The sequence below is a fragment of the Salminus brasiliensis genome, chromosome 22, assembly GCF_030463535.1.
Source record: "Salminus brasiliensis chromosome 22, fSalBra1.hap2, whole genome shotgun sequence".
Taxonomy (NCBI): domain Eukaryota; kingdom Metazoa; phylum Chordata; class Actinopteri; order Characiformes; family Bryconidae; genus Salminus; species Salminus brasiliensis.
In genome coordinates this window covers 26,545,305-26,680,491 of record NC_132899.1, presented here as the reverse complement: position 1 = coordinate 26,680,491, position 135,187 = coordinate 26,545,305, and the positions used below count along the sequence as shown (strand labels likewise).

The window sequence follows — 135,187 nt, the reverse complement described above, 5'->3', positions numbered from 1 at the left end:
TACACAGCAAGCATTCAAAACACACTTCAGGGTGAGACAATGTTGGACCATAAAGCATGAGATTTTCCACCATAAATCTGTGCTCTGCACCACAAGACAAAAAGATCTGGCTTAGATCAGGCAGGGGTCTGGAAACTGGTGGTGTAGCTAGTGGCAGAGATGCTATAGTTCAGCTGAGGTCAATGGAGGCTGGAGCCCGGCATGGGCAGATATAAGGGAACACCAGGGCTCTTACAGTACAACATGCCATATTCAATGTAGAACAAACCTTATTTTCAGTTCTTCTTGTCATGGAATGTCATGACTTTGCATATTTTTTCATACTCCAACATAGCTTAAAGAGTAAACTTACCATTTAATAATTAATTAATAAAAAGTGTGGTGATTCATGGTGATTCTTAAATCACCAGACATGCGTATGCTGAAGAATAATTAGCAAACATTTTCATTTTTACAAATGATTACATTACCAGGAAGATAATAATATGCTATAATATGCTAACATCCATTGTGACCCATATTTCCAAAAAGTACAGTCTTCTCTAATGCATGACAAGGCCACTGATGTGTAAATATCAGAAAATAAAAAGCTATATTTCTGTAAAACATATTGGTAATATGTTTTACAGAAATATATTGTAATTGTTGTCTATTGATCTCGAACAGAAATGTGTTTAGTGTAGTAAAACAATCAGAATCACTTTATTTCAGTAATTATGTAACAAATACAAATTATTCTTGATTTGAGTCATTTACCAGAGGGAAGTGGTTGGATGATGTGCAGGGTGAGTTATACATGTACATACATACAATTCAGTGATGCATTACTAGAAAAGATGCAATACTAGAAAAGAACACATAAAAAAGACATAACAAAAATGCAGGCATATGATTCAAGAAGTTTTGAGTATGTGTTGATACTGGTTGATAATGCTGTAAGAAAAAGCTAATTCTCACCACTTAAGATGCTTTTGTCTAAATGGAGCCTTACTATAGAATAAAGGTGTCTGATTATAAACACAGTAGACAGTGGAGACATACAAGCCTGCAGCAGAATGCTCCCCCCCAGGGGAGTGGGACATAGCACATGCACACCAATCAACACACAATGCCACAAGGCCTAAGGTTGCCAGGTATAGACAGTGAATTTCTAAAGACCGGTTTACCAGGTCCAAGGATTATCCTTCTGGAGTTACCAAACCCCTGCAGTAACATTACCCCCACACCACCCCATCATATTGTGGTGTGAAGAGCTTGCGCATCAAGAGAGCTTGTCGTTAAACGTCTAATCTTAGTCCATCTGTACAGTCAGCTTCAGAAGACCAAAAATCTGTCTGGACAAAACGAACATGGACAACTGGCAAACAATAAATTTCAGCAACACTCTGAGACTTTTTTGTGATTTAAAACAAATATCATGGGGCATGAAATTGATTGATCATTTTTTCTCCTTTAATATCATGGTAGATAATATAGTAAAAACACTACCTGGCCCAAGGTCAAGTCCATCTCTTTACAACATTTCAATGGCAACAAACCAACAGGATCAAGTTTAACTTCTGACAAAAAGTCGTGGCTCTGTCAAGTGTTAAATTCCATCATGACATACAATGACCAACAGTGGCCTGTGTAGCACACAAGCCATCCCTGACACCTACCAAATGACACAAGGTCTGATAATAGAAGCACAGGTGATCATGTCAGATGCATGTCACAAATATTTAATCCATGATAGACTATTATAAAGTTGCAAACCATGGAAATAAAGGCAATTATCCATAGATCTTAAATAGCGATGCTGGAAATGTGTTGTGTGAATGTTCTCACACCTTGAGAGCTAACATGAATGTGAAAGATTGTTTTTTTGGACAAACAGTAAAACAGAGCAATGGAAATAAATTACAACGTTAGAGGTGCCCCATGACCTCAGTCTTTGTGGTAGAGTGCCTACAGGCACTGAGTCTGTCATATGTAAACACTTTTCACAGGTACCTTAGTAGAAGAAGAGAGAGATGAGGTGAGTTTTTTCCTACCTTGCATGAGCTTTAAGCGTCAGATTGTCTGCTGTCTGCTGTGTGCCATTAACTTCAAAGGCACTGCATTTTTGTCCCTGCCATATTTGAACTTCCGGAGATTGTTAAGACGTCACTGAAGATAGAAAGAGGGAATCTGTGAAAAAAGTATTTTTCATAAAAAATATATACATAATTACAAAAAATGAGAATACAAAAATAGTTGGCTTTATTCACCAGCTGTTCCTAGGAAACAAAAACACTTACACAGTTCACAAAGATTCTGACATTGACCAATGTTTTCATGTTTGAGATTTGCTCATTACTTCATTGTCTCCTGGCAGTATTCCAGCACTGCTGATATCTGAACACAAGTAAATCTTGGTCAAATTAAGTGCCCCCTAATGGTGACAGATCATTGTTGCTTAGAGCCATGTGAAGACTGATGGAAATAGACAAGTGACCTATTGAAAAGATCAAAGACACACAAGTTATTCATGTCTGGCTGTTTAACTCTTTCATCTTAACACATCTTGAGAGTCATGACCCCAACCTGTTGATCCAGGTGACCCTTTGGTACAGGCCTGACGAAACACCTGCCAAGTTCCACATGTATGCATGCCAACAAAATAAATATTCATATGATATGTGGCAATGTATGTGTTAGCAAATATCAATGAGCAGTCTCAACAAATGTTTTAAAGTAATTCATTCACACAATCATTGCATCTTATTGCAAAACAGAACAAATACTGTGTGTTTAGCAAATTACAGAAATATCAGACATTTAGAATTTAGAATTGAGAGTCATTTGCATTCATGCTGTAAGAGTGAGATCAATTAAGCCATTTCCCCAACAATCCTTCTCTATGCAGCACCTAGATCAATTGGGCTGCAGCTGCAGAGGCCATGTGAGTGAGCCAGATGGAGAAGATTGGGGTTAAATCTTGCTTGGCCCCAAGGACAGAGATGGGAGAGATTGTCTCCATACCTGTAGCTGATCACAGAACAAAAAAGTGCAAGGCTGGCTGGTTGTCCTCAAGAGCAAAGATAATGGCATTGTACAATACATGGTAGTGCTTTTGTTTATTTAAAAGCAATTTTAGTAAACTTTTGTCCTGGCTTTGTGTTAGAGAACATTTTTTTTGTTTTCTGTATTTTTTTAATAAGCAGGTTTTCAGTTACAGCTCATCTTGTCAAATGACCCTTTGCTCTTCATACTTCTTATTTCTTCATATTTCTTCATACTTTCTCACTTTCTCACTTTACTCCCCCCCCCCCTCCCACACACACACATATACCAATGCCTTGTTGAGCTTTAGCCCAAAGGTACTCTGGCCTTCCACTTCAAACCCAATTAGCCAAATCACATTTCAAAAGTTCTCGAGTTTACCTGCCAATGGTTAAATTCTTCAGGTGTCAAAGAGCTTGGATTAAACCTGGGGCAGGCAGAGTTGGTGTACAGAATAGGATGGGATTAGACCTAACAAAGGACTAAAGATATCCTTTAACACCTGTGCAGGTACTGTGGCTACTGGAGTGCCCACTAATGGGAAAAGACTTTGGTCCAATTTGCAGGTGCTCAGAACCTAATCTCTCAGCCTGCAGTACAGCATGGGTATCTTTTTTCATTTCAACCTATTCTGTAGACTCAGTCTTTGCCTGACAGGCTGAGAGCTTCTAACCAGCCTTGCAGCACAACACAGATAATCAATCATTTACATCAGTAATTAGGGCACAGTGTCAAAACAGAAATTGAACACAAGCTTGGAGACTAGGAGTGCACAGTAGGGTTGACGTCAGACTCAGCAAGTGTTAGGTAATGGGGACTGTGCAGTCAACAGTGAGAGTGAGGGCATGGGATAGGATCTGAGGTCTATACGCTTATACCGTGGTCCAGTACCCTGAGGTTCAGACATTCCACACCACAATTATGCAAGGCATACCATTTATTACATCTGGTACTTAAGGCCTAAGAATTATGGTCGGTACCGTGAAAGTTCAATACATATATCCCTTTTACATCTTTGTCCGACTTCTAGACACATATCAGTGCTTGGTATTTACATAGGATGATGGTATTTGCCTGGTAATAGAGGTATTTTTATTTGTTTTGCATTGTTGGAAAACTATATATAACATTTTAAAAATACCAAAAAGGCTATTTTTTGGACCATTTAGAACACTTGTTGTTTAAAGTGTAAATATTACTATAACTAACTATAACCTATTCACTTATGCCTATTAATTATACTTGAATTTTAGCAAGCATATAATGAAGTGTATATAAAGTGTAGCAAAAACCTCCATCCCTTGTGGAAGCACAAGAAGGTTCTACACTCTGCCTAAACTAAGGCAATGACTGGAAGTAGTTGCTTCACTTTGCTCTTAGTAGCAACCTTACAGCCCAAGGCAGTGTAGGAGTTTTAAAGACAAAATTCCTCTGCTTTGACAGGGGCTGGACAATGAATTAGTGCATTATCCGAGGGAAGAGTCAGTCTAAGGGTGGAGCAGCAGATCAAAGGAGGCTGCTCTTATTGGCGCATTTCAGGTGGAGTTGAGGCATGCAGCCCAGTACAGAGGGCATGTATTGAACTGGTAAGACACCCAATCTCATCACAAGCAAGTATGGTGCAATATAGGAAAATTCCCTCTTGAGTCAAGTTTCAGTTTGACTGTCTACATCATGCTCTTATACATGTAACCAGTATTGAGGGCTAAAACATAGCTCTTGCCTCATCATATTAGACAAAAAAGTATGAAATGAACTAAGAGGTCTCTTATAAAGGGAATGATCATTATTGCATTTTTAGTATCTAATCTTACCAGCATGGAATTAGTAAAAAAAAAGTAACAAAGATGACTGTACTGTATTTACTGTAACTGCACCAGTTATTCATCAGGCTAATCAATGGCCTACAACCGTGCTCTATTCACTATCCCGCACATTCAGCACTGCATTTGCCACAACAAAAATGTCTGGCAAAAATGTCAGGTACTGCACTATAGAGTGAACAGATTCGAACACACTTTGTACTTTGTACTGTGATCAGCTGTGGCTTCAGTTTAGGCCTTGTACAAAGTACATTGCTCTTGTTCTTAATAACACATGGACATTACCAGGTATGACATAGTCATTAAGGAATGATAGAGTTACTAAATTATGTTAGTCACTAAATTATGTTTTTCTTTTACCTGCAAACTGAGTGTTAACTTGTAGTCCACATCTCAGCAGAACTGATTCTACAGCTGAGGATCCATGTGTAACAAGGATTTTGCTTACAACATGGAATGTAATCCCTCACAACAAAGCACCTATTTGAGAATATCCATTAAATAGCAAGGCGTTTGTGAAAGACATAAAATGAGAGAAACAAAACAATGGCAACACAGATATAAGATATTTGGCATGCTGAACTAGATACCTTTCCTGTGGGAACAGCTAGTCATGAATCCATTCTTGATTCTCTCAACAGTTGTGCTGTATTTACTGTGCAACTGCTGAGTCTTAATTCCATAATTGTCAAGTTCCACTGCTGCATAGGCACAGTGGGCCATCCCTTAAACAGGCAGTTAATCGTTGGAGTACAAACTGGAATATGTTTGGATCATTCCAACACCTGTTTTTCCCACAAGCTCATATGAATGAGCTCAGTGATGTCAACCTGAGACATTTACATGATAAATGATCTGGGCTTGTGGGACTTCTTGTTGTCCCTTTCTCTTGAGTCAACACAATTATTTGCAGTAGATCAAGAAATCATTATAGAACACAAAGTTCATGACAAGTCTCCTGGGTGAGGCAGAGCGCACTGAAGGAGAAGTGACTTTTTCATTGATTCTGATTGATTACGTGGCTGTAAATTTTAGGTATGTCAACAAAATACTGTGTGCACTTTATGTTTTAATAAAAAAAAACAAAAAAAAAAACAAGCAAACAATAAAAAAATAAAAATCAATTTTGTAGAATCAATTAAACGGCCAACTGTCATATCTTACACAAGGCAGGAAAAATGGTTGGCCTCTGTGGGTTCTGATTAGCTTTAATGACCGACCAATTGGGAAGTTGTGTTTAGATCACAGAAGGATGTGGTGGAGACAATATGAAAGCAAGAGAGATGCTGAACCACAAACACAGTTAATGAGACATGTATGCTTACCAGATAAGGTCTTTTGTAAATAATCAGAAAGAAACACCAGGAAGGTGCCCTCAGGCATTTCATCAGGAGACAAATAACAACCACAAAAATGACCACAGGTCCTATTTTGGAAAATCTTTTAGAACACAAGGGATTGGGACACTGTGACTAAACGTCTACAAACTAATTGGCAAATTTTGTTAACCTGAGAGGCCCCATTCAATACCAGATACCAGTAAATGGATCAAATTAGTAAATGAACACAAGCAATTAAATAAGAAAATATATTGCTAGTAACTCAGTTTCAAAGTTTTTAAACAGACATTTTTTTTTTGGTTCCTTGTTAGAATTTCACATTTCCCATATATCAATTTGTTCACGCTACACAATAGAGATAAGCTGTCGAGCAATAAGGGGAGGGAAGCTTCATGGAAGGACGACAGCTGGGCACAACCTGTGATAATTGATCCAATCTAACCTCACACCTGTTTGATGCTCTCCCCTCCCACATGCACAATGTTAGCCCCTTGACATATGCCAACACCAAATCTCTTGTGGACCAATTCAGTGGTTAACACAAAGAAATAAACACACATGCTCCCAAGAACAAAGATGACTTGCAGCAGCCTTACTAAGAGTCCCTTATTACTTTTTACTTGTTCATGACCAAGTATATTTAGGAAGATATCCAACATTTTTCTGTCTATCCCAACAATTGCTGAGATATCCAAGCATTCTACATAGTTACATGGTGCAAAAGTTCAAATATCTGTGGCAACTTAGGTAAGAAACAATCACAGTACATCAAATGTCTAAAAAATAGTTACAGTAGAACAGTTAATGCTTACATATTCCTGTTCTTACCTGCACAATTCACAATGGTGGCTATAAATGTTGAATTTTAAAGGATTTATTTAAAATCCTCATTGGTCATATACTTATGTAGATAATGTTAATGCTATTCACTTTATAAAACTACTTATAACTAGTTTAAACTTAAACTAGAATTGTGAATTGATTCTTTTTTTACTTTTGTCATGGATTGTGGAACTGGTATTGGTATAACTAGTATTATTAACTTGTAGTATTAGTCCAATGTATAAGATTATGCTTTGTTAAAGTTAAGAGTGGTATGTACATTTTATTTTTGCAAATATAAAAAAACTGGACACAAATCTGTTTCTGACATGTCCATTTAAAAAATCTAATAAAAATAAAGTAAACTAAATTGAATCTCACAGTGTCAGGAAATAATTGGAATAAATTAATCCAGAACATCATTAATGTGATTCTTTTGTAGATGCAATTTATATAAAAGTTATCTATTCTTTTACATATTTGAACAATATAATTTCATTATTAAGTCATGCACAAGTAGTCCAGCAAAAACCATCTCCTAAAATGTTTTTTAAAAAGTCGCTTTTTAAAAAGTTTTTATAGTATATAGGTCAATACTGATTGGACTTTTAGTGAGATCACACAGGCCACTGCCCCTCCTAACATTGCCTTATATGTTACCAACAGTCGGAGATGTGTCCCTGATGTGACCAGAGTCAGTGTTCATACACTTCCTGAGTCTGAGTGGAGTAAGATCAATTAGTTTTTTTTTTTCTCAACAGTGGTGATCCTGTGTGCCTTATTACTAATAATCTAGGGTTAAATTTGAAAAAAAAGTTGGCGAACTGCAAATAAGTTATAAATAAATAAATCCTTTGTGCATGAAGGAAAAAAAGAATCAGAAAACTTATCTGATTGAATTCGCTTTGGCAGACCCTTTAACAAGATGAAGATAGAGAGAAAGACAAATGAGGATGTAATGTTAAAACCAATTGAATGCAAATATGATAGGATAGGTATGAAATTATAAATTAAAAAATAATTTTGTATACTGTGCTATAAATTACAATGTTTTCCTGAGTTATGGATGCTAGATAATCTTTAAAGGGTTGATTGTGAATCACTCTCGCCACAAAATATGCCTGTACACTCAGATGGCTGTCTATTTACACCTACTTTGTGCCTACACTCATTGTCCATTTCATCTGGTACCTCTGCCATATAGATGCACTTTGTCAGGTTTGTTAACAATGGGGCAGCAAGGTGATTTGTCAGGGAATCTTCTGTGCTCCCATTTGGCTCTCCCTTTTTAGCTAGGCTGTTATAGTGAAGCCTGCTATAGTCACTGTCTGTACTCTGCACTCTGTTTTACCTTTGTTATTGTGTCAAGTCACTACATACACAATCTAATGTCTGTGTTTTTCTTTTTGCTGTGCTAAACCTCCCTCCTGTCTGGGTGGATGCCAGTGTAAGATCAACATTGTTCGGGTGCTTCTGCTGTCCTCTTCACTGTTATGGAGCAGTGCACATGGGCCATTTACCCTCTGACCAAGCCACAAAATTCCACCAGCATGTTCCACAAATCCCCCTGATAATACCCACACCTGTATAGAGTTTTGCTAAAACCATTACTAATTATACTGAGTTCTTTATCTTTACATATGCATATTAATATGGCGATTGTAGACCCATTTATTTCATTCCACGAGATTAAATACTTTTGTAGTTACATTTGAGTATGTTTACAGTGTAAACAAATGCTGTATTTTTTCACAAAAAATTACATTATTTTACTGTCTGTAGATGTATTTCACAATGCATCACGGGTCAAAATAACAACTACAGTAGTTAACAGCATTTATATAAACAGTGAAAATGTAGAGGGGCCTGAAGGAGTGTTTCACAGTGATGTACTATGAAATGGTAAAAAGTTGCCTAATGGGATTGTGGAGGACAATGGGAGAAGACTGGAAACACACTTATGATAAAAGGTACCTTTGGTAGGTACAATTAGATTTTCTTTGGAAAGCAAATATAATAACGTCAGACTTAACCCATTAATAATCATCACTGATTGCTACTGAGTGATTTTATACTTCACGTCATGACGTTTTTGTGTCAGTCAGGTATCACTCTTGGAAGCTAGCTATTAGCTAGGTGAAGCTAATAGTACTTTGTCACTAGGTGGTAGAAGTGCTACCTGTGTGCTGTAGACCCATATGCTGGATTCAAGAGTATCACAGTCACTCCGCCAGCTTGCATTCTTGAGCTGTCACTTTCTACAGTAGCCACTGCAGACCCTTGTAGCACTGTGTGCTATGATATCTCATATTTATGATGGTAATGTTTGGATTTTGAATTGAATTCAGTGATGGGGAAACTACTAATAGTAATATTGAGATATCACAATTTTTAGTGCTGATTAAAGTGACCTATTGTTATTTTTAACCAAGCAGGTTGGTCAGAGCCAACATGTTATTCTGATATGTTCTTTTATTTTTATTTATTTATTTTTGTAGCTAATATCAAATTGTTTTACTACTTTTTAATACTTTGTCTTCTCTCATATCTAAACTCATAAGCCTCACTTGGACTTTTTTTTTTTTTTACAAAAATGCTTTTTATTTTGACACATTTAAGGACAAAACCAACCTGGACCAAACTGTACTTAACAGGACTACTTATATTCTTGACTTCCATAGAAGTTGCATTTAGTTTATTAGTGAGTGTTTATTTGTGAACGTTGATTTACAGGTTATGGCTTGGATGTGTAGATTTGTCATTTTTTCAGGGTAAAAATGGTTTACTATAAAATTTGTATTGTTTGTATTTTTTTCTAATAAATTTATTTTTCTGATTATGCCTACAATTATGTGGGAAAGTTGTGGCACCCACAACCTAAGCAAGTGAAGTATGACCTTCTAAAAGATGTAAAGCCATCCTCTTGTCATGTTCAGTGTGTGAAGTTTTGTGCCAAAATTAGCTGGTATTTAATGGAATCCATCCACTGGCTGCAGCACATCAATCCTCCCCATGCATAACAATTGGAAAAATTCCTTTTAATGAAATTCTACACTCCCAACATACCTTTGCTTATTGCTGTTATTGTTATAACTTCTTCAGTCTAAAGAACATTTAGATGTTCCTTTAAAACATCTGAGGCTTCTTTTTTTTTTTTAAATAAAAACTAATATTTTAATATAATTCATATTAAATATATAATTATATTAAAATTAACATAATTTTTTCCTTTATTGAATTTTATTTTATTTTAGATATTTTAAACTCTTGAACTGACAATTTCCAAGAAATATAATATAATATGTAATACTTTTAAAAGCATGCCTATATGATAAAACTATACCTAATATGGTGCAACTCAATTTATACAGCCCAAACCCCAATCTTAAAACATCCTTATCTGAGGATTAAATCAGATGCTGATTGGAATTGTCTGCTGGCATCAAGGTATAAAAATGTACCTGAAGACAAACAACCAGCATGTAAAAACTATAGCAAGGTGAACCCATGGGAATAGAAATTAAGGTTTAGTATGTCTGCTCTAGTTTGTCAGAGGTGATGGACTGGGCTGCACTGCAAGTATCTGTGCTGATGACCACTTCATACACATCCACCATGCAGAGACAAATGATCAAGGGCATTGAGCTAGGGAGAAAATGTTGGCTGGCAGCGTCAAAGTCTATGAGTGTCAAACAATCAAATTAAGAGTAATATAACTGCATTTAAGTCCCCAAATAAAGGTAGTCAGATTTTTGGTTAAAAACAAGATATGATCACAATCAACCAAGTGAGAGTTATATTCTAGACCTAATGGGAAACACTTAACTGATGCTACTGATGCACTGAGGCACTGAAGTCAATGAGGTAATATTCAAATGCTAGAGCATTTCACAGCTAGCACCAGGCAAGACTAACACAAAGCAGTAAGAGAAAAAACAATGGCATACCATAGGCTAAGCCAGGTGGGACAACGTCCAAGTAGAATGGGTAATAGTAGATCTCACTAGGTTTTCTGATTCTGTGACATAGTGCTTCAAGATGATCTCAACAATAAATCCCAGTCTGCAACTACGCCAGTGGCATAGCCTTAGGCCAGTGACTGTTCATAGGTCTCACCATTGTCATGCATTACTAAGCCTAAATCCTTGGGGGGTAATGTGGCTTGTTGGGACAACCTCTATTGTATTTCCAAGGCCTGTGAGATTTGAAAACCTGATTTCTACACCCCTTACCCCTGTAACCCCCTTAGCCACCTTGTTACCTTAGTGTTCAAGGACGGTATGTCTATTGTGTGTGATCAACAATGACAACAAAAAACAACAACAATACTGGGACTTGCCCACCTGACTATCCACCCCTTGGAGACAATAGTGCCACCAAGCCATCACACTCAGCCTGCCAGTCATACTGACCCAACCCATGGCTCCCTGTAGAGTCAGGAATGCCTGATTTTTCTTTTTTGGCACTGCTCTCAGGAGGATTAGCCATGAAACAAGAGTATCACAAAAGGACTCCCATACAACTTAATAAATTATTCTAATGATCGAGTAACTTTGACTTTCAAGTTGCTTTGAATATGCCAATAGCCATGCATAATGCAATGACTAATATAATAAGTGGGCAGAGGTGGACAATTAAAAGATAGGACTGAGTGTTTGGCTTCCAGGTGCACATGATAAGCATGCCTAAAGGGGGGCCTGCTTAATTCTGCGTTGTCTTGAATTTATACTAACTTCAGTACTACAGCTACACAGGACAGTGTGCATGACACATTTCCACATTCATTGTTCCAATGTAATTGATTGTGTTAATTAGGAAGGTGATGGTGTAGTTTTCTGTCGATGAGGACCACATGGAAATGTCACTGGGGGTGTCTGGGTTTTATCATATTGACTGACATCTGGGTGTGGGCAAACCCTCAGGCAACTAAATAACAAAATGTCTAGCCCACCTACCCAACCCTCCCCAAAACTCCCCATCTTGAAGCACCTATATGACGCAGTCAGGAAAAGGGCTAATTAATGAAATAGGTTCCGGGATCATAAGCTATTTTTGGATTTTCAAGTGTGAGAGTGAGTGCATGAGTGAGTGGACAAGACAGATTTGCTGCCATATTTGGTTGTTTCTTTGATTTAGACTCAATAATCTTGCCCAGCATTCCTACTTAGGCATGAAACACAACATGCTTGAAATCCATTACGTTTTAAACATTGTTGTTATACTCAATCCATGAAAAAAAACAGTTTGCAATTCTTGTTTATATTAAAACAACACTAGTTTCCACTAAGAAAATGCCACACACAACTGTGGCCAAGACAGCCACAACCAGATGTTTACTTTTTTCCATAAGCTGTGGCAGCAGTTTTACATTTAGAAGTAGGAAGCAGCATGCCTTCAAAGACTTCTGAATCCTGTGCTGCTAAGTTTACACTCATGCTTCTGTTCTGTTAAAATGGTTGAATATTTGGAAACTTGTCCACTGTAAAGCATTTTTTTGTGTTGTAAAAATAATACTCAATTACTGCAAGTATTGCTTTTTTTGCCCGAATTGCATGTCTTTTTAAATGTTTTGGAATTGTTTTTGTCTTTGTCTTTGTCTTTATAACAATCCAGTAAATCCAGTCTTTCCAAAGCAAGTGAACCAATGATGATTCTACTGTATTGTCAGAGAAGGCTTTCTACTAGGTTTTGCAGCATTGCTGTGAGGATTTGATTGAATTCAACTCATCCTAAAAGTACAGGGTGGAGCACCATCATTCCAAAGTCCGTAGTTATACTGCTCCACAGCTCAGTGCAAGAAACACCTGGCATTAGGCATGGTACCAATCAACAAACAGATCCAATATGGCCCCCCATACTGCTTCATCTTACCCTGTCTCTGTCCACAAACAGACTTAAATCAAAACAATTATTAAGTGTGTCTAAAGCATTTGCTGTTCATTTTCTGATAATCTCCTGTTTGATAACTGCTTTGTTTCTGACACTTACACTGTCTTTTATACTTAACTAGCGTCAAGATATACCATGAAAATGTTGAAATGGTGAACTGAACAAAGGCAATTGTACCAAGAAACCATTAAGTCAATATCATAAGCTAGACAAAACAGAACACTGAGGTGCAAAGAAGAAAATAATGTTCCAAAAGATGTATTCACAGGGCTTTATATTTTATATAGCTCATTCTTTAGTGTAATCAGAGAGTAATTGAAAATAACGCTGTGGAGGTGACAGAGCAGACTGTGTTTCACAGCACACATATGGCAGCAATTGAGAGGAGAAAGGTCTGCCTGACCAGCTGCAATTTGGATACAGCCCCATGTTCTCCTTTCTTTTAATAGCTCGATTGCCTTGTTAGGACTAAAAATAAACAGTTCAATTTAGAGTTGTGGGGGGCTGCTATTTCATGATCATGAACTCTGGCCCTGGGCAAAGCCTTTGGAGGTGTCCATGTGTGGAAGGTTGTTGGGAAGACCATTATTGAAGATGAACACTATTGAACACCATTATTTCCAAACATTAAAGTACTTTTGACCACTTCTAAAAGACAGAAGTTGAGGGAAGTTTATATCTACGCTTTACTGTAAAAAACAATGTTTTAATACATTTATATGCTTTTGAAATCTCCTTATTTACAAGATGACACTCTAGATTAAATGGATTCTAAATTCTAGATTGGACCTGAATCTGTTTGAGAGCACCGGTCAGTAGTCCAGCACAGATGTTCAAATAGGCCTAAAAACAACAAGGAGAGCCTTTCACACCTGGCAACCCTCAACACAAAGCTAAAACGGCAGAACATGCAAGTTTGTCCTAGCTCAACCTTTTACCCCCAGTGATGTCAATGCATCCCTTGGCCAATAGGAGCGCTCACCATGCCCTTGACTCTGCTGAGCCCAGACACAAAGACAAATGATTCTATCAGATTAATTGTTTTTTAATGGCATGTAAAAAAGCCAAAGTGGAACTTGCTGGAAGTGGAGTTTCTCTCATAATCATCCCAAATTAGATGTAATTTGCAACCAATCTGTGAATGGAAGTGCTTTGCTGTGCAGGGGCCCATGCTGAACCTGCATTGTTTGTTTCTCTGGATGCACCACATGCATTGATGACAGGACAGTGGTGAATGTAGGAGAATTGTTGCATATATGCAGAGACTAAACTCAACTTAGTTTAGCCAAAGGTTCTCATAACGGCCATTTTTTTATTCCGCATCTCAATTTGGTCAACAATATGGTTTGAGTAGAACCAACTAAAAAATATTGGTAAATGTGCCACAGCTGAAATTTCTCAAATATTTTGTATGATTTTCAGCCTGGGTTTCAGTGCCCTCAATCTCCTGAGCATCACCTATGGTATTGAAAGGGTTAAAATGTATGTTTCCTACCTTTTGAGGAGATGTGATACAGGGAGTGTGATACAGGGAGTCATAACCTACAGATAGGAATAGTAAACACACTGAGAGGGAGGAATACAGACTGAACATCTTAAACAATATTTAGGCAACTTCAGATGTTGCTAAATTACGAATGTTTTTGAGTTGCCTCTATTTAATATTACAATGTATTGTTGACCAAATTAAGAATCCAAAAATGAACATTTGACTAAACTATTTGTGTTAACTCAAAACCTTTTTACTGTGTGTAGGAGAAAATGTTTTTCTTTGTAAAGGTTTGGTATTGGTATGAAACAAAGCATCAGGTATGACATCACAAACTCAAAGCAAAATATGATCAAAATAAATATATAACTATATAAATTACCTCTTGTAAATTTGTGATTTCTCTGTGATTTTTATGTCAATCACAGCCACCATTTCAACAAATGACAAAGTAATGTGTTAAGAAGTGAATATTCAAAACAAAACAGCACTGACATCTACAGACAAGGACCTCTCAATTGATTAACACTGTCAGACAAAAGGAGCTTTAGAAAAACGGGAGAGGTCAAGTGATGCTATGGGCCACAGAGACAGACGCTGTCCTCCAGTTGTTGTTCTTTATCAAAGACACTCAGGTGCTAGCCTGACTGGGTTGGGCCCCAACAAAATCAACCCTCAGCTGTGACCGCTCAGGCGTGGCTCCATTTTAGGAGGGGTGAAGTGGAGGGTTTCAAGCCCCTGGCAATGAAGTGACCTCATCACTCAGCTTGGTCATTGTCTATAGAAAGGACTCTCTCTCTGAATCAACGGCAACCCTCATGGCACTTATTAAGGGAAGACTTGTTCCTCCTGACAGAGATCAATTAAGATAATTGCCTCTTTTAGATCATTAAGGTCCTGTGTGATCCTCCATGCATTGAAATTTAAGAAATGATTGATTCTTTGATTCCATGAGACTTATCTTTTACTTTTTATGTTGCGGAGAAATGTGAAAAACATTACAATACTTTTCAACAAGGTTTGAAGATTGGAAAGTATCCTGATAGAATGGGATGCTCACAAGAGCAGCTACTTATAATGGTTGTAAAACCCCCATCAGTTTTTTTGGAACAGCAGCATCAATCAAATTTATTTGAATAGCGCTTTTTGTAACTGCTGTTGTCACAATGCAGCATTACAAAATCAGTAATTAGTAAAAAGACAATAAATCAACAACATAAGAAGACATGTAAACCTAAGACCCCCAGTGAGTAAGCCATAGGTGACAGTGGCAAGGTAAAACTCCCTCAGAGCTGGAGAAAGAAACCTTGAGACTCACAAGAGAGACTCATCCTCCTCTGATCAGAACTATTTATACATTATTGATAAACTGTGATGGTAAGAGTAATGAGAGTAATGACAGTTAATAGTGTTAATATTAATAGTGTCAGATAGTTAAGAGTCCAGTTAGGTGTTAACATGGTCATTAGGCAGGTAGCAGTGGCAGGAGGTCTGCAGCTGGTCTGGCACGGGTGGTGGGGGAGCCTGGTGGTCGGACTGGTGGGTGGCAGCTGGCCTGACGCAAGTAGTGGGCACCCCAACGGTCAGTCTTCCAGCAGGTCGGGCTGGAAAAGTGGGAGACCATTTACTCAGAGAAGGTAAAAAGACAGTTAGTTCTGAATGGATTTATGGAGAGCAGAGAATGTTGAGCAGTATCAGAGTGTGTCTGATGACTCCTGCAGGTCTGACTATAACAGCTTTATTAAAAAGAGAAAGCCAAAAGGTTACGCTGGCGTCCATCATGTGTTTCCAGCCTAGACTTGAAGATTGAGACTGTGTCTGAGTCCCAAACATTATCTGGAAGGTTTTTCTAGAGTTGGAGGGCTTTATAAGAAAAGGCTCCTCCCCCTGCTGAGGCTTTCTGACTTTTGGGAACTACTAAGAAACCAGCACCCTGAGATTGAAGTATTCTCATACTATGTAATAAGATCTTGCAGGTACTCAGAAGCAAGACCATGCAGGGCTTTGTATGATAATAAAGAATGTTATAGTCAAATATACACGCTAATATTCCAGTAACATCTAGTTTAAAGCCTTCCTAGACTTGATATTTGAAGTAGGATGAGCGGTGTATACAAACATTTGGACATATAGGCTTAGTGTCAGAGATTAAGTATTAAGTATTAAGGGTTAAGTATAGTACTATACTACACAGCATTCGGAGTGGAGCTTCTCCATTCAAAGAAAAATGTAGTCCTGGTCCTAACCGTAATCCTTTTCTGGAAATTCAATCCATAGTGGACAGCATGTTATTACTGAATTGTAAAATGAATATAGTCATGAAGACCAAAAGGTTCCTATTAAAACAGACACAAAATGTTTCTGCTGTTTAAGCCAATGTGATAGGAACTTGTGCTAACATTTACCACCAATCTTCTTGACGTCACCCAGATGGAGAGTTTTTCCTCCTTGCATTTCCTTCACCGATACACACACGCACCTGCAGCTGGTCTGATAATAAACTCCCAATGGCAGTCCGTTAACAGGCCAGCTGTATACCAACAACAGAACCATGTGTGAAATTAGCTTGTCACAAGCTCTCTTGTTGGGCTAGCACAGGTACAATACAATTGACCCATTATGCATGTTTCCTCACAGCCGAAATACATTTTCAGTCTGCATAAAGTATTACAGCTATTCATTAAGAAGAACTGGGCTCCAAGGCTAAGGTGTATAAAGGAAAATACGCATACGCAAATGGACTATTCACCAATTTGGGTTACCTGAAAATTTTGGACTTCACAAAAATCTCTTTTGCCACAAACGTATGCTAGTATGCTTGGGTGCCGTCCCTTTTGTCATGTGGTGACAATGTGTGCGCTCTGGTGGAAGTCTGTAAAAAGAGGAAGCGGGCTGTAGCCCCAAGCGGCTTGTCCCGGAGAGGAATGTTTATCGTGTCCAGTGCCTTTGATCTCGCCCAGTTAATCACTTCCTGCACACTGTACGTGAACTGCTGCAGCGCCACAGAGGGGAAACAGGGGGATGCCATTTGATGCGGTTTCTTCTGCACTACCTTCTACAAGTCATTAGATGAAAGCTGTGATAAGACGGATGGATTCCGTAGGCTTGAAGAGTTGTGGTCAGTTCTCTAAGGACCAAGTTCTAAAGTCACTAATTGCTGTCTGTAATGCCTTGACTTCTGAAAATCTTGATTTGAGGAAGTAGACAGACACTGTGCAATTCTGGGACACAGTCTGCCAGTAAACTAGCACTCACTTTCTAAGTTCACATGGTGAGTGAGGAAATGCCTGCTTTTACTTGAATGCATCCCAGGCTCTACACATTTCAGAAAGATAGGCTAAAGACAAGACTCCAGGATCTATGTTAGCATGCTGGGGCGAGTCTGAGCTTCTTTGCCAACAGACTCTCCTGCTGGGGGGGTTGGTTCGTAATGTTAACTTGCTTTCTCAAACTCTTTAATTATGCATTCATGTTGGTCATAAAGCACATTCATACTGAAATTCTAAACTTACATGGTCAGGAGAAGCCACTGTTATTATATTTCCCTTTTGTTTTGACCTGCTTAAGTATTAGAAGGGAATCCCACATTGCTCCCATACTCTCTTGGTCTGCATAATCCCTTAGGCGTCGAAAGAATAAACTCCTCCCTTGTCAAACCAGTGTATATTAGAGAACCTCCTAAGGCTGGAATTAAAGGGCAGGCCTTTTTTTACACCTGCCATTGGACAAGACAGACATAGGAAGGGGAACTGGTATGCTTCTTAGCAAATGTATGTGGTTTAAGGATAAAAGGTTTTGGAGATTGTCCACTCATGACCAATGGCCTCAAGATGGCTTCAAAACGCCACACAATTACCAAAATCAGAAGTCATAAAAAGCCACACTATTTGATACGTAGTTGGTTTTTGACTCCATGCCATAAAAAACAGTCAACGCCCATATGTGACGCGATTATGGTGCCATGCTCCTCCAGGGCAGTTGGCATGGTGTGTCGGTGCTCTTGTATTTTACTAATGCCAATGGGTGTAGCTGATGAAAGCTACAGAAAAGCTTTTGTTTCTCAGTGAGTGACACAAATCTACATGAGGAGGATTTACAATGTGTTCTTCCATGTGCTTCATATCAAGGGTCATGAACCATTAAGAATGCTTTATCCCAGTTTGGTGACGTGTTCTGTGGTCTGTGTTTTTCTTTGAATGATATAACAAATTACATGTGTAACAGGGATGTGGTGCTAAAAAAAAGGTGGGCAAACCCTAAACTTCAGTGGCTCAATTTCATAATTGTGAAACAACTACATACATAAACAAATATTGTTTCATCTTTTTAATCATTATAGTGTTATTACTTAATACAAGCTGCACTACATGTTGGTTTTCTGTCTTGTACGTGTTAGTAACTTCTTAAAAACAAAAGTTTTATCATTTAGATGACATCAGGTCATCTTTTTTAGAGATCAGGACCATCTTTTCTGATAAGTTCTAATAAAAATAGCCACATATTGTCTTTAGTGCTAGGAATTGCTTTAGTGAAAGTAAAAAGAGTTGAGTAAAAGCCAAAAAAAAATATTGTACGTAAGCAATTAACCATACTCCTGATGACTCAGGACTCCCCTGTTTTATCTACCTAATAACTGCATATTGTGTGTACAAAGTTCCGGGCAACATATTAAAGTAAAATGCATATTTATAATCCATTTTAAAAGCAGTCAAGAAAAAATGATATCCTTTTGTAAATGGATGTTTAAACCTTATAAATGACTTAATGAAAGCTTTAATAAAAGCAAGAATCAAAAGTTAATATCGAGAATCTTATAGTAATGGAAGGCTCTCAGGTGAGAGCAGGCTCAGGTTAACTGCAGGTGAGCATGGGCACTGTTGTTATGGTACAGAATGTCAAGGCACTCGTGATGAACAGGTTAACGTCTCTCACATCACTCACTCAGCAATGCCCTCCAGCCTGTTCCTTTTTTTGTCAGACTAGACCTGTCGCACACTCCCAGCGTGGTCTACTTTCCTGGCAAAAACACTCCCTAAGCACAGGTATGTTCAAGGTAAATTCCAACCTACAGGTAGCTTATTTTGAAGGTACATCAAGAACAATTTTAATGCTGTTGTATGTGATCATTACTCCCCTTTTTCATGTGACTGGCTTAAAATATATATTAAAAAGAAATGCCTTTTCCCAGCTCCAAGACTGTCACAAACCAACAATCCTTATCACTGTATATTATACTATTCAGGTTAACAGATTTTTTCTTTGATGTCTTTAATGCTACAATACAGTTTATCTACAACTGATTACTGATGAAGTTGTGAATGTTGATTAAAAAAACAATTAGAGGCATATATAGTTAAATTCGCTAAAGACAATTTTGGTGATGCCTCTTCAGAGTTCATTCCATTATGACTGTATGACTATAGTAAAAAAAAACAACAACAATCAAAAGGTTCCTATCACAACATCCTGCTAATGTTACTACAGTAAAGAGAAAGCACACGAGAGGATTCTATTGCACTGTGTGTATACATGTCTGTTGTGCTAGGTTGCGTGACTGTGGAGCGTGCGTGTAAAGGTTCCTGTAATGCCTCGGGCTAGAGGCACACCATAAGCAGCTAATCAATTTTAACCCTAGAAAAAGTTTTTAAAAGACTCATTTCAAAACAACAAACACTCCATCTTTGACATGACATGCCAATCTTAATCTACACAACCACAAACAAAGTGTGTTACCATATGCACCATACCATGCAAAAGCAATTACTAATAAAAATGCATGGGGAATTAAATATTGTGTAAGGCTTGGTAATGCATCTAAAATAGGAAAATAATACCTCTGACTATGATTTCTATAGGTCTAATCGGATCTGGTGGTAAAACAGCATTGTTAAACAGCTGTTTACGCATGAGGAACAGACCCAGGTTTCTGGCAGTACTGGTTACAGATTACACAATGCTGACTCATAAAATTAAATTCTCCAGATACACAAAGCTTTATTAAAGCATGGAAATATCAGAGCCAAGTGACCAAAAACAGATCTCTATTAGACATCTATTATCACAGACATATTCCCAAACCCAGTTCTGCAAGTTATGTGTGCAGACCTACAGGTTGAGTGGACGGTCTCTTTCTCATACACTACCTCCTCCCATGTTCGCACCCCTCTTTCTCTCTTTCAATATTCTCCTAGGATTTGGAGCAGGTATACAGCTGCTTTTAAGACAAAAAGAAGTTGTGTGTGGGTGTGTGTATGTGCATCACGCATGAAGGATGGGAAGCGAGGAGAGCCTGCTGTTTCCCATTCCAGGTGGAGCATGTTTGGGGTGGGGAATCATAGAGGGGGTCAGGGGGCTGGGCTTGACCCCTGCTGGGCCACTGAGACCTCCCTCACCTGTTCTGCTCATGTCTGAACAGGCAAGGGCCTAGACCCATTGTATTCCATGCTTCTGCCTCTCACCAGGGGCCAATCTCCTAGAGCGCAAAGCCTCTGCTCCCACTCTCCACAGGCCAAACACCTCACGCCCAAAACAAAATGCACGGTTAAAAAAACCCTCCCATCTGCCGGCCTTGACTGGGTGCCAGATGAACTGAAAGCTCACTGTGGAGCTGAAAAACTCAGATCTGGCTGAGAAAGAAAACAGAGACTTTCTTAATCTAATTCACTTAATGCAAAACATCCTGTTGACTGAAAAAAGTGTGTGTCATGTGTGTCATTATATATATATATATATATATATATATATATATATATATATATATATATATATATATATATATATATAAAGGCACACAATATAAGTATGTATGTATCTCGAATAAGCTTTTTAGAAGCTGCAAGCCAAATAACATTCATTTATTTAAGCTTCAAGGCATGGTGATAAAATCAGGAAATAGGTCACTTTTCCATTTTTTTTTTATAAACAATACAGTGTGCATACAGTGTGCACAGTTCCTGACAGCCACTTGTATTAATCTGGTGGTGAGAGACCACTCTACCACTAAGTACCCTTAAACATTCCCCATTGACCTGTGATCTGCTCAGGTTGAGGGCACAGGTTAGCCATTGTTTTACTCTCCTGTGCGCATGTGACCGTCCTTTGGTGACACAAAAAATGAGAAAAGCTTTTGTTTGTGGGAACTGGCCTCAGGTGAAGGAGACCTCTGACCTTTACAGCTTGCAGGTGGAACAAAAGGCCCTTGAGGTGGAGACATATTCTCTGGGGCAAGCTGGCTCAAAGAGCTGCGGGAATTGGCCAAAGACTTGGAGATGTGACCCAACTAACCAGTCAATTCATTTTTAAAACAAGCATTAAAAATGACATTGGCATTAGTTGAGCACTGCTATGGTGATATTTTCTTTACAAATGTCACATATATGTGAACTAATTTAAAACAGTATTTGCCTGCTATATTTAAATGTAGATAAATGCCTGTCATTGGCCAACATCAATCTGAATGTAATATTTTACATTTGAAAGAAGAAGACAACTGAATAACACAAACTGCCACGATGCAATACTTTTTCAACAACCCCTAAAGAAGTGTTGATAACCTCTGTTTGGTGGACCGATGATTGATCATGTATCTCCTTCACTTGATTTTTCCTAAGAAGGTTCATCCTTCATCCCAGTCAGTGAGCCTAAAGACTGGATGTGGGCCAGTGAAAGGCAGAGAGGGACAATGCTTCTTCTTACTGTGGCAAACAATAGAACCAGTGAGACATATGTTGGGACACCAGCAGTGTTGTTGGGCACCATTTAGTTGTCTTTCTAGTGTGGCAGTGCAGTAAAAGACAAGAGAAAATAAGGCATGCTACTGGAAGAAGTATGTGATGTACCTAAAAAAAGAAAGTCCTACAAAAGATGTTCAGGAACTTGAGTACGCAGGTCACAGAGTTACACTGGCTGCTTCTTAACTCCCCATGCACAGTGGAGCTGCCAGACAGATACTGACTCAACATTACCACCAAGTGGTTGCATTCATTATTCTAAACTATACTTGCCTCAGCCAGGGGTGAATACAGTGGTGAAACTTACAAGATGACCTCACCGGAAGAGAAACACATACTATTGAGAGGGGATATTCACTTGTGTTGTGCTCTGGACACCTCTCTTTATAGCACAAACTAAAGAAATAAGAATTGTCTGAAGGAGAAACTTATATATTTTATGTTAAGGAATTCGTCTAATTTAGAATGCTATACCACTCTTTGTTTGCTGACCACTTAACCAGCCCCTGAAAGACAAATATTTTAGAAAATATCGCCCTCAAGTGGATAACTTGAAATGCAGGAGTCAGACCTTCTGTTCAGAATCAAATTGTTGGTTCAAGTAGAGTCCTAGCTGGCTTAGATGTCATTTGGGTCAGGGATCCCAGAAAGATGCAATAGTACAGATGTTAGCTGTTGCCTTTCCTTTGTTGTCAGAAATCATAGTACAGACAGACTGACAGACAGACAAATACTTGCACTGCTATTGGACAAGTACAGCAAGATGTGTGAAATATGTGAGAAACTGGACTGGGAATTGGCAGTAATGTTGCAACAAAAAAACAACAACAAATAAATTACTGGGCCAAATCTATGTACAGAGAAGGCCTTTGTATACTGCTCGCTTTTTCAACAGGTCAGCAAGTTGTGAGAAATAAAGTGGCTCACAATGCAGACCAGTTTAGGGCACACACGCAGGCATATCAGCTGAGCATGTGTGTTATAAAAGGTACTTTGGGGGATCATTCAGCTTGATTATTCTAACAGTGGCTATCACATTAGGACACTTGTGTATACGTCGCACAAGACTCTGAAGGTGTAATTATATGTTGGAGAAACAGGAGCCGTAAGGGGAGCAGTACCTCACTAGTGAGGCAGGAGTTTCTGACACCTAGAGATGACTGAATTATTCAAGCAGATTCATGGCAAACACTTTGAAGATCCTGCTGTTGTTGGCCTTGCTCACAAGACATGTTTACACATATATAACCCCCATATGCTAATATACTGCACATAACTAAATATATATTTGGGCAAACAATATAGCACAAGACTACAAAATGTAAATGAGAGGTATCCACAGAAATACAAACACGTTCAAATAAACTGTCACGTGCAAACAGACTCACAAAGTGCAAGGATTATTGGTGTTGGCTTTCTTTCCATCATGTTACCACAGGAAATCTGATCCCGTTCAATAATTCACAGCAACACTGGACCCCTACATTGCTCTCGATTAGCTCTACTCGGACCTCTGACCTGATGCCTCTACATTTCAATGTCTCTTCTGCTACATTGGGTTACTCTTAGGTGATGTACTGTAGAAGCTACTAGATAAAACAGAAGGGCAAAGTAAACATGATGACGACTGGGATGGTAAAGATGGCAAAACACTTAATTAATTAATATCTGAAACTTAATTCATGATATTCATGAACACTTGGATCTCCTTCAGAAGAAGACTGTGATTTCTAGCATTTTTTGTGAAAATATTAAACAGGTGTTAATAAGGCAAGACAAGAGTGGAGGATAAAACATGAGTGCCATGAAGTGGTCTTGAGGGTTCAATCATAGTCATGTTCACTTTGTCTCAATTTCCTTAATTAAGGCAGGAGGACGTAGAAAACTACAGAAGAGCATAAATCCTTTGCGTTCCTGGCAGAGCGGCAAGCTGCCCATCAATAATGGATAGCAGCACCTTGTGCGTGACTAATCCACACACATCACATGTATTCTCACATCACAAAGGAGACCTCGTCCTGCCCACAGCGTCTCATGATTACAGGACAGCAGTGGACCAATACAGGCAGTTCAGCTTGCTGAGGCCAGTGGACCAGGTAAAAAGCAGTTCTGTTCACACCTGACTAGAAGGTCTGGAGTTCTTATATTAGCAAACATATTCCCAGTAGATCCACAGATGAACATTGGCATGTGAACTGTGCTCATCCAATAGTACATCAGTGATCCCCTTTTGTGTTTTTACCAAAGACAGGGTTCCAGTGTCAAATTGTATGCTGTACCAGTATTTACAACCTGGAACAAAGTAGTGGAACTCTAAACTGCTGTAAGTATGAATGGAGCTGAAATGCAGTCTGGTAGGACACCCCGTTGATTCCGTACAGTAATGACACAGTTAATTCCACACCACCCTCCTCCTGTTTTTCAGCTGGTGAGCCATGTGGAACAGCAGATTGTTTGCGTGAGAAGAGCTTGGTGTCGGGATGCCCATCTATGCTTTGGTCTGGCACACAGGAAACATTAAACCTCAATTTGACAGTGATGCTACTGAAAGCCTTTGCTGACTCCCTACAAAGTGGCACTTTCCTTTCAGCTGTCTAAGATCTAAAGAAACTGCATTGTTTTTAAAAACTCAAGTCAATAAAACCACAGATCTCATATCTAAGGGCTCTCTATAACTTGCATGTGCCAGGTCCATAAATTCTACATTTCTGTCATGATCACTTAATTTCAAGCCTTTGTCCCAGACTGGACAAAAAATAAATCACCACTGCATTAGACTGCCACTGCAATTCTGACCAATACTAGACTTAATCCGTTTCCTTGCATCCTGGCACTTCACTATATGAGATGACAGAAACTCCAGTGCCAGCATCAGCAATTAGCATGATTGCAGATTCCTTTGCTGGCTCACGTCTGGAAGAACCTGCTCTGTCACAACACTATCACAGAAACACTGACCTGGGGCCTCCTACTCAGCTTATCTTAATTGTCATATCAGCTCTCCTCAATTAGGACTTACCTTAATGGATTCATTCATTACATTCATGAACATGAGGAAAAACAGAGATTAATGTACATTATTGACACCTTACAGCAAGGCAATTACAACATAATTACAGCTTTTGTAAATGACACAATTGGTAAATGCGGCCTATAACCTAAAGCTATGTATTGCTCCACCCCTGCCCCAAAAATTTGCACGCCCACTGTGTCATTTCCTGTGTGTGTGTGTTTTCTTTTTTTTTAAATAACTATCACCATGATAAGAAATGGAAGAACCAGTGCAAAAAGGGACAAACTGAACAGCTGTGGAACGAAAGTAGATTAAGCAGATCTGCTCTTCACTTCTTAATTTTTTATGTTCTTGTCATGAGAGCCACAAACAATAATTTTTATTGTGTGTCAATCAATGTCAACCTCGAAAAAAATAAAAGAATCCACCTCACAGCTTTAAAAAACAGATTCCCAATGTCTAAGGAAAATAATTTTTAAAGGGAGTCAAAAATCTAAAGTTGTGTCGTCCTTGTACATTTATAGACCATGCTTTTTATGTTTTAGTATGAAACACATCTTTCAATGGCTGGAATGCTAGAATCAGCAGACTGAGGGATAGTTCGGTCCACCAGGCCCTGCCTCCTCTTTCCCTTTCACCCCATTAACAAACAAACTGAATCCTGCACACCAATAACACACAAACTCAGTACTGATCTCTGCATTATCAAGGTTATGCACACATCACTTTTTTATGTCATTTCAGGGAGCTCTAAATATATATTTCTATTCATACAATTTATAAGTACATTGTTTTATATGCCACTTTACTTCTGATGTCAGTGTCAGGGACCTTTATCTTTCTATTTATACAAACAACTTAAACTCTTACATTCCTACAAATGAGTAAATTACCATTTCTTGCTTAGTGTTATTTATTGTTTATTGTATGCTTTTTATTATTTGTTTATTGTCTTGTAAGCTGACTTTCACTTGACTTAATAAAAAACGCAATACATAATGCATAATTTCACTGACATTTGAATTTGAAGCATATTTTTATTACTGGAACACCATCCATTTATGGAAAGAATTTCCATCACTTAAAATACCACTTAATTTTAGTTGTCAAAAAATACTTAAACTTTTTTTATTTTCTATTTTAAGTAATACCATACAGTTTTACCTTGGAATACATGTCTGAGACTTAATCCAGCTCAGTTCAGGTAATTATCAGGGAGACAGCCACACTACACATTTGTGCCAACTTTATTATGTATCCCTTCTGACGTATACAGAGTACAGTTCACATAGGCTCTTTTACCACCACCCACGAACTCGGGAAAAAAACAAGACAGCCAGCAGAAAGCTACCTTCAGAGGTTGCCCACACACACACAGGGGGGAAAAAAATAAGAAAAGAACAATATAAAGGTGTTGCTGGCTGACGCCACTGTAAGCCCATGTGGCTCAGGTGAGGCAGACCTGTCGCAGGCCTGTTGTCTGCTCTCCACCCATCACACTCATGAGAAACTCCCAGCATGCCTTGAGGCCTTTCTCTCGACGGTAACAGGTATGCCTGTTGACACATGCCAAATCCTTCTTCTTTTCTTTCTTGCATTTTTTTCCTGCTCTCCTCAAAGTTCTTGTGAACGTTGTGTAACGCCCTGTCTAAACCGCAGACATCAGAAAAACCGCCCGAGTAAAGCTGAGACATGTCTGATTGCACTGCCTCTCAACTCATGCTCATACCCCACCCCCCATCACAAGAACGCGCACACGTCAACCGACGTCAACAATACCACATGTCCTTCAGCCTATGCTCCCTGAGGCCTGATCCGGCCTGGGCTGCCACAATGTCCAAAGACAGGGACATGCTGATGGATGGAAAAGCTTGTAGATTCCTTGGACAGGTGACGGATGCAGAGACCATTTGATCTTTTACAAGTGCAGAGCGAGCAGGAAGACAGAGAAAGTCTAGGTGACAACGCTCACATCAAAGGTTAGACATCCTCCATCGTCAAGTCAAGTGTCCAAAAAATTAAGATGCTGCACCAAAATGCCAGATTTGAACAATATGCTATTAGCACTGCACAAGATACACCTGACATAACTGCAGAATAATATTCTATATAGAATTTCTTTCTATATTTCTATATACAAATATACATATATCTTTCATGTTTTTTTTATATTCACCCATCGCATATTCATCTTTCTTTAACTGTGAATCTAATGCCTTTCTGGTCCACATTCACAATTCGCAACATACTATACAAAACTAAACTTGAATGTTTTGCTATGGCACTATATTTTTTTCATACCAAAGACCATATATATGTCTAAAACGAAGGAAAAGTAATGCGCCTTCGCTTTGAAACAGTTATTTATTATGCCTCTATGGTAACGTGTGATGGGAAGGGCTAAACATGCAAGAGTTGCAAAAGACAGCCCAAAAGAAAACAACATGAGTCAATGTGCCAACACAGACTTCTTTACTGATCACAGCCCTTTTACTGGAAAACGTGTGGTAAAACATTCATCAACATAAACGCATGTTTCTCGTAGGGTTCCCTACAAAGAGATATTAATATTACCGATTTCAATAGTATTTATAGTCCACACAGTAATGTTTAACTCCTTACTCTATGTAATATCAGTTTCTCAGGGAACACATCAAGACATTTGCCTTTTGAAGGATTGATAACTGAGTTCATTTGTAACAGATGTGTCTACTATAATTCTGATGGCAGGCACTGGTACCGGCAGAGTTAAAGGACCTCTGCCTTGGAGGCACCAGTCGGTCCAGTCCAGGCAGCATTGCATCACACACTGTACTTGTAAACAAGGCTGTCTTGTATTTCCTGTTGCTTTGCACGCCACCCTCTTGGCAGCCACAGACTGGCCTGGCTGCAGTGACAGAGCTGGAGGTGGAGAAGTGCTGGAGAAGGGGGAGGGCAGGCAGCTGGCCAGCAGAGGGGAGGTGGCTCAGACACCACCCTGACTTCTAGGCACCCCCACAAAACCACAAACTCCGGCCCCTCACAAAAAAAGACAAGGTTGGGTCCTAAACTTTGGCTTTGAAATAGGCTTTAACATGGGTTGAACTGCTAGAGGGCCTTCCAAGGCACGAGATTTTAAAATTAATGTTGTAAAACAATTATCAATAAATGGAATTTAATGCAATTTAACAGATTTCTTTTTCCATTTTAATAAGATGTAAATTACTTGACAACAGAGAAGAGAAATATGAAACCTGCTACAAATTGCACATGACCTTGGATATGATTTTTGGATTTATCCAGAATTTTATTCATTCCAAATTACCTAATCAATGAACTGAACAATAGTAAATATAATGTATTCCTTTACATTTTCTGCATATTACTTTAGTTCCAACTCAAACTACGAGTGGACATCCCTAAATGGTTGCTCTGCTGATGTCCCCATAAAGTCCCAACATATTCCTCAATCCTTCCAGCTACACCTCCCTTTTCCCCTCCATCCCTCCTTCCTCTGGGTCTGGGGATGCACAGTCTGTAATTGTGGAGAGGCCACAGCACACAGTCAGGGATATAAATACCCACTTCTTCTGCTCCTGTCAAAATAAAGGTCCTTATGAAAAAAGAAACAAGAGTTCTTTTTTGTGGTCTTGGCTCTTCTGTGCCGGGGTCTATTTCAGGTTGTTCTCAGGACCCTGTACCTACAGCATCCTGAAAGCCACTTCTAAATATGGGGTGCTTAGTAGCTATAGATATGAGTTCAAACACACCAGTGCACATAACATTTATATAAAAAAATCTTAAGCTTAATAGTTGATCTTATTATAAGGCTAACATGCATCAGGGTGTCTACTATGTGGGTGGTCGTTTTCTGAAAATAAATAGTTTAAGTAGTAATAAAAAAAATTGTAATAAGTAGTAACAATGTTTTAAAAGGTTCTGCAACACACTGGTTACACTAGTTACAGGTGTATGTACTGGTTATGGGCAAGTAGGTCAACCTTAATGAGTCACCCATTGCAATTACATCTTGAAATATCTCTTCTTCAAGATGTAATTGCAATGGGTGACTCATGGAAATTCAAAATAGTTGAAAATTTGGTGAAGAATGAATTGTTGTGCACATGACTAGTGTATCCTTGTGAGTGAACTAGGTAGTTGTCCAGAGCAACACCTGAGCAAGGGCTGCAAAATATGCCAAATGATTTTGACACCCACAAGGAACTTACCAGGTATGTCATTTTAACAAGCCCCCTGTGAGTATGCTCTGCCCTTAAACACAGATTTTCCAACTAGGCCTGGGCAGCTCTGACAAGTTTTAAACACTTACACTACAAAATTGGGTCTGGGGAAGAATATGCATTGTCACAAAGACAAGAGTCCACGTCTTTGAAAGTAAAATTACACAAGTAAAATTCCCACAAGAAGTGGGAACAATATCAACAGATTACAATTCTGAACCTGTAACGGAAGGTTCAACAAAAACTCATATAGGTACATTTGTCTAAAGGACTTGAGGACTGTGTTTGAGTCTCAAACTGTAATAGAAAGGCTATTATGAGTTATTTGAGTGATTATTAAGAGGCTTGTTTGGAGTGTTATGTATAAGGTTCGCATAGGCCCAGGCCGAACACAATGTGTGCTTAATTCCACATAAATAATGAGTGTTGAACAAGTGGATGGATGGACAATTGTGTTTTTACCTGTAGTGGCACATTGTCATGTGGCATCACTGTTTGTGCATAGTCGTTTTGTGGAAAGAAATCCCATTCCATTCCCTTTGCCCTGTTTTGATTATTGTAAATCAATGTAAATGTAAATAAAATATAAATGTAATTAATTGCATAACCATGTAATTAATGAATGAATTAATTATATACACTTAATTAGAAAAACTAAATTACAATAACTATTTATTCTGGGTGTAAATGCTGTTGTGAATGCTAACTAGGTCTGCTGTATGTCTACCCACATTAAATTGTGAGAGACTGCTTCATTTTTAATATCAGTAACTTCAGTAATGGCTGAGTCACAGAATAGAATAGAAATGTTCTGGAGCTGTTTGGTGTTGATAAGAACTGCACGCAACACATACCTGTTGATTGGCTTCATTCTTTGAACCATGTTTTTGCAGTGTAAAATGTCACAACGTCTGTGGTTTCTCTGTAGCCTACACACCTGCCATATATTTCTAATGTGTTTGCCTCATGTTTGAACACACACACACCTACAAAGATTAAGTCCACCTGAAGTATTGCTTGCCAACAAAGAAACATGTGGCTGACCAATGTCTAGTCTTGCCATGTTTTTTATTGGCATGTAATTACTGGTCATGTACTGTACTGTTTATAAATTGAACTGTCCTATCCCACAAATACGCACCTTACTAGGAACACCACACATAGAATAGCCAAACTTGTTGCAGCAATCATCGACTCTTTTATTAAGTTTGTAATATCATACACAGCAACTATCTGCAACTAGCCGGAATCTGAGAGAGCACTGCTCTCTCAGGGGTGGGTTGATCGCACTTTCTCCCCACATTCTCCCTTGTGTGATGCTGATCAGCACAGGCATCTGTTATCAGTTTTATCGAAGCTGGGGAGCTACGCTTTCCTGCATCAGCGGCAGTGGCTGGCTTCATATGTGCAGGAATTATTTTAAGGGTTAGGTTTACTTACATTAGACCCATATTTTAAAGTGAAATAAAAACACATTTAATAAGAATTACAACTATATCACTATTATGCATTAAGTGTATTAGAAAGTTTTTTGTAAAAATAGACATTTAATATATTTATATTAAGACGGTCAATCGGTCAAGACGGTCAATGTTTGTCTTTGTTGTCCTGCACTGCACTGAAAAAGAACATGACATATGAACAATTACCATCTTCACAAATGCCGGTGGCATAATCCTGCATTAGTGATCCCTGTAACATTCAGCCAACATGAAGCCGCACTCAACAGCAAAGAAAGTGGTAACTGGTCCTTACAGCCTTCAACACTAAGGCCAAACAAGCACAATACAATACAGAAAGCAAGTGGACACATAGGGGGAAAGGGGGAATGACTACACATTGATGGTAAAATATGAGAAATACACATCCAGTAAGAAAATAGCTGGTTCCAGGAGTCTGGGAAAGGCGTGCATCACAACTAACTTGTTGAAAAACACCAATATGGGAGAAATTAAATCCAAGATGCACACACTTTATTTTTGTGTGTGCCATTTTAAGCTTGTTTGGGCCAATCACTGTCCACTTGCCAATGGCAACCAAATAAACTTGATTTAACTCAAAGATGTGTAAAATGATCACAAATGTTCACCTAACTCAGAACAGTTGAATAAAATATGGGATATATTCAGTTTGACATACAACAGACGTTTTATTTTGGTATAAATAATCTTTGGGATTACAGTATCCTTATGTAATGGTATTTGACTTTTCAGGTTTTCAAGTAAAAAGTGACTTATTGCTTATTAAGTGGAGTATTTAAGAAGTATATTAAATTAAGTGAACTAAAAGTATACTTCATAGTATTGTATTCATTAAAAATATACATTCATTTTTTTATGTTAATGTGTTCTTGCAAGCATTTGATGAAGGCATAATGTTAATGCATTTCAAAAATATTTTAATTAATTACATAAATTTGCTAGTACATTTACTGCATACATTGACAAAACTCAGTACAAATATAATTACAGGCATTTGTTTCACAAGGGTATGACCGATATAAAGCCCTGATTGGCTTTTCAAAAGAAAGCTCATTTCTCTCAGGTACAAGATAAAAAACTATCCTTTGGTTTTGCTCAAATTATTAACTGTTTAACTGTTTCATTAATTAGGTTGATTTTCTCCAGATTTTGACTTTGTGATTTTGACCAGATTATGTGTTATTACTCAAAACATTATCTCAATAAAATAATATATATATATATATATATATATATATATATATATATATATATATATAAACATAAGTCATTCATTTAAAAATCAAGAATTTCTATTTTGAAACACATATACATTTGTGGCTGGTGTGATGAGCTGAGCTTGAGCTCAGACATGTCAGACAAGATCTTCCCCCCAAAATAAGAGTGTTCAAAACTCTCTTTTGTCCATCTCTGATTGCACAAATAAGACAAGCTCTTTACATGTAATAGTTTACAGTCAGTATTTACCATTAGTTAAATTGAAATAGATGGTTAATTACATCCTCATGGTTTTTTACACATTGAGAGGGAAACTCCCATAATTGCAAACAATAGAAAATAGAAATAGAAACAGTTTTGAAAACACTTTGTCAATAATTATAATTACCATATGAATATACCTTAATAATCTTTTTATTTTTTATCTTTTTATCTATAATGCATGCAGTGTACTAGAATCATTATAGATCAGTATTAAAATATATATAGAACTAGAAGCATCTAAGTTTAGAGTTTTTACAATTATCTGAAATCAAACTGCTGGAAACATAAATAAGACAGCTTTAATTGTCAATATATAAAGGTGTGTATATTTATATATGTAGGCCCAAGTATCATGCTTTATTATGTAAACGTGTTTTAACTGGATTAGCTTATTAGATAACACCACCTGTTACACAAAAGACTGAACATTTAATGTCCAGGCAGGGGTGCAATTGATACACAAATATGTTCCTGGGTAAGACTCTAAATGCTATAATAATTTACAATTGTGGGCTGCTCAGGAGGAGAGTGTCCGTTTCTTTAAAAATTGGAACACAATTGTGTCTTGAGATAACACTTCATCATGGGGCCTCCCATATTTTATACCACTATTGATTACTGTATCTATACATGTAAGCACATACACACAGCTATACTAACATACAGTACTTCAGCAGATCTCTGCCAAGATCCCTGTCTAGTCTGTTGAAGAGTGGGAAAACGATTGGGATGGGAGACTAAAAGTAGGAGGTGGAGAAGGAGGAGGGTTATGTATGGAATGCTTCAAACCCGGGGCTGGTGTTGCGACTCGTCCCAGACTCTGTGCCGTCACCACTGGGGTCTGTGGCCAGACCTCCCTGTGCCAGACCCACTGGCTCCAGAGCCCGCCCAGGCCAGTTTAGCTGCAGCACAAGACCCATAATTACACCATTCTACACCCCCCTCCTCCCCTCCCCCACCATGCTCACTGTTAAGCCTGAAGTAGGGGCCTGAAAAGGAGAAATGTAACTATTCAGTAGTAAAACAATTCAAAGTTTTATATACAAGCAAACCAGCTTGATGGGAATAGGAAGCCGAAAGCTTGCGTGGTTTAACAATGTACTGTGTGAGTTATGTTTTGTTAAAATTAAAAGTAGCTAACCTAAAAAATGAGGTGTATTGCTAAACAAGGTGCATTTATGCTGCCCTGAGGCAACCATTAAATGTTCAAAAATTTATTCAAATGTCAGGTCTTTCCATAGTTTCCAGACATGTACATTTTTACAGATAATTGTGAACACAAACATACACACTAGTGTTCAAATGCACACAGTGACAGTGAGCACACATGCCCGGAGCGGTGGGCAGCCATTGCTGTGGCGCTGATGTCAACAAAAAATATGAGTAAAATAGTGAAAAGACAACAATTAGTTTTCTAGGTTTACTTTAATATATACAGAAACCTACTAATGAAAGGATGAATGAGACAACACAAACACAAGCCTTGACATATGCCAGAAAAATAGATACTAATGAACACCAGTAAAAGTATTTCATTAGAGAGAACTTTGGTCTCTCTCCCCCAATGATGACTCAGAGTCATCATTGTGCAAAAGAGGCTAAGACAACATTATGGACCTATTACTACTTTTCATGCTCACTAGTCTCTGTGTCATCCAAGGTGCTACAAATGAGTTAAGATGAAATTAAATACTCAATTCTGAAGATAGATTGGTGAGTGGAAAAAACCTGGGGTCAATGGGCAGAGTCAGAAGTTTAGTAAATCTAACAAAGTCTTTTGGAGGAATACCTCATCTTCTGAAAAAGAAGCAGGAAAATTACACACTGTATGGACTGCCTTTCCTCTTTTTCCTCCACTACTGCTACACTACTGCTGTAATTTCCTCTTAAGCGAAGCTTCCTAAAATAACCTTAACCTAATAATCCCAACCAAAATACACACAAAAGTTCCTGGAGGTCCTCCTGGGTGGTTTTTCCCTGTTTCATTTGTACAGGAGACAATGTTTGCTGACTTACTTACCATGGATCCCTCTGTGGGAACACTGATGAGTAAAACGACATTACACTGTACGGATTGCTTAGAAACTAAAAGAGTTTTTTTTTCCCCAGCACTGCATGTTAGATGTTAGAGAATATATCCAGACCATCCTGTAGAGCTTAGAGCGAGCTTGTATGGTCCATTATAGATGGCTCATAGATGCTAACCTGACATTCTACATTTAACCGAATATGTGTAAAATGCAATGTATGTAATGTCAGATGAGCATCTAGGAGGCATCCAATATGGACAATGTAATGTCCATAATGGACAATGTGTAACAAGGTAATGGACAATCCAGTTAATGTGTTACAGAATGCTGTTGCTAATGTCAGAACTGGTACATTACAACTGAAAGGAATAATGAAGAGCACTACTTTAGAATTAATCAGCATAATCCCAAACTACCAGCTACACAGTTAGGATGTTTAAATGTTGCTAAGAGTTACATATTCTTTCAAGAATACATATATTCATGTATCCAACCAGAATACTGCCAGAAACTTGTTGATGGCAACCAAAAGCATCTGGTCAAGGTGCATCTTGATAAGGGACAAATATTAGGTGTGCTCTATGTTTATTTAATTAAGCCCCCCAAAATGTAAAGTTCTGCAGTATTTTTTTCTAATAAATATGTATGTATACTTGTTCTGCCCCAGACAAGGAACAGGAGATCAAAGAAATCACTGAAGTCCAATATTGCTGTGACATTCAGATCCATGATGATGAGTGTATGAGTGTATGTAAACTTCTTCCACAGCTGTATTATTAATTGCTGTGATGTCAGAATGGATGCCAGTGCTTTCCAGTAGCAGCCTTAAGCTGTGCTTCGAGAGTGAGAAACATAACCATTCAAGTGAATTACAAAATATTTTCATAGCATTCAACAGCTTTTGCTGCAAGTATTCATTTTTTTAGCTTTAGCTTAGCTAAACTTTCTTCAGGCTTATTTTATCTTAGGTCTTGTTGCTCATTTTGTTTGTGTTTACCTTTTATGTTGTGTAGCAAACTGAGTGAGCATTAGTCATTGGTCTGATCATTGTAAAAGGTTTTTGTGTAGTAATGTTTTAAGAAGGTTGGGATCTATTGTGGCTAAAACAAACAAAAAAAAAATATATATATAAATAAAAACACTGTTCCACCAATAACTCTACCAAGAAAAACGGTTGAGCTGCTAGAGGTACCTACAATCAGCCTCCTTCAAAGACTATAAATGGGTAGCTTTAAGCTGTAGCTGCAAAACCACAAAAAACGATTGATGTCTGTTGAAACAGTGATGCCCATGATCTCATTTGAACCAAAGTTTCCGACACTACAGTCTCCCTTCCTGAGTTTTGAATACACTCTCTCGACGCAGTCCACATATTTCTCTCCATGATCTCCTCTTATGCATGTCTATCAGCAGTAGAGACTAACGACTGTTTATACAGGCAAGAAGAAGAAGAAAACAGTCTCCAAATCTCAGTGAAGGTATGCAGACTGAAATGTGGCATCAAAAAGAAGTTGATGATTTATGTTTTATGGTTATTTGTCGAGACAGACTTGGTTTTGTTGTTGTTAGGGCATGTTTGCTTTCATAGTACTATAGAAAACTGCAGAGGACAGAACTTCAATCTACAATGCTTGGAAGGTATGACAACCTCGAAACCTATCAGTGACTAAAGACTGTAGGTGATGACAGGTAGACTGTATAGGATGTGACTAGGAATTATGTTTTGAGGAAACACTAAACATGTTTAGGCCACTAGGGTTAACACAAACAAATCTTCACATCTTCAGAGAAGTCAGAAAAGCACAATACATCATAGCTGGAATTAGGTGCGGTTAAATGGGAACAGATTTAAAAACAAATTAAAGGTTTCACAGAACACTAAGTTTTAAAACCTAAAAGCAGGGTTGTGGGCATTTCATTTGTTAAAAACATATTTGTTTCATGTTAAAAACCATTTCTAGCCATGTGAGAAGAATGTTACAAATGGGGATACACCTTCATGCACACACTGCCAATACCAGACCTGAAACCAAAATCCATCTGGATCAGCATTATAGAGAAATATACCATTAATAAATCTTTCTCCTGTACTGAGAACCATCACTGAAAGTGAACAAAATCACATGGACTGATGCAGTAGAGTAATATCACAGAATTATGCAAATATGACTCTGGTTACACAGAGTTGCATAGTTCTTGCAAGCATTGTCTAGCCCACTTCACGTTACATAGTTACATAGTTAGAAGCATGTCAAGCCTAGAGTAACAATGACAGAGGCAGTATTCTCCCTATTACAAATCAATAAAACACAACAATTAGCGGTACAGATCAGTGGAAAAGCATCTGCTGTTCTGGAGTTCAATTAATACATCATCAAAATGATTTATCCATTTCTTTCTGGTCAGGGTCATTGTGGGTCCAGAGCCTAAACAGAATCACCAGGCACAATGCAGGAATACACCTGGACAGTTCAGCAGTCCATTGCACACACCCATTCATTCAAACTCACACCTAGGGGGCTATTTAGCATGGCCAATTCACCTGCCATCTGTTTTCAAGTGGTGGGAAAAACCCAGAGTACCTAGAGGAAACGCATGTGGAGACAGGGAGGAAACACCAAGCTCCTTAAAGACAGAAACCCACAACCCCAGGCCCCTGGAGTTGGGTGGCACACATACTACCTAAAGCACTACTGTACTGCCCACATAATCAAATTTCGGTTCAATGTTAAAATCTGTCCAATGGCATTTTCTTCATCTCAATATCAATGTGCATTTGTATTTATTATTTTTACAGTTAATTTTGTTAACAATTCTGTTACAAATATTGTGTGTTATCAGTTTAGTTTCATATAGCATTTCGAACGCTGAATCACCTTTTTTAAAGCTACTTCTGACATGTTAAAGAAACTCAACTGTACACATGCACACAAACACACTAACTGAACAAATTGTATATTGGCACATATGATATCATAACTGCACACATGCACACACGCACTCACACGTGGGTGGCACTGGAGAGGCACAAGGCTCTGTAAATAGATCAGGAGCAACCCTTCTATTTCTTCAACCCAGATTTCCTTTTCTGAGGTCAGAGTAGGGAATGGAAGTGCTGTGCTGCAAGCCTCCAGTCGCCACGGCAGACCGCAGTGGCTTCTCTCACAACACTTCAAGGAGCCGGCAGCAGTGACCAGATGGCCCACCTCGCTAGAACATCCTCCATCAAAGATTGCTCTAGTCCAACAACCTCGAAACTGTGTCATATATCATATTTAAAAACATATATTAAAAAAAGCTAAGTTGTAAACAACACTACACTTTAATTAGTAGAACCAAACTAGTGCCCAACTAATCTTACACATGTACAGTTCCACCATGTCTAAAGTAAAAAAGATAAATGTTTAGGGCAAGAACTCTAACAGCTTCTTCAGGATGCACAAAAGAGTATTTTTTCTCTATAAAAAGTTTAAATAATATTAATAAAAAGCACAGTGGCAAAGTGTTAGATGTAAACTCTTGTTAGATGTAAACCCGTGTCTCTTTTGTTAGTTTTATATCTCCACAATTACATTTTCTTATTGACATTTCTCAAGCCTTTTAGAGAGTTTTGCATTTCCTTTTCCTGTGGTTTTTGCTAGCAAGAACAGCCAAACCCAAATGTAGATGCTGTTCTGCAAGCCAAGGATCCTTGTGCGCTGGACAGACAAAGACACTGGAGACAAATCCAGCCCATTTATTCACATTTATTTATATTTCTCTGTGGTTGGGAGCTTGGTATCCCAGACTTGCAGACCTTAGGGAGTATATCCCCATCAGGGACCAGGAAGAGGGATAAGAAGAGTTGTAACTTTGATGGTGTTTTTATTAGCACATTGCATGATGTTAATTCCATGTGGATGCCTTGTACATTGTACAAGTAAAATTATGGTATTGTAAACAAGAAAAGGACTTGATTTTTTACTTGATTTTAAACCATGGCCATTTCTACAATAGTACAATAAAATCTAATTATCCATACAAAATTTTACATTAGACCTTCATTGCTCAATTTTATATCTCAGATATCTCACTAAAAGCATTTAATGCCCCTCCACTCACCCCACCCCTGCACAGATCACTGTCACCCATGTAAACTATTCCCACTGTAATGACCTCACTGTCAGCTAAGCGTATGGAATCAATTTAACAATGCTTCCCTCTCTTCCTGTGTGCATTGGTCCAATTTGTGAACATCTGGGCCCGCCTCCAGCTCAATAACAAGCCTACTCCTCCATATCACAGTGGTAGGGTTGGGGGTGGGGCAGGAATGGCTGAGATTAAATACCATAAACAGAGAAGCTGCAAATAACTGAAAAAAGAACATAAAATATGTTATCTATACAGTAACTAGGATGGGCTAAAATTCTTGGAATTGTGTTTTATCTACAAAAGACAGTCTCAAGGTATATAATGTGAGCATACTGCTCTTATAGTCTTAAGAGTAGTAAGAGAGTAAACAAAAGAATAACAACATTCACTTGAGAAGTTATAAAGTAACGCTGATTAGTTGGATTACAGATACACCAACTACTCCATGACCAGACTTGGGAAAGAACTTAACAAAACCTTTTAAACTTTTAATGATTTTATTGTGAGATATTTCTAGCAAAGGGATTTATCAACATTCCATTTCTTTCACACTTCACTCACCTTTTATGTTATGCAGAATAAAGAAATTGATAAGCTCATATTAATGTTAAAATAAGTACACAATAAACGTACACACTCTTTAGCTTTAGCTAAAGTTCTTGCCTTTGGGTAGACACTCTCTTTCTTGCTCGCACACACATACCCACATGGCTCATTCTTTGGCCTGCTCCCACATGCAGCAGGGAGTGCTGGCTAGCCACCCCTCTGGTTGGGTCTGCTGCCAAGCCCAAGCCCAGTGCTCAGAAGCCAGCGCTTTGCTGTGCAGAGCCACGGCTCTCTCCCTCGACCTTGTTGCTAAATACACTGCGGCTTCAAGGAACAGCACTCTCAGCAGCTGGCAAGAGTGCCGTGGAAAATTTAGACACAACAAGAGAGAAGCGAGCCAGGGAGGTATGGTGGTGGGGATGGAGTGCAATTCATATGATCATTCACATTTGTGGCAGCTTGCGTAGTTCTTAATGTATTTAACACATTGAGAGGAAATAACCACAGAATAAGATGGATTTCATGTTTTAATGCTGACTTTTAGGGGGTTATTAGTACATTTGTGTAGCTGGCAAAATTAATTCTTCTTCATGGCTCCTTGCCCAATTACGTTTAATGCATTCCAAATACATTACATTTGAAATATCAATGAAAAAAACACAACAGAAAAAAAACTGAACTCAGCACTATTTGGGTATGCACTGCACTGACAATACATTGGATAACACTGACACGGCTATTAGAGTACTTCTGAGTCCTGCAATTATCCCATAGAATAACACAGCGCTGACCTGGTTAGGAAAGTGCATGAGTGACAAAAGCAGATACTGAACACACTGACATTTCACCTGATTCTCTGCCGAATAATAACAGGGTGTCCCACTAATGATGTGCTTAATGTTTTTATTTACCCTGTAATCACTCGCCTTTCACTCAATGGTAATGACAGAGCACTTAGACAATACTATGGCATAATTCTGAATTAGGCAGCCATCAAATCTGGAGTGTGGAATGCAGACTGCATAGTACAAGAAAGGCAAGAAATTAAGTGCTTATTCTGAGCTATTAATGGACCTGCTGTTGTAAGTACTGTAACAAAAGTGAAACAATATTGTACCTGTGTAATTTTCCTAAATTTCCAGATTGAAAGGTCATAGACTGGACCACTAGCATTATAAGACAGGCACCACACTATAAAATAACAACAGCGCTATGCCTGTTATGTTAATGATTATTACAGTATTCTAATAATGCTTAGTACGTATTATTACTTTATTATGAAATGAAGACTACTATTTTTATGGAAGCTCAGTTGTTTCTGAGCTGTAACACTATGGTTCACAACAGATTAAAATCACATATCTTTTGCCAATCACTTTCCATTCCAGTGTCTCCCCACATGAAACCAACCCATCTTGACAAGGTTTCAATCTGTATTAGTAATTCTGGATTGCTGTCTTGGTTCCAATGAGTTTAAAGGGTTAAGAAGTGCTAATTTTATAAAAAACATAAAATTCCATAAAAGGGGTATCCAATCTTATCCACAAAGTGCTGGTCTGGCTGCAGGTTTTCACTTCAACAAAGCAGGAGCACACATGATCAACTAAAGATTGATAATCTTTTTAAACAAACAGGGAATCAAGTGTGCTCTGGCTTGTTTGTGATTTAATCATAGAGCCATGCTGGACATCTGTGGGTAAGACTGGACAACCCAGTCTTAGAGACTTAAACCAAGGCTCTCATTGTAGTAGACTAAAAAGCAACAAAATCAACTTAAATATAAAGAGCTCATACATATGCCACAGATCTGACCCATGAGGTCACTTCACATTGCCCCAACATAATGGCGTGTATCTCCAGGCTCCCTCTAATTACAGGTGCAGACAACAGAGTCTGGCATTCTATGGTCAGTCACACAGTGATTCAGTCAGATAAGGGAGCTTCATTGCTCTTTCACATGCCCAATCCAAATGTAACCAGTCCACGACACACTTACATCAAAAGTCCACAGTCTCCCCCTTGGCAGCTCCTCCAAATGCCTTAGTGATGGCAATCAAAATCTCATTAACACTGCTTTGGAGGGCATCCAACAGAATGTCCTTGATCATTCGCTGTCAAATCAGTCTAAGCTTATGACTAAACCACAACTAATCAAACAGGTACTCTTGCAACTTGTAAAGTATGACACACATTGCAGAGCTGTAGGCCTATAGACAACATGAGGGATTAAAAGATTGGATGAGAAAAAAAACTTTTCACACCTATAACAATAAATGCCCCCTAAAACACATTGTGCCACCTAAAGCCTGGCTGCATAAAATGCACACCCTTTTAAAAGTTGGGATGTCGCTGAGTTTAGAATTTATTAACTCATGTTAAACTTAATAATAACCAGTACACACCTGCCATCGATTAAAGTTACTCTAATCAACCCCAAATAAAGTTTAGATGTTCCGTTATGATTTTTCTTCTAGGTTGCATCCAACTGCAAAAGCCATTGTCCACAAAGAGCTTACAAAGCACAAACAGTGACTATTATTAACAAGTGGAGAAAATGTGGCACAACAGTGACATTACAGAGAACAGGATGTCCCTACAAAACTGATGAGAAGACAAAGAGAAAACTTGTCAGGGAGGTTGCCAAGAGGCCTTTGGCAACATTAAAGGAATTTCTGGCAAGTAGGGTTGCTCCCAACATGTGACAACAATCTTAAATATTCTTTATGTCTGGGCTATGGAGTAGGGTGGCAAGATGGAACCCTTTTCTTACGCAAAAAGAAAACTTAGCTGGTCATGTAAGTGCGTGTGTGTATATGTGTGTTGAGGGCGGGGGACTGTTCAAATCCCCTCACCTAAGAGCAGTGTTGCATAGGAGACATGGCTGTGGTGCTGTTTGATCTCTAAAGGAGAGTTTGAGGTACGGCTCCTCTCTAATCTTCTCTGTCTAAATGAAGGGCAGTTCTTCAGACAGAAGCTCAGTGAGGACATAAACACTAGAGAAGACTTGCCGGTGGCACCACTATATACTCACTGAGGGAGCACAAGGAAATGTGCCCCACCTTGGACACACTCTTTCACAGCCTCTTTAGTACACACCATTTCAAACACAGCCACTATGCAGTGAAATAGGGACAGAACTGTGTTCAGAAACTCATGGATATCTGTCCAATACTTGTATGAGCACATACACACACAGTGCGAACCATAGCTTGTAGAGCCAATGAAGGCAAGACAAAAATACCGCCTATGTATACACACCTACACACACGCAAAGACACATACACACCAGGTTATACTGTACTTATTAAAGTGTTTTTGTTTGTCGTAGTGTCTTTATTTACTTCAGTGTAGGTGATTGTGGGTGGGTGGACTGTCTGGGTCTGACATGCAGTGTCTGTCTTTTTGTTGCCATATTTGAATTGCCTCAACATTCCAAAGAGGTTTCTGGAAGAACTTTGAAGTGTCATACACTAACTTTGTGTGTGAAGGTGTGGGTGAAGCGCATAGCTTTAGGCTGACTGAAACGCCATAATGCTGAGCTGATGTGTTATGAGTTGCTCATGTTGAGGGGGAAACAGAATATATGAAGCCTTAGGATGTGGAGAGGACTTAGAATGAAACGACCGGGACAAAAAGGGTTAGAAAATTTTAAGTATTTGTAAAAGAAGTGTTTGTGTGTGTATGTGTGTTATGCTTCCTGTCTCCATTTCTATCGGCCCACATAGACAGCAAGAGAATCTGGGTGGACTGTAGCCCACATGACATTTCAGTGCTCTCGCAGAGTGATGTGTTCGCTCCCGCCCTTCCCTCTCCTCTCCCTCCCTCCCTCTACTGCCCTTCAAAGCTTCGACATGTCATCTCCCACCACAAAAACAGAGGTGGGAAGACTCACTGGCGCTACTGCTGCCTCAGGGTGTCTGGCACTAAAGCTGCCTGCAAATACAGCAGGCAGAGGAGGAGCATGAAAAAATAAGAAAAAAAATTCAGTGTGTATTAAACAAGGCTCGTAAATGCCTACGGCACCAAACTGTGCTGAGGTGTGTGCGTGTGCACAGGTGATAATCAAGGTACAAAGAAGACAAACCTTTTTCCAACTGGCACCACAACTTCAGTAAAAGTACTGCTTAAACTCATGTTTATGTCAAAGAAAAAAAAAAAAATTCATTTGTTATCACAATGAATACATCAGGGTGAAGTGACCTTTAAAATTACGTCTGGGTCTGCAGTCATTAACATGACTGACATAAGTCTCACAAAAAGGGTGGCTTTCTGACACTCGTTTGTAGTTCCAATTGTCCCACACTCAGATGTCCAACTGTGAATGTAAGACTGACTTCTGTGAACGTCTCTACCAAATAAACTAAATACTGTCTAGAAAGCAAAGCAGGCAAATTTCAGGATGAACACTGCAATCAAACACTTTATCATCATTTGATACCACATTGATATTTTAAAAACATGATACATCATTTCTTACATCAACTACTAAAAGTTAAGAAAAACAAAGAAAAGTTGAGACGTGTAGATAAAAGGTGTATCTACACATGTGCCAAGTATGGATAAAAAAAAAAAGCATTATCTGTTTGATATAGAGCCTTCCTTTTTAAAAGACTACATTTCAACTTTGAAAAGCAGTTTTGGCTAAACACAATAAAAAAGTATATGGCCAATGACTGTGTTGTGACTGTGATGCATTGTAGTGGGTTGCAACTGAAGTCTGTCTGAACGTGCATGTGCATGATTATTAGGCCTCCAAAACACTAGCCTGTGTGAGTTCACCTTTTTAGGCAATGTCTACGAATGGGATTTGATTGAAGTGACAGGTCATTGTGAAAGTTGGCTGCCGAATCTAAATCCAAGCAGTGCTACATAAAATAGTAGCAGCATGCAATAGTAATATTAAAAAATATATACTTTTTTATTAATAAAAAATAATTTTAAAAAATCAGGACCCCACGGGACCACCATAGACCAGGTATTATTTGGGGGTGGGTCATTCTCAGCCCTGCAGTGACACTGACGTGGTGGTGGCATGTTAATGTGTGTTGCGCTGGTGTATGAGTGGATGAGACACAGCAGTGCTGCTGGAGTTCTAAACACTGTGTCCACTTACTGTCCACTTTATTAGATACCCTTACCTAGTTGTCTCAGCTTGTAGATGTAAAGTCAGAGACAGAAGCACATCTTTTGCTGCACAGTCTAGACATGTCTAGTTGGTGGACTGTTCTCAGTCCGGTAGGGATGCTGAGGTGTTTAAAAACCCATCCATACCAGAACAACACACACTAACATGCCACCATGTCAGTGTCATGTCAACAATACCTGTTCTGTGGTGGTCCAGACCATTGAAGAATATATATATATATATATATATATATATATAATTTTATGCAATAAAAAATAAAAGTAGAAGGGAAAGCACTAACAGGCACAAAAAAGAAAAAGACAACAACAAAAAAATACTTGACAGCAAACGTCTGGACCTTTATGGATCTCTAGGGAAGCCCCCACAAAGTGCCACGGTCCCAGAACTTGAAAAACAACTTTGGGAACATGAGAGCTGAACCTACAGGGTCAAGTGTGCCACGAGGCACTCAGTGTGACAATTTATAGTCCTATGTGAGTCTGAATGATACACCCTCTATTGTGACGAGTTAAGACTTCTCTTCAGTGCTGTCCTATGCTAGATCACCAAAATCTTGTTTAACAAAAGATGCATAAAATGGTCAAAATATCTAACACAAACTTTCTTTTAGGCTAAACATAACACTCACTCTAAACCTGAGCCCAACTCTTAACTTGCTCCAAATGCTAACCTAATGCTATTGAGAGTCAACTGAGTTTCACCAAGTGGATAATTAATAATTTGTGCATCTGTAAATAAACTGAGTGAGACACATTGTTCTCCTAAGCAGTACTTTGGCAGAGAAACAAGCTGAATGCTTGCTTCTGTATATCAAAATCTTAGTGAGATCATATTAATAATATTTAGTGTTGAAAAAGTATCCCAGTATATAAAATATCCTACCACATTAAACTGACAGTTACATAGGTGTGAGGTGAACAGCTTAAAGTATGGTAGGTAAGTGAGCAGGAAAAAAGAAAAATGAGTATGAATGAAATGCTGACAGCAGAGGTGACTACCACAAGACAAGACGTAGCCTTGCTTAGAGTATGCATCCAACTTTCCTAAGTTCTTTTTCGTCAGGCATTTTCTGCACTCTCAAACACACTTACAAAACAATTAAAACAGGTAGTAAGCACCCAGAACCGGTCTGTATAAAAATAGGAAATTAGCTGATAAATTGATGAGATGCTAGTGATGAGCTTATTTTGTACAAAGAGGGCAAAATTGCCAACATATTGGTGTTATCCAATTTAGCAAAAATAAATAGTAAACGGAACATTGTACTAAAATAAGGTACCCCTATCTAAATGCACCATGCCAAGTTCACTGTTGCTGTGAATTAATGAACAATATTTGTGCCACTCTTTGTGAAAGCAAGAACAAGCTAAGGTTTCAAAAATTACAAGTAAGACAAGACTGCCCTCCAGTGGTAGAATAGGATGTCCTTTTCTGTAAGGTCACAGAGCTAACTAAAGGCCTAAGCAACATCAAGGCCCTTGCGCTTCTGTAAAAATGTTTATTTTCCATATTTCCGTGTTTTAATCCATATTTAAAGTGTCCCTGCTAATCTAAAAAAATGTGACAACATATCCTGGACATAGATGATACAGCTTACTATAAGCAGTTCCAGGAGTTTATTCACTAGCAAATGAATGAAAGATTAAAATGAACGTTTGCCACTATTGTTGAAAGACTTAAAGCTCTTAGAGGCAAGGGTAGAATTCCACAGGCACAATGCATAACTAATTAATGAAGGACATGAACAAAGGAGAAAAGACAGAGCGTGAGGAAGGGAGAGAGCAACCTCGCCCTGACAGAATGCACCTAAGATAAGAGGCTTTAGTTAAAACTGCACTGAGGCTATTCAGGTGGCCTGTGGAATGGTTGCCACAGGGCAACAGGCGGGAGGGCCCGGGGCACAATGGGCGGGGAGCAATAAGGGTTTTTCTGGGAGGGTTGGGAACCGTGTGAACCAGCGAGTCAGACTGGATTTGTCCCCAAGCATTGGCTTAGCATCCAGTCTTCACACGCAATGGCTAAATTTGATAGTAGTCATTGTCCTGAAAAAAACAAAACATTTGTTGATTTTTTAAGTTTTATCTTTGAAAACAGGGGGACTGGCCACAGCATGAGCGTTCCACTTTTAAACTAATTCATTACAATGCATTTTTCACCCCTAATACAAACTGTTAGATCTACTGGTTACAATTTCTCATTTGTATTACTCAAAACACTGTAGTAACCCTAGCAAGGTGTTTACACTTGTTGGACACTAAACCCATTAAGATAAACCTGTCATGAAGCAATAGCATTAGCAAGAACGTTTAGCCATCTATTTGCTTTCGTTAAGATAAGAGATTACTGAAAGATAAGCACGTGAATGACTTTAAACTCTGTTCATAGGAAAACCTCAGAGAACCCCCATATTTTTAGTTTTAGATTTCGTAGACACACTCTCTCACACATATACACACATGCTGGCATTTAGCCCATCTGACAGAGAAGAACCTGTCATCAATGGATCAGAACAGGAAAGATTCAACTGAGTCATATAACATAGACACTGCTGTGGATGACCTTAGGACTTGCTTCCAGGGCTCACTGCCTTTCTACAGCTTTGATGGATACTGTAAACATATCCATCCTGTCTTTGCTCCACTAACTCCCCCCTCACATATAAACACTACCTCTTATGAGCAAGCATGTTGCCCATACAGTCACAAACTGCCTCTCACTCCACATTTGCTCCACAGTGCCACTTCCACTGTCTTTAAGGTCCTTAATGAAACAACAATGGTTACTTTTTCATTTTCTTTTTTCTTCTTTTTTCCAGAAGCAATTTCAGAATTTTCTGAAAACTTAAAAAAAAAAAAAAAAAAAAAACACATTTAATTGATGCAACTGAAATAAAGACGAAAAGTCAACAGCTTTGCAATTAAACATTATGGTAGCCTATTAAGGAAGTGAGGCAACATATTTCCTTGTATGTAAAAACCTTTATCTAGATGATATACTTACAATATTGTTTTACTTTTTAAATATAATACGTTTACTTGTAATTTTATAATGTTTGGCATATGTACTACAGTGTGTCATTTGTGGACAGTGAACATATCAAACATCTCACGGCTGTGTTATCTGAGTCACTGAACAGTTTGGGTTTTGTTATAACCAGCACAAACGCACACACATCTGGTTGGTTACAAAAAAAAAACATTCATTAATTAATTTTGTAAATGTAAATAATCTGATGAACATTTTGAAATACGTATTGCTCCAAATACATGTGATCATTGTCTAGTCACTCAAAAGACAAAATAGAGAGCTACTTTATGTAAATCCTCTTACCCCACCCTCGTTGCCTCTTGCTCATTTGCTGTTTATTCTACAATATCACTTTCCATGCATTTTTAGATCTTTACAGCAACCCAGTAAGATGTGTTTAAATGTGGCAAACTCAAAAATATTGCAAGCAAAATACTACTAGTTGTATTGCACAATGTAGTACAGATGTTTATAAAGGATGATTTGTAAAAATGCATGATGCAGACTGTGAATATGTAATATTCAATCTACCATAGTCAACATGGCAGTTCATCAAAGCTAAAACCTCACAAAAGCAAATGGAAGTAAGGCAGTGGTTCTGCACAATTTTGACATTTTCACATTTTGACAATTTGACATACCACTGTAGATTCCACCATAAACTACAGTCACATAACTAGTGGCAACATGACCAGAAAGTAAATCTTAGTAAGAAAGTAAATCATTGTTAGAAAATGTTTCTAACAATGACTAGGCCTTCTCAGTGAAATTGGACATAGATCACCACATAGATATCTACAAAACCCTCTCAGGCACAGAATGTTCTGTTCCTCTCAAAGGCCATGGTGGGTGGGGGGTCTCAGCATCTAACCCTTAGAAACATTTTCATGCTTTTAATAGGTTTCACAGGAAAAATCTGTCTGCTTATCAAAGAGCAAAGCCTTACCAAATGTCTCAAAACCTAAGCATGAGGACAAGTTGCACTATAATCACAAAAAACAGGTTCCAGTGTCAGATGTCTAGAACACGCACCAGTATGATTAGCATAGACATTCATGACACAGGCAGTTTCAATGGATCAGCATGGGTGCAATCAACTCATATAGAGAACACACCGTTCTCAATCACGACTCCTCAGATGATTTTTCAGAACACCAGGGTACCAATCGTCTTTTAGCCTTAACAGTGAAGCGTCTTTGGCTTTTATCACATAGTTCTTTTAGTATAACTTCCTAACCCCTAGTTAAATCCTTAGCAGCAATTCGCCTGTAACTTAGCATAATTTGAATTTTTGTAACAAAAAAGCAACTGTAAACTTTAAAGTTTAAACAGGTCCCTACCAAGACACAAACCTACCATAATGCTGTATGCAATATTGCTCTACTTCAGTTTAAGTAAGTCCTTACACGAGTGACTATGCTGCTGGATTTAAGATATTTCTATCCCAGTGTAAACAAACAAGCCCCTAAACCACACTACTGGATATGGCATGGTAATACGGTGTCAGCATTGTGGGTGCCCTTTTAAATGAGGCTGTTTTTACATGCAAATGTAGGGCCTCTGATTCCTTTTGATTTAGCTCTCAACGTTAGACCTCAGTGGGCCTGTGAACGCACAAGTGCCGTTCAGGTAAAATTAACGAAAATTGGTTTCTTGCTTTGTTAAGCACCTGTGGTGAGATCAAAGAACACACTGAGTATATGTCATCTCGCTTTCAATGGGCTGTGATTTTGCAATACCCGATGGGTTAGTCATACAGTTCCAAGAAAACTTTGCAGCATCTGAGTGCCCAACCAAAACAATATGCCACAATATTTAATGTAAAGTGACAAAACTGAGAAAATCCCTTTAAAGGCTTCTGTAAACCTCAATTACATAAAAGATATTAGTGTGGCTGCAATCCCTCCTTCTGATTACATTGAATATCAAATAAAACATTCATTTACATGCCCACTGTCACTAAGACAGAATACATTATGGAATGCAAACCATCATGCATCTGTAATAACTCCTAATCAAATATGTCTGCCATAGAAAAATCAACAAATGTGTGATGTTTGAGTTTTTATGTGTTTTCCTTAACTTGCATTTCTTTGTATATCCTTAAATAAAGAACACAAAATTCTATTTTCTATCTATTCTATCACTTTCTGAACTATAACCCTCAACAGCCAGTTATTAGTATGTCTTTTAAACACGTAACATCTGGCATGTTATTTTAAGAAATTGCAACATAATGAATCTTGTATTGCACTCAGAAACTGTGATTACCTGAGAAGTATGATACATTCTGACACTTAAATAATTTGGAGGTAGTGACCAACTTGATTGCATAAAAACCACAGATTTATTACAACCCTTCGTTCTCAATAAAGAAGATCATCCAGTGACTTCATAGGTTGAACACGCATTAACAAGTAAAAGTACCTTGCCTTATCCATTTAAATCAGAATCAAACAGACATATCAAAGGCCAGTCATATTGTCCCTCAGGAAGTCAATATTTGGTCAGCAACTACAACTTTTATCTTTTGTTTAGTCTAGGTTAAAACACATAAATCCAGACATTTACTGGTGAGGCCCACAAATGCAGGATCACAATATATTAAGTGTACTACCTTTGTCAATGGTCTTGGGCACACATTTAAATTTCCAGCGTCATCACTAAACACATCAGAAGCTTTTCAAGTTATGACGTCCAACTAGGGGGAAAAACAGCCAACACAAATTACGCCCAGTGGCTATAATTGTAGATCACTTAATATAAGTAATAGTCAATTCCATTCAAACGATTCACATTATGACGAAGAGGGGAAGGTGGTGATGAGGGCGATTTTGGTATTGTACCACTGGGAGGGGACTAGCAGTCGTATGTGTATAAATGCACCCAGCACTATGTGAAAGACCAGACAAAGACTGCAGACTTCACCACATCTTTTCACTGCGCAAAAATAGTTGCTTAGTAGAATATCAGGTTTTTGTTCTTCTTTTGTAATGCTCTATTATTTTGACACTGTTTGGTTGTAACAATTAAAAAAATTCTTGCTAATACTGCAATTGCATTTATCTTCTCAGTAATGGAGATTTGGAAACTGCAGGCTGTAGCGATCACCATGACTGCACTTGCATGCAGTACTTATGGATTATCATTTACTCTCGACAAGGAACGCTGGATATCCAAGAACTGGGAGGTATGTTTACAGACAAATGTGTGTGTGTGCATGTATTACATTTGCTCATGTTATTGCCAGTGTTCACAAAAATACATATAATGGGTATATAAAAATATGCATTAAAAGAGAAAGTAAAATGAATACATAATCCAGTTGCACTGTTCATAAAAAAAGAATGTGTTCATATTTTACAGTAAAGAACCAATGTGAAACTGGAAAGTACATTGATATTGCTAAATATTTGACAAATTTTAATTCACAAAAATTATTACATTTCCCCTATCATCTAAAAAGGATGGACCTTTGGGGGAAAGGCTGGCCAGCGAAGTGGCAGGTCTAATCAAGCGTTCCAAAGCACATCAGTTTTACGGACTTATGGGAAAGCGCACTGGTAAAAATGAATTCTAATTAAAGCCAAAAGGTGTCAAGGTGTATGGCTGATTCGTATGGTTTGGACCATAAAAGTTATAACGCAACATTTCCCTCTTTTCCTCCCTAGACAATCCACAGACTATGAGAATGGATCGTAGAAGTGAGTAGTTAACATATCAGCAACCATGAAACTTAATTTTTAATCTGCTAAGTAATATTTTCCACCTTAAACAATTTACTGACATTTCAATCTGATAAAGACAACATTTCAACATGCTGAGTCTCTTTCCCTGCTTACAGAAAATAAAGGAGAGATGTTTGTCGGACTGATGGGTAGAAGATCTTTAAAAGGAGGTAAGCATTAAATATTCAGATATAGGTCTGTATGTTTATCCATCCAGAATTTGTGTATATTAATTCATATTCATCCTATATTCCCAACTATTAATAACTCCTTAGGGTTTGTCAGAACAGTTGTTGCAAAATGGCATTTTTGATTCTTAAGTTGCAGATTCATTGACAAGAATTGACCCAGCAGAGACGAGTACAGCTAATAATGCAGCAATGGAAACAGACAAGCATTTGGACACAGCATTTAAAGAAGTCTTTGTTCCCCCCATTATTTCCTAATAACAGAAATCTACATATACTTAACATGTAATGTTCAAAGCCTTGCATAAATAATGGGACAAATGTCAGAATGGCTGATAATGGTCAAGTTCTTGTTTGTGAATGTCTTCATATTTAGGGTCAAGATGTACTTATTTTACTTTGTTAATTGTCAGAAATAAAGTCTCATTACCTGCACCTTTCCAGATTGTAGATGAGTAACATGTTTTAAAATTATTTCTTTGTATGCAGATTTAAAATGTAACTTCACAGAAGAAATATCAAAATGAGCAGTTTTTTTTTATTGAGATCAATTTCAAAATGATCCATTAACAAATTCTGAAATTAAATGAGTAGAAAGAAAATCAACAGCTCTATTCGTACTTGCAGTAAGGTCATTTAAAATAATGCTTTCAATTTGTCAAATTGACAACATTAATCCAAACCTAACTATGATGCCAAATTTCAATACCAAATGGGCAGCACCATCATTCTTGGTGTAAAGCCGCTGATTTAATTGATCAGCTTTTAGTAAGCCCTTTATTACTTCACCTGGATGTGAAAGCAAATACATATGCAGTGCTGCCACCCTCTAGGATACCTGATCTTTAAAAGAACCTTAATAGAAGTCTTAAAACTTTATGTGCAAAGCACTCTGACTACTGAAATGTGTGCTCAACTGAAAAATGTATTCTCAAAAAGAGAAGAGACAAACTCAGGAAATTATACAAAAGATCACTAAAAGAGATAGAAGCATAAAGGCCACACATAGACCAAAATAACACTAAAAGCTGACAATTAACGGGGGTGGTTAAACAAATCCCTACCCCTCCAAAGGTGGTGTGTAAAAGGCCAAAATGAGAGAAAATCAAATGATGCTCATGTTCCTTTGGGAGGAGTCCATTTCAGTGAACTGGGGTCTATGGTCTTGTTGTTGGTGCCTCTTTTGGTCTCTTTGGCTTTCCACTCATCAATCAGGTCCTATGAGATGAGACATGTTAAGCACAATCATCACACAGCTAAAACAATAATAAAATAATTTAAATTACTATACAAACAAGGAGTACCAAGGTGGAAGTGCTGGTAAAGAAGCAGGAACGTCACACTATACCTGTCGCTTTAAGACCAGGTGCTTCCCCTTCCAGTACTTTAGCATCTGCAGCGACTGCAGAGTGCTGACAATATCCACAGGGTTCACGGCAGTCTCTTGGCTGATTTCTGAACAAAATAACAAAAGACTGAAATTACAGTACTCCAATCCACCAACCATTTACAGAGCAATCACATTGATGTGTTCCTGATTTTTCCTTACTATTAGTGAGCCTGAAAGAACCTTTCTTTCCTGCCTTGTAAAATCCTTAGCTTGAAATGTATTGTATTGTATTGAATTCTGAATTCTTCCTAGCCTTTACACCTCTAGTTAGGTAATTTCTAAATAAAACAGCAAACGTACCAACCTCTATGTTTGGAGCTTTTATTGAACAAGACATGTCGATTTTTGAAGCACTCACCTTTGATGGAGATCTCTTTACCCTGGAAGTTGTACATATAGCGCAGCAGCACTTCTTTCCAGTAGCTACGATAGCTGATTAGTCCCAGGTCAGAGAGAGGTCTTTCAGGAGATCCCACCTTCTCCTCCACTTTAGACAGCAGATAACCTATAAGAATAACAAATAGTAGAGATGCCCAATGATACTGCAATCATGGTTCAAAAATCATTTCACAAAAAAAAAGAAGGGGAAAAAAAAAAAAAAAAAAAAAAAAAAAAGCTGGCCATCAGGCAGATTATGTTAGTCATCGCAAACAGAAGGATGTAATCATATTTCAAAAGAGCAGAATGTTTAGGTAAGGTTGGGCTACCTTGCTAAAAAGAAAAAAGAAAAAAAAAGCAAAATCAGAGTATTCAATTTAACACTTTAATTTATTTATATAGCGCCTTTCACTACAAATGTCACAAAGCACTTTACAGAGATCCGGGTTCACGCCCCTTATGAGCAAGCACCACAATGGAGGTGGTTGCGACAGTGGCAAGAGAAAAACTCCCTAATACTAAGAGGAAGAAACCTTGGGAGAAACCAAGACTCAGTCTGAGGAATCTGCTTTAGGTCGACCCACACAGCACAGTATGCATATGTTTTGCTAATGGTGCTTGAATGACAACTGTAAGGTTTCACTCAATTATTGAAAGTTGCTAGTTTGAGTCCCATGTCCGTGAGTCAGAAATATATAAATCTATGAAAGGTTATTATTATTATTAAAAATATTTCCAGCATTTCCAGCTTAATGTGTCTCTGAGCAAGCACGCTTCAGCCCAGGTTGTGTAATATTTTCACAGTGCTGCTACAGTAATGCAACATCAACTGAATACTCACTGAAATCAATCAGCATCTTGCCATAGCCCTGTCTCATGTACTGTGGCATGGTGAGAATGCATGAGACATTGTAGTTTAGGAAGGAGTTCTTTTCCTGTAAGTGTAAGGGAGCAAATGTTTTAGACCAAAATGGAAACACCTCTTCTAAAATGATCCACTTATATGATTCATAACCTACATGAAAGAAAGAAAGAAAGAAAGAAAGAAAAAAAAGAACCCCTACCTTTGAAAAGTATCCCACTAGGTGACAGCCAGTGTTGTCTGCCTCAGTCATTACGTAAAAGAGAAAGGGCTCAACATCATAGTACAGTGTCTTATGGTCCAGAAACAGCTTGGCCAATAAACATAAATTCTGGCAGTAGATCTAGAAAGAAAAATTGAAATTGGTCTTTTATTATGGAGGATGAGCACAGGGTATATGGATACTAGTTTCATTCACAGCAAAACCAACTGAATAGCTTCAGTATAAGTTCCTACCTTATTCTTTTTTCCATCCACTTCAAACACAGAGATTGCTCCTTTCCTATAAACCTCATCTCCAGGGGGATGTTTCCAAACACACTTGGCCTTAGTTCACAAACACATTTAAACCAAAAAATAAATAAATCAATTAAAAAAAAAACAGTTAATCATTACACCTTTTGCATAGGATATTACAGTATAGTATTTATTTTGCAAAAATAATGTCTGTTATGCAAGTGTGCACCTTTACATGGAATTATTATACATGTGCTGAAAAATGTGCTGTAACCCCTACATTGTGTTCCTTTAGAAGATAAAACAGCTATTCTCTGATTATTTATTGCACCCAAAAAAATAAAAAAAATAAAAAGGAATGAAGAAGTGAGGTTTGTACCATGTGCCTACGCAGAATAGTCTGGCTTTTCATGTACTTAAGGCAGAACTCGCAGACATACAAACGGCCAAGCCGGGCATATTCTTCTGGGTATGGAGAGTGGTACCAGGTGTCCAACTCATAGCGACCAAAAAGAATAGTCTTTATCATGTTGCTGCCCTCAGTAATTTGACCCTGCATACGTAGCTTCTCCTAAGCAAAGCAAGCACATGGAAAAACAACTCAATGATAGCAGAAATTATTCATAGTCATCATCGCTTAGTCATATGCTAATACAAAAATAATGCTTTACTATTTGAAAGTTATAAATAAATATATACATTTTCAACATTTCATGTTTTCATCCGTTTAATAAAATTGTTCTGTTCAGAAGCAGCGATCAACTGCTCTTACCAGGTCTTCCGATGCCCTTGCTTGGGCTTTTCTAAACAGCTCAAGATCATATTCACTCGTGATGTTTTCCAACAGTGGCTCTCTTGTCGTTCCATGACTCTGCCTATGTTCCTAATGAGAAATAAGAAGCTGAAGTTGTTATTTCTCCAAAAACTGACACTTTGGAAACATCAAATTCGTATCGCCAGCAACATTTCTAATGACTATGAAATTAAACCAATCACAAAACAAATGATCATACCATGTATTTTTCTTTCTGCTCTTTAGTTAGTCCAGCATCCCTCCTCTTCCTCATTTCCTGAACTTTCTCCTTATATCTCACCTGTCTTGCAGTAGGAGCCTATATATAAAAAAAAAAAGATGTCTGTGAATATTTGGTTTCCACAACAAACCATTAATTCTGTCAGAAAGTTTCAAGTCCGTAACTTTAGGAGTACAGGTCATCAAGAATACAGAATTAAAAGCATAGGGCAGGGAAAAGTGAAGCCAGGACCACATTTCTTGAAAACCAAACTAACATTTATTGAATAGGGACTGTCTCCTACTGTTGGCAAGGAGCCTGATAAAGTCTGTTTTTGATTATGCCAGTACATCCTGGATATACAACCTAGCATTTTTTTTTCCCAAAGGCTTGGGTTAAGTTACAGACATTACTAAATACACTGATTAGATTGAATCTGGTCTAAAGAGCAGATAGCAAATAACACTGTATTTGTCATGTTATTAACAGAAGCAATTACAATGAAATACAGAATTATCTTACTTTAGTTTGGTTTAATAGCAGAAAAAGAAAGATTTAAATATTCAGGAGAACATGATATGAATGATATACCTCTTGAAGTCAGGGGTATAATCCCACTAATCCTTTAGTGTGAAAATAAAGATGTGGCTACGCCATAAAAAAACTTTTTATTCAAGAGTGTAAAATGTACTAGATGCCACCTGTGTTAAAAGAACAAGTCTTTTTTTAAGCAATACAGGTAAAATAACTGTTTATATTGTAGGCATTCTACTGATAACCACCACAAACTAATTTTAAAGCTAAATTTATGAAAATAAAAAAGCAATCAAAATCATGTACCTGGTGTCGTGTAGCATGCCTATTATCCTCGTTTTGAGTCTGACTCCGTTCTTCTTCTTGTTTTTCACGTTCAGTGGCTTTCACCTTAAAACACAAAAAGAACACTTTTTTTAAGATAACATAGAAAGATGCAGATTGAAGATAAAGTGCTCAATAAAATCCATACAATTTCAAGCGACCTTGCACTCATCTGCTGACAGATTATGATAAAGGGGGCAGCCAGATATGGAGAAGTGTCTTTCATGTTTTCCGGTTAAATGCCCTGTAACATTGAAGAAAACAATTTACTGTGATTAACAACATCAACAAAAACAAACAAACAAAATGGCTCTAAAAACACCTTTTCATTAAGTGTTCAGCGCAAACTTTAGAGGTGTAACTGTATGCACTATGTAATTTAGTAATGTTAAACAGGCTAGAAATGGATTGCTTTTGTTCTGGCCAAAGTCATGACATTTATTGAATATTACTGTAATCAGAGATGGCATAATCACATTTGTTTTACAAATATCAACACAATTTAAATCAACCAATCCTTTATAAACTACTAAGCTTTAAAATTGCCTTTTTATTTCTAATGTTCACACTTTGCATAATGTGAGCATTTAAAAATAGGCCATCATACTCAAACCACTAAATCACTCCTCTACACCCAGAAGGATGAATACACATCTAACACCATAATGTGAATGTGTTCTGTTCCAGGCTATATACATTACATTATTGCATTAGATTAGAGCTGCAACAACTAATCAGCATTACAGATAATACTAATAATAAAAATCAATGACAACCAATTGATTAGTTAGCTTGATGCATGCATATCCCATTCCCATATTGTTACTGAAACAGATGAATACAGTTGTCTGTATTTCATTCATTATTATATTCCTAAATCAACTCTCATAATTCACCATCTTCAGCCTAATGCGTTCACATTATATCACATTTTGACACTGCCAGCATGTACACAATTTTAGTTTACATAGCAGCAAGGTATGACATTGTTTTACCTAGAGAATTGCACCCAGGAGTGGGACATTTCATGTTAAAGTTGTAGCTCTCGTGGAAGCGGCGACGCTTTGGCCGATGAGAGGGATCGCTGCCTGAGTCTTTTTGGTCCTTGGCTGCACCCTCATCGTGGGATGCGTTGGGACTAGAGATATCAATATCTGATTCAGATGAGGGGGCATTGCCTGTGGGTGTCCTGGGTGGAGACTCATCTCTTTCTATTTGCTTCACATCTGGTGGGGCATCTACATGAACAGAAATTAAACAGTCCTTAAAAATAAATTGCATCATTTTAAAATGCCTTTAAACTGCAATAAAAAAAGCAATTTCTGAAAATTGCCTACAATTACATACTGTGCAAGATATATATTGTTCAATATATAGCTACGCAATCAACTAGCTAGGTACGAGAAAACAGTTTAATTTTGGGTGCACTACTGCATCCAAAATTGGACTCCACCATAACACTGTATGTAAATATTAAATATTCATATTCACATTACATATACTGAGTTTGTATATTACATACACACACAAATACATATATACACACATTTGCTTGTTTATCCTACTTATGAACATGTGACTTTCTATATATATGGACATGATGTCCATTAATAATATGTATAATAGCAACATACCATAAAAAAAAACATACTCAGTTTGATCAATGTGGTATCAAATTTATAAAATAAAAAAAGCCTCAACCACCTACAATATTTTTATGAATTTTGGAAGATCATACCAGCTTTAAAAGCGACTGAGAACGGTTTTAGTCATTCTACTTTTGTGCGTTCACCTTGAGAGCTTTGGCTGAGGCGGAGCGACGCTCTGGTCAGTCTGGCGCTGCTGCGCACAGCGGGGTCGCTGTGGGAGCCGCTGTCCGTTTTCTCCGGCTCTGCCGAGTCGTCCGAGTCTGCCGTGCCGTCCGAACTGCTCCCAGCGGTTCTCTAAACACAATTAAACGAGATTAAGTTAGAAAAATCACCCACTACATAATTACCGCCTAAACATTTAGACAACTGTTTTTTTTAACCTGCACGGACCTGTCATTTAGCTTAAGGAAGCCTAGCAGCCGCACGCTTACCGCCGCTAGTCGGCCATTTAACGACACACAACCAGTCTACACCAACAAGCGATAGCACTAGCTAGCAGCTACGACCATCATGTAGCTAGCTAAACTACCAACTAGAGATATTAACTACCTAGCTAGAGCTGTTATTCACTGTTATTCGTGCGCAGGTATGATCAATGAACATTACTCATAAATGTGTCGCAAATGAAAACCACTGCTACGTGTTTCAGGTTCCTAATGCTAGCTAACTGAAAATTAATTTAGCTATAGCTAGCTAGCACTCGCGCTACTGTTTTGTTTCGGGCGATCTAACTCAAGCTTACGCTGTTTTACTTCAGGTTTATGCAAATAGCTACCCAACAACCTAAATCAGCCGTCCCAAGCCTTCCGCTTTTATTAAATACGCCAAAGCAGATATAACACCTTTTAGGGTCGTTTTCTCTCTCCTGGATAGCTTTTGGTTAGCTGTTAGCCTACCTCTCGAAAAAAAAATCGGAATTGGAACGGGCAGGCTAGTTAAAAAAACACTACACCCCTTTGTGCTGAATATCCCCATTACAACAGAACACCGGACTGAAGAAAAAGCTAGCACCGGTTTTTCACCTGCCCTAAAGCGGTCAGTGGGGCTGCCTAGTTACCGGTTGCTATGAGACGGCTCGTTAGCCCTGTTTCAGTGACCCCCTTCCTTACCTTTCTTCGAGGCATGGTGGTATATTATAGCTTTCACGTAATTCCCAGTCGTTTTCACTACGAAAAAGTATACCTCCTTAACTTATCATTGCTAATTTAAACTGTTTTAATGGTCTAAGTACATATACGCAAACCAGTAGCTTAAAAAAAATAGGTGCGCTAAACTAGCTTCAACAACCACCACGTATCTTTCGCGGGTGCGCGCCACATTTCCTCTGATTGTAAACGAGCCAGGAAATGACGTTCCAAACCCGAGAAGCTGGCTGTGTTCCGATTAGCTATACTGGCTAACGGAAAGTGTGGCGAAGCGTTGTGGTTTATAAAACTAAATGCGTTTCAATAAAGTCTGGTTAATAAAAAATCGAACTCACCTCATCGAATAATAGACGTTTGGGAAGGTGTATTCTAACAATATTTTTATGTTGCTACAAGTCCTACGAGTACGCAAAAATAATTTTGGTCTAGCATCATCTCATGCTGGTGTTTGGATCATTCTGTACACTAGCTAAGATTGGAGCGCCGCCCAAACACCAACAATCACACCAATAGATGGCGCTGTGAACTCAGTAGTGCTGTGCGCAGTTGACCGCTATTTAGGAAACGACGAGAATAATAATAATAATAATAATAATAATAATAATAATAATCCGCTCATTTGTCCATATGTGTTATAATCATAAAAAGTCCCCTTTCTGCCTACTTAATGAAAGGTTAAAAACCAAGGTTTTATATGTTTTCTTGCAATTTTATCTTTCCATTATCTAGTTTATATTTTGCATTATTATTAAAAAATTACTATTTTTGCTACTAGCCCAAAGGTACTCAACGTACCTCAACCACATCACATAACAGGGACAAATGGAAGAACCCTGCTTCAGCTCAAACTCTTTAGTATGTTTAGTAAGTACAGGATGATGATGAATAACTTATGGGTTTGAGGGAATGAATTGGAACGTCATCTAATTTTGTTTTTAAAGCAGAAAATTTCAAATAAAATACATTTCTTAAACAGCGTAATACCAAAGTTGACTAATAAACGCTAGAGGGGGCGCCCGAGTGAGTGGGTGGAGGTTGAAATGGGGCTAAACGGCTAAAAAGTTCCTAGAATTTTTTTTTGCAGGATTTTATTTTCATTTTAGATAGTAGAAAATGGGTTACTTAAAAAATCACTGTAAAACTACTGGTAAAACTATTTCGGTTTTGTATATCAAACATGGTTACGACATGAACACAAAGAGTCCAATGATTGAAATAAAATAAACCGATATAAAACATGTTAAAACAAGAAACAGCACCAAATATCCCCCAGATGCGTAATTTATGTGCACACACCACATCTTCATTTTACATATGTTGTGTACAGATTAAATGTACATACTATTGTAAATAAGGAATTTAGAAAGGCCAACATGTTGTGGTTATATTAACTTTTCTAAATGAGATACATTTTGAAGCAGTAACTTGCTTTGCTTTAATGCTTAGAGTGTAATGTGAGGTTTTGACCAACATGAGGTGTCAACAGTTCCCACCTGGCTTCTGCTAGATTCGAGCAAATGGCCAGGTGGCAGAAGGAAAGGCGTTTTTCGCGAGTGTTCTACTGGCAGCCTTTAAATGGGAGTGTGGAGGTGGAGGGGTGAAGAAGGCATGTTCCTCCCCTAGCAGCTGATACCATCCATCCTAAAAATAGTCCCCCACACACACACCAAACTCAGTCGCCAGTGACCACCACGTTTTCAAGAGCTCTGGGTATTCTACTGAATTCTACATTAAAAAGACCAAACACTATTTACTACAAAGGAAAAACAGGATGCCAAAAATTGTAAGGCCGGATGACTGGTAAGTGTCATTAAATCTTCTTGTGTGAAAGAAATGTTCTTCAGTGTGCTTTTGACATTAGAACTGTAATAAGACTAGTTAACTAGTTTGAGGACTGCTTTTTTTAATAGATTAAATTAACTATTTGTACTGATGACCTAAAGTCGTTATTTTAGGCCTTAATATGTTGCAGTATAGTATACGGAAGTATACACATATACATTCTCACTTCTTTTTTTATGTCTAAAGTCAACCAGCCAAAACACTTTGGTTCGACCGCAAAAAGTATATTACTATAAACTTCATGATTCAAAAACCAAAGGATGTTCAAGTTGATATTCAAGACACCAAAATGATCTTAAGGTAAGAATCGGATGTTATGCAGCTATCAATTTTATGCTGAAGCATATTTATTAAAGGCAAATTTAAGTTGATATATTTTTTTCATTAATTTGCGTCCTTGTTTTCCAGCTGCAAAGATGAAGAAGACAACAACATCTACAATGAGATTGAATTTTATGCTCGAGTGTACAAAAATGTAAGTCCAAGAAGTACAATCTTCTGATTATGTGTCTAATCTGTAAAATATTTATTGACAAATGAAACAGCAAAATTTCAAGTGTTGAGTTAAAAGCCCCAAACTTAATGGATGTGTCTGTGTTGATGATCTTTTAAATAATGACTGCGCAACAGAGTTACACATGTGGACAAAAATGTTGGTACCCCTCGGTTAATGAAAGAAAATGGCCACAGTGGCAATGGTCACAGAAATAACTTGAATCTGACAAAAGTAATAATAAATAAAAGTCTATGAAAATTAACCAATGAAAGTCAGACATTGCTTTTCAACCATGCTTCAGCAGAATTATTTTTAAAAATAAACTCATTAAACAGGCCTGGACACAAATGATGGTACCCACACCTTAATATTTTGTTGCACAACCTTTTGAGCCAATCACTGCCTCAGAACATTCTCCCAGAAGCTTTGGGGCTTGTCGACATGTAGGGGCTTGTCGACTGGCCAGAGGAGGATGGGTCCCCCTTGTGAGTCTTGGTTCCTCCCAAGGTTTCTTCCTCCAGCTCTGAGGGAGTTTTTCCTTGCCACTGTCGCCGTTGGCTTGCTCACGGGGGTCTTTGACGCTTCATGTTATTTCTTCTTTCTTCTCTGTCTCTGTTCTTTATTAAGTAATAATTATGTAAAGCTGCTTTGTGACGACAACAGTTGTAAAAAGCGCTATACAAATAAATTTGACTTGACTTGACTTGACTAGTTTGGCAAATTCCAGTCTGGCTTTTTTATGATTCGTTTTCAACAATGGTGTCTTCCTTGGTCGTCTCCCATGAAGTCCACTTTGGCTCAAACAACGATGGATGGTGCAATCTGACACTGATGTTCCTTGAGCTTGAAGTTCACCTTTAATTTCTTTAGAAGTTTTATTGGGCTCTTTTGTTACCATTCATATTATCCGTCTCTTTGATTTGTCATCAATTTTCCTCCTGCAGCCACATCCAGGGAGGTTGGCTACAGTCTCATGGATCTTAAATATCTGAATAATATGTGCAACTGTAGTCACAGGAACATCAAGCTGCTTGGAGATGGTCTAATAACCTTTACCTTTAACATGCTTGTCTATAATTTACCATCATTTTTGTCCAGGAGTTATTGAGTATTTTTTTAAATAATTCTGTTGAAGCATGGTTCAAAATCAGTGTCGGATTTTCATTTGTTCATAGAATTTTTATTTGTTATTACTTTTGTCAGATTCAAGTTATTTAGTGGGTGGTGTGGCGCAACACATAACACCACCACCTACCATTGCGTTACAACAACACCATGTGGGAGACCAGGGTTCGATTCCCGGTCTGGGTGACTATGCTGCGCTACACCAATAAGAGTCCTTGGGCAAGACTCCTAACACTACATTGGCCCACCTCTGTAATACGAGTAACCTTGTAAGTCGCTCTGGATAAGAGCGTCTGCTAAATGCCACAAATGTAAATGTAAATGTAAATGTAATTTCTGTGACCATTTTGGGTTTTTCTTTTATTAACCGATTATATATTAAATCTTTCTTAAATATATAATATTGAGTTTTTTATTAATTCACTTTGAACTATTTCTTCACCTAGTCATGTTCAACTCTATGATCCATGATGCTCAATCTGATCAAATCAAATGTATTTGGTAATCAACAGAGTGGGCTTGTTAGGAGGCAAAGCAGTCAAAGGAAACAATGTGAAGCAGTTTTCTGTGTCCTTGCTTTTTAGGACTCAAGGGAGAAGGTATGCGATCGCACCATTAATGTTTTGATAAGGAAAGTGAAAGACAATGTAGCATGGCCTCGGCTCACAAAAGACACAGCCAAGGTAATCTATGTTTTTTACTTTTAAAAGAAGGTGTTCTTTAAGGTTTCTTTAGAAAAGGCAACCGTTGTATATTAAAAACTATGAGGACATAAGGACTTAAAGGACTTCAGGACTTAAAGGACTTCAGTAACTATGTACTTAAACAAATAATGGGCCTTTTTCACCAATATACTCTTAAAATTTTTCCTAAATGTGTTCCAGAGTCCAAACAAAAAAAAAATTAGAAATGAAACAGTTCTGATGATGGATCCCATTGTCCCCGTAAACTAAACAAATCCTAAATAATATAAACATTGGTGAATGTCAGAATATTTGTGTAAACTGTGTAAGAGGGTTTTAAGAATAGATATCTTCTTACAAATGGTTGGTGAATGAAGCCCTATGTTTTTAAAAGCACCCTTTTAAAAATAGTTCTACACCAAAAGTGTTTCTCTATTGTAGTAAAAAAAACTGGCATGATGGCATGGCTTTTGGTACTATAGAGTAACATTTTGTACCAAGAGTGTATCTTTCTAATTTTAAAATTCTTATTAATTATTTAAATGTTTATTATTTAACATGTGTACACTGTTGAAACAAGTGATCAGAGTTCAGGTAACTTACAGCAAAGTAGAACAAAGGCAGAGAGAGTAGCCATGTGGGTTTGTAAAAAGCTTTAATGAATTGGTTTTATCTTTCCAGCTTCCAATAGGCTGCGCTCCTCCTGTTTGCAATTATTTAAATATACCCTTATATATTCAAAACAGAAAATAAAAAAAAGGAAACATGATTGTAAAGACAAATCCAAGCAATGCCATCTTACAATAAAATCTTCCAATTCAAAGATACTGAAAATTTTGGTGCGTTCTTCAACCCTACAGCCAGCCTGGTTATCAGTAGACTTTGATAACTGGAGAGACTGGGAACATGAAGAGGAAGACGGAATGGCAGAGTATGAACAGTACATGGATGTGAGTGTATTCATTGCTGATTTTTACTGACCCTGTTTACACCTGTTCATTGTCATGTGACTAGTATCTGGATTGTATCTCAAAAAGATTTTGTCTCTACAATTCTTACTGGTGTTTAAGTTGTACTGGGAGTGGGTTTGGTTGTTTAAAGAGGTGTTTACACTGCGATAATGTGTCTCAGATCACTTTCAGAAGTGGTTTAAGTGATCGGATTTGTATCTGTTGTAAATGGGGTAAATGGGTGCGCTTCTACTTGCATTATTATTTGTCTGTATCCAGATATAACCCAGATACTTAAGATCCATTAAGTAACCAGTGTTTGGAACATTGCTAAAGAGGAACCATTTTCAGTAGATGCTTGTTTAAAGAAGCATATTAGTAAATAAAATGAAAAGGTGTGATTTGACTTATAACAGAATATGTATATTCTATATAATAGGTTCTTTGAAAGGGCCTAAAATGTCTCTTGGTTGTTGTGTAGCCCCAAGTTACATATTACATAACATATTACAACTCTTCACAACCTAACTAGAACGAGAGCTGTAGAGCACTTGAGGTTCCCTATTCTGTATTTGCACTTGTTATTTGCCTCCCCCCTCTGGTGTCTTCTTTTGTGTGTAGATTATGTTCAGCATTAGAAACTAAAGTTATCTTTGCACCTAACACTGCATGTTATATATATTTTATGTCCTCACAACATAGTAAACTATTTGATGTACATTATAGAAAAAACAGCGGAAATACTCCTAAAACGTTTTCTTGTTCCTTAACAGTTTCTTATTTTTTCTTTTTCCTTCTGAAAACAGATGCTTTCTGAAATGAAAAAGAAAGGAGAGCCACCCTCTATGGATGACCTTGATGATCTTGTAAGTATATTCAAAACAATAGTAATTGTGACTAACATTCTATATTGATGTTATATAAAATATATAACTTAATCATGCTTCCTTTTCCTTTTTAGAGTGACTAAGAGACTACATTTTGCAAAGGTAAATCTTTACATAATGATTCTTGAGTGTATGAATTGTTAAGGTTTTAATTTAGCTTACAATTATTTTTTTTTCCTCCCTCCCCAAAGGTCATTTTGCTGTGGAAAAAGGCATGTGCATCTCTTCTTCCATTGGATTGTACTGTATATTCAATAGCAATTGTTACATTTGATAATTGGTTTCCTTTTTTATCATACTGATGCTTTGTAAAGACATTTGATTTGTGTCATAAAGTGATATTAAATAGTTATTCAAGTATATTTACACAATTAAACATGCTGCACTTTGTATTTTTATTCTAAGACAGTGTTCAGTATGCCAAAAACACAAAGTAATGCAATATACAGAATGTTAAAAAAACACCCTTACCTTGACTTCTGTCAGTGTCCCAACTCTGCAGTGCTCAGCATCCAGCAGTGGCATGCATGGCCTGCTAAATGTTGCTTAACTGCCCTTTTGTATCTTAGATTGTTATATCGCGGTTCCAACTACGTCAGTCCACAAAGGTGACCCTACCTTAAAAAGGTCAGTGGATGTTAATATGTGTCTATCAGAGCGTGTGGAAGGCAAAGACCTGCACTGCTTTATTACTGTCAATACAGTCAAGCAGAAGCAGGCCAAGCAGTCATTAACTTAATTTCACTACCCCCCTTCTTCGAGACAGCTACCTGTGTCACTCTGCAAGGAAAAATCACTTGGCCAGGGTGTTTAAAGATGTTTAAAGTGTTTAAAGATGTTTAACCTATTTTTTTTCTGTCACAACTATGTTGTCCCAGCGATTGTCACAGACCATTAGTGATTTTTTCCTCTGTCTAGTCCTGGTCCCATATTTGAAAGAATGAATTGTACAGATTTACAGCTTAATTTTCAAATATCTTTAACAGAAATCTTCATGACAATATTCTACAAAAATGTTTCCCATAAATGTTTACTAACATAAATCTTGCTTTTAATATAGGTGTGTTTTAAGTCAACTGGTCTTTTTTTATTAATTTTTATTCAGTGTAACACTGAAAAATGCTGGATAACTCTTTTTAATAACAGACAGAAAATAACCTATAGAAACCATAGGAAGAGCCATACATACATTGGTGGAAAAACAACCTGACCGGGAGGCTGACTGTCATATGACCATGTGACCTCTTTAAAACATTTCCTAGGTCTCATTTACACTGGCTGAAACTATATAATGTGGATGTGGTTATATAGAGACATAAATTAAGTTGAACAACAGAAACAATATACTATTACAATAATATAATAATAATCTGTCATGTTAGGCTGGCTAATATTTAATGCACATAAATAGTCGTCAATTAGCATTACTTAAATGTCATTATTGTAATTGGTGACTAGCCTTCATTTGTTGTTAGCAACATTAGCTTGTGTAGTTGAATTATTTTACTACTTTATGAATTGTTTACTGGCATATTTTTCCTCCTGATTGACCCAGTAGTCTTTGTAGTTAAAGGGAAAAAAAGGCTTTGGGCGGTTTCACGTTTAGCACGTAACCTTCACGCAGAAGTAAAAAAAGAAAAAAACACTGATAAGCTTTGTTTGCACAGTCTGTGATGTAAGGGGACACTCAGCATGGGGACAGGCCACCAATACCACAAACAAAATGTCCTGCTCTTTGGTCCACTAAGGCCCATCCCCAAAACAACCACCCCCCGCTCCACCACACACTCTTTCCTTTAAGGGGAAGTTACAGTAGAGCACAGTGAAGGGGGTAAAGAGAAAAACAATTTAGTTAATGTGTAATTAAGATACAAGTAAAAATGCACCAGAAGTGGGATTTTAAAACATTTATGGTGTCTCAGTCTTCTGTAGTCCCACTGTCCTGCATGGATTGCTTTCCTTGCTCTAACATGCCCAGTTTACCTCATAAAGGCCTTGTTTCCTAGTTCATTAGGTGCATAAAGTGTATTGGTAGCAGGGAAAACTCTACAATGTGCTGGACAGTGAGACTGAGAACTACTATGTTAGTCATGTATTGACTGTATTGACTTTTTATTTATATATATTTTTACCAGTCTGTCTATTCTTATTTAAAGATATATCTTTAAATAGATATTTCTAAGGCCCTTCTAAACTTTGTGAGGTTTGGCACAGCATCTCTAGAAAGCCATCAACCAAGCACTTACAAGCATTACTAAGGACCGCAACAAATATGCAGAAAAGCACTAATCATTTGACTTACACTGACTGGACTTCACATCATTACCCCACACACACCAGCCTAGACTGCTGGCACAAGGAAGGTTGGGTCCATAGACTCCATCATCTGTGTGCCTCAGCAGAAATGTGGATTCATCAGACCAGGCTACATTTTTCTAGTTCAAAACTGTCCAGTGTTGGCATGCCTGTGCCCACTGCAGCCTCAGCATTCTGTTCTTGGCTGACAGAAGTGTATGCCCATATAGTCTTTACTTGCTGTAGCCCATCCACCTTAAGGTTCAACATCTTTTCTGCTCACCACAGTTGCACATAGTGTTATTATGAGTTTCTGAAGCCTTTCTGTTAGCTAAAACTACTCTCTAATCAACAAAGAATTTCATTTACAGAACTGCCACTGGCTGGATGTCTGTACTTTTTTGCACCATTTGTAGAGTCAACTACAGAGACTGTGCTCAAAATCACTGATGTGACATTACCTGAAGCTACTGACTCTACTTAATCACAAATGATTGGCTGATTAGAAAACTGCATGAATAAGTAAGTGTTCTGGTCCTACCTAATATACTTTTGTCTGTACTGTAAATACAGCAGCCATTCTGAATAATTCCTAAAAGAGGAATTATCCCTGTTGAACAGCACAAGTTAATGCTCTGAGGAGCAATGCACCTGTTTTGTATGATTTGAGTGTTTTATCAGTGTCCCTTTGTCTTTAATAAACCATTTACACATGCAATATTCCCTTTCTGTTTTTCATTTGTTCTGTGTTTCATCAGTGCTATAATTTGTCTCTTGACATGCCACAAATGAACTCAGGTAACACAATATAAGTATCGCTATTTTACTTTACTAATATACAGTACAAAAAAAGGCTGTTAAACTAGACCATTAGTACAGTATTTTGCCAGAACAGATATACAGATGCATTTGCATATGTAAATGATTTGCACATATGTATGAACATTTCAACAGACAGGAGTTTTGTTTTGTTTAAAATGTGTCTAAAATGCACTTAAAAGCAGTTTCTATCTACCAGTGTAAAAAATACATTTATACTGAAAGAATAATATCTGAAACATCTGAAAACGGCTATAATATAAAACAAAGGTTACTATATTTAGACTTAAGATTTTACCTTTACCTTACAAAACACTGAGGACAGATTAAAAAAATCATTTAATTTTCAGGATGAATGTACAAGCATATAAGTTTAAGTAAAAAACAAAACATAACACTGCAACACTGAGTATTTCTATAATCTCTAACTGAGACCTACATTAAGGAATGGTGTGGTAACTGATGAACTTGGTCTCAGCAACAATTAGTAACTCAGCATTGTACAATCCAATACTGGCACAGTAAGGAACACTGTCTTCCCTGCGAGGTACAGAGTACAGGAGCTGACAGAAGGAACTTTGAACATGTTTTCTGAGATTCATGTTTTAGTGAATGGGCCACTCTCATTCACAACCACTGAGAGATAAGATATGGTTGGAGGCATTAAAGTAATCTTGAACAGACAGGGCTTTAGTGATTACTTTTCAAATAGTGGGAAATCAGTACATTGTCAATCTATCTGGTCTTCAGAGGGAAAGTCCAAGACATGCAAAAAGTCCTTCATCATCATCCCTCCGCATCTTTTTGTTACAAATCTTGCAACATTGATTCACAGTAATAGCAGATCATCTGAAAGGATAAGTCTATGCTTAAGCTTGGCATAAGAGGGTTTTTAGAGATGATGGTGGTGTCCAATACCATTCCTGCCTTTAGGCTCTGAGGTTAATTTCAGCGTTAAAAAGTGCAATGCATGAAAAACAAAGTAAACTAAATTAGGTATTTGCTGGCAGAATCTAAATGCAAAACACAGTAATTATGATACATATGAAATATTTATTTATGAGGTCTTCTCATCTTTCTTTCCCAGTAAAAACAGGGAAATTCCTCCAGGAACAAATGTTGTAGGAACTAGAAGAGCAGCAGCACTTTTAAAAAATGAAAGAAGGTAGAAAACTGCCTGGTTATTTGAAGAGAAGGTCAGAGAGTCCAGGAACTGCAGGAAAACTAAGGAAACACCAATACAGCTGACCCTAAAGAGTGCACTGCTGCTGAACTTGCTTTCAGGGCAGAGTGGCAAATGCAGTCCCAGTCCCAGACCAAACAGCGTACCCATGTTGCGCAGCAGACTAGCAAATGGTGATGTATCCATATGGACCCAGGTGGGATTGTTACACCATTTTTGGGCTTTTTCTAGAGTCCACAGAAGGTCCACATTCAAAGTTTTTAGGAGGACATAGAAGCCAACAGCAAAAATAAGCAGGAACAAGGTGATGTTGAAGTACTTCTGTAGGCTAGCATGGTAGATCCACTGCTGTCTCGAAAACACCTCAGCTACAATTACACCTGACATCATGAAACCAAGAGTTAGCATGAAATGACATAACCTTACAATAAGCTTAAATCACCATTATATAACACTGTCAAAAGCAATTAAGAGAAGAGATGAATCTGCCCACCTGAGATGACACCACTTATAACCTGGTGTGGGAAGTGGGCAGCAACATAAACACGGGACATGCAGACTTGCAGTTCCACCAGCCCAAACAGCATCCAGAGTGTCATTTGTAATAACCTAGAGGTGGACAGTATGTTTGATTTGTGCAAATACTTTATCAAACAAACATGCATTCTTTACAATGACTGTGCTGTACTTTTTTAAAAAGCTAAATTTTAAAATTATGCTGCTTTGGTAAATGCATGATTTGCTGAAACTTACCAATACAGTAAAGCAGGACATTTTCTCTGAGCAGCAATGGATAGTGCAGCTGTTACCATTACATACCCTACCCCAGCAGAGCCCATTGCATGACCAGAAGGACTTCCTTAACAGAAGAACGTAATCAGAGTACAAATCAGACACAGGCAGAAGCTAGGTTTTACCTTCGCAAATAAATTTAGCTTGGTAACATAGTGGTGCCATAGATCATAACTAATTAGAAAAAAGCAGAAAGTAGTGGAATTCCAAGTGAATGATTAAATTAGATGATCTGCATAGCTAGGAACAAAGAAAGTCAGTAAACAATGTTATTGCAAATGCTCTACACTGTTCTCTATCAAGATAAGACCAGGCATAAAGGAATCAATAAGGAGCGTCAAAGGTTAGAGTGTTTCTAAGATATCCTTGCTTATAAATCAGGTCAAGAATTAATCCCTATCAATACATCATCAGTGGCTTGATTTCAAAGGTAACCATTGATATACAATTTTAAGATAACCCAGGGACAAGTCCACTTCCAACCGGATTAGTACTTGCATATGGAGCCCCACTGTAGTTGCGTAATGGCTATCGAAAATGTGAATGGAGTTCTTTAGGCAATGGCTCAGTAGAACCATGATAAGTCAAAGAAGGATTTTGGATGCTTAAATGGTTCTTTTCCTGGTTAAAGAGTTATTTAAATTGGTGGAGAACTTTCTGTAAACGGTCCTATGTAAGATTTTAGAAACAAATGATTTTACTATTGTTGCAAATTACCATGACCACAGCAACCAGCTGACCAAATTGACCTAATATTAAACAAACTTTGGAAAGCATTACTTAACTGCTTTACCTGGACCAGTTTCACATGTGATTGGAACTTGTCGGAGAGCTGGGGCTTCACCAGTACCATAAAACCTAGTCTCATGTACCCACCAGTAAGGCCTTTCTCCAAAAAGAACCCTGGAAAAAAACAATTAAATTTAAGCATTTAGTACATTTAGCCAAACTGCGCAACAAGTGCTTTCAGCTATTTAGTCACTTAATTAGCACATAATTTCCATAAATTGTATAGTGTATCCATGCCATATGCATCAAAGCAATTTAAATAATTTTGCTGACCAGTAAAGTAAAACCGAGTTACATGTATAAAGCATCTTACCATTTTAGTACAAGGTTAAACCAGTCCCCAACCACAGCCACCCAGATTAGCTTGATGCTCACATCTCTTTTGAGGTGGAACCAGATGGGAAAGAAGATGAAAAAGGTGGTATGGAGGTCCGCCACAGAGGACACTAGTTGAAACCAATTCTCGTAAGCACTGTACTCTGTCTGCAAGTGGACGGCCAGATTCACCCCCCAACTGTGGAGCAGATCCATTTCTATCGCAAGAGCTGCAGGGCAGTTGTCCAGCAATTTGACACTGATGCAGAGGTAAGAGGATGATGGGAAAGCACACTGAAGTCACCCTTGCAGCTGTGCGACTTTACCTTTCTTTCAGACCTTGCTGTTCCCCTCCAGTTGGACTTTACTCAAGGTTAGATGCCCTTGTTTGCATTTTCTCTCGGGGTGTCCAGGACCCTTCAGGGTCCATGACCTTTTACCTGTTGTGACGCTGATGGGGCCAATGCTGATAACTACACAGAGGGCTCAGTGATTGGTTAGTAGCTTAAATGCACAGAATGACGACATCATTTATACGGAACAATTGTCACATTTCCGCACTATATGGAGCCTTAGAGTTTTATTGTAACTGATGATTCTTAAGCTTTACATATCAAATGGAATATTTGTTGTTTAAACCTGCACTAAATGCTATAAACACAATTTGTGTGTTATAATTATTTTAATTGTACATTCTTTGTACAATTCTATGTATTCAATTCTCGTTGGTATGTTGTGTACAAACCAAAAAGCCATAATTCTTTATTTGACTTTTGCTTCTGTTTTGCACAAAAAAATTAGACAGTGGCTGAAAATCCAAGATTGGGGTTAAGGAAACACATGGAGAAAACATGGAGAAAACAGGGAGGATGTGGGAAACAAAAATGCAAGAGGGCAAATATAGCAAGGAGAGAAGAGTTTGCGAGGCATGGTCTTGTGAAACTCTAGGTATTACATATTAATAATTTGTTGACAAAACTGTACCTTTGAAAGCATGAATTTATTTGTATAAACACAAAAGAATACATAAAGAAAGTGTTCATTAGCTTAAACCAGTAGCTCAAATTGCAGGAAGAAAGCTAGGATTTTATTTGTGTACAAAACAACAAAAAATCAATGGCAGACATATACACAAACAAACAACAATTGTTTTTGACTTTTCTCAATTCCCTCAACTTGTTTGTGTTCCATCTCGTTTGCACAAACACTGCTGTTAACTACGTCTAACTTTTTCTGCCTCCCCCCTCTGCGTTTTATTACACATGGGCAAGGTCCAAAGATCAGTGGTGTCCATGCGTTTGGGTGGTGGGCCCTCTGATATAAAAATCACCGGCAACAGGCACTGGAGTGTCAGTTGAATCTTTCTTACCAACAGACAGCTTTCTCTACAGAGAAAATCTTCAGAATGAATACAGTCATGGATGCTCTTCATGGCTATGGTGTGAGCACCACCCAATATCTGCAGACTCACTACAGCGACGCTCAGGGCTGGTTCCTGTTTGTTTCCTTTGCTGCAGACCTGCGCAACACCTTCTTTGTCTTCTTTCCCATCTGGTTCCATTTAAGGGAGTCCGTAGGCATCAAGCTCATCTGGGTAGCAGTGGTAGGAGACTGGCTTAACTTGGTCTTCAAATGGTATGTCATGGTTGACGTTAAATTATTATATTTATCTAATTTTATTTTATATTATATAATATAATTTTATATGTTTGCCCCTTATTTTTATGTCTGAACCACAGGATCCTGTTTGGAGAGCGTCCATACTGGTGGGTTCACGAAACGCCTTACTACAGCAACACCTCAATGCCACACATTGAGCAGTTTCCCATGACCTGTGAGACAGGACCAGGTGTGTTCAAAATGAAGATTTCTTGACCCAGCCCCTTCAGTGGCCCCTTATCCATACACAAAGAGCTTTTGTTAAAAACAGGAGTTTTATGTACTTTGTAAACATTGCTAAAAGTTCATAACTGTACTGTACTGTAAGCTTTTACACCTTTGTATTTAAGACAGATAATTCAGCCTACAGCAGTTTAGCTACTCGTTCCTTTTATGTAATAAAGAGTATTGTTGCTGCGAGTCTGTAGTAAAGCTATTGAGAAAATATACAAAAGTTTTGAACTTCAACTGAGTCAGTGCTTTGCTGAAGCAGGTAGTCCATCTGGACATGCAATGGGAGCTGCTGGAGTCTATTATGCCATGGTCACTTCTATCCTCGCCATCATGCTGAGCAACAAGAAGACCTCATCTACTACAGTCATGTAAGTAAAAAAAACAAATAACAATTATAGCAGGTTTGTTCATAGAATAATAACTTTGGATGCACTCAGAAAGGTTTTCCATGCTCACTTAAATTTTTTTTCTTCTATCTGTTTGCGTTAGATACTTGCGAGGCAGCCTCTGGGCACTTTTTTGGACAGTACAGATTTGCGTGTGCCTCTCCAGGGTCTTTATTGCTGCCCACTTCCCTCATCAGGTCATTGCTGGTGTTATAACAGGTCAGTTACAACAACTACACAAGATGCTCAAAACAGGAATGTAGAAACAGTTGCATATGAGCTAGAGCTGGGCCAAATCTACAATTGGATTTGCAATTCTGTTTTGCCTTAGTAGCTTGCAAATTATCTGTGTATTCACAGGCATGATTGTGGCTGAGGTGTTCAACAGGCAGCAGTGGATCTATCGGGCCAGTCTGAAGAATTACTTCAACATCACTCTATTCTTGCTCTTTTTCGCTGTGGGCTTCTATGTGCTCCTGAAAGCTGTTGGCGTGGACCTTCTGTGGACTCTGGAAAAGGCCCAAAAATGGTGTGTTAACCCAGCTTGGGTCCATTTGGACACCACACCCTTCGCTAGCCTGCTGCGCAACATGGGTACTCTCTTTGGCCTAGGACTTGGGCTTCACTCACCACTCTATACTGAAAGCAAGAAGAGCGGCAGTGCCTCCTTTAGGATCAGCTGCATCATAAGCACACTCTTCCTACTGCACCTCTTCGACTCCATCAAACCCCCAACCCACACAGCTGCCCTCTTTTACTTGCTTTCCTTTTGTAAGAGTGCCACTGTTCCCCTGGTCACTGTCAGCATCATTCCATACTGCTTGTCTGGAGCCCTGAGCTTGCAGAGCAAGAAGCAGCTCTAAGCTATGAGAGGACTTAGGAAGGACAAAGCTGATGAGGCAAAACTGGGTTTCCTAAACCTCACTCTGGATGTGTACCCATGTCCTGCACATCTTGATGTTTTCCCTGCTTCAACATACCTAACTCTGCTAATTTGCTGATTAGTTAGATCAGGTGTTACAGCAGGGCAAACACTAACATGTACCAGGCAAGGGTACTCCAGGACCATGGTTGGGAACCACTGGACTATCACAAACTACTAGCAGTATTTCCAGGCGTTTCATTCTTCATAGTGCATCTTATGTAACAAACACGGTGTCAAACACCAACTTGTAGCCAACATTTGCAAGTATTGCACTTGGATTAAATAGAATATGCTTTATTTCCACCCTGATGGGAAAAAGGCCATGCTTAAGCACTGTAAAAAATGTCTTTTATTGCTCAGGATGATGATATTGTGTTTAGATTACTGTTTTATTTAATCTCATAACTTATGTCTTACTGCCCTTAGATTGTTTGCTGGGAATAGACTTGGCATAAAGCCCAAGCATACAATGCTTTTATTTTAGAGGAGGTTTGTTTTTGAGGACTGATGGATGTAGTACCTTTAGACCAAGGTGAGGAACAGTATTTTCTGGAAAAAAAAATGCTGCCATCATCTCAAAATCCTTTATGTTCGTCTACATATGTAGTTTTAGGGGATTTCTGTATATATATATATAAATATATATATAAAAAAAACTTATTTTTAATAAAACACTCAAAATGTACATTTGCAAGTACTGTCATCTATAAACACTTAAATGTTACTCCTCTTCCAGTTCATTTTTAAAAGTGCATATCGTCTTGTTGCAAGATTCCAAGAGGTCTTGCAAAGTCTATGCCTCGAACAATCAGATCAGTTGTGGTGGTACAATATTATTCAATATTAGACAAGCGTTTCATTTTATGGCTGATCAGTGTATAGGGTCGTAAGACAATACAGACAACACAGTGACGGGATTAAACGGGGCCTTAGAAGCATGCAAATGTTTGGAACCTAAACCTTTTTGTTACTGTGAATGGCTAAGTAGAAGATGAACTGACTTTCCAAAAGCTTGATAGAGCTAGTTTGTTCACAGCCATTGTTAGGAAAGGAAAGGTGATGCAACTTTCAGAGCTTGATAAGTACTCAGACTACTCAATCCTCTTTCCTGAAATCAGCAGCCATGAGCTCCTCTAAACAGCTGCCAAGAACATTAACAATAAGAAGATAAAGCATTTGTATTGTAATGTGATTAGGAAATGACAGTTCACAGGAACTGTGGTGGTCAAGTTGCAGTCTGGAAGAACAAGCCAACTTTGGCAGAGAACTGTGTGTAGGATTACTAGAAAGGCAAATCAAAACCACAGCTTGACTGCAAAATATATTTTGTTATTTAAAAAATTAAAAGATGAATACAAACAACAAAGCACGATTGCAATATTTTATTTTTCTTTTATTTTTATTCTTAAAAATCCAAATTGAATGCTTTCATCCTTCATGTATTTTGTGAACTTTATTTAACTAATGCACAAGTGTAAACCCCAGCAATGACATTTTGTAATCTACTTTTAATAAAATAACAGAATTATCATAAAAATAAATGTAAATTTCTTGCATGGGTTTGTCTCTTCTATAAATATACATTTATAGAAGAGACAAACCCATGGAAGAAATTTACATTTCTTTGCATTTACTAACAGAACAAAGCGTTTCAAAACATCCAAATGGACAATTACTGAATCGAAATTCAATTATTAACTAGTGTTTAACTAGTGATTTTCCATTTGGACTGACTATGCATCACTGTGCTTGAGCCTACAGCATAAAGCACCTGGATATGGATGAGTCTTGTTCATTCCTCTCCTGCACCGCGGCAACGGCTGTGCTCCTGCAGTAAAGTCTCAACCTCCGATCTCTTAGCCAGGCTGTTCGCTTTGCCTTGGAAACGGCCATTCTTTGCTGCCCCTTTTCCTTGTAGCAGCTCCGACACACTGTGAATGAATATTCAGTCACAACTGAATCAATGCAGCGAAAACCAGAGGTTCAACTGAGATATCAGGAGTTATTTTGGGGAAAAAGAATGTCTGTTATCTGTTAGCCAGATAAGAAGAGTCATCATTTGGAATAGTCTTAGGAGTTGCCACAGACTTGCACTGAGAATAGATAAACAACGATTCTTATTTTAAATGTGACACCAAGGGAAGGGAAAATTTTTTAAAGCATCTTTACCTGAAGTAAATAAAAACCCATTTATTAGTAATACTGAATCAACTGTCAAATGACATTGAAAATGTGCATCATTCAGCTGAGACATTTGAGAAATTGTTAAGGTGGATCTTTATTGTCAGCCATTGTGATGAACCAGAGTTGTAATGAAAAGAAACATGGTTATTCTTAGATCAGCTGCAGTCATAATGATCAATTAATAAACAATTAATGAGGTTAATTGATTAAAAAAAGATTGAGAATTTGTAGTCTTATTGTAGTACCAAGACCATGATAGCCATATGTCTTACCGTGGTGCCAGCTGAGTTATCAAATTTTCTGGACCTGCAAGTAAAAATAGCCCGGCTCCTTTCTCTTCTCCAATGGTGAGAAAGATCACGGTGTCCTGTCAAAAAAAAGACCACTCTGAAAAATCACACAAATATAGTGAATGATTTAATCCAGATGCTGAATATGCAAGTTCACAAAAAAAAAGGACACAGTAGGACACAAAAAAGGACACAAAGCTTATGCCAATGATTCTAGGGGAGGCATGGGGATCTGAAACACTCACTTGAAAGCCAATCTCATTGGCAATGATATTCATGAACTCATTATCACCATCTTTGCTATGAGGAGAGACAGAGAGAACATCATTTTGCTTTTCAATAATAAAGCCATCTATTATCCATTTTGTCCAATCTATTAGGACAAAATTTGTTTTTGCTCCATTGCTAAATACTTTAAGAGCCATGAGGATACACACTTATGCAAGCTGAAGAAATTGCCTCTGTCTGGTTGGTTCTTGAAGTTCTGTGCTATGAGAACAGCCATGTCTCGTAGGAGAGTGAGATTGCTCTGCAGAGAGAACACAACATGCAAGCAAATAAGACAATGTAAGAGAAATTCATTCTAACCTGATGGCACAACTGCGGCCCTAAGTTGTCCACATTTGTTGAGTAAAGGGCATTTACTACTTAATTTATTTTGTTTTATAACCTATTATCCATTAGTTTTATCTGACATTGCACTTTGAAGTTGTGGAGTCTGCTAAAAGCATTTGCAGACAAAACATTGTATCAGCCCAAATGCTAGTTTTAGTTAATTTTCTAGTTTTTTTATTTTTTATTTTTAGCCACCACAGTTTTGTCTTTGGGTAAATAATACCAAAACAAATGTTGGATCAAAAAAAAACAAAAAACAATTAAATTCTATTATACGAACTAAATTCTACTATATGAGCTGAATGTAGGTCAAAATGCATTGTGAGGCTCTTTGATACTAAGCAACAGCCAGGGGAATTAAATAAAGGAGACGGCAAGCGACATGCAACTGGATATTGTGAATTTCAGATACTTTTCCATGTAGATTTTCAATGATGGGCTTACAGTTATGTTGCTAAGCAAATATTTATTATTACTCTAGCATGACAAGCATTCTGTACTTAACACTAATTTTGCACAGAAGGTTCCAGAGTTCATCTTACCTTCTGAAGGCGCTTCACTGTTTTCTGCATTTTATCCACTGCATCAGCATGCTCATCAGGCCCTGTTCTAAAGGACAACAGAGATTACACAGAGTTACTGTGTATACAGACAATAAGAATGACAAAAAAATAATTCTATCACTGTTGACAGACTCACTTGAGTAGGGCAGTCAGAGACTTTTCAATGATGTAGCTCCTCTCTGCATACTTCAGTACTCTGTTTCCAGCAATAAAAATTAAATTGGTCTTATTCTTCTTTCCTTTCTCCGTCCCCAGAATCTTAATAACCTTTTAATTACAGAAAACAAGAACAGCTTGCAATTAAAAAAATGAGTATGATTATAATTTTTATTAACAACAAAAAGAAGACAAGTAGGTAAGTAGTAAGTGGGGTTGGCTTAAATTCTTTTAGCACTACAAAATACAGCATTCAGACCTATAGAATGGCATAACCCATGTATTATTTAATCAGATCATTACTCTTCTAGTATTCAGATTTGCAAACTACTGTATACAGAATCCTAACCTGTAGATGACTGAGATTGGATACATGAGTTCCACAGCACATGTTCGCATCAACGCCCTCAATGTCAATAATCCTGATAGGTCCTGCATGGTCATCTGGAAGACCTCTACTTCTCACCTGTTTAGAGGCACAGAAACTTTTGTATAGAACACAAATACAGACCATTTATTTCTCTCAGAATGTTTGACTGAAGCATATACTTTGTTTTATTCTATACAATTGCTAATCTAGTCTGTCATTCATTTACATTCAACTAAATGCCAGTTACCATCACTCTTCATTCTCTAACACATACTTTACTATACTATTACTTCACTATATACTTTACTTCAAATCAATAGGGGCCAATCTAACCTACATGGCCTACATATGACTGGAATTTTTTCAGGTTTGGAAACACACACACACACCTTCTCCACAGCAGGGTCATCTAGGGAAAGGAGCTGCACATTCACCGGGACATGAGCACGGATCTTTTCATTGACTGCAGCCTCCAAGGCCTCCATCTCTCCTGCCTTCACTGTAGCTGTGTCTAACTCAATACTGCTGCGCTGCCGTCCCAAATCCCTTTAACAAAGCAAAAACAAGAACATACTTGGGGTAGACATGAAGTCTTGGGGTACACATGGAGTCTTGGGGTACACATGAGTCGTAAAAACAACAATTACAACAATTGTATAAGTGACATGACCCCGATTAATTCTGCTGAATGATGTTTTTAAAAGCAAAGAAAATATTAAACATTATCAGTGTAGCCTTGATACAAAAACAGTAAATGTCTATAGATTATATTAGGCCATTCACACTACTAATTATACTACACCTTACACTTATAAGATAAGAACCTTACCATGAAGTAGTTTTATATCCAAACATTGTGTCTGCCAAAGCAGTTATCAGGTGTTGTCCTGGTCAAAGAAAAGCAGACAAAGAAAATGAATCACTGTGCATTTAGGAAATGTGCAATAGTATTTAAGTATTAAGTAGTCAAAAAGCACAGTCTACTGCCTACTCACCTGAATGCTGCTGCATATGGTCAAACCTCCGCTCCCAGTCTAACCTCAGTTGGACCTCTTGTCCTTTCTCTAGTGGCGAGCCAATAAAGTGCACTGCGTCTAGTCCTTGCCGTGTCACTCGCAGAACTGGAACATTTTCGATCGTCCCGTGGTCATCAGGCTACATTATAGTTTATGACATATACCGTTGAATGTAAAAGTCACATGGCATGAAACCGAAGCGCACTATAATTGTGATGAAGATTTAGGATACAGTACTTAAATTGTAGGGACACACGCTTCATTCAGTCCCATTACCACAGGTGTCAAGCAGAGACCATGCAGTCTACCATTACAAACATTCAGCTCACTAAACTTGAGTGTGGTACTGTAATGGCATGCCAGCGTTGCAAGTCGGTTCAAGTATTTTCTTCCCTTCTAGACAATCCACAATCAACTGTGAGTGGTATTATGAAATTGTGGAAACGTTTGGGAATCACAGCAACTGCTGCCAAGAAATGTAGTGATAAATCACAAGTTACAGAGCAGGGTTGAGGTGCATAGTGCACAAAAGTTCCCTTTGGCATTACCATCAGCACAAAAACTGTGCACCGGGAGCTTCGTGGCATGGCCGAGCAGCTGCATTCAAGCACAATGCCAAGCATCAGATGGAGTGTTGTAAAGCACGCCGCCACTGGACTCTGCGGCAGTAGAAACGTTCAGTGGAGTGACTAATCTGACTGATGGACTACACTAGGCAAATTCCAAGCGAACATTACCTGCCTGACTGCCTTGTGATAACTGCAAAGTTTAATGGAGGATGGATAACACTATAGGGCTTTTTTTCAGGGGTTGGCCTAGGCCCCTTCATTCCAGTGAGGGGACATCTTAATGCTTCACAAATTTGGCACAATTGTATATGTCCAACTTTGTGGAAATTGTTTGGGGAAAGCTCTTTCCTGATCTAGCTTAACTGTATTCATAAAGGCATGGTTGGGCAAGTTTGGTGTGGAAGAACCTGACTTAAGCCTCATCAAACACCTTTGGGATGAACTAGAATGAAGATGTTGAGACAGTCCCTCTTATTAAACCCGGTCTCCACTAATGTTCTTCTATATGAATGGGCAAAAGACACACTGCAACATTTTGTAAAAAGCCCTCCCAGAAGAGTGATCAATTCAATCCAAATCCATATTAATGACTATGAATTTAGAATGGGACGTTATAAAAGCTCCTGTAGGTGTCCCGATATCTTTGTCCATATGGTGTCCTTATTTAGCTTAAAACACTTATAATACAACTTTAGCTATCTTTAGTTCTTGAAGTATATCTCAAAGGTGGTTAAACTTACCTGCCCCCCTCCCTCGGGGAAAAGAACAGTATCTTTTAATATCACATTAAAACCATTTACTTTCTCCTTCTTTCCGTTGGTCTCCAACTTAAGCTCAGCAGGTGAGCAGGACACAACCGCAGTGGCAAACTAAAAAGAAACAGAAGCACTGTGAGTTAAGAGCTAGCTCGGGTAAAACACTTCAATGAAAAGAGCAGCTAATGGCCTGCAGGTCTCTTGGATAAAAATGTAGCTAAAGAGACTGACAGATTAGAGAAATATGTTTGTCGGCCCAGTTAACTAAATTAGCGATAGGTAGTTACAATGAACTGAGAGACTGGGTCTATAACTTAATGTAGTTCCAAAAGCTACTACATCACGTACGAGCATACGATAAACACAATGTAAGATTTAGCACTTTTAAGCTCTTCTATGCTAATATCTGCAGGACGTTCACATACTTCTTTCATATAACTATCTCTCTGACACTGAAAAGCCATGACGATCCAGTGATTGAAGACTGCAACTGTGGTCAATATGAAACGCCGTGAATTTTCATTAAGGCACAGTCAGCGACGTTTCAAAATAAAAGTCTGACAGGATAGTACGCTGCTTCACGTGTTAATGGTGCTTCCTTATAGCCACATAAATACAAACAAAATACAACCAAGCACCAATTAATGTATTTGAGTAAAATGCTCCCTGATGAAGTGCCATCACATTTCCCATTTTTAAAAGTAGCACAGATGTGGTCACTGGAACAGGCCTTGAGCAACAGATTTCTACAGAAAACATGTTGTTATCATAAAAATGCATTTTAAAAATAATCTATAATCTGCCTCTGTTAGATATGTCATGGAAAATGAGAAAGCAAGTTGTAGCATAATCCTGTGAGGTGACTATTGCACTATTTCAACTTTAATCTTCTTTATTAAAGAAGCACAGTGCTCTCCAGTGGTGAATCTTAGCAACATTTTAGCAACATTGTGATATTGTTGCCTTAGAGGGTCATCTTAAAACAAATAAAAAATCCCTCAAAAAAGTTTTTTATACAGAAAAAATAAAGTATGTTTGTTGTCACAGGCATTCTACATGCAAAGCGTCCTCAACTGCAACTGGATGCTCTTGCTGCCTTCAAATTAATGTCAGAAATATTATATTTACGAGATTAACATGAAAGCCACCACAGAAGTAAACAAGCCCAGTGACTCCAGTGACAGCACTAGATAGCATGCAACTATTCATCTGTTTCAAACGCACCCAATTCCATGCCTATTGTGTGGAAAGAGTAGTATTACAGGAAATGTTTTGTAGACTACTTTTTAATTGGCATTTTATTGTTCAGTAAGAGATTAAAAAAGACTAGAGCTAATTGTAGCTAAAGCCTGGTCATTACATCTTCATGGGCTGTATGGAGGAAATGAGTTATATTGGAAGTTTCTTGTGATGGACTGAAAGACAAAACAGTTGGAGTGGCCACTCTTCTGTGGGAATTGTTTGAGGTTCATCTAACATTAATTAATAAAATAACACAAATGGTTAAGTGGCTGTTTAATTTGGACATTAATTTTTCCAAGCATTGACAAGAAGTCTTGTAGACAAAACATCTTATGATCTATTCACAGTAACCAGTTGACCAGTTCAGAAAGCTTTAGCTGTACAACTATTCACTGTTTTTAATTCATGGACTTGAACACTGCATGCAACAGGAGAGGAGAGAGGCTATTTGTCTGAATCCATTTTACTTCACAGCAGGGTGATATTTCACAAAGTAACATTTATCAACATTTAGTATAACTTAAAAATATTAACACAAAATAAAAACAAGGAAAACATATTATTTATTCATTTATTGTTGTATTTATTGTAAATCTCCATTCGCATGTGTCTTAAAATCAGATTCAAGTCTGTTTTCTGAACAGTAGATACGCTTTTCCCTCATTCCATACTGTTCACACACGTGGCGTCACAAGGCACGTAACACGACATCGTTGCCCACCCCTACGTCATTATTTAAAGCAACCACTGTGGGTATTCCATAACAAGTGCCATAAAATAAACATATACACACACACACACACTTTCGACCACACAGTGCGAAAAACGGAGAGGGGTTAGTTAGTCTATGCTGTCGTGTTTGATAAACAAAATCAGAATGATCTGAACACAGCCTTAGACCACCCCTCCACCCCACCGGCCTTTCGCTGATGCTTCGACCCGCCTACTCTAGATCAACAAATCTTATAGTCGTGGAGCGCAGCGGGATAGACATGCACTAATTTGGGATTTCACCCTGTTTGGGCGCCTTTTCGGTGAACAGAGAAGACGCTACGGCAACTTTAGTGGTGGCCCCAAAGGACAGCAAACAGGGTATCCCAACGTTAAAGGGAAATAGGATTATACATTACTACCCAGCACATTAGCGCTTCTCTACAGACAGTAGGTTCGTCGCAGGTAGGTGCCCAACTGCAAGTATTTATTAGCTGTGTTTTTCACGTCTAACACGATTACGTCCGCGTTAGCCTACACAGTTAAGAGAACATGCAAATCACAGAAGCCACATTGTACGACTACTAGCTACGTGACTTATCCCGTTATGCCGTACTTATATGTAGCTAACAATCTGTTGATCGTTACAACTTTTTTACCAGTGTGTTCAATTTGAAGGAGGTTTAAATGTAGGAGCATATTTCGAATCGTTTCGCTAAGCTAGCTATAACATAGTCTGCCTCTCTGTGCTGTGCTGGGAAACGTTATTTGTGGCCTTTCTTCATTCAGTAACACACAAGATCCATGCAGGTACACAACCAGCCAGTCTCTTATGGAGCCTTTTTGCACAGCCCAATAGTGTTTTTTTACACGCTAGAATAAACACCATGCTGAAGGGCTTCTGTACTGGGAGAGATGGTAGCTGACCTTACCTGTGTGAGCGAAGCAAATAAAATAAAATAAAATCAACTCCCTATCTGGCTAGCTAACCGGATAATTTCCACAACCTGCTGCTTTTTGAAAGCTAGCTACATTACAGACTGTAAAGAGCAGCCTAAGGTAGACTGAAGGCTAGCTAGCCAGAGCAACGTAGTAACTAACGTTTAACTGTTAGCTAGCATACACGCAGTTCTATAACTATGGTAACATGTCTAAAACTGTAGCACTATCTGCGTAGGTTTGCGAACCATATTGTAGCCCAAATTGCTAAAAAAAAAAAAAATCATAATAACGTTAGCTAACTTACTAAAGTAAGTAAAGTAAACGATTATTGCGCAGTTAAGTCAAACTATTGGGAAATGTAACTAGCACTTGTTGGCTTACCTTTGCCATCCCAAGTTACTGAAAACATTAGTTTTGCTACTTCTGCCCTAATGGCCTTATGGTTACACTTGCGTTTAGTGTTTACTTCCCTACACACATTTTGGCTGAACTATAAGCCCGTATTTCACTAAGAAGGTCCTTGCTTGGGAGTGGAAGGCCTGGTAGCTACCTGTGGTGATCTTTGGCTCATTAGAAACCTCTCAGGTGTATTTACTGCTGGAATCCCTCTCATTACCATCCTCTCACTGTTATAGCCAGGCAACATGGTGATGAGCAGCTGAGCTTTCACCCCAGAGACTCCAACCTGGGTCCGAAACGTTCTGTTTTGGACTTGGAGCTGCTGCACGGTTTTGTGTAGGAAAGTTTTGTAGTTTATAATCCTGCGTAAAAGTTTCTGAACTTCAATCCAGCTAGTATTCTGTGTGCTTTGTGTAGTTAGGTGTGGGGGGCCACATCTTTGCATAGTGACTTATGTGAGCTAACAAAGAATCAATTACCAAAGTAAAAACAACATATTGTCACTTTTAAAACTATTATGTACAGATAGGTAGCTAGTATTTTCAGTTTTTCGCTGAATTTGTTGATTCAGTGCCTACAGTGCCTAATTCGAAGCTGCAGGACTGATTGACCTGGCTACCTACTTTATCTGATCTAACATGAAAATGTGCATGACTGGCAGTTTCCTGGACAATACTTGAAACACCTTTGCCAGTTTCTAAGAATAGGAAGCTGGTCTAGGACCTGTTACTTTCTGTTAGATCATAAGCAGGAAATCTAATCCTAGATCTGTGAGATTTTGTGAATACAGCCCCAGTTTTTAACTAGATTAGGAATAGTGCTATTTCTGTTACTATGCCAGGCACACTGCAGTCTCTGGATCAATTAACTGGTAGACAGGCAGATTTGATATGTAAACAAAGTCTGACTAAATAGTATTAAGCATTTTTATTACTGTGTTCTTAAAACACTTGCATTTGCTTATATTACGTATTGCAAGCATTACACACTTTTCTGCATATTAAAAAATATAAAAGACTGCATTATTTTGACCAAAATAATTTTTCTGGATGACAGAATGAAAGCTTTATTAATTAACCATCAACCAATTTCCCCATATACAGCCCACAGGTTGGGATATACTGCTTAGTGGCCATGTGTTTCAATCTGCAGATTAATTTTTTTTTTTCATTCCCTCCTGGGTGGTCTGTCTTGTGCTGTCCTGTTGTTTCCGATTACATAAACACATCAGGTTCTCCGGGTTGTCTATGGAAAATTTGAGACGTGCTTTGCAAAGCACATGGTCCTAATATAGCCTAGTATTTAGGGCCCCATAGTGGAGTTGTGCATGGTTTCCTGTTGATACTTCTGTCTTCACTGTGGCTTGGAGACTTTAGAGTTTCTTTCCCCCTCCTCACTCTCTGTTGTAAAATGGCCTAGAGTAGCTATTGTGTCACTGTCACAGTCATTGTGTAATGGTGGTTTTAATTCTTGTGATGTGCATTACAGTTCAGGCTGTACCACAACTTTCTGGTCAAAGTAAAACCCTGCCATGGTCTGTCATGATTCTTCACATATTATGAGTCATTAGTTACATTCAGGGAGTGATGTCACAAGATCTTTAACAGAGATAATGTTGCTATAAACGTAATTAAGTCAGAATGTCTTCGACAATGAGGATTGGTAATTACATTTTCTGAACCAGTTGCATGCAATTTGAAGCCAAATTAAAAATTTGAATTAGTTGTGTATCATTGACATCTGAATAATGAGACTGATTGTGTTCCAGAGCTGGATAAACTATTGCTTTCTTCAAAGGCTATGTTTGTGTAACCATACCAGCTTTCAATTGATCTATACATGGCTGTTGTAAGAAACCTTTGTATCCCCAATAATAAAACCTTTTTGTGAAGAAGGAATGTAAGCGTTCATGTATTCAGTTTAATTTAATTTATATTGGTCGGGAATGTCAGGAAAACTGTGTTTTCAAAATATTCAAACAAAAAATTGAGGGTTTATTAATTCAATACTGGACATATAGTTTGTTGTTAAGTAGTTACATTAGGAAGGTCAGGGTTACTGTTCTAAATGTGTGCTAGTCCCCCCAAGGCTAGAGTGTAATATAACCTAGGCAATCTAATTTCCTTTTGTGCCCTGCATTGTTTGACTTGGTAGAGAGTTCAGCTTTAGTTGTCCTGAGGTTATAAACAGTTTTAGGTGGTCATCATATGAGGGCCCGGTGCTGAACAAACTCCAAAATACAATGTTTGTCAATGCTGCTTAAATGGTGGTGCAACTGGTTTTAAATTGGAAATGTTTTATAAAATATTAGCCATTGTGGAGAAGTTACTGTCACAGTTGTCCGCAGTGGTGACTACATCCTAAGCATTTAAGTAGTCTTTAAGTTAATGTAATAATAGAATTAGATTATTACAAATACAGTACATTTGGCAATATTGTATGTTTTTGTATGAGGGTCTTGGCTTAAAGCTGTTCATCATGAAAATTATTATGCTCTGGTAATTTCTGTTTTGTTCTCAACAGTATTCTCATCTGAAATTAACTTTTGTTTTTTTGTTTTTTTTCTTCTCCTGTCTCCTAACTTCTCCTAACTCTTAATGGTGTGTGTGAGGGCTTTTCAGTGGCTTGATTGAGAGAACCAAAAAGGAGAAAGAGATACTGAAGCAGTAAGCCTAAATAATCAGTAAGGTCTAGGCCGGTGGAAATGGGTAGTTTCTGTGCAGCAAATATCTTCCTATGAAACTGAATGTGTTGTCACGTTTGGCATACTGCTAGTTAGTGGAGAACACCATGTTTCTAGAAATGAGAAAGTGATTCATTACTACTACTGTTTTATTATTAGCAGCAATGCGTATGTATGTGCATTGTAGACTTAATTTCAGACATTATTTTACCACTGCCAACAGCTTAACATAACTAATATAACAAGTGCTTTGAATTGAACGGAGTTGAATTCCTCGTCTTGCCCTCCATACACTGCAGGTTTCCAGTGCCAGAGGAAGCAAAACAGCCTCCGAGCATCACCAAGCCAATGCCATGCTTCACTGTAGGTAGGGTGTTTTTTTTTTTCAGTGTATGCTTCATTCTTCCTTCTCCAGATATGTTTCAATGCTCCACAGAACAAAATCCAACTTACAATTAGTGGCTTATTTATGTCTTCTTTTTTTGTTCAGCTTTTTACATTGTTCTTGAGTTGGGGTTAAATAACTTGCAACCATGTTTTAGTGATTGGAAAAAGGATCCAGTCGTTTTCACACCAGTTTGTTTTTCCTCTGGTCTGAATGAGTTTTGGTTTGTTTTTTACACAGTGGAAAATTCAAGCAACCTCAAAATCTGTCACAGTTATTGGTCAGACCTGTCTGGGGTGGGAGCAAGAAAGTAAATACAGGAAGAAGGTCCTGTGTTCTGGACGGTGCATATTTCTGTGCATATATTCTTTGCATAGAAGCATTTAGGGCCCCATAGTGGAGTTGTGCATGGTTTCCTGTTGATACTTCTGTCTTCACTGTGGCTTGGAGACTTTAGAGTTTCTTTCCCCCTCCTCACTCTCTGTTGTAAAATGGCCTAGAGTAGCTATTGTGTCACTGTCACAGTCATTGTGTAATGGTGGTTTTAATTCTTGTGATGTGCATTACAGTTCAGGCTGTACCACAACTTTCTGGTCAAAGTAAAACCCTGCCATGGTCTGTCATGATTCTTCACATATTATGAGTCATTAGTTACATTCAGGGAGTGATGTCACAAGATCTTTAACAGAGATAATGTTGCTATAAACGTAATTAAGTCAGAATGTCTTCGACAATGAGGATTGGTAATTACATTTTCTGAACCAGTTGCATGCAATTTGAAGCCAAATTAAAAATTTGAATTAGTTGTGTATCATTGACATCTGAATAATGAGACTGATTGTGTTCCAGAGCTGGATAAACTATTGCTTTCTTCAAAGGCTATGTTTGTGTAACCATACCAGCTTTCAATTGATCTATACATGGCTGTTGTAAGAAACCTTTGTATCCCCAATAATAAAACCTTTTTGTGAAGAAGGAATGTAAGCGTTCATGTATTCAGTTTAATTTAATTTATATTGGTCGGGAATGTCAGGAAAACTGTGTTTTCAAAATATTCAAACAAAAAATTGAGGGTTTATTAATTCAATACTGGACAGATTATGTTCTCATTACAAACAAACCACTCCACAGCTTCGGTTGTTTTGTCCACACTTGAGTGCGATCACTGTATTCACACCTGCCCAAACGAATTTCACCAAGAGGGAAAATGAACAAGAACTGAATTGAACCCAACAGAAAATGCAGATGTGAAATTGTCCTTAGAGGGTACATCTCTTTAACATTTGGTGCAGATATGTGGCTGGTGTAGTTGTACTACTGAAATCATTGCCCTGCTAGAGACATAAGAGGTGTTTTTGTTAAAAGATCTCTGTGTAAAAAAACACAATGCTTCAAGATCTGTTCTCTCTCCAGACTGTAAATGAGCCCTGCAACCATGGTCCAGGATAGGGGTTGAACAATGGAAAATTTTACTAGCACAGGGAATTGAGCAAGGTATCAAATGCCCTGTGTCTTGTTTGGTGTAATTTCCTTTGTGGCCTGCCTTGTTTTTGGCCTTTGTTTTGGCTTTGTTTGAATTACCAGGGATGAGCCATGTTTAGTTCATGTTTGTGGTTTTTCAGCTTCAGTCTTGATAATTTCTGTCAGGTTGGGAACGTTTGTGTGTGTGTGTGTGTGTGTGTGTGTGTGTGTGTGTGTGTGTGTGTGTGTGTGTGTGTGTGTGTGTGTGTGTGTGTGTGTGTGTGTGTGTGTGTGTGGGCTGATGCTTGTTCTTGTTGTGTTTTTTGCTGGTGTACATTTGCGTTTAGCTGGGCCATGGTAATTAGATGCAGGCTTATGGAATGTGTGTGTTAAGGAATTCTTGGAGGACAGAGAGTGATTCAGTCTGTGAATGGTAGCGTTGTGGCTTGTCCTCTGCCTGACAGTGATGGTCTTATCAAACTTACTTTGACCCAGGACAGCTTCTTGTTGCAATTTGCATAATATCCCACTTTTCATGGAATAATAAAGTATACTTTTCAATGAATTGTATGGAATAATATTTAAAGAGGAATTCCAATGATTGTTCAAATTTTCTACAAAATTTGATTAAGATTTTGAACTATATTGTAAGAAACCTACCAATTCAGAATTGTTCACAGCAGTGATATTGGGACCCAGGCTCCAAAAACTACCTGACAGAAAGCTGTTAAATTCATTCTGAAACTGTTGTTGCATTAGCCTTGCTATTTTGCTTCTTTTTTGCTGTACATTTGCCTGCATACCTTGCATTTGACTGTTTTAAATAGGGTCAACAACGTGAGCCAGTGGCTCAGTTGGGAATTAAGTCATCTTGGAGCAGAGGGAAGAGAAAGAAATAGGCCAGTTAATTATGTGACCTAGAGATAGTTCTATAAACATCTTTTTAATCCTTCCTCTTTGAAATCTTGGACAATCTTGCTATCCTAATTGCATTTCAACTTGGCTACATTAAAGTGATCACTGTTTAGACTGAGACTATAGAGTAGGAGCCGTCTAAGGGTTTGGTGCTAGCTGAAATATTCTTGCTATGTAAACAGCTGTTGGCTTTCCATGAACTCTTGTCTCTGTGGCCTAGTGGAAATCATGCCAAAGCATTCCAAAAATAAACTAATCAGCGCTATCAGTGTGCTCCACTAAGTAATGTCCGCACTCCTCAGAAAAAAAAAAAAGAAAAGAAAAGATTTGGTCAGAGGTAGGAGCAAACATTACTGGGGTAAACTACCAGATTGTGATTAAGAATACACACAGAAACTTCAGTACTCAGTTATCTGTTTTAGGTGCCAGTATTTGCATACATGGTATTTGTTAATATTTATTGATTTTCCACATTATACTTTGTTCAAAGCGAACGCATTACTGCGGATGTATTGTTCTTTTAGGTATACTTGGTGATCGTGATGCTAGTATGCTAACAATGCGTTAAGTGGAATGAAAAATGCAGGTGGTATTTCTCTGTTCTCACTGTTACTGTGGCCCAGGTATTGACACATCATTCACCTTCTACTGCAGTAGAAATTGTCACGAAGGATTTTACTGATATTTAAAATTGAAAGTAGAGTAATAGTTTTGGAAGTAAAATATGTTTTTAAAAATGATTTTGACATTTTCATGATGAATGGTCTTGTGTTGATTGGCACCACATGGGATTTTTTTTTACAATATTGTAAATATTGTAGTTGACCGAAAGTTGACCGGCCGTGCAGTTGAATGAAAGGTCGTGGACAACATGAATAAAGTGCCGGAAAAATTCTTGGAACGAAGGCTGGATTGTAAGCACCACTGACTGACAAACTGCAGTATACATTTTCGCCAGGCTTTGAAAATCACTTCTGTGTAATGGCTTGGATCGTCAAAGCTGCCTTGAAATTGAATGTGCTGCCTCATTGAACTCCAAACTAAAGAGCCCTTAAGCAGGTTCAGCAACTCTCTGATTCTTCACCCATTACTTACTTCAGGTCTGAATTTTTTTCTTTTTTCGCCATGGGCACTTAAACTATAAAGATGAGTTTCTGCTCTTTGGAGTCATGCTGTCAAGTGCATGCTTTTTTTATTTCTTTGCTGTAAATGAGTAGTGAGATTGATGTTTCTGTTTTGTCCTTATGCAGTCTGAGGTCATTTTAGAATGGCCTCTGCTGTAATGGTGCCTTAGGAATGAATTTAGACCTGTTTCACAAATCAAATCTATGATTTGGGACCTTTTCAGCTGCTAATATTTGCATATCATCTCTTCGCATGTCGAAACACAAATACTGCATGCTGAATGGTTGAAATAAAATGCAGGTGAGCATGTTTGTGGACTGAATTTCAGGATCTTTGTTCACTGAACAAAATTTGCCTTGGTTCTATAATGGAATGGCACTTTGTTTTCTTAAAAGCATGAGTTAAAGAGGAACAGATTGAAATTAAATGATTACAATTTTAACACAAATCAGAATAGTTTGCTGTAAGATATCCTGTTCGAATTAAAATTGGTGATTGCATTGGTGATATAAACGCTCTGGATGTCCGGTTTCTAGCGCCTAAAAGCCACACCTGAGACGTTGTTCCACTGTTGTTTAAAGAAAATCTATAACATTTTTCAGGACGACAGTTTACCACTGTGTTAACTGTTATCAACAGAAAAGTCCACATGTGTAGTTCTCTGGACATTTTGGAAAGTAAATAAAATGACTATTTGTGATGTAGACACCACAACCCCTGGTTCTTATTACCACCACTGTAAAGGAATTTGCATTTCTCTGCAATGCACAATACCATTCTGAATGACCGTTTTATATTTCAACAATTTATTTACATTTAAATTCTGAACTATTGTTTCAAGTTATTTGAGGCCCAATCTTAAATAGGCTTGGTTGGTTTCTTACAATCTTTGAAAATGGATAACTTTTGCCATGCATTTTATAGATAGCATGCGTCCGAGACTATTTAAACAGGTTTATTTAAAAATAACTGAACAACTGAAGCTTTTCAGTATCATTTATTGGGGACCCTTCGACCCTTTTCTCCCAGTCTGCACTCCACTGTCTATATCTACACAACTAAATGTCAGATTTTTATTCCAAATGTGGGGTGTTTATAAGGGCTCGAAAGTTGATCAAGACAGGGTAAGTGACCCACTGTAATGTGGCAAGTGCAACATAAGAGCTTTTGAGTTTATCACTTTTCAGCTGCTCCCAAGAATACTTTGTTTCACAGTTCCCATCTCTGTATATTGCAAGGCATTGGCTGTCCTAGCAACCATCAAGATGAGTTGTTAGTTTTGTGTGTGGTTACTCATTACATGTATGATTTCCTTTTTTTATGTTGCTAGGCAACTCACTTAACAGGGCCCAACAGTTGCACAAAACTTATTTTCAGCGCAGTCACCCCTCAGTGGAAGATTACATGAGTTAGAGGGAAGGGGCGGGGCCTTGTGTGACTGGAGGGAGTTAGTCACTAGAAGGGAGGGATTAAGTGAGAGGGGCTAAAAACTTTAGAAGCTAACAGTGTTTAGACAACGAGAGCAGCCCTACTGTTGGTAATGGTGGGACTAAGGTAAGCTGAGTGACATATGCTATGTTGACATATGCTATGTCAAGGATGTGTGTGTATATGGGTACTGTGTATATATAGATACTGTAGGTTATGTTAAGCTTAAATCTTGTGGTTCTTAGGAATACTTGAGTTGGGGAGATGAAATGAACAGCTAGTATGTTCTGCTACTTTCCTGTTTTGGACATTTTGGGCAAGGCAGGTTTTTTGTGTGAGTCTGTGTGTTTTTAATAATTTAATTTGTTTAATAAAGGTGTATTCATTGCTTTGGGGTCGACATGTGTGCCTTTTGCCTAGACATGTATAGCCTTTCTTTTTAAAAATTATCACTCTGTATCATGCTAACAGCCTAGTAGCCTTCCAAGCGGCCCTTTTAAAGGTAGGGAATTTGTCACTGATGTTTGACATCAAACAGTTACCACACACTGGGTTAGTGCATTTGCATACAGGACAAACTTTTGTTTGCAAATGTTTGCATGTTAGACCCATGAACCCACAAAAGTCATTGTTGCATAGTTTGGCATGCTTGTGTGAGACATTAACCACTGTATATCTAACTTGTTTGATTTAAACCAGTGTTTTTCCCACAGCTGTGACTGTTTTCACTTTAGCGCTTTTGGGCAGGAAACCACAGTAACTCTTGTGCATAGCACGTTTCATTGCTGTGTTTATGCAGCTATACCAGATAGTGCAGCTGAAAGCTGGACGTGGTTGTCTTAAGTATCAGAAAAGCAACTGTGTAGTTCAGCCATTCGATAATAGTTCTGTCGAGTAGGGGGAGCCTGTCTATAATGTGAACCATATGTGAGGCATCCCTTTCATTTGCCTGGGGCAGATTGTAAACAGACTTGCCACACCCAGGCTGACACACTCACGAGTTCTTAGAGTTTAAGTAAGTGCTTGTGCTCTGATTAACCAATAAGGAGGGCTCTAGAGGTCAGGATAAACAGGTCATGTATCTCCTTATATTGTTGCATATGTCCCTTGTACTGGACATTGGGTCTTGCTTGGTCTTGGTGTGTAATGGTGTTATATTTATTTTCATGTTAATTATTTTTTCATTTTATGAACTTAAAAAAAACAACAAAAAAAAAACAAAGGATGCAGAAAAGAAATCTGAACACTAAAAGGCTTTCTCCAGAGATGAGTACTGGTTTGTGTGTCCGAAATACTGGTTGTTTAGAGTAATCAGAAGACCAGAAGTTTCTGTGCAGGCTCCTTGAAAACTCCTCATAGGTCCTCCTCTGACCTTTTATCTTCCGGCCCTCCTCCACCTCCGGAGAGCTCAAAGTCTGACTCCTCTTTCACAATTCTGAGTAAAATCCATTTTTGCCACACGCTCGCTGCTTCCTAAAGGGTGAAAAATGGATAAAAAGGAGAGGTGGAAAGTCTTGTTGTCCACTACTGAGGACAATAAATAAAATCTTTGGTTTGACAGAGTTTGAATTACTGTATCTTACACAATTGAAGTTAATCTCATTTAAAGAAACCATTTCTGAAACATAATCTGCAAAAGATTGATCACTTGCCCTTCTTGTTGTCATAAAATGTGAAACTTGTGAGAGCTGCCGTTTTGAAAAGGAAGTCCCTGCTCTATTGGCCACACCCCCACAATTGAGGCCTCAATGGAAAGCCCAGGATGTCCTCTTAACAGTACAGTAGGACTCAGATTGCATAAATAGTGCATGATGAATAGACTTTCTTTTGAGAATTTAAACAGCACTACAACATGGCGGACCCACAATAGAGTTCACTGTTTCTTCAGTAGAGAGCAATTTTGAATGTGCATTAATTCATTAATGGGCTTTTTCCTTGCGGAGTTGACCAATCAAATTTCCACTTTGATTTCCGTGCTACTCCACTAAATCTACCCCTGAAGCAAAATGCTTAACACACTTTTCAAATGGTCAGGTTAGTCAGTTAAAAAAAAATTTTATGTTTATGTACATACTCCTGTAATGGCCTTTGGGTCTGTTGTTCACTGAAAAATGTTCAAATCTGTGTTTATTTTCCAGACAGGACAATACGTTGGAAGATGGTATCTCATTTGGATAAAACATTCTAAAGCTTTAAGCTTTTCTCCTGCAGTAGTCATTGCTGTTCGTCTGCATAATGACTATGACTGGGGGAAGTCTGTGTGTGCTGTAGCGGCCTGCGCTGTTCTGCTCCTTCGCCCAGCTCACTTGTGATTTTCCAATCCATTTTCACAAGCTGAGGGACGGGCATGAAAAAGGCAGCCCATCTATGGTCTATGGAACAGGTCAGTCTTTGGCTGGCTGAAGAGGGCATGCAGGAGTACACAGAGCCCCTCCGGCACGCAGACGGCCAAGCCTTGCTGCGGCTCTCTCAGGTATTTGATTTCCATTCGTAACTGTTAAGACATAAGTAAAAGCTATACAACATAAAATAAAAAAGATAGACTAGGGTGGGCAATATGGTAACATTAAATATCTGCTATTTAAATACTCTCCCCTACCTAGTGCAGTGATTTATATTGAATATTTGCTGCACTTATCCAATTAAACATGATTAGTTACACTCTTTTTAATGAAGTATGCAGTTAGTCAGTGTTCTTTAAGCACTGATTATATCCACATGCTCAGAAAAGTATGTTGTGTTTAACAATAACACAATCTATCATAATACGATAAAATAGCCATATTGCTCACCCCTACGTTAGACATAATTATACCAAAGACATACCTTTAAAATACATAAGCACAGTATTCCCATGTTGCCTAAACATTGTATACCTCTGAAATGCATCAGATTTGTGCATCAAAAATGCATCAGTTTGAAGTACAAGTGCAAAACTAATTAACCAGTCTTTGGATAACAAATATGTGTTGGGTAAAATAAAATTCTGTTCTTTCACATTTGCTTTATTTATTAAAATGGAAGCTGTTGTTTAATAGGTGCAGCCATATCAAGTTGCAGCTATATTAACTTTCACACACCCATAAACATTACTGACAAGTTTGACATTCTAAAAGGCACAATACAGACATAGTGAGGTGTAATATATCTTTACTTTTAGGCTGACTTCCAGAAGCCTCCTCTGTCCCGAATTGCAGCAGACGGTGGCAAGCAGCTCCTGGACAAGATCAAGACACTCAACATTGAGCACCATATTGAAGTGCACAAGAACGGCTTTGCCAACGGTCATGTCGTCTTATCTCACAATAGTGACAATGGTGCCTCCGGCAAGATCAAACTAAATGGTTTGGTGAATGGCTATACTAAGGAACTGGTGCGTATTCCCATTCCCGAACCAGTTGGGCCGCAGTTCCCCACCGAATGGGGAAAGACTGGCATAGCCTTATTATATGCTATCTGCTGCTTTGTTTTCACCACCATCATGATTTCAATAGTGCATGAGCGTGTGCCTCCTAAGGAGGCGACCCCTCCTTTACCCGACAAGTTCTTCGACTTTTTCGATCGAGTGGAGTGGGCTTTCTCCGTATGTGAGATAAACGGGATGATTCTGGTGATCTTGTGGATCATACAGTGGAGTCTCATGAAACACAAGTAAGTGTTCTGCCTTATGGTGCATGCTGCTAAATTCTTTCTGATCTGTAATTCTGGTGACATCAGTCCATCAAATATTTCATTGACAGGTCAATTGTTGGTCGGCGGTTCTTGTTCATTGTGGGGACCCTGTACCTGTACCGGTGTATCACCATGTACATCACTACTCTGCCTGTTCCAGGGATGCATTTTAAGTGTTCACCCAAGGTAGGAATTTATACATTGGTTCAGAACTGAGTACAATTTTTCTATATTTTATTTGATATTTGTTATTATTCTAAAATTATTTGTTATTATTCTAAAAAAAAAAAAAAAAGATTTATGGGTTCTATTAATATACTATGCAGATTTGTTACTCCCACCCCAGCCTAAAACTGAAAACCTGCTCAGTCCTATAAGTATGGTTGGAGAGCCTAAATCTTGCCCCTCAACCTACTTGCCCCCCACCCCCCAATGCCTGCTTTTGATAAATCACATAGATTTCCATGAAAAATTAATGAACAATTAAGGCAAAAACTACTATGTGAACCTTTGTGTGAATTGTTGAAATGTCAACATTAGGACAGCCATTTGTTTTAGTAACATATATAAAATGCAACCTGGCTTTATGATCACAAATGAAATTAAATGTTGCAGAAAACTAATGCAGAAAAAGTTTAGTTTTTCTGAACATGATGGCAGTAATTTATCACAGTTAGGGCACATAAGTATTACATATACATTATTTACTGTAATGAGTGCTGGGAAAATGGAAGAGCATGAGTAATAAAGGAGTGAAGAAGGTGATTATTTGGAGTGTGATTGCGTTGCCATGGTGAAGTCCCATGGGGAACTCTCGTCTTGATGTGTCTCTCTCTCTTTCTCTCTCTCTCTCTCTCTCTCTCTCTCTCTGTCTCTATCTGTGTGGTGGATGTGAAACTGACATACACCCATTACACAGGGCAGGAAATCCTCACCCAGAACAGGGTGGGCTGGAAGTCATTTATCATGAGTTAGACTTAGCCAGGCAGCCTTCTGACTTCTCTGATCATTCTTTCCTGTTGAGTGCAGCAGAGAGAAAGAGGGAGTTAGAAGTTCTTGATCATGTTTGGTAGGGCGTTTACATTTACACTTTGTCATATAATTGACTTGCTCTGTTACATCTGTTCTATTACAATGTGTGATGTGTTGTATTTACACATGATGCTTATAGAATGTTAGCAGAATGTGTAATTATCTAGACATTAATTTAAGAATACATTTCATTTATTTATTCATTTTTAGTAGTACTTGATGTACTGGATGTTACATGAAAAAGCATGTTTGTGTGTGCCCATGTTGAAGTGTAATTAGTAAAATTACAAATAATAGAATTATAATTGGGTTTTATACGGTTGTACTTGATGTAAACAAACCTAAGCGGCAGTTCGAAAAGATTAGGTGCCTGGTATCCTGTGACTCATTGACAGGGTAGCACTTCCTGTCCTTTCTGGTCCTGGAACTGGTAGCATTGTGAGAGAGAATATTTGCCAAATCCAAAAAGAACCAAACACAAAATCTTAATAGTTTTTTAAATGTTAATTGTAATCCTGTAGTAACTGTGTTAAGCACATAGCTAACACACCTGTCCATTCTTTATTGCAGCTGTATGGTGACTGGGAGTCCCAGATGCGACGAGTAATGAAGATGCTTGCTGGTGGTGGCTTGACCATCACTGGCTCTCACAATTTGTGTGGAGATTACCTGTACAGCGGCCACACAGTCATGTTGACCCTCACCTATCTCTTCATGAAAGAATGTAAGAAAGTGTTGCATGCCCTTTGCCCTGATTTAAAATCTGCCAGAACCTTAATTTGAACAACAGAGCCACCTTGTGGTGCTTGTTTGGTGTTGCCATTGAAATGTGAGTTTCTATTACTGACTTTAGATGGCTGTGTACTTCAAATGACTAAAGAATTGCTCTAAAAAGAAAAAACACTCTGCACCACGTTTAAGTCCGCATTGTGAAACTGGTTTTCTATCCAGTAATGGCATCGGACCAATTGTTAACAGAGGGAAGTCTCTAAAAATGCAGTGGTATCAGTGGCATTTTTCTTTTTTTTTTATGGAATGAATTAAACCTGAGTTGCTACCATACAGTGCACTCATTTGATTTTACGAAGATAAAGATGTGCTTACTGAGAGAAGTGTTCAAAATTCAAAGGCATGTTATAATGAACACCTCCCACTGTAAACCTCAAAACACACAACTGAACTGTACCAAACCGGACTGAACAGCTATTTTGCACTCTGTCTATTTGCACTATGTCTATTTGCACACTGTACAGATGTTCTTTTCTGTAAATATCAGCTCTTTATTACCTTTAGTACTTTTTACTTTTTAAATTTATCCCCTACCCTATTTATTGTTTAGTGTCATTTTTCCTTTAGTTTAAGACTGTGTTCTGTGTTTTTTTTGTTACTTGTCATACGTGTTGCTCTCACCAAGACAAATTGCTTGTATGTGTAATATACTTGGTGAAATAAAGAGATTCTGATTCTGATTCTGATAATGTGATCTTACAGACTCACCTCGACGGTTCTGGTGGTACCATTGGGGCTGCGGAATGCTGTGTGCTGTGGGTGTTTTCTGCATCCTTCTCGCTCATGACCACTACACTATAGATGTTGTCATAGCCTACTTCATCACTACACGTCTCTTCTGGTGGTACCACACCATGGCCAACCAGCCAGTAAGTAACTTCCTAAGAGTCCACAATTACACAGGTGTTTTGGTGCCTGTTTCATATGCCATATGTCATGTCCACAGAACCTGGTTAAAAAATTACCTATTTTATTTATATATATATATATATAATTTTTTTTCCCATTATACTAGGACTGCGTGATTTTAAAATGGTGTTTTATCATGATTGGAGTTGCCACAATAGACACATTAGTAGGGGCTGCAATGACCGAACTGATCACTTTCATCACAAGAACATAATGTTTGTAGCACAAACAAGTGCTTTTCCGCACAGTTTGCTGATTTACCTGCTCTAACAGACCTACTCAACCTGGCACTTAACAGGTGAGCTGAGCCAAGTATGCTTGAGCGGGAAAAGCACAACATTGTGCAGAAATGTGCCGGCCTTGCCCACCCCGCTGTATGAAGAGCAACTTCATTTATGCTACCCTTAATGATTTAGCCTTTAAAATTGCTTTGAATATCTGTTCAGGGAATACTGATTGGACAAATTCAGTGTCTTTGTTTTCCTTTTCCGGTTATGATGATTTATTGTCAATAAGTCCAGCGCTAACTAGCTTCTTATTATATTAATATACTGTGCAAAATAAAAATGTTGAATGGTGCTTTTGTATTTTTCTGGCCAGTTTGCTTAAAAGAGATGCTAGATTACTTACTGCTTATGCAGTCATGTACCTTTTTTTTTATTTATTTTTTATTTTGAGCCTAATTTGTCGCCCATGATCTTATGATGTCCAACAGCTGTAATATAATTATATATATAGATCAAAGACCAATATTAACTATTTAAGGCTATTAAAATGAAGTTAATGATCAACACTTTATTTAACAAACAAGGTTGTAGTAGTGCCTGTAGCAAAAAATGTTTGCAGACCACTGTCCTAATATTTATGGTCAAACGATTGCTTTTCGACTTGTGTTTGAACATCATCTCTTTTTTGTACAGGACCTAAAGGGGGCATCTCAGAGCAACTTCCTCTCCCGTGTCTGGTGGTACAGGTTTTTTCAGTACTTGGAGACAAATGTCCATGATGTTGTACCCCGCAGCTACCAGATGCCCTTCTCTTGGCGATTGCTACAGTGGGGCCATATGAAGTACAGCAGAATTGACTCTGATTGACTGCTGTTTCCAGCTGGGGAGTGGGAACCAAAACACTTGCCTCAAGTGCCAGGACTCAATCACATGATGATGACCTAACAATCTCTCATGTCACAAGCCAATCCCTTTAGTACTGAGCTACAAGTCACTGTGACTGTCAAACTCATCCAAAGCATTTCATTCCTCACACACTGCCTACCCTCCATCTGCGTCTCAGACCCATTCTGCCACAGGCAATGTAGTGTGTAGCAAATGGGACCAGAATGGCAAATGCCTTTTATTACCTTGCTTTAGATAAGACATGCCAAAATGGATCGGCTTCAATAGATCAGAGATATCTGAACAAATAATTGCATTCCCCATTCTCTTTTGGGTGACTAGATGTTTACCATGATTTATTACTTAAGGCTGCGAAGCTCATAGTAGTAAATATTAACAGCATTTCAATGTGTGATCTGAGATGACTGAACCTGACTGTTTTTTTTTTTTTTTTTTTTGGTCCCCTCCCCTCCTTTGTTCAAACTGACTACCTGCATTTTCTAACTCTCTCCCCCAGTCAGTTAAATTCTCACTTCAAATCTCACCTTTCAGACCATCTACTTGACAAGTGTAAAAACTGCCATCCTTTAACCTCCACCCCCCTACGACCTATACAAAGAACTTTCTATAAAAAATGAAAGTATTTTTCACACAAATCTTACATTTAAAAAAAAAAAAAAAAAAGTTCCTCAGTGCCTTTCTTGCCAGGACTGTACACTAATTTTGTGGTCTATGGTCATATGATTAAATAGTTATATGTATTTATGTTTGTCTTTTTTAATTAGAAAAGAACAAACCAGCTCACCAGTCTTTCAGTGTCTGCCCAATGACCTTTATGATGAGTGAGTTTTCAAGTTGGAAAAGCGTGTCAATTTTTGTCTATAGTAATGGACCATATGCTACTGATGCTAACTACTAAGGCAAACTACGCCTCATTTGTTTTCTACAAATGTTTGGCACTGTATGCCCAGAGTATTGGATTATTGCAGGACTATTTTCTGAAAGTTAGAACCAATTTTAACACCAGTTAAAGGTATTTTCCAAAATGCATGAACAGAAAACTAACTAGTAAATAACTGTTGCTGGGAGAAATGCTTAGAAGTACCAGGGCCTTATAACTGAAATACAATTGAAATAATTTTTTTTAGTTACTTTTTATATTCGTAGCTATGGTTTAAGTTATAATTGCTTGTAAGTTTCTTAAAAAGTAGAAAATATTAACATCCATAGCTCAAGGTGTGTCAATGTCTGTGTTTGTTACACTGTCATTGTCCTTGGTATGATTCTTACCAGCAATAATTATTTAGTAGTTCCCTTTGTCTTACCTCTCGTGTCAAGCTATATAAGCAAGTATTATCAGTGATTACCACAAAGCTAAGTTCAGTGTCTTGAGTTCAGCTGTTTGTTTTGTGTTGAGTTTATGTTGAGTTTATTTATTACTATGTTTCTTTTGTGTTCCACTCAGTGGAATTTGACCACACTTTGTGTCCTGTTGTTTTTGTCTAAGCCAAATGGCCTGTGTCTTTGGTTCTGCCTTAACTCCAGACTGTTGGGCAGGGGACCTGTTTAGTGTCAATGTACAGTGATTGTTTAGAGAGATTATGGTCTACCATGTTGTTCTGTATGCTTAATGAGCAGGGTTGGAACTCTCTCTCCCAGTAACAATTAGCTGTCCAATGAAAAAGGCTGCTAACACTTTTTGGCAAATAAATGACAACCTTACAGATTTATGTTTGACGTACCTCTTTTATCTGGCTATGTTTAATTGATTGATTTTATTGTAATCATACATTAATGAACATATTCAAACCTATAAACTGCTGGCCTAAAATGGTAAGTTTTAACAACAAAACTCCCATAGATGTCTAAACAGTTAAAGAGACATGTCCCCCTTACTGCTTCAATCTTTGGCTCATATTTTATGTATTTGGGTTTTAGATTTAAGAGCTTGAGTGTATTGAAGGTATATAATACTTGATTGTAAACGAGGGAAGTTCATAAATAACTTAAAATGTAGTGTTGGTGTGGGATACATTTTCTGTTTTTGATTATCTTGATGGTTACATAACTAATCTTTCTTATCTGTGGCAGGGATGAAAAAGTATAGTGGTCTGTGCTCTGAAAGAACTGATCACTTACTATTTATTTCAGTAAGATCCTTATTTATTCTTGAATTGGCAGTGGTGATTTGGTCATAGTGCTTGGCTACTAAATTTAAGTACTGTAGTAGTAAGTGTTTTTGGGTTTTTTTTTTTGTTTATTTTTTTTTCCTTCAAGTGTTCTTTTATAAAGGCAATGGGTCTGTACAGTCATGACATGAATGAATACTTGAATGCTTCTTTGTATTGCTAGAAAACATTTTGTTAATGGTTCTGTGTGGCACCAAAAACAGTCACGTTTAATGAGTCAAATAACTAACTTTAACTTTTTACTTATCTAGTGCATACTCATTATTTACGTTTTTAAATAGGTAATTTTACTAGCTCTGTTTCAGTTCTGTCTTGTAATACTAGTGAATGTGTGTATATATAAATGATGATAAGATTTTTATTGAAGACAATGCAGTGTTACTGTTTGAAAACAGTGGTTGGCTTATTATAATATCAAGAAGTGTGCTAAATTCTAGCCAATGACTGTTCTGAGTCTCTGAATGTTCCTGAGAAGCTTCTGTGTTTGTAGAGTAGAAACATGGCTCGTAAGGCTGTTTGTTGTGGCCTCGGTAGCCTGGCGCTGGTGCTTATGGGTCTGTTTCTGCTGATGACTGGAATCACAGTTGAACTCATTAGTGTTAGCCATCAACTTCAACTCCCAAACATGTAATGACTCATTCTGTTTGTTTTTTTTTTTAGATAGGATAGAGCAGTGGTAATTAGAAAACTAATTCACTAATGTACCCTTGGTAAGTAGGGACTTTCCAGTGATTTGTTATTGATTTTTTAAATTTTTTTTATTTTACTTTGATAACATTTGTGACCAATGCCTCTTTTAATAGATACTGCTAAGCTACTGTTCCTGTAATAGTGATGGAATAGGCCTCAAGTGTACAGGGATTTCTGCTTTTTGTTTTGAAAAGATGGGCTACACCAATCTAGATCAGTACACAGGAGGGATCCATACTCGTTTGTTCAGCAGAGCCTTCATTATGGGTGTTTTGAAATATGTTTGGATGTGTTGGGGTAGTGTTTGTGACTGCAGAAATTGGCATGGTCTCACAAAGACTGAGGCTTGAGGTAATGAGGTAAAAATGATGCTGCCAATGAGTTCAGAATGAAGTTTCAAAGAGCTCCAGCTGATGTATGATGATCTCTACACACAAAACCATATTATCCAGAGTGACACACACACAGGCCTGGAGGGGTATTTCCAACACACTCTCTTTATGATCACCAGTAAAGGATGTATCAACTCATCTATCCAAGCCATCGTCCATGGAATTGTGAAGGTGCAGATCAGCTTTGTTACAGTCTCTAATTTGTATTCAACTTCAAACTAATTTAATTTAAGCCCAGTGACTATTTAGAATGTTACATAATGAATAAAACCCCAGAGTAGTGGCATCTGAGATAATGGTGAGGATACTGGCCAAAAATTTTATTTGTAAGTGGTAAAATTATAGGCAATTTTTTGTAAAGTATGGATTAAGTCCATGCCTGACTGAGTGGGCCTACTCACTTGCAAGCACGTTAAATGAAGTACAGCTTCAAGAAGTTGCAAAACAATTCAAAAGTCATCACACCAAAGGTACATCATATTGGTTCTTCTCCTGCCAATCCCCACAAGTGTTGGACTTCTGTTACAGTGACATAATAATTGAATTGCACAGTTGGAATCCATGTTCAATTACGTGCCCCCGAGGACAAAAGCTACCAGGTAATTCCAGTATTCACTGTAGAAATACGTTGGAAAAATATTCAGCCAGGTCCATCACAGTCTCTATAAAATCTTGGCCTCCTGGAAGGAAAGCATGGACTAGTGTCGTTCCAAATCTTCAGGCTATGAGTAATGGCATGTCACTGAAGGTTAAAAGTGCATTTTTTACACTAGAAATCACGCAGCTTTCCAACTGTTACCCTATAATTCCTAATTTGAACACAGAACTTAGTATGGTCCCCTCCTTTGAAGTATAGTATTGGCCATAAAGTTTCAGGACACTCTGGAATGCCTCCTCTGGAAACACTTCTCTCATGTAGTCATCATCAGAGCTTACTTATGGGCTCATCCTGTGGGTGTGATGAGAGCTGAAAAGACCTGTTACCTTTCTCTACTTTTTGCACCAAATCGATCTTGGGTGTTTATCTGCCCTGCAACTAACTTTCTCCTTGTAAGGAAGACTCAAATGACTTTGCCAAAATCAGGGCAACAGTATTAGCATTGTCTGCCATCGTGTGCACCTTTCTAGTTGGCTAGTTCACTCCGACCTAGCCAACAGTATGGATGATTGATTGAACAATTGATTAAATGAAAAAGGAAATGTTTTATATTTTTATATTTGATTTTATTTACACAATAAACAGTGGAAATGGTCAAGTAATTTTACCCAGAAAATACAAAATGAAGTGACAATGCGAGAACAAATGAGAAGTTTTAGTTTGAGTTAGTCGTTTTGTGATAAGTAGCTGATTCTAAACAAACTTGTCTTCGATATTAACGTGTTCTAACACATTTGACCATTTAATTTGTTATATTTTAGGGAAAGCCACTGAAATTATGTTTACTATTTAATATTTTTTAATAGTTTTACCAATATCATACATCATGATATTGGTAAAACTGTTAAAAAATAGCTTAGGAACATACTGTATGTTGTCAAGTACACAGAGTTGAATTAACCAGTATTTGGCAGTAGTTGCAAATAGACTACAAGGTTGCAGAGTGATGGATCCAAGAATTGCAACCTTACTTCATTACTTCCATTTAGTTGAGTAACAGTGTAACAGTGTAACAGGCTGATAGTACTCTGCAATGCTAACCAGGCTAGGACATGTACACCTGCACTTGGCCACAGTTTTGCTGCAGGAACAACTGGTGGTGGCAGAGCGCTCCAGACTTTTGTTGGCTTTGTTGGTGTAGTACAGTGGTTCTCAGTAGGACCCTCTGCCCTGCACATTTTAGTGTTGCCCCAGGTCAAAACATCTGATCAAATTAAATAACAATCCCTCCTGATTTGAAGTGGATGTGTAAAAATAAAAATATGCAAGGTGTGGTTACTCCAGGGCTAAGGTTGAAAACCTGTAGAATGATAAAAAACTTATCAGTTAAAAGCCAGTTTACATTTCTCACATTACATCTCATCTTTCATTTATTGCATATGTATGTGCCTGTGGATAGAAAGCCAGAAAACACCATCTTCTGACTCTGTTGTTGTGTAAACTGCTGCTTTCTGTGCAGGTTCTTAATTTGTACTGTTTCTGATATCAGAGGAACAAGAGATTCATCACAGTGGAGAAGTTTCACGGCAGCACTGGCACATGGGACGTTGTTCATACAGATGCATCATGGGACACATTCATTAGTCAAATATTTAGGTGCTTTTTGTTTTATTCAAAAACCTGTATTCATATTAGCAGTTAGCAGTGGCTTGGTGCAAAGGACTTTCATGACCCAATATAAAGTGCTTAAGAAGCAGTTTAACACAGTTAAAGTTATCTCCTGAGGTGTATGTATTGATAAGGCAAAACCTGAGTCAGAGCCTTATTGTGAATCATTCCCCCACCGGTTAACCATAGAAGCTACAATAGAATTGTTCTTGATGTCATATGTACAAAAGGCCATGAGATATCCTATCTCTAAAACTGTATACACAGTAATATTTGATGGTATTCTTCAGCCTAACTGATCTTAAATGGTTAACAAATTCCCAAATGTTATTGACTTTGCATGATGATGTTTAAGAATTAGTCTTGTACATGTTCAGTATGCTCACTTTAGCAATATAAAAGTTCCAACTTCCTTTAAGCTGACAAGCATCAAGTTTAAGTACCAAGTGCTACACTATAAACATAAACATATATATTTTTAGAACCCCTGACCTTGTAACCTTCAGACATATGGTTTCTGAATTTTGCAAAACTTTTTCCCATAGCGCCCAAACGTTTGGGCACCCTTCATATGTTACGATGACACAAATGCACTAGTAACACCAAACCAACCACATGAGATGGGGCCCAAAGCAACCATCAAACAACACCATAGCAACTGCTTGAAATAACACAGGTGTCACCTTGCAAAACTATAGAACCCATCTAGCAAGCACTAAGGAATACCACAGCAACCACATAATAACATCCTAGCAACTGGGAACCACTTAAGGCATATTTACACAGAATATTTTTTATGGACAAAAACAACAAAAGCAAAAACAAAACAAACACTTTTTAATTTTGTCTGGGTGCATCCTGGTCTATTCATGTCCACAAAGAACCATGAACATGAGTGCTCATTAGTGAAGGAGCATAAGCATAAAGCAGAGAAAAAAAGTGTAAAAGAGTGGAAATGTATTAGACCTTTCTTGCCCAAAAATATGTATCTTGGTGTAAAGGTTCCAATACGTAAAAATCACATCACATCACATTTTTTTTCTCTTTTTTTTTTGCTTATTTAATAACATTCCAGTATCTCCTGTCCAAACTGTACAGATTTATGAATTCATTTTGCCACTAAAACATAGTGTGTGTCTGTGTGTCCAGAATAAAGGTAAAGAGTGTAAGTGACAAAAACACTCTATTGCGTTTAAAACACTACTTACTCCAACACTGTATTCTCTTTAACACTTTGTACACTTACACTCTTTACCTTTACTTTTCCCTTACTTTACCATTATTTAATAAACTTAATGAATTTAACTATAGAGTTTGTGTTTAACTTGTGTTTGGGTTTTAATAATACGTGTTATATACAATCCTCCTAAATTTTTTTATTAACTGAAAGTATTTAATGTAAAGAATTATATTATCAAATGTATCCACTTGTTTTAATGAGCTATGAGTAAAAAAGGTAAACTTAACAAGATAAGAAGAAGTGTAGGAGAAGAAAGTTTCTTGTGTAGAAACAACACAAACAGCCATGGGCTTCTGAGCAGCTGCCTAGTACTCTGAAATACAAAATAATTGATGCTCACAAAGCAGGAGAGGGCAGTGGAGGTGAGGTCAGGTTCTAATGTGCAAGGACACTTTTGGCACATGTTTGACCTTTGTGGAAGACAAATCAGATAAATCAGACAAAAGACCTTACCTTGCATTCGCAGCAGGACACTGATCCTAAACACACCTAATTTGAACCAGGTGTCAAACAGACAAATATGTCTTAAACTAAGCGTATCAAGTAATTTAAAGGAAAATTAATCTTACAGTACCAGACAACTGTAAGCATCTTTAAAAATAGTTTGACATACAGAGACAGACTAATGTTAAACCTAATGAATTAATGAATTCATTGATTAATACAATAATAATTAATCATTGGCAGTGCACATTTGTGCAAGACTACTCTATGATCAAGAGACTAATGTATTATAAGACACTTTTAGATGCATTTTAGCATTTTTTTGATTGTATACCTGGAATTATATTAAAATGAAATAAAAAATGAAATACCCCATGTCTCTCCCTTTTCCCTACATTTTTCATACCTAGATATACACTTACTAACTACTCATAAAATTAGATTGCCGCTCTACTGTATTGTGTCCCATTTTGAATGGTACCACTAATGTGATTGAAATTCAGCTCTTTATTATCTGTAGTTTATTATGTAGTAAAATTGAGCATAACATTGAAGTGAGGTTGATGTTATTGCATGACTGCTCTAATGTCTCTGTGGTTGACTAATGCACCCCTTGGCAAAAAAGGAAACATGGTGTTTTACACACAGATGGTATTAAATAGTGGTTGTAAAACTGTGCTTGTCAAAGCTACCTTTGTACCTGGGGAGGATTAGAGCTTTGCTTTTCCAGAATCAAAGATATTGATTTGGTCACGGAGGCAGCTCCATAAATGTAAGTTGCGAACAGCTATATGTTTTGTATGTTTTGATTTCTTTATCCTATTAACTGCTTTAATCTTAAAGAAATTGGTTTTGCTGTGGGCCAGTTCATGTTTTTACATGATTAATATTTTTACATTTAAATATTATGATTAATTATTTACTTACAAATTCTAGCTCTGTTTTAACAGATGTACTTTTAAGTTAGTTTCAGTGTCAAGAAATGACAAAAACATGATACAAAATGCAAACTTTATCAAATGCAAATAATTTCTTTCAGATTAAAATGATAATAGATTATCCCTTTTTCTACTTTTAAACACAAATGTATCTAAAGACTTTAGAATCCAAATAAATACAGTAAAAAGTACACTTTAAAAAGTGGTTGGTTAACTGATTAGATAAACAAGGTACTAAATTGTAACTATAAATACTGGCACTATTTCTATTTATTTTAATGTTAGTGGTTTTAAACACATAACTGCCAAGAAAATAAGTTACATCAAATTGTCTAACAGTTTTGCACAGAACTATGTGTCTCAATTCCCATGTACTTTTAAGTAAATTACAGAGTGCTATACAAAGTGGTAAACAGCAATAACAGACCCATTTGTAAACAGTTAAACATATAAGATATTTTAGAGGTTATTTAATTTAGAGGCGCTTTTAGGTTTTTAAACCAAAAAAGGTTCCTTGAAGGTTTTTCAAAACACCCATTGGAGGTTCCTCCACAGTTTCAAATTCAAGTTTCCTAAAGGAAATACTTGTGCATTCTCTTTGTTCATCTGTTAAGAAAAATTTAATGTTGTTGAGGTTTCATGAGAAGCTTCTCTGTGTTTTGGTACAGAAGCATGGCTCGTAAGGCTGCTTGTTGTGGCCTCAGTAGCCTGGAGCTGGTGCTCATGGTTCTGTTCCTGCTGATGACTGGAATCACTGTTGGACTCATCACAGTGTTAGCCATCAACTTCAACTCCCAAACATGTAATGACTTGTGCTCTTACCCTATAAGTCACCCACTGAATGTAGAGTAGGCTACCATTTAAAAGACACTGTTTGCAATAATGAAAAAATCCTTTAGCTTTCAGGTACACAAATCTAAAATGATAGTCCAGAATGTCCTGCATTGTTTTAAATAGATCATTGCAGTAATTTAAGTTTATTCCACATTATATTATATTGAATATATGGAATCAAATAAATGATCATTTTGGTATAGTTTGTAATATGTATAATCAATGTTTTTTTTATATAGTATTTTATAATATTATTTTAAGTGATAATAGAAACTTATTAAAAGGAGTGAATGTGAAATAGAGCACACCAGACGTGTGATACAAATACAACATTTTTGACAGTATTAGTGAATAGAATGTATGTATAAATTAATATTTTTAATATTATTAATATTTATTGAATGGGTAATATGACAACTTTTGATGTTTGACTTCTTTCCTTTTTTTTATTTGTCCTTATTGATTGTTTTTTATTTGTGTGCCAAATACATAGTGGAGCCAGAGAAACCAACTTCCTCAGTACCACCTGCAGAGAATCCTTACCTAATTGGAGTGGGTCGAGCAGACTGCACTGGACCAGTGGGAGATATCCCCCTTGTAAGTGACCCACAATGGCACTGCAGGTTCTGAATGGATTTTGACATGCTTCTGCACCACCTCTGCATTAGACCTTAATCAGTCCAATGAAAAAATCCAAAGGATGTTTTCAGGGCACTACAGTGTTCGTTTACAGTCATTACATAATGATGAACTTCTGTTTAAAAATTCGATCTCATCTTTAATATAATACCGCAGCTGATTAACTTATCAGTAGTAATACTCTAATGCTATTATTATCTCAATTGCCCACTGAGAAAATGTACACCCAATGTATTCCAACAGAGTGTAATCTTTAATAATTTAATAAATAAATGCTAATTAACAGAAATAATAATGCATTTGCAACTGTTTCACTAAAACTAATTCTCATTAAGTTGCAATTGATTTTTGTAAAGCTTGTCCAAACTCACATAAGCTTGGGTAGATCAACTTGTATAAGCCACAGACTACAGTTTTTTCACGGGCGAGGCACATCAATTAAATTTATGATGAAAGATGCTTGCTTTGATATGATATCTTTAAAAGCTATCAAGGTCACTGAATTACTTTGTGTATGTTTTGAAAAAGATGGGCTATGCCAACCCGGATCAGACTGCAGGGGGAATCCACACCCGTTTGTTCAGTAGGGCCTTCATTGTGGATGATGGCAGCAAGAGGGTGGTGTTTGTGAATGCAGATATAGGCATGGTCTCCCAAAGACTGAGACTAGAGGTAATTTCATATTTCTTCTAAAGTGCACATATATGTCACTCTACTGTACAGTGAAGTGTGTCCTCCACATTTTAGCCATCTGTGGTAGTGAACACACACACTTGAACTAGGGGCAGTAAGCACACACACACAACTCCAGCACCCAGGGAGCAAAGAGGGAGAAGGGCCTTGCCCAAGGGCCCAACAGTGGCAGCTTGCCCAGCCTGGGTATTGAACCCACAACCCTGTCATCCATAGCCTAGAGCTTTAACCGCTGAGCCACCACTGCCCCCAAGGAAGGAAGGAAATACACTGTTTGTGTGGACTTTGGTGTGTTCTCCACTTGGGTTTCCTCTGGGTAGGTAGTTGTATTGGCTATGCTAAACTGATCCTAGGTGTGTGTGTGAGAGTAAATAGATGTGTCTGGTACTCTGTGATGGGCTAGGGGGGGGGTTATATTCCTGCTTTGTGCCTAATGATTCTGGACCATGTCCTGGACCAGGAAGAAGCAGGTAAAAAGATAAATAAAGTGAATATTTTATAGAAAGATGTATGGATGACAAAGAAAGAAGAAACACTAGGGGAAATATTCCACAATGAAAAACAATTAAAAAATGGCTAAAGGGGCAGCTGAAGTTCAAGGGTTATGAGGATTTCACCATTCAAGCCTACAGGAAATGTAAAGTTTTTATGTAAAATATGTTCCAGTATTCATTGTTTAACAAAAAAAAGTTTGTTTTCTATCTCACACTGCTGTGGTTGTTTAGGTGCTACAAGAGCTTGAGCTGAAGTATGGTGATCTCTACAGACAGGACAATGTGATTCTGAGTGGAACACACACACACTCTGGCCTGGCGGGGTATTTCCAATACACCCTCTTTATGATCACTAGTAAAGGCTATATCAAGTCATCTATCCAAGCCATCGTCAATGGAATTGTGAAGGTGCCTGCTGATTTGCTTTGGTTGTTGTCTTTGCTGTACATTTTGAGGAGTATTGAGAAAACTACCTTTAATATCATAGTTACAGTAAAATATCTGATATATCAAAATATCTTGCTCTGTTACCGTTTAAAAAAAAAACCCTCCATCATCTCCTGAACCAGAGCATTGATGTGGCGCATAACAATATGAGACCTGGAAGAATCTTTCTGAACAAAGGAGAAATCTTGGGCAGTAACCTAAACAGGAGCCCTCATTCATACATGAACAACCCTGAGGAGGAAAGGAAAAGGTAAGATTGGTTTAATCTTTTATTTCAAATATTTTTTGCTGTTGCACTGCAATATGATCTGCTTTTTATGTAGAAATGAACTGATATCACGTCTCACACTCATCAACAATGTCTCCCACACATATCTATATTGATGCTCTCACCCTGTACTTACTTGCACACTATCCGAATACATTGCTGCTAAAATACTGTATTAAGTAGTACTGTATTCATGTACGTCAGTGACTGCAATGTTCACATATAACACACACATGCAGTACTGAGCGCTATGTCAACACTGCACTGTCGCGTCCGTTTACTGTGTCTAAAGTCTGTCATATTCTTGTTTTGTTCTAGTTTAATGCTTGCATGCTTGCACTTTATGTTATCTGTACTGTGTTGTTTCATGTTGCACCGAGGTCCTGGAGGAATTACAATTAAAGACTCTCGACTTGACTTGATATGTGTAAACATGTATCAACTTTAAATTGCAATGATTGGATATTACATTTGTGAGGTTTTATCTGTTTCAGATATAACTCCAATACAGATGAGCAGATTGTGACTCTGAAGTTTACAGATTTGGATGGGGATGGGATGGGGATTATCAGGTATGTTAGTTTTCAACCAGTGCTTGAAACAAACTGACCTCTAAAGCATGATGACACACACAAATTGCACATTATGAGATTTATAGAGCATTGCATTTTAGCAACTTTGTAGGATTAACAATTAAACTAACTGAAATGACACACTAGTATCTCCTAATCCCCTAATTCACAATTCAAAGGATTATGAATCTGCATTTATCCATAGACCACTGAAGTTGTGTGTCATTCTGTAGTCAGCGTTATGTCTACATTTGGCATTCCAGTTCTAGATGATGTTTGGGGAAAAAAAACATTCATTTTGGCCCCTGAAAACATAGTGTAGATCATAGTGTAGAGTGCCAAATATGAGCATAGGAACATGGTGCCAGCTACAAAATAATGACATGACCTAAGTGGTCTATGCAAATTTGAAATGCTAGCTTGGCTAGTTTAGCATGCTTAGAGTGATAATGTACCACCAACATAAGTTTAGAGGACAAATGGAGATGGAGAAGTTTTGTCCTAACCTGTGTTAATAGTGCATCAGTGAACAAAAAGCAAACCTGTGCAGCGGTGTACTGTGCAACTCCTTATGCTAACTACAATTAGTGTGACTCAGCATGCGAACAGCTCCACACACCATGTTAACTTTATTATATTGTTACGGAGAATTGTTAGAAGAAATTTCCTGTTTACAGTATTAAACCATGAAAGGTTTATTCACAGCACAAAAAAATAAACTGATATTTTGCACCTCACAAATCTTATTTATGGAAGCACTGAGATCTGTGCTTTTAAAGGGAAAATGTGAAGGTGCTCTAGTCTATGTAGCCATTAGGTGTTAACCATTTTAGCATGTGCAGTAATAGTAGTAGGTAATAAGTATTGGATTTTGTTGATCTGTTTTCAGCTGGTTTGCTGTTCATCCAGTAAGTATGAATTACACCAATCGCATGGTGAGCTCGGATAACCTTGGCTACGCCTCCTATCTGTTTGAGCAGGAGAAAAACATTGGCTCGTTACCTGGTGAGGTAAGATGTCATTCTTCAAAACAAATTCGGTTTATTAGCAGGCTTACTCAGAGATACACAGCTTCACTGCCCTCCATTTCAATGCAATTCATATGTACAGTGTTTCTACAAAATAGCTTGTCCTGCTTTTGGATCTTCAGATTTATTAACAGCTCATTCATGATGGTGGTCATCCTTATCTATTTTTTCTCCAGTAAACTGGGGAGGTTTATGGCAAAATATAGTTTGAAGGCCAGACAGGCTCGCTGAGGATTCCCTGTGGTGGAAGAGCTTAGATAGTTTATGGCCCCTAATGCTGATCAGTCATGAAGTGTTAAATAATTAACCACAATTAATTCCTAATTACAAGTTGTGTAACATGAACAGTAGACCAATCTGATGACTTTGAAAGTTATGTTGTGTGTACATTAAATTAATTCCAGATATCATCTTGTAAACTTGACCTCATCATTGTGGAAGGGATTACCGCAGTAGATCTTGCACAGAAATCTGTGTGATCTGCAAGATTAGCAAGCAAGATAAGACAATTTTTGTCACAGTTTTCTAAGCTCACTAACATCTAAACAGTTAAGTTGCCTTTACCTCATAGGGTCCGTTTGTAGCAGCGTTTGCCACTGCTAACAGTGGAGATGTGTCCCCTAACACTCGTGGTCCGTACTGTGTGAACACTGGAGAGAGATGTGACTATCTAAACAGTTCCTGTCCAATTGGTGGTGTGAGTTATATTTATATATACATATATATATATATATATATATGTATTTATATGTACCCCATTTCACACTGGTCAGTGTTACTAACAATGTTAATAATAATAATAATAATAATAATAATAATATTTGCAGTAGTAGTAGTCTTATTGAGTAAGAAATAGAAATAGATAAAAAGATATATGTAGGTGACTAAATTAAGTCACGTTATGAGATGTATGCACACACACACAAACACACACATTGTATTAATTAAGTATATGTTCTTAATACTTAAAATACACTCATGCACACAAAAATATTAATTATCTGGAATATAAATTTGAATTTATTGTAATTAAATTACCATGATAATTGTAAAATAAAAACTATTATTTTTAAATAAACATCAACAGTACAATAAACAGTGAATTAAGTCTTGCATGTTCTTTAGTCTCATGCAGTCTCATTTCTCTGTCTGATCACAGACTAAAATGTGTGTTGCTTTTGGACCGGGGAACGACATGTTTGAAAGCACCAGGATTATTGGAGAGAATATTTACAGGAAGGCAAAGGTACACTGCATATGCAGCTGTTTTTTTTCAGACTTCAGGTTTGTCTCCTCCAATCTCACTAATACAGTGTACTGATGTGCAGGAGCTTTACGGCAGTGCTAAGCAGGAACTGCAGGGCAGTGTCCATGCTGCTCATCAGTGGGTGAACATGACAGATGTCACTGTCCATCTTGACTCCACCCATAGCGTAAGTAACCCTTGGGCAATTGCTTTAGCGAAAAACATTATTGTAAAATATTGTAAAAAAAAAAAAAGCCTCAACTTATTTTTGTTTGTCTAAACACTTTTGTTTTGTTTTGTTTTGTTTTGTTTTGTTTTGTTAGTTTGTTTAAAAATAAAGCCATAGAATAAGTGTTGTGTACTTAATTGGCTGATTGAAATTATACCATCAGGTTAAGACATGTAAACCTGCACTTGGCCATAGCTTTGCTGCAGGAACAATAGACGGTGGAGGAGATCTTAACTTTACACAAGGCAAGTTATTCTTTTATTTGGACAGTTTTTATTTGGCACTGTTGGATGTCACTAGGATGTCAAGAAGAAAGTGTACTGACATTTTGTTTTGTGGATTGTAATTACCCTGTCAGGTTTTTTTAAACAAATATCAGCATACTTTCAATAAAAAGAAACATTTAATTGCGACTACACTCTTAACTTACACTTTAAAGAAACCTAGAATGTGAACAACCTTATTATATTCTAAAGAACCTCCACATAATGTAAACGTCCTAGCCAACAATCATGAGGCTTGTCAGGTGTAGCACTTGTCTGGTGCAGTGGGTTTAGATTTGCTAAAAGACTAATTCCTTAGCTAGCCTGTAATATATAAAGGCATTAAAATTTCTATGCACCAGTTCACACTTTGAGAAGGCCATGGTTAGTTTTTTTTGTTTTACTTATTAAGCGAAGAGAGTGGGTATACCAGTGTGTTAGCTACAACCAAAATGGACTCCAGAGACAGATTTAGAAACTGTTAGAACAATTTAGCTTTAAAGAAACAAATTTAAGCAGCAGCAGAAGATGCTAATTAGATTTCAAACTATGCAAACCATGTTTTTTCCTGAGCTGAAATCAAATGTCAGGCTACAGTTTTCAAGAAAGAGGAAGGAAAAAGCTCTGCAGGCAACTTTAGCCTAAAAGATCACATAGCTAATGTAATGCAAGCTACTTTGGTAAGTAAAAAAATCTCAAGCTCATGGAGGCCAGTTTGATGCCTTTGAGCTCATTTTGAAATTCGGATGCTGCTCTAGCATTACATCAATAACTCCTTCCTCTACAGGAGCAGTTGAAGGAGATCCATTTTGGGATGGTATTAGGGATGCACTCTTGGGTACCCCCTCTAAAGACATTCAGGACTGTCACAACCCTAAACCTATTCTTCTTAGCACTGGCGAGGTAAGTTTATTCTATATTTAGTCCCAGACCACCCCCAGTACCTTATGTGTCTAGTTGTTAGTTGGGCATTAAAGTTGTTTGATCCCTAGATGAACTGGCCTGTCCCATGGCATCCAGACATTGTGGATGTTCAGATTATCACCATCGGTTCAGTGGCCATAGTGGCAGTCCCAGGAGAGGCAACGTAAGTGTTCTGCATTCTTTGGTACATACACAAGTTTGGTGTCCATAGACTGCGGTAGGCTAATGTAGTGCCACTGTTGGGCCCTTAAGCATGGTCCTTAACCCTCTCTGATTCAGGGGTGAGAGGATAACATGGGTCAAATCAGACACTATTTTTTTTTCTAATTTTCACATATTTCTTTCTAATTACAAACTGCAAAATCTGTGTGCAAAGTGGACTATTTTTAATGCATGCCAGTTTCATTGCCTTTCATTACTGGGAGGTTAACACATTTCTTATAATACTCTTTATAATGGTGTTATAAACACCAAAAGCCCTACGTCTTCATATATAATGATTATCCATTTTAAATAATGTATCCACTTAATAGATATTTCCACAGGAGCTTAATCTGCCATAAATATTTAAATATTTCCATATATTACACTATATATTACATACATATATCCATAAGTAAAATATATTGGCCTCAAACCATGCCACGTTTTAACACTATGCTTTTGTCCATTTTTATAAACAGCAATAACACATTTTATACAGATAAGGGTGTGTCATACTTCGGACACCAAACATGTCTTAGCTAATCAGACTGTCACTTATATTTGCACAATAGCATTAATTCATTGAATTAATGAATGTAAGGAATTATGTTTCATGTTGTTCATGTGTTTCTAGTACTATGTCAGGAAGAAGAATCAGAGAAGCCGTCAAACAGGTGAGGAAAGTTATATTAACCCAGGTCAGGGGAAGATTGAAAGCTTCCATAAATTCATAAAGTGACATCTGTTCAGAAGCGTAAGATTCTCCTTGCAGCAATTTGTCTCCATTCACAGAAGAAACAGTTAATTTCCCTTTTACCTCAGAGATCCATGTAGTTGTCTAAATAAACTCTTATGAAAGTGAACGTGACAAGAAGGAAAAGCTAATATATGTTTAATGTAATATATGTATAATGTATGTTTTCCCTAAACTGTGTCCACATTACTGAGGTAAAAACAGGCCAATTTGAACAGGAGAAGAGGAGCACAAAGCAATGTTAGCAAGCTGGAATTATTAATTAAATACTGTTTATTTAGGAGCTGGAGATGCATAATGCGTTCGCCAATACAGAAGTTGTCATTACTGGTCTTTGCAACGTCTACACACACTACATTACTACCTATGAGGAGTACCAGGTAAATAACTACAAAAATAATGTATGTTTGGACTTGACCAATGGCCCTCCGTGTTTTTCATGTGTAATGTTGATAATGAAAAACAATCTAAAAGTTTTCTTTGGGGGTTATTTCCCTCTGAAGTATAAATTTAATTTTATAATACGAAAAAACCATACATTGTGTGTATAAATCACAGATCACCGACCAATATTTGAATCATCTTCTTGGTGCTTTAGCATCATTTTAAAGCATATAAATTACTTAGTAAAAGCCAGACTAAAGTACTTGCTTTACGTGGTGGGGTTAGTTTTAAGAGAAATCAGCATCTTTCTATAATAAAGTTAATTGTTTTAAAGTTCCTATCCACAGATTCATCACAAATATACACAGATGTCATTTAAGTAAAATATATTCACATAATACATTGCTAAAGAGGGTCACACTGAATGTATTGTAAGAATACTTGGTTAACAGTCATCTAGAGTATGATTAAATAATCCATGCACATTTATGCTTGTTATGACTCAGTAATTACAAAATCACTTGACAAAATTAAAAAAAAGTTACTTTTTGATGTAGAAAAAGAATGAAAAATCTTTAACCTGATATGTATGTAAAAGTAAAAAGTAAAAAAAATCTTTCCACAAAGTGTACAACATTAAGTACAACAATAAGTTCACATCACATTCTAGTTAAATATGTTTTTTTGAACATGGATTAAACATGGAAATTTGGTATAGACTGGAATTTTAGTGTCTGTGATTTCCAGTGTACTTGCACAAGCTTGTATCCAGTCTTTATTGGACACTTTCATTCACAGGTGCAGCGATATGAAGCTGCATCCACTATCTATGGTCCTCACACTCTTTCAGCCTACATCCAGCACTTCAGAGGCCTAGCCAGAGCCATTGCAGAGGTAAGCATATTTACCTAATAAAAATTAGTCTAACTTCTGGTTTGAGCCATACCCTATCATTTAATGCAGATCTAGGTCCAAATACCTATTTGTAATATGCACTTTATTTGATAAAATGGACTTCACCATGACAGGGTAAAGTGGGGGAGTTGCCGAAAGGTCCTGAGCCTCCATTCTTCAGTAAGCTCTTCTCTCTACTGTTCGAGCCATCTGTGGATAGAAACCCAGAGAACACTACTTTTGGAGATGTCCTACAGCAGGTTCATTCTGTTTATAAAGTGGTGAGGCCATTCTTTTTAATATTGTAAATTATGTGTTCTACAATCTGTTTAAAGCTGTTGTAATAGGTCACCAGGTGATTTTGGTCACTGGCACTGGGGCACAGACTTGAGTGGCTTATTGATTTTATAGAATGAGAACAAAACACAATAACTATAAAATACACCAATGTTAAAAAATGTTTTATTGAAATGACTGATGTACTATTACTGTCAAATGTACAGACAATACTGTATGCTTTAAACTGTGTTGGGCTTTTTGAATGCTTTGTTGTGTGCAGGGAGAGGTTGCGTCTGTGACTTTTGTTGCTGGGAATCCCAGAAACTCCGGGGACATGGTAAGCCATAGGCCTGCTAAGGAATGCTGTCTAATTCTTAAAGAACAAAGTTGTAATTCAAAAACAAAGCAATACTTTTTGTGTTAAATGCTCCCTTTTCCATTTAAACCTTTGTTGAAATGTTATAATGGAAAAGCTCATAGTCCTCTACATTCATCCTCTTGTCAGTAGAATGTTTAACATTTTATGTTAAAGGTGCTCAATTGTTAATATTAATACTATCTAATTATTGTATAATATTTGTGATGTGATGACTATTAACCAAATTTGTTTTAAAATAAAAAAAAAATCTAAACCATAATTTAAATGGACTGAAAAACTGGACAGGCTCATCACTGCATCAGTGCATAAGTGTACATTCATGTAGCCATCTATAGCTAAAAGCATGAGGACTTTAATAAAAGAATAGAAAGCTCCTTTTAGCAGTTTCCAGGAGAGAATTGTTTTGCTCTTTGGTGTTTCTGCTGTTTTAGACTATTAAACAATTTTTTGTACATTAAGCATTATTAATGCCTCACTTGAACTGTTTAAACTGGTGAATAATTTATATTGTTTGTGATATCAGAGAGACAAGACCTTCATCACAGTGGAGAAGTTTCACAACAGCACCAGAACATGGGAGGTTGTTCACACAGATGCATCATGGGAGACCAGGTAGTGGATCATTTATTTGTGTACATGTGCATCAGGACCTGGGTCATATTCTGTTTCTTAATGGCCTCTCTGCATTTACAGCATGACTGTTTAAATCTTTGCTCTTGCAGCTACAGAGTACATCTATGCCACTCTTTGACACTGAGTTATCTCTTGAGGTGTATTCTTTGATAAGGCAAAAGCTGAGTCAGAGCCTTATCGCGAGTTATCATTTCACTGCCAGTTAAACACAGGGTACTGAGGTTTAATGTGCATAAAGTGAACACCACTGGCTTAAATGTCTTTATATAAGTCATATGTACACTTTCATAAATGTTTATATGTGATCTATGTGAAGTAAGTTGTGTATTTGTTAAAACTAAACTGAAGTGATATTGCACATATGGCTTCCATCTGTTCACTTGCACCCAGTTTGTCAGTTGAACAGTCACTAAATGTTTTAGCAAATCAACAAATGCTCTAGTAGGCTACTAAATGTTGACACGATCTGTGGGTATAACTGGACCTGTACACAAAATATTTTAAATGATATTCAGAAAAGTCAGGTTAGATCATGAATTGTCTTTGGTTCAGTTGTTCTCTGGAATGCTGTGCCTACCAGATGGTTAATGTTTTTCTTTAATATACTAAAAAAGTGAATACATAGTTGTATGCGGTATTAGTGCATTATTATTAATAGTAGTTATTGATCATAGTAGTTCTTGATTATATTTCAGTACATTAGGTTTTAACATGTACTTTTTGGCCATGTCTTTTAGTGTAGACAAGGTTAAGTGCCTAGAGTAGCGACAGGGAGATTCAACCGTGACTAAGCACTCAAAACTGTACTTGTATATTATGCGTGTGAGTTTGTTGGTTTATGTGTGTGTTTCCAGATTTTATTGGATAAAGGGGTCTGGTAATCAGAGCAATGCCACTGTGGAGTGGCACATCCCTCTCTCAGCAGAGTCTGGCACCTACAGGATCCGCCACTTCGGCCACTTCAAACAACGCATAATTATGCCTGTGATCACTGCATATGAAGGAACTTCTGACGTGTTCAGAGTGACAAAAACACTCTATTCCATTTAACGCGTTATTCCATGTTATTCACGTTAACATTCTATGCACTCTATTACTATTCATTCATATAACTGCTGTGGTGTAATTATTTTCAATATGAATATGTGTGTAATAAACATTTTAATGTACATTTACTAAACCAACGATGTGAAAGCCACAATTACCACAGTTATGGTATATATTTGTATGTATGTATGTATGTATGTGTGTGTGTGTGTGTGTGTGTGTGTGTGTGTGTGTGTGTGTGTGTGTGTGGTTTTTATACCACCCATCCCTTACACAGAATAAATACCATGATCTTAGTTTATGTGTGTAAATATATGTTTAAATAGTCTTGCAGTATTCTTTCATCTGGTTTTATTGAAGTTTTGTGACTTTATATGGATAGAATGTATGATTTATTGGTTGTTAAAATCAAGATTTGTTGTTTTCATCACCATAAGAAAAAGGAATGACAGGGAAACAGCTTCAAAATTGAAGTGAATTTACTGACGGTACATGACACATTCAAATTATTCCATCTCTGCCTCTCTTTTTACAGCACGATTTTCAGTCCCCCTCTTATGATTTTCCTTTGGGTTTTTTGTCAATCACTGAGACAGATGATTTTCAACATCCTAAAACAACATCATACAAACAGTGTTGGAATCCCAGTATAAAAATAAGTTCTAAGTGCTACACACACTTTAATACTGTCACTGCTTAGGCATCTCTATATTTGATAAAACTGTGAGTATAGTCACACATTTATCATTCATCAAAAGATGAGGTGGGATGTTTAAAGCTTGTAGTAGGGTAGCAAGCCTCAGACTATTATAATGTAATATGAAAAAGAAAAAGGACTTACAGACTAAATGTCTAAAAAGTAAAAAAAAAAAAGACAAAAGGAATAGACAGACAAAATAAACAGTAAATATGAAAGCTTATATCTACTTGTTTTCCTTACAATAACCATTCCTGATATTTTGTAACTTTACACATCAAAGAAATATGGTGATGCGGTGTACTATGGGATAGGCTTTTATATATATAATAGTTCATTTTAAGGCAGCATTAACAAAATGGATCCAAGTTACATGAGGTTGTCTATAAACAAAAGTACAATCCATTTGGGTGCATCTTCATGTCTACCAAGATATTTATATCCAATCACTTAAAAACATGGGTTGGTGGTTCAACCTTCTCTCATGTGTCATAGAGTCTTGACCATTATCTAAAGAGCACTGATGATCCAGTCACTGGCCATAATGTAGCTGGTCCGCAGAACGTGGTCAGTGAGTAGAAGTACAAGGTAGATATTTGTACTAAAGTGGATGGTGAGTTTGCTTTTCAATGACAGATGGGTTTGAAGCTCTACTGTTAAGAGCTCTCAGAACAGCTCTCAGATTGTCCCTTCCTGAGTGAAGTCATGAACATGACTCTAAAATGTTCTACAGTATTGGAAAGTGGGCTAAACCATGCTGTCTCTGCTCCACTAAAGCAATGTGTCTTCAGGCACCATGAAGAAATGGACATTAGAGGATTAAAACGGCCGACTGAGATTTAGTTGCTTCTGGGTTTTAGAACACGCCATAGCCATCTCCGCGGGTTGCCACAGCGAATGCTGGATAACCCTCATAGGTGGCATATGCCGCCAGGTCCTGACCCAGAGACACAGTCTGTTTGAGCTGGGAAGCAGCAACTGTGGCAGCAGTGTTTGCTATTGCATAACCTATAGCACCACAAGAGAGACATGAAAGAGAGATTATACAATGACGTCTTGGAGAAGGGTAAAAGTATTAATGAGCTCTCTTAAAAATAACTAATTTATTGCTATATTTGACTGGTATATAAAAACACGTACATCTAAAAACTGTTACAAACAACAACAGGCTGACAAAAAAGGAACAATTCAGTATGAAAGCATTAGCAAATTATTTTGCTTATTTGTATGTTAAGAATGTAAGACCACACTAGCACCTACATTAGTAAATACACCATACAGCATATGTAAACTACTGAAAAAGCCATTTGTCTGATGCACAGTTGTATAACTGGGAGACACAAAATGTGACTATCACCTTCTTCAGAGCCCTTTTAGATTATCTCCTACATATTTTAAGATCAATTTACTGCGTATGACTGTATGAGTTAAACTGTATGCTCTCTTGCCAGAACTAGATTGTATTGCTGTCACAATAAAGACATAATAAGTGTCTTACAGACCTTACATACCTGGGAATGCTGCAGCAGCAGCAGTGGCAGCAGCAGCAGCAGCGACAGCAGCAGCAGAAGCGTCAGTGCCCTCTGTCTGCAGGCCCAGAGTCTGCAGTGCATGCTCCGCAGCATGGATTTTAGCTTCATCTACTGCTGCACACAGCTTGGCTGGGGTGAATGGGTGTCTATGGGGGCACAAGTAGGGAACAGTTAGGATGTGGGGGTGTATTTTTTATCCCCCGTATAGTTAATTATAATAATAATAATTTATTCTATGAATACTATGTGCAGATGTCAGAAAAGCAGTGCACAGTATTTCAATTTCCTGCTTAATGAACTTGGATATTCAATAATACTAATAATAATATCTACAGTATTCAATACTGTTAATATTTAAGATTTTATAAAGTTGCCGCATAATACATTTGAAATATAAATGGTAATCAGTAAAGCTCACATGTTGGGGTACTGGGTGGCCAGAGCAGGGATAGTGATTTTGTAAAGGAACAGCTGCCTCTGATCCGGACCAATGGCAGAGTGAAGCTGGTATACTGGCTGTCCCCAGTTATTCTTCTGACAGATATCCTCCAAAATCTACAAAACACAGAGCATCACTGTTTTTAGTCGCCTCCACTATGCCAACAGTAGGTCAAACTGTGTGTAAGTCAGGCATGAACTGCAATCAGTAACTGGCCCAGTGTCTTTTTATGTGTGTACCTGTGGGGCATGCTTAATGCCCTGGGGCTTTAGGGTCACAGGGTTCATGGGTGTCAGCTCCATGCCAGGAAGCAAGTCATAGAGTTTGTCCTCAGGGCGTTTGTCTGTCTTTAGGTAGGTGGGGCAGCCGCGGCCCACGCCTGCATAGGCGAGGTACCCCCTGCCGCCCAAACCACGCACGCCCGCCGCCCCTACAGGCACATTCATGTAAATTTCTAGGAACGCAAGAAGGCATTAAATCAAATCAAATCACCAGAAATCACCTGGGTTTCAATCAAGACTCCAAGCCAGCACAGTACAGGCTCATTTGTGATTTTCTGTACCTCTGATTTTTGATCTCATTGCATTTGTAGATTTCAGAAAAACACTGCTACCCCAATTTCCAATGATGTTTGATTGACATTACATTACTGTATTATGCAGGCATGGAGAACAGATTCAAAAGTTCTACACTGAATGCCAGAAGTATTTACACAGTTCCTATAGTGCCTACAGTGTTGACAAGCAAATATAACAACAGAACATTTCTTGACATTATGCTAATGTCATCTGGTTTTAGCAAGGCTAAAGTATACATTTGTTTTTTTGACACACCTTTAAAACAGTGATTTAACAGTATTTTAGGATGATTTTGTAAATATGAGAAACCTGTACATTTATGCAAACAGAAATGTAAATGTTATTATTTACATAAGAATAATATGTAAATAATAACATTAGCTAACTTTTTAATGCATTATTATTAGTACAATTCCATGTTTGAATCAAATGAGGTTTTCTGTGAGAGGATGTGCCAAGCATGCCAAATAGAGGAAGTTATTTTTTTTTTAATTTCCTGTTAATTCTATCAGAAAGCTAAGGTGTAACACTGTGTTACAACTGTCCCCACTATGTGGAGCCTGTGCTTTTTAGCCAGCGGTACAAAATGGTCTTCAGGATGACTCTTGACTCTTGATTACTGTCAAAATTCACAGATAATATTGTACCTTCCTTAAAAAATGATGTTACATTTTACCCTGCATAAGTTTGCTTCCCTACACTGTAAAAAAAATCTAATTTACACAAATTTCACTTACGCTCAAGACAGTCGATCAGCCAAGACATGCTTGGTGACTAAGATTGCTTCTTTAGATTTGCACGGAATCTATGAGGGTAATGCAGATAACACATCATGGAAGTTTATATTCAGACAATTTTAATAATTACAACTGTTTCAGTTCAGTTTCCAGAGTGGTGGAATTTGTTAAGTTATAGCTCAATCGCAATTCTGATGGTGTTATGGTGTCCAAGAGAACACAAATATTTTGCTCTCTGTGGGTGGGTCCCCCTCCATCACTCAACATGATGCTATCAGCATGTGTTTTGAATTTTGAAAGTATTGTTTAATAAGCAGATATTTTGGGACATTTTTTTTTAAATAACAAAAGAAATACTACTAAATCCAGACTAATGCATTGCTTATTGGTGGAGTATATGTTTTTTTAATTAGTTGCCATCTACATTAATCTCTTATCTCCCGTGCAAAATAAAGCAACCTAAAGACAATTCTCTTTAGTTTGATTATGTTTAAAAATATTGATTAGCCAGTAGTTTAGTTATAACACCCACCTCTGACAGAGGGCGAACGCACCAGACCCCGGGCCCCCACATGACCTTTGGCTGTGGGGAATCGGAACTGGCTTGGGAGAGCTGCATATGCGTGTGGAGCATAAAACACAGGGGCACCAAGGTAGGCAGCTGAGGGGTCGTACATCTGGCCTAGTGTGTAGGCATAGTCTCCCTGTAGCAGGGCAGCACCACGCCCCCCTGTGCCACGAGTGTAACGGACATAACTGTCCTTATCCACTGGCTTGGCTAGCGTCACTTCTATTGGAGACCCATCAATGACCTGTAGGTGAAAAGTGTTTGAAGATGATTAATTATTGTATTAGTTACTTTATATGTATACTACCATTTCATTTTCTAAAATAACCATCTAACATAGCTTAGATTATTGTGCAGTGTTCCTTAAAATAGTACTAGACACTTTTTTTTTTGTATGTGTGTGTTTTATGAACTAGAAGAAATTATTCATGTATCTTGAGGTTTGATCACAATGTTTTAAACCTATTTACTTATACTTCTCAGATATTATGAAATCATCAAATAAATAAATAAACATTATTCTTCAAGCTTATAAATTTGCACATTAATTTTATTACTAGCTTAATGATCATTTTAAATATGTATCTGCAGCCAAATTGTTTTTACATGATTGAAAATTCATGGCAGAACATTCTTTGCTACAAGAATAATTTATTGATTATTGAAAGGAATATGATTCATTTTAATAATCTATTACTCTTATTTATGTAGCTGACATGTAGTTGTTAGCTTTTTAATTAAGCTTGAGGTTGTTTTATGCATTTAACATGCATGCAACTAACAATGAAGACAATAAAGATCCACATTAAAAAACACTGTTTTAATTCATTTTTGTGCTAATATAAAATATCAATAAACATATTTTAACTGTGCATGGTAGCAGCAATACAATAACAAGACTAACAAGTTTTTCCACTCTAATTTTAGACACTAATTTTAGCTTTCAGTTTGAAAGTATTTTGTGTTAGTGCTATGTTTGTATTAGAGACTTTAGAATATTTTTAACTGTTTATTTACTTGTATCAGTGACTGTTTGTTTATCTGTCATTATTTTGCACATTAAAAGTCAATAGTGGACATCATCAGCTGTTCTAAAAATACTCAATCAGGCCACATGCACATTCACCCCCATTCTAATCTGAAGCTGCTAGCCTGTTTCTGCATGGTTTTAGGCATTTAACTGCTGCCATGTGATTGGCTGATTAGATAACTGCATGAATGAACGTGTGTAGGTGTGTAATAAAGTGTTCAGTGTGCGTGGAGGACATATCGGAAATTAGTGTGTCAGTGGCTGTGAAAAAACCCCAGCTGCCTCACCTTTCCGTTTAGCGCATTCATAGCTGCAATGGCATCCTCTCTCTGAGAAAAGTGAACAAAGGCATAGTCCCTGATCTTCTTGACTCTTTCCACAGCACCTGTGAGATTGACACACAATTACTTTTTAATTCTGCCATCATAATGTCTGTAAATAAATGTCCAACTGAACCCTTTAAAGCCTGAAAATTGCTAGAAAATTCTAGTTCTAAACTGGAGTGTTGTATTATTATGACCTAAGATAGTCCTTTATTAGTCCTGCAGTGGGGAAATTCCCTGACCAATTATTTAAAAACAGAAATGAAAAATAACACCTTGCATATAAGACTTTTACTTTTGATACGTTTGACATTTGATGCAAAGAAAAAAAAACAAATAGAACACAAATATATTTAACTCAGTTGCCTTTTATTAAATTTTACAGAGGCAGAGAACATGTATCAGATTTTATTTTCTTATTTAATTAATTCATTATTATCCATTTAATGTATTCAGTATTGTTGTTATGATTTATATATTCAATTATAATATTTTTTTTTATCATCACATTGATGTTACAGAGGACCCAGAAATATCTAATAAATATGATGCACTTGTCTTTAAAGTTTCCACAAAAATACGTATATAGTTGTAAAAAAGAACATATTCAACAGACAGTCTACAGTAACAACACTCTTTTGCATGAAACAGGCTAAATGCCTGTAGGCTGAATTGTAAGTCAAATGTAAATGTCTTCATGTCTTTACATCACACTTTGAACTCACATTTCTGCAGCTTAATGTCCACAAATAAATACTGCATGGAGTGAACAGAGAGCATTTCATACATTATTTCCTAATACATAATACAGAATTCATTCATTTTCATAATACATAAGTTCATTTAAAAAACTTTTCCCATGATATGGGCCCTTTAAGATTGCTAGGTTCCCTAACTATTAACAATTAAATTGACCTAAGAAATAAACAAATAAAACAAATGAAATTGTCTTTAAATGGACTTATACTGTGGACTGCCGCAGAGGATTTTGTTTGCTAGTATTAGTCAGAAAAGACCTCAGTGAGACCTCCTTACTTTAATCATTTCAATTAAACAATGCCAAGACACATTGTACTGTACAGGAAACCGTACTGACAGTATGAGCAATTGTACTGTTAATATTTTCTTAGATCTGAGATGACTCACACAAACTGAGTGAAGCCATAAATAGTTATATGTTGTAAGCTCTATTATTGGTCCTTGCTGAACATAACTGTATGTTTTTTCTGTGACTGTTAGTTATTTGGATTACCAGGTTTGATGCTGTTGAATTCCTTCTCTATGGTCTCCTCTGTTGTGGCCAGCATCAGGTTCCTCACATAAAGAATTTTCACAGTGGCCATAGTGTCCTCATCCACCTCCACTTCTGGCTCTGCCCAGTCCACAGCAATGGCATGACCCCACAGCTGAATCCGCCCTGCAGAAACACAGAAGAGTCACACTGTGCTATAATTTGTAATGCAAGTTAACCTTGGTGGACTAAGGAAGACCACACTAGCACTCAAATGTTTGGCATTCACCTACCACATTCATTCAAATAGAAGGTTGCAGGATTAAACTGGACGCCTAGTTTGTTTGGTGTTTTGTTTAACAACAACAACAATATATTAGATTATAAGGGATATACAACAATTATCTATTACCAATATATATAGTATAAAGACTCCTGCTATGCAATACGGGTTTGTAAAGTCTCTGCATCACTTCCCTGTTTCCAACACCTACTGTTGTCTTGCTTTACCTTTGCCTGAACTCCATCTCCCCATTAAAGGCACTATATATCCTCTCCACTTTCCTTCACTTGTGTGACGAACAACTTCACTCCCTTCTACTCCAACTACAAAGCTGTCCTGAAAATCGTTTTCATGCACTCTGAGACTCTTGGATTAGCCTGAAGAAAACCACTCTGTACGGGCAGCCTGCCTCAACTTTCCAAGTGTTACAGAAACACTGACTCCAAATGTGAAGAGGAGTACTTCCATAAGCAAAACTAATAAGTTATTCTGAAAATGTACAAAATTTCAGCTTTGAAGCTTTTTTTTTTTTTTTTTGATTACCTGGCAGCAGCTTCCTCCTGGCCATGGCAGCCGCACGATGGCTCTCATACTCCACAAAGGCAAAGCCTCGGTTTTTACTCTTGTCTGCAGCACTGGGGTAAACAATCACTTCCACCACTCCATCCGTCACCTTTTTCATCTCAGCCAAGATTTCCTCCTTCTTCTTGGTTTTTGGTATGCCTCCCACAAATAGGCGACAGTTGTCCACACTGGCACACACACCCAGGAGGCGGCCATTCCTAGAGTAACATTACATGTGAATTGCCTTCTGTTGTCTGCAGTGGCATACATACATTCTTTATTAAAACTTGCAGGTGAATGATTAAAGACTTAATCCCATCTGATGATGCATTGTTTATGTAAGCCATTCCATAACCCTTCATTACTGTGGGCAAAACTGGTCCTTTTCCTTCCCAATCACACCAGATTAAACTCAGGGCAATAGGGCTACAGTCTACAGTACACAATTGAGAACTCGTAAGGTAAATGTGAGTGGCCATTAAGTGGCCAGTGGGGGAAAGCGTGAGGAAAAAATTCTAAGTGTACAGAGAGAGTACCACACCTAATTTCATAATTATTTAGTTGCTTCATGGCATTTTTGGCTTCCTGTTTTGTGCTGAAGGTAACAAAAGCATATCCCCGGTTGTTTCCATTGAAATCCATCATCATCCGTACTTCGTATATTTTGCCAAACTGTAAAAAGAAAAAAAAAGACATGATTAAAAAAAACCCACAAGAGATACATAAAATGCTCTTTTTATTGAATCCTTTTAAGGAAATGTTTAAGTAATAGTACACTAGATGTTCAATTTTATGAATATACGCAATATTTTCTCCTCTTCATGACAAGCTTCTTCAGTACTTCGTAGAGAATTCTTTTGTTCTGCTGCAAACGTGATGCATAGCCAGACACCAGCTTCTGAAAACATTTCTGAGGAATCTTTGCCTATTCCTCAAGAGATGTAAATTCAAGATCCTCCAGTTCATGTGAATTCTCAGGTGCCTTATTTGAGTCCCACCAATTAATTTCTGTCGGTTCAAATCAGGCGAATGTGACATTCACTCCAGAATCTTCCGGGATTTAAACCAAGCCTTTGTGGGTTTTGAGGTATGCTTAGGATCATTGTCCTGTTGGAAGGCCCAATGACACCCAAGCTTTCTCAAAGAAGGCATGACGTTTTCTCCTAGGATTCTCTTATACTTGATTAAATCCATTCTGCCATGCACATGCTGCAGGTTTCCAGTGCCAGAGGAAGCAAAGCAGCCTCAGAGCATCACTGAGCCATTGCCATGCTTCACTGTAGGCAAGGTGTTCTTTTTAGCATAAGCATCATTCCTCCTCCTCCAGACATACTGCTAAACCATAGGCCCAGAAGTTTCAGTTTTGTATCATTGCTCCTACTTTTTTGGAGTGATAAAATAAACCTGGAATGTGTGGGTGTGTTTGGATCAAGGATATTAGCTATTTAAATTGTTCTTGTTTGATTGGTTTATTGCAAACAGCAATAATCTTTCAATAATGTTTGTATAATTTAGTAATAAAAATAGTTTGCAATGGAGATTGAATTTTTGGTTTTATTTTTGTTTCACAACTGTATTTACATTCAATTTACATGTGCATAGACAGATTTGCATCTGCAAGTTCAATTTTCTAATTTCTTTTCTACTGATTGCAGTAGGAAAAAAGGGGTGGTGGTGGACATTTTTTAATCAAGTCATTATCTAACATCACAGATCACACAAATGTGGGATCCAGTTATAGTTTACATTTTTTCTTACTTTTTCACAGAGAGGTACCAGCTCATCCTCAAAGAGGTCTCGAGGCAGCTTGCCCACAAAAATTTCACTGCCTCTTTCTGGAGGTGGGCCTTCCCAGCCAGGGGGTGGACCCCCATATCTCCTCTGGCCATTCTCCTGCAGGACAGGACAAAAGGCATGACAAACTTCAAAGAGTCAACAGGTAAATATCAGTTAATGACCTCAGTGATGTACACTGTCCACTTCTTGGGGCCTATTTACTTTAATGGTCCACTATATAGTTCTACAACTACAGACTGTTGCTCAATTGTAGCTCACAAATTAACAGCCACCCTGTATCTTATTCCTCATCAGTCAGTTTCTTACCACAGAGCTGTTGTTCTCCAAATATTATTTAGGTGGTGAACCATTCTAAACACAGCGGAAACACAGTGTGTTGTTGTTGATATTTTACACACATCATTCTAAACTAAAAGGTTTGTAATGAAGTGCAACATTTTTTCATTACAAGATTAAGATGGAGGGTGGGTGCTTTTTGTGTTCAGTACTGGTTACTGGTTACAGATGCCATACAACTCAAGAAAGAACAAAAAAGGATGACTACTAATATTACTACTACTACTACAGCTGATCAGCAGAAGCATTCAGAGCATTTAAAACATGTGATTTCATGGATGAGATGTCAATAGACAAATCATGATAACTAACCCCACTAAAAGCCCTGATCCTTTCTATTTCTATTTTGTAAAAATTGACTTGTGCAGCTTATAATGTTGAATGTTGCTGTAGCTAAAGACATATACATGTGCAACATGCTCTCTGGAACAAATATAGAGAGTGATGTTCATTTATCACCACATGGTGGTAGTACACTATAACATCCTGCTGCACTAAACTCTTAAAATGAAGGTACCAAAACAGATTTTTCAATTTACGGTTCTTTGAAGAACTGTTTATGGAAATGAGATGTGCATCCTTTATTGTTAAGAGTGTAGAAATGCCAATGATGACAACTATCATGTTCATCATTCTAAAAAAGCATAAAATCTACAAAGCTCATGAACAGTGCCAGATCATGTCAGTACCACTATATTTAGCCCAAATCCAGCTCCCTTTGTGAACTTTTATCCTAAGGCTGGGCATGTTGGGTAAAGCAGTCTGTTGTTGTTGGTGGCTCCTACCTGGTGTAATTGATATCCTGTGCGCTGGATGAGAGCGCGTAGCGTAGCCTCTTTCTGCATGCCAGTCAGTCCATCCCCACATTTTTGATTGGTTTCCATTGTGAGTGATTATCAGCAATAAATCAGCAGAATTAGGGGTGCTCACTGTAATTAAATCAAAGTTCAAACACAACATGAATGTCAAGGCAAGGCTTGCTGATTCATCTTTATGTTGCCTTGTCAGGAGGCATACAGAGATAACCATTTGTTTCCATCTCAGAACAAACCAATTACCTTACACGTCAGATCTTTATGTGAAGGACTAAATAACACTGTTATTATTATTATTATTATTATTATTATTATTATTATTATTATTATTATCTGTTGTGGCCAGCTTTTACCAGACAAACCTCAAAACTTCAATCACCATTCGGTAGAATATTCATCTTATCAAAGGTTTGACATTCAAAATTAAAACACCTCATTCTGTTTCTCGAGTGGCTAAGTTTACAATATGAGTGTAGAGAGAGGGACATTTCTCTCGGCGCCAGGTCAAGGACCACTGTGTAATTATTAACTGTGGTAATCCAGAGCAGTAGGCAACTATATTTGCTTAAATTTGAGGAATAGTATGCCATGTTTTTCCACCAATGAACATTAAGTCTTAAAGAATGCTTTGAATTCACATGAATGTGTTTTGGTTCTACTGGAATACATGATATGTATTGAACGAGTTTTATGTGAGAAAATTGTGTTGATGTTCATCTATGTAGGCCTGCTGTGCACATTTTAATCGAGTCCATTCAAAGCAACATTAGGTCAGTGTATAGGGAAGTGAATTCAACCTCCAGAGTATATTTGCTGACCACAGTGCACACTCAGCAGATCATGCCAAATCTCATCTGTCCACACAGTAAATGGTGATGAGGATGTTGTGTAACAAGCTTGATTGAATCACAGGTAGTCTAAAGAAAATGGACTACCAGAAGCCCTAAGCCCTTCAAAATAATCAATGGAGTCCCTGTCTTTGTCTCTTTCAAGCTCTACTTGATCAAAGGGGGCACATAAAAACAAAGCCACACTCCTGCAGAATAGGGGTCAGAGGCGACAAGACTGGGATTTGTCTTCAAAGGCACTTAAGCACCGGCCTTCAATCACGACTGAGGTGATGACCTCACAGCTATTGTTTTCTGCTGTATGTGTGCCTCAATATGGGCAGACTGTCTAAAAGGCATTCTGTATTCTACCAGTCTTCTGTATTCATGCAGTCTTCTGCCTTGGCAGTCGAACCTCAGGAGTCCTAACAGTGCTGGAGCTGTGCTGGAGTTGCCAGATACAATAAAGTGACAGCTGAAAGCTGACCTTTCAGCTGGTCGAGCATCCTTCCAGGCACTTCCTGAAAGGAGCATCTCTACATCCATTCCACACTGTCAAGCAACAAGACAGTGGCTTTTGAAAAACCTGGCAGAAAGAGGCAGTTCTGGCCCTATGTTAAAAATTACGTTTTTTTTTATTACTGATGACTCACAGGAAACCAAACCATTAGTGTAGGCTCTCTCCTCTCAGCAAATGCAGTCATTTATTCAGTGCCCCAGAAGAGCAATGCAGAGATAAAAAAAATCTGTACAATTGTTGCAATGATCACACTGTATTGACAGAAAGAATCGTGGGTAAACAGCTGTGATAATAGAGAAGGTCTGTTTTGCAGCTAAGCATCAAGCCACCCATTATGGAGGCTGCCATAATACAGTAGGAGAAAGCTCCATTAGTAAGCTCTCCACACCAGCCTGGTTACCGTTTGCATAAACAAGATAACTAGACGGGGGCTTATCTCACTCAGATCGGTACCTGCTTTTTGGGGCTTTGTTGACCGAAGCTTAAATACACACTGAACTGAAGGCCACTGAGTTGGCTTGTACTGCCTGAAAACTCAACAAGAAAAGGTTCTTTCTGGAGTGGATAATCATTTTAATATGAATAAACTGCCATTGTTCGATTGTAAGGCTTGTTTATAGCCTCCAGTCAGTGAATTTCAAGGAAGTTAAATGTACACCTAATGGCATGATACACCTGATGACCTAATGTGCACAGCTGTACTGTGGCTAGATAGTGCACCATATGCTGCTATCATAACCCACCACAACTGCATTTCATAATAGCTATTAGCCACAACAAAAAGCTGGAAGCTGCTACTAATCATTATGTTTTTAAACATATCTAGTGACTACACACATATGATGACTAGGCACATTTCCAAAGGCTCCAAGTAGCAATTCACTTTGAGGAGCAGCTCCATTGCCCCTTATCAGCTGAAACTAGGCAAATAGGTGTCGTACTGTGTGCTCTGTAGCATCAGCCTTCAAAAGAAGTTGTATGTTGCCTACAGTTTTTATTCCTTGTCTTCAGAAACTAGCGATTACAGTCAGCCCAGTTGATCTCACATGCTAACCAAACATACAATGCTTATTTTCCCCTACCTTGAATGAGAGTTTAGAACAATACTTCTTATGCAGACAGGCAACAGATCACAGGTGAGGAACAAAAGGAAAAGAAAAAGACAGCAGCAGAGCCACACAACTTGGCCAGGTGGTTGAACATCTTCCCAAGTTTCCTCAGCCAGTGGCACCCAGCCTGAGAGTGAATAAAATGAAAGAGCTTACCTGAGCAATTTCAGAGATCACCTCCCGGAAGACTCAAACCTTCATTCTGGCAAACTGGGCAACGTGTCACTGGGGTGATTCTGTAATCACATCATATCAAACTCCAAAGGTTCACTGTCCTGGAGCTGCTTTACAAGCTGGGCGGGTTAAACGTTAACCAGCCCTATCTCCCTGCCTCTCTCTCTCTTTCTCTCTCTCTCACACACACTCTGTCCAGGCAAAGCCCTTTGACCAGGAACAGCTAGGTCTATGTTGGTGCCTCCAGGTAGCAGCACTTGAGGCCTGATGTCTTCTGAGAAAAGCCTCTGTATTTATTAAGAATCTAGCTGCAAGTTTATGAATTTAAAATAATGTGTGTTACTTACCGACATCCACAAAAAGCGTCTTTGTTTGGAGTTGTTTATTTTTTTTAGCCTTTATAACTAGATTGAAGCCTCCCATGCAGTTTACTCTTCTCCTGTACCTGGGAGCAATGAAGCAAGAGATTAACTATGTGTCACTGTGCTCATGTGAAAGAGTTAATATCCTGCCATGCTGATAATTGTGATATCAGGCAAAATAACAGAGCACTGTTTTGTGTCATCATTAAATCCCCTTTTATTGTTTCCAAACAGACAGAAATTAACCAACCGTGCTTAGATAGTTTCCCAACAAAGAGTGTGACATTTTTTGTCCACTGGTGTAGGTTTAGACAATAAAAACAACATTACTGCAGATGTTGTGTTGTCATGCTGCTAAATTTGCCATCTGACCAGCTTGTTCTGGTGTGGTAGATAGGGCTTGAGGGCAGCTGGGTCCACATGGTTCCCAATCCTTGGTTCTATCCTTGCCATACTATTCACACTGGTGTGTTTGCTCAGTCACTATGAAGTCAATAATCAACATAAGAATTGTGTTAGTTGGGGAATGTTAAGACATGGCAGTGCCAACCCAAACAGGTCCTTTGCCTCCACAATGAAAATTCATTGAAGAAAACATTTATTTTTTAGATTGATGATTAGCCACTTTGAATGTGTTTCCCCATATAGCATGCTTAATTGTTCTTAGAATTAATATTTTTATTTTATTCAGTTGACACTGAACAATGGTCAGCTTCTACCATGCTTGCTGGTTAGCACACAACAGCTCTGGCTTAGTTTCAATGCCTCAGCTTTTTAGCGGTTTTTGGATACCACAACTTCTCATAAACTGTGTGCTTTCTTTTACCCTTTGCAAAAATCAGATTCCCAGCAGCTCTTTCTAGCCACCCAGGTTCTCTTGTCTTGTGTTTTTTTTTTTTCCTAAATTAGATATTTTTTCCTATATTTTCCAGCAATCTCTTCTGATGTCTTGGAGCCATATTAACAGAAAAACAGAATGATTTTTTCTTTCACTTTTTGCATTAAAATATATACTGATGGTGAAAACCTGCCATTACTATGACCAGGTGTTTTAATCATCACAACCAGATTTGTGTAGATAATGACAAGTTGCGGTAATGATACCCCCCCCCCCTTTTTTTTTGGAAACACTTCTCAACAGCTAGTATAAGATCTACTGTAAATACATAAAAATTATGTGAATATCTTTTTCTTACAGTAAATGTTGTCATATAAATGGTAATGGCAAAAAATTTATATTCTAAGGATGTTATGTTGTTGGTGCCTTTCTGGTGGTGTAATAAGTAATATATTCATGTTTATTTTGTAATTCATAAGTATTTCAAACACAAC

The 135,187-nt window shown here is 37.7% G+C and overlaps 9 protein-coding genes across 14 annotated transcripts; 5 read left to right on the top strand and 4 right to left on the bottom strand.

Annotated features, from left to right (window-relative positions):
* Nucleotides 1-50,085: 50,085 nt before the first annotated feature.
* Nucleotides 50,086-52,789, top strand: LOC140544062 (uncharacterized). The gene is made up of 6 exons (XM_072667424.1): nt 50,086-50,166; nt 50,268-50,383; nt 50,660-50,756; nt 50,865-50,897; nt 51,038-51,091; nt 51,243-52,789. Exons 2-6 carry the CDS (start codon nt 50,270-50,272, stop codon nt 51,365-51,367), a joined length of 423 nt encoding a protein of 140 aa, XP_072523525.1. The 5' UTR covers nt 50,086-50,166; nt 50,268-50,269; the 3' UTR covers nt 51,368-52,789.
* Nucleotides 51,628-59,042, bottom strand: kat7b (K(lysine) acetyltransferase 7b). Its single transcript, XM_072667423.1, has 14 exons — nt 58,825-59,042; nt 57,859-58,009; nt 57,062-57,304; nt 56,228-56,310; nt 56,049-56,132; nt 55,209-55,307; nt 54,968-55,078; nt 54,575-54,766; nt 54,196-54,285; nt 53,942-54,082; nt 53,719-53,812; nt 52,858-53,004; nt 52,458-52,564; nt 51,628-52,327 (listed from the first exon to the last, which is right to left on the bottom strand). The coding sequence occupies exons 1-14, from the start codon at nt 58,837-58,839 to the stop codon at nt 52,226-52,228; spliced, it is 1,659 nt and encodes a 552-aa protein (XP_072523524.1). The 5' UTR covers nt 58,840-59,042; the 3' UTR covers nt 51,628-52,225.
* Nucleotides 59,043-60,345: 1,303 nt separating this feature from the next.
* On the top strand, nt 60,346-65,870 carry ptges3l (prostaglandin E synthase 3 like). Its single transcript, XM_072667419.1, has 8 exons — nt 60,346-60,660; nt 60,889-61,002; nt 61,111-61,177; nt 62,908-63,006; nt 63,867-63,956; nt 64,763-64,822; nt 64,918-64,945; nt 65,035-65,870. The coding sequence occupies exons 1-7, from the start codon at nt 60,632-60,634 to the stop codon at nt 64,924-64,926; spliced, it is 468 nt and encodes a 155-aa protein (XP_072523520.1). The 5' UTR covers nt 60,346-60,631; the 3' UTR covers nt 64,927-64,945; nt 65,035-65,870.
* A 2,928-nt stretch (nt 65,871-68,798) lies between these two features.
* g6pc1a.1 (glucose-6-phosphatase catalytic subunit 1a, tandem duplicate 1) lies at nt 68,799-71,258 on the bottom strand. Of its 2 annotated transcripts, XM_072667037.1 has the most exons (5): nt 71,035-71,258; nt 70,726-70,835; nt 69,894-69,999; nt 69,634-69,749; nt 68,799-69,520 (listed from the first exon to the last, which is right to left on the bottom strand). In XM_072667037.1, the coding sequence occupies exons 1-5, from the start codon at nt 71,250-71,252 to the stop codon at nt 69,015-69,017; spliced, it is 1,056 nt and encodes a 351-aa protein (XP_072523138.1). In that variant the 5' UTR covers nt 71,253-71,258; the 3' UTR covers nt 68,799-69,014. The 2 variants fall into 2 exon arrangements, with proteins under 2 accessions (XP_072523138.1, XP_072523137.1); XM_072667036.1 differs by lacking the exon at nt 69,894-69,999 and having other exon boundaries at nt 69,634-69,765; nt 71,035-71,252.
* A 1,150-nt stretch (nt 71,259-72,408) lies between these two features.
* Nucleotides 72,409-74,178, top strand: g6pc1a.2 (glucose-6-phosphatase catalytic subunit 1a, tandem duplicate 2). The gene is made up of 5 exons (XM_072667290.1): nt 72,409-72,671; nt 72,776-72,885; nt 73,189-73,297; nt 73,419-73,534; nt 73,676-74,178. The coding sequence occupies exons 1-5, from the start codon at nt 72,442-72,444 to the stop codon at nt 74,176-74,178; spliced, it is 1,068 nt and encodes a 355-aa protein (XP_072523391.1). The 5' UTR covers nt 72,409-72,441.
* Nucleotides 74,179-75,620: 1,442 nt separating this feature from the next.
* On the bottom strand, nt 75,621-81,254 carry aarsd1 (alanyl-tRNA synthetase domain containing 1). The gene is made up of 12 exons (XM_072667289.1): nt 81,184-81,254; nt 80,744-80,872; nt 79,414-79,573; nt 79,248-79,305; nt 78,808-78,964; nt 78,398-78,514; nt 78,029-78,159; nt 77,872-77,938; nt 77,152-77,243; nt 76,960-77,014; nt 76,697-76,791; nt 75,621-76,171 (listed from the first exon to the last, which is right to left on the bottom strand). Exons 1-12 carry the CDS (start codon nt 81,220-81,222, stop codon nt 76,033-76,035), a joined length of 1,239 nt encoding a protein of 412 aa, XP_072523390.1. The 5' UTR covers nt 81,223-81,254; the 3' UTR covers nt 75,621-76,032.
* Nucleotides 81,255-83,087: 1,833 nt separating this feature from the next.
* Nucleotides 83,088-101,289, top strand: sgms1b (sphingomyelin synthase 1b). 4 transcript variants are annotated; one of them, XM_072666681.1, is made up of 8 exons: nt 83,102-83,176; nt 87,035-87,098; nt 94,188-94,522; nt 95,210-95,700; nt 95,790-95,907; nt 97,324-97,477; nt 98,245-98,411; nt 99,372-101,289. In XM_072666681.1, the coding sequence occupies exons 3-8, from the start codon at nt 94,397-94,399 to the stop codon at nt 99,543-99,545; spliced, it is 1,230 nt and encodes a 409-aa protein (XP_072522782.1). In that variant the 5' UTR covers nt 83,102-83,176; nt 87,035-87,098; nt 94,188-94,396; the 3' UTR covers nt 99,546-101,289. The 4 variants fall into 4 exon arrangements, with proteins under 4 accessions (XP_072522784.1, XP_072522782.1, XP_072522783.1 ...); XM_072666682.1 differs by having other exon boundaries at nt 87,035-87,102; XM_072666683.1 differs by lacking the exon at nt 87,035-87,098 and having other exon boundaries at nt 83,088-83,176.
* On the top strand, nt 83,096-120,172 carry asah2 (N-acylsphingosine amidohydrolase 2). The gene is made up of 21 exons (XM_072666680.1): nt 83,096-83,176; nt 108,391-108,524; nt 109,050-109,153; nt 109,724-109,867; nt 110,614-110,790; nt 110,952-111,079; nt 111,592-111,669; nt 112,559-112,679; nt 113,269-113,394; nt 113,857-113,943; nt 114,026-114,130; nt 114,336-114,417; nt 115,223-115,338; nt 115,428-115,522; nt 116,198-116,237; nt 116,599-116,697; nt 117,500-117,595; nt 117,730-117,876; nt 118,155-118,211; nt 118,777-118,865; nt 119,741-120,172. Exons 2-21 carry the CDS (start codon nt 108,395-108,397, stop codon nt 119,934-119,936), a joined length of 2,217 nt encoding a protein of 738 aa, XP_072522781.1. The 5' UTR covers nt 83,096-83,176; nt 108,391-108,394; the 3' UTR covers nt 119,937-120,172.
* A 712-nt stretch (nt 120,173-120,884) lies between these two features.
* Nucleotides 120,885-133,556, bottom strand: a1cf (apobec1 complementation factor). 2 transcript variants are annotated; one of them, XM_072666851.1, is made up of 12 exons: nt 133,476-133,556; nt 130,834-130,977; nt 129,674-129,808; nt 128,457-128,587; nt 127,895-128,133; nt 127,090-127,254; nt 125,802-125,899; nt 124,449-124,728; nt 122,841-123,055; nt 122,581-122,717; nt 122,142-122,308; nt 120,885-121,638 (listed from the first exon to the last, which is right to left on the bottom strand). In XM_072666851.1, the coding sequence occupies exons 2-12, from the start codon at nt 130,930-130,932 to the stop codon at nt 121,487-121,489; spliced, it is 1,818 nt and encodes a 605-aa protein (XP_072522952.1). In that variant the 5' UTR covers nt 130,933-130,977; nt 133,476-133,556; the 3' UTR covers nt 120,885-121,486. The 2 variants fall into 2 exon arrangements, with proteins under 2 accessions (XP_072522952.1, XP_072522953.1); XM_072666852.1 differs by having other exon boundaries at nt 122,841-123,031.
* Nucleotides 133,557-135,187: the final 1,631 nt, after the last annotated feature.

Coding starts and splice junctions, on each gene's coding strand:
- a1cf (XM_072666851.1), bottom strand. CDS start 130,932: ATGGAAACCAATCAAAAATGTGGGGATGGACTGACTGGCATGCAGAAA. Junction 129,809..130,833: donor CAGGATATCAATTACACCAG/GTAGGAGCCACC, acceptor CCTGTCCTGCAG/GAGAATGGCCAGAGGAGATA. Junction 123,056..124,448: donor GCGTTCGCCCTCTGTCAGAG/GTGGGTGTTATA, acceptor TTGCGTTCCTAG/AAATTTACATGAATGTGCCT.
- g6pc1a.2 (XM_072667290.1), top strand. CDS start 72,442: ATGAATACAGTCATGGATGCTCTTCATGGCTATGGTGTGAGCACCACC. Junction 72,886..73,188: donor GACCTGTGAGACAGGACCAG/GTGTGTTCAAAA, acceptor TTGCTGAAGCAG/GTAGTCCATCTGGACATGCA. Junction 73,535..73,675: donor CATTGCTGGTGTTATAACAG/GTCAGTTACAAC, acceptor GTGTATTCACAG/GCATGATTGTGGCTGAGGTG.
- kat7b (XM_072667423.1), bottom strand. Junction 56,311..57,061: donor TCCTGGGTGCAATTCTCTAG/GTAAAACAATGT, acceptor TCAATGTTACAG/GGCATTTAACCGGAAAACAT. Junction 52,565..52,857: donor TAAAGAGATCTCCATCAAAG/GTGAGTGCTTCA, acceptor TATTTTGTTCAG/AAATCAGCCAAGAGACTGCC.
- g6pc1a.1 (XM_072667037.1), bottom strand. CDS start 71,252: ATGGATCTGCTCCACAGTTGGGGGGTGAATCTGGCCGTCCACTTGCAG. Junction 70,836..71,034: donor TTTAACCTTGTACTAAAATG/GTAAGATGCTTT, acceptor GTTTTTTTCCAG/GGTTCTTTTTGGAGAAAGGC. Junction 70,000..70,725: donor CACATGTGAAACTGGTCCAG/GTAAAGCAGTTA, acceptor TCTTCTGTTAAG/GAAGTCCTTCTGGTCATGCA.
- sgms1b (XM_072666683.1), top strand. CDS start 94,397: ATGAAAAAGGCAGCCCATCTATGGTCTATGGAACAGGTCAGTCTTTGG. Junction 95,701..95,789: donor TGGAGTCTCATGAAACACAA/GTAAGTGTTCTG, acceptor TTTCATTGACAG/GTCAATTGTTGGTCGGCGGT. Junction 98,412..99,371: donor ACACCATGGCCAACCAGCCA/GTAAGTAACTTC, acceptor TTTTTTGTACAG/GACCTAAAGGGGGCATCTCA.
- ptges3l (XM_072667419.1), top strand. CDS start 60,632: ATGCCAAAAATTGTAAGGCCGGATGACTG. Junction 61,178..62,907: donor ATGCTCGAGTGTACAAAAAT/GTAAGTCCAAGA, acceptor CTTGCTTTTTAG/GACTCAAGGGAGAAGGTATG. Junction 63,957..64,762: donor AGTATGAACAGTACATGGAT/GTGAGTGTATTC, acceptor TTCTGAAAACAG/ATGCTTTCTGAAATGAAAAA.
- aarsd1 (XM_072667289.1), bottom strand. CDS start 81,222: ATGGCTTTTCAGTGTCAGAGAGATAGTTATATGAAAGAA. Junction 78,965..79,247: donor GGATATAAAACTACTTCATG/GTAAGGTTCTTA, acceptor GCTTTGTTAAAG/GGATTTGGGACGGCAGCGCA. Junction 78,160..78,397: donor CCAATCTCAGTCATCTACAG/GTTAGGATTCTG, acceptor TGTAATTAAAAG/GTTATTAAGATTCTGGGGAC.
- LOC140544062 (XM_072667424.1), top strand. CDS start 50,270: ATGGAGATTTGGAAACTGCAGGCTGTAGCGATCACCATGACTGCACTT. Junction 50,384..50,659: donor GGATATCCAAGAACTGGGAG/GTATGTTTACAG, acceptor TCATCTAAAAAG/GATGGACCTTTGGGGGAAAG. Junction 50,898..51,037: donor TATGAGAATGGATCGTAGAA/GTGAGTAGTTAA, acceptor CCCTGCTTACAG/AAAATAAAGGAGAGATGTTT.
- asah2 (XM_072666680.1), top strand. CDS start 108,395: ATGGCTCGTAAGGCTGCTTGTTGTGGCCTCAGTAGCCTGGAGCTGGTG. Junction 113,944..114,025: donor ATATTTACAGGAAGGCAAAG/GTACACTGCATA, acceptor ACTGATGTGCAG/GAGCTTTACGGCAGTGCTAA. Junction 117,596..117,729: donor TAGCCAGAGCCATTGCAGAG/GTAAGCATATTT, acceptor TCACCATGACAG/GGTAAAGTGGGGGAGTTGCC.